The sequence below is a fragment of the Callospermophilus lateralis genome, unplaced genomic scaffold, assembly GCF_048772815.1.
Source record: "Callospermophilus lateralis isolate mCalLat2 unplaced genomic scaffold, mCalLat2.hap1 Scaffold_167, whole genome shotgun sequence".
Taxonomy (NCBI): Eukaryota; Metazoa; Chordata; class Mammalia; order Rodentia; family Sciuridae; genus Callospermophilus; species Callospermophilus lateralis.
The window spans coordinates 883,327-1,027,505 of NW_027512751.1; the positions used below are offsets into that span (position 1 = coordinate 883,327).

The window sequence follows — 144,179 nt, forward strand, 5'->3', positions numbered from 1 at the left end:
CAAGAAAACATAAAATAACAAATTCTGGCAAGGATTCTGGGGGAAAAGGAGTTCTTACACACCACTGGTAGAAATGTAAATTAGTATAGCCCCCACCGAAATACAAACAAGTAAACAAACTATGGTATTTCCTGTTTAGTTATACCATTCTGGGTATAAACCTGAAGGAATCAAAGTCAGCAAGCAAAGAGATACCAGCGTACCTGTGATTATTGCAGCATTATTCACAATAGCCAAGTTATTGGATTAACCTAGATTCCATCAAAAGATGAATGGATAAAAAAATTGAGGCATATATGCCGCAGTCCTGCTGCAGCAAACTAGTGGGGGGCGGGGGGACGAACAACTTGCGTAGATTGATACAGCAGGAATGGAAGCCATTTATTGTAGGACAGGAGTGGTATTTATACATTCCACACAGCTTATCTTAATTAGCATATACTAGATACATCAGTCAACCAATAAGGAATCTCCACACTTAATGGCTTGCTTTTGTTACTTCACAAACCACTCCCTCTGGCATTTTGCCAGGCGCCATCCAGACTTGTTTACAGACTCTAACATTTCTCTGGAAAAATGCCAGGTGCCATCCTGACTTGTTTACAGACTCTAACACATGTAAAGAAAAATTAATAGGGAGGATGAAAACAATCAAAGTACATTATACATGTATAGAAATATCACAATGAAACCCATTAAACTGTACAATTAATAGGACTAGTAATATAATAATAAAAAGCAAATTTAAACCATGTACATACAAACTGTGGGAAATAAAGTACTCTGAAGTCTTATTGATCTATCCTGATGCATAGGAGGTAGGGAGAGGAAACATTGGATTGGCTTGGCTTGGAGAAGGTCAAGAAAGGGTGCCTTAGCTTCCTTTTGGAAAACAGAAATGCAAGGAGAAGTGTCCAGTAGATACTTATGTATGTGAAAGAGATCTGGGTGTGCAATGGCAGATGCAGCTGGGATTTTGCCTGCTGAGCAGCCATCGCTTCTCTTCCAGAGGAGAGACACCAATAGACAGACCATACCCAAGAGCTGGGGGCTGGAATGTGTGAGTTTGGGCACCAGGCAGTTGTCCTCAACTATGGCTGCAGGATCTCAGAGACATTTCCCTCAGGACATCAAGGAATAAGAATTGCCAGGCATAACTCCAAGGAGCACCATTCACTTCTAGTCCACACCAGGCTCCAGAGTGCCTTTCCTCTGCACCGTGATAGGAGTCTGCAGTGAGGCTCAGTGTCCTTCTCCCTGGAGGTTTGCTAAATTATGGCTTTCCAACTGGTGGTACTGGGACCTCCACTGGTGGTTTGGGTGAGGGGTTGTCCGTGCTCCACAGTCTGGTCTATGATGAGGCCTAGGCTGGTGATGGGCATGACATTCTGTGTTCTTCTGGATTTCCCCATATTGCACCCCAAAATGAGTGCCTGTTCAGCAGGCAAAAGCAACTTGAAGCAAAATCACTCTAACTCCAGAGAGCAAAATTGGTCTTCCTGAACTTACTTAATATAGTTTTCATGCTCATTTAATGCTTAAATCTGGCTAATTTTTTTTTCTGGCCTAGTGGTAATTCACTGTGATTGTGAATAGAAGGTTGAGGATCCCTGTGCCTAAGAGTGCAAAATCTACAGGCAGATTGCCAGAGTTCAAATCCTACCTCTGCACACCTGTAATTACAGCTACTCAGGCAGGAGGGTTGCAAGTTTGAAGCCAGCCTCAGGAACTTAGCAAGATCTAGTCTCAAAAAAATAAAAATTCAAAAAAAAATACAAATGAATAAATAGATAGATAGATAAAGGGCTTGAGGTATCTAGCATAGTGATACAGTGCTTGCCCAGCATGTGTGAGGACCTGCATTCAATCCCCAACACACACACACACACACACACACACACACACACACACACACAAACACACACACACACACATGAAGAAAGAAAAAGAAAATTAAAAAATCCCCCATCTGCCTGCCAATATTAGCCATGTGAACTTGAAGGAATCATTTGGTGTATTTCCTCATCTGCAAAATAAGACATAATATTATGGGTTGTGGAGAGAATTATAAGAGTTAATATGAGAAGACTTTCTGTCCTATAATGTATTCTAATTATTGTTAATGAGAAACATAATAATAAAACATACAGAGACAATTACAATTAACTCAGAAAAGTGACCTGACTGGTTTCTCAGCAGCATTATTACCTTGCAGAGATGGAGGCTTTGTCTGTGGCTCAAAGTAGAGTGTTACTGTCTGAAAACAGGTTTTCAGGAAAGGCCCTATCCCTTGTCTCCACATGAGCAGATTTTTCCTGCCTTCAAAGAAAAATTAGAAGAAAAGGACTGATTGCTTCCATGGGATTGGACACTTTCCAGAACTTTATAGCCATGCTTTAAATTGATGCATGGCTGGATGACTGGTGGAGACCCTGACAGGCTGGGGCTGCAGGGATGTTAAAACAAAATGATAGAAATGAAGACAATTCGGCTTGAGTTTCCACAGAGGCATTTGACCGGACCAGAATTTCTTCCAGAACAAAAGAGTCCAGAATGAGCCCACACCTGTAACAACACCAGTGGTGTCCTTGACTGAAGGGAGCCACCAGGACACGGAAAAGCAAATAAACAGTCAGGGAGGGCAGACAAAGGAAAGACAAAGACCTAGGGATGGAACATTTTTTAAAAAATTTATTTACTTATTTTAATTAGGTATATATGACAGCAGAATGCATTTTGATTCATTGTACACAATTTCTGCACAACTATTCATTTCTCTGGTTGTACATGATGTAGTATCACACCATATGTGCAGTCATATGTGTACCTAGGGTAATAATGCGCATCTCATTCCAACATCTTTTCTGCCCACATGCCCCTCCCCTCTCCTCCTCCCCTTTGCCCAAAATTCCTCCATTTTTCCCATGCCCCTCACCCAATTATGGATCAACATCCACTTATCAGAGAGAACATTTGGCCTTTGGTTTTTTGGGACTGGCTTACTTTGCTTAGCTTGATATTCTCCAATTCCATCCATTTACCAGCAAATGCCATAATTTTATTCTCTGTTAATGCTGAGTAATATTGAGATGACAGTGGATTTTCAGAAACCTACCTGTGACTGAAACAGGAAAAGAAACAGCTTCCTGCTACTTAAGGGGATGCTGTGAAACTCCCAGGTGTAGAGCTGTGTGTGACCAGCAGCCTGTTCTCCTTGGGGACACTGTGTGTGTGTGTGTGTGTGTGTGTGTGTGTGTGTGTGTGTCGGGGATGGGGGGTGTGATGCGGAGACTGCCCCATAAAGGAAGCATCAGGCTCCATTTGGGGGGTGGAGAGAAGATCTTCATAAACTAAATGCCAAAACTTGATATTTTCACCATCTACAATGATTATGAAACTGCAAAAATTAGGTGAAATCATAAAATTACAAAATCAATACAATTTATTTGAAGAAAGCTTAGGAAATACAGAGTACTTATAGCCAAACCAACCAAGTGCTAATACCCATAACCAACCTTTGTTAAAAGTTTGGTATGTATTTTTTTCTAGATCAAAGAAAGAAGAAGAAAAAAAACAGTCAGAGTTATATCTTTTAAAAAATATGGTTGTGATTAGATCTTATTTAACATCACTTCATATTTACTTTACATAGAATGAAAACATTTTAAACATGTGATTGAATTGCTCATAATATTCTGTCAAACAGATTATTAATTAGTATCCTTTTAAAACATTTTGAGTAATTCCTTTCTTGTCAGTATAAATATTGATATAAAGATCACCTTTTAAATAACTTCTTTATTAAGATGTTATTCAGGTATCATAAAATTCACCTTTTAAAGTTCCAGTGCTATAGTTTTTAGCATATTCCCAGTAGTACAAGCATCACCATTATCTAATTACAGAATATTTTTATTATCCTAAAAAGAAACCCTAGACTCATTCCTAAGACCCTCCCTTCAGCTCCTGGAAACTACAAATGTCCTTTCTCTTTCTGTAGATTTGCCTATTCTGAACATTTCATGTAAATGAAATCATATGACATGTGACATTAATTTTGGCCTGTTTTACTCAACTTACTTTCAAGGTTCATCCACATTGTTACATGTGTCAGTACAATCATTCCTCCATGTGGTTCTGGGATCCCTTGAAGATACCAAAATCCATGGGTGCTCATGTCCCTTGTATAAAATGGCATAGTAGTTGTATATAACCTAGGCTCAACCTCCCCGTACTTTAAATTGTCTCTAGGCTACTTGTAATAATTAGTTCAATGTAAATGCTATGTAAATAGTTGTGCTGAATTGTTTAGGGAACAGTGTGATAAGGAAAAAAGTCTGTCTATCTTCATTCAGTACAGATGCAACTTTTGAATATATTCAACATTAAATCATCTCTAATATATATATATATATATATGAAGGGAGATATTTATAGGGAATATATATGTTTCCATCTGCATCTGCAATTGGTTGAATCCACAGATGGAGAACTGGCAGATATGTCCCTCAGATGATGGACATGTGTGCCTCCAACTTTTGGTTATTGTGGACAATGTTGCTATGAACAACCATGTACAAGTTCTGCAAAGATGTACATTTTTACCTTTCTTGAGCATAAACCGGGAAGTGGAATTTCTGGGTCAGATGGTAACTTTATGCGTAACTTTCTGAGTAACTGCCAAGTCCTTTTCCAAAGTGCTGGAAATTTACATTTCCACCAGGAACATATGAGATTACCAATATCTTCACATCCTTGCCACACTTGTTATTTCCTTTATTCAAGTACAGCTATAATAGTGGGTGTGGTATCTCATTGTGGTTTTGATTTTCATTTTCCTGGTGAATAGTGATGGTTAACATCTTTTCATGAGTTTATTTGTCATTTGTATATTTATCTTCTTTGGAGAATTGGGTCATTTTTCCTTTTATTGTTAAGTTTTAAGACCTCTTGTCATATTCTGAGTAAAATCCAGCCATATGCAACTCCCCGCCCCCATCTGTTGCCCATCTTCTTAATTTCTTGACAGTCCTTTGATATACAACAATTTATTTTTTTCTTTGGTTGCCTGTACATTTAGCATCATATCTAAAAACCCATTACTTGGACCATAGTCACAAAGATCTACTCCTTTTTTTCTTCTAAAAGTTTACAGCTTTAGTTCTTATATTTAGGTTGCAGCATCTGTGTCTCATGGGAACACCAATGACTGCTTTCTAGAATAGAACTTGCTAGTTTACGTGGTATGAAAATTTGGTGTCTCTGGATATATATTGCCAAATTGCTTTCCAAAGTGGTAGTACCATTTTTCATGCCTGTTGGCAAGTATGAGAGAGTCCATTTCATTGCATATAATAAGCTTTTTTAAAAGGTTATTAATCTTGGTAGACTAGATATGATCAAATTCTTGTTGTGTGTTTCTCCCAATGATATCATTCACCTTCTTCCAACCCCAAATTTTAAAGGCACTGAGATAGTTAGCAAACAGTAGAGTTTTGTGTTGCTATAGTAGATATAATGGACTCAAACTGAGACAACTATAGAACAATTCATCTCATTGTTGGAAACGAACATCTATGGAGCATCTCCTTGGTGCAAAGTGTTGTGGAGGAGAAGGGAGATAAAGGAGGGGAAGGAGATACAAAGTGTTAGAGTCTGTGAACAAGTCAGGATGGTGCCTGGCATTTTTCCAGAGAAATGTTAGAGTCTGTAAACAAGTCTGGGTGGCGCCTAGCAAAATGCCAGAGGGAGTGGTTTGTGAAGTAACACCAGTGAGCCATTAAGTGTGGAGATTCCTTATTGGTTGACTGATGTATCGAGTTTATGTTAATTAGATAAGCTGTGTGGAATGTATAAATACCACTCCTGTCCTACAATAAAGGGCTTCCGCTCCTGCTGTATCAATCTACACAAGTTGGGCTTCCACTCCTGCTGTATCAATCTACACAAGTTGTTCGTCACCCTCCGGCTATTTTGCTGCAGCTGGACTGCGGCAACAAAGATGAATGAGACAACCCATCTTGCCCAGGGTTCTCTATCTGTCTATTGATCTATTATCTACCTATCCATCCATTCACCCATCTATCCTTTCTCTATATCTCTATCTATATAGATATATCTCTCTACATATATATCTATATAGAGATATATAAAGAGAATATTATACAGAGAATACACACACACACACACACACACACACATGAGTGTGTGTGGGTAGAGAGAAAGAGAAGGAGAGGGAACAAGAGAGTGAGAGCAAGAGAGAGAAATTAATTATAAGGAATTGGCTCATGAGATTATAGAAGCTGAGAGGTTCCATAAAGTCGGCAAACTGGAGGCTGGTGGTATAATTCCAGTTTGAGTTTGAGGGCCAGAACACCAGTAGAGCCTATGGTTTATGTTCCAGTCCAAAGCTGGCAGAGTTGAGACCAAAAAAATGCCAGTGTTTCAGTTGGAAGCAGGAAAGACGGATGCCCCAGCTCAAGGCAGTTAGGCAGGAGGAATCTCCCTCAAGAAGGAGCCCTTTTGTTCTAGGCAGGCCTTCAGTGGATTGGACTAAGACCATTCCCAGTAGGAAAGGTAATCTGCTTGACATAGGGTGTGATTCAAATTCTAACTTCATCCCCAAACACCATTCTGGACATATCCAGAATCACCAGATACTGGTGCACCCTGAGGCCCAGCAAAGTTGACATAAAATTAACCATGACACAAAAGGCTGGCAAAAGTTTCACTGCTGTGGTGACATTTGTGCTAAGAGTGTGAATATTGGGGGAAAGCATTCTAGGTAGAAGGAAGAACAAATTCTGAAGTGAGAACAAGCCAGGGTTTTTTAGGAACAGTCAAAAGACCAGCGTGTTTGGGAGGAGATAAGTGAGGAGAGGATTAGTAGGCGAGGAGACAGGCAAATCCAGATTGTATGCAGGTCATGACCAGAAGGTACATAGGAAGGCATTGGGGTCGTATCAGAAATGCTAGTCTCCTGCCCTACCACACATACTGTGTACCCTTTTCGTGTACACAGCATGTGTGGTAGGGCAGGAGACTAGTTGTGAGGTCAGGTTGGTCAGGATGGTGGTGGCCTGAATTAGAGTGGTCATTGTAAAGGTGGTGGTCAAAGCTTGGATTTATGTTGAAAACAGAGCCTGTAGAACTTTTAGTGGGTTGAGATAAGATGCGAGACTAAAAGATGAATCAAATATCATGCCTAGATTTTTAATCTAGCACAGAATGTGTGTTGGTGTCCTTTATCAAAATGGGGAATTGTTTGCTGGGGTTTGGGGCTGAGCTGTGATGCTTTGGAGAAAATCAGAAGTTCTCCTTGACCTCTGGAAATTTGAGCTTGTTACCTCTGGCCATAGCTCAGGCCTTCTGTTTTAGCCTCTCTGGGCTGTTGTAACAAAATACTTTAGATCAGGTAGCTTATAGATAACAGAAATATCTTACCATCTGGAGGCAGGGAAGGCCAAGATCAAGGCACTGAGGATCCAGGGTTTGGTGGGAACCTACTTCCTCATGCAAAAGCTTCTTCTCACAGGGCAGGAAGGGTGAGGAAGCTGTCTTGAGCCTCTTTTATAAGGAAATTCATTTTATAATTCTTTTATATGTTTTATAAATTTATTTTATAAATTAATTCTGCCCATTTTCCAGGTCCTATCTTCTAATACTTCCACTTTGGGCATTTCAATATATGAATTTGGGAGCACATAAACTTTCAACTCATTATATATATATATTTTTTTTTAATTGGGGGAACATAAACATCACATAAACATTCAATCTATTGTTAAGGTCTGTAAACAAGTCTGGATGGCGCCTGGCAAAATGCCAGAGGGAGTGGTTTGTGAAGTAATGCCAGCGAGCCATTAAGTGTGGAGATTCCTTATTGGTTGACTGCTGTATCAAGTTTATGTTAATTAGATAAGCTGTGTGGAATGTATAAATACCACTCCTTTCCTACAATAAACAGCTCCCTCTCCTGCTGTATCAAGGTACATAAGTTGTTTGTCACCCCCCCACCCCCGTTACAAGTTGTTTGTCACCCCCCATCCCCCACCCCCCACCATCCCCGGTTATTTTGCTGCAGCCGGACTGCGGCAATCTATTGCATATCTTAACCAGAAAGGGTTTTCCCTACAATGCCACACTACTTATCCACCCGAAATAAACATATTGAACACCTGGTATGTGCAAAACTCTATTCTAAATGCTGGGAAAACTGCATGTACAAGCCAGACCCAGCAGGGTGTTTTCCCCAGCACAGCTAACCTTCAGAACCAGCAAATCTTGATTGAGATCTGTCATGTGCTGGGCACTGGGCAGAATACAAAATGGACCAGAGCTTCAAATGTTTACAACTTAATTGGATAGTTTATGCAGAGAGATAACTGATAGCCATAAATTAGCTCCAAAGACATTTATTGAATACCTGCTAAATTTCAGGTGCTTTGCTAAATAGGCCACAGCTGGGTGTAGAAAGATGTGTTATCGTGCGTTCTTTTTCACCAAAAAGTTTGCCTTCACGTGGAGAAAGACTTACAAGCAGATGATTTCAGTCAAATATGGTGGAGAGAGGACAATATAGAAATGCATATATGGTGCTTGGCTGATGCTGCTGTCCTGCGGTAAGGGTGCAGTTGTAGTAGCTAACACCTCAGCTGTGTGTTGAAGGATGAAGCAGACAGGAAAGGGAAGAAGTTATCCCTGTCCAAGGGGACAGCAGAGAACAGAGCAGTTGTGGTGGGGGAAGGGAACAGAGCTGAGGGCTTTATCCTGTAGGGGACAGGGAGCCCTGCAGGGTGCTCAGTAGGGGAGTGACACAGGGGCTTGCATTTTACAGCTTCATCTGTGTAGGCTCCTGGTTATTGGAATGGTGTGTGTATGTGTGGTGGGAGGGGGCGGGATTGGAGGTGGTGATAATAGCAGGAGAATGTGTCCAGGCTGACAAGGGAGAGAGAAATGATGGGAAATGAGGGCTCAGACAGCCTGGGGCTCTGAGATCCTGAGAACCAGATCATAGTGGTGGGGGGGGGTGTCACTAGAGAGGGGGGTGGAGAAAGGTTGAAAGGGGAACTTGGGGGAACTTAGGCCAAAAGTAGAAGAAGGGGCTGGCAGAGAGGGGTCAAGGAGGGCTATGGTCCATGATGACAAGGGAGCCTTCCTGCACTGGTCTGCCTTTGGAGATGTCATTGAATCCTTGTTGCAGTGCCCTGAGTTAGGCACATGTTCCACTTTAAAGGCAAGGAAATAAAGGATCAGAGAGGGGCTGAGTGATGTGGCTGAGATCGCGCGGAGCTGTGGGTTTTCATGCCCTGTGTTTGTTTTACCCCCTTTTGTCCTATGTTTCTCCTGGAGTTATGGTTAGAACTGAGGCAGTGCCACCCCCAGGGAGACCCTTGGCTTTATGCTAAGGACCCCAAGAAACAAGAATGCACGAGAGTTTCTGCCTCTTCCAGCCCAGCAGCCCCTCCGTGCACTCCCCCTGAGACTCATCCCCTGCCTTCCCTGAACCCCAGCATGTCTGACAGCCATCAAGCTCATCACCTCTGAGATCAGAAAGGCTTGGAAGTAGACATTAGTGATCGTGGGCTGAGAAAACATACAGAAGAGCAATTAACGCCTAATTAGAGGCAGTGGTGAGCCTGCCTCTAATGGTTTGCAGCTGTAGAAGGCCCTGCCTCCCTTCTTGGGCTCTGCCTGGCTGCTGGGGCTGCCTGTCTGTATTTCCCATCCCGACCAATTAGATTCCCATGTGTGCTGCCGGCGTGAAAAAATAGAAAGTGAATAATCCTTCATTCTCCTCTGCATGGAAAGCAGCTTTGATCCTCCTGGATCCGTGGTTCTGTTCCTTCAGAGAGTGCATCCCTTCTCAGTTTCTTTCTTTCTTTTTTTTTTTGTTAACCCAGTTTCCTTGTCTCAAGATGACAATACCTTCCACCCAGAGACCTGCGAAATGACAATTCATCTTCAGACCCTTCTGATCAAAGCTGGGTTGGATTTTTTTCTCCACGGCTCTTTTTTAGGTTTTTGCTACATAGTCCTCTTTCCTAACATTGGTTTTCTGCCAGTGTTTCCAGGCTGAAATCAAAAGGAATCATCTATTAATATCAGGCTTCAATAACAAGGCCACCATTGTTTGCTTTGTTTCAGATACCTGTGGTCTTCTGGGGAGAGAGAGAAAGTACGTGTGTGTGTGTGTGTGTGTGTGTGTGTGTGTGTGTGTGTTTGGATAAGCAGTTTCAAAAATGAGCAGGAATTGAAAGAGTTAATAATCCTGGTTTATTTCAAATGTGTGATAAATCTCAATGACTCTAGGTAGAGATTCAAATACTGAGCACCCAATTTATTTTGAAGGACTAAGATCTTGGAGGCATTTTTGGTAGGAAGACATTTTAATGCTATCAGTAGGGGATAGTGGAGCTGGTGGTGGTGAATACTCTAGGAGTGTAGGCAGTGAGGATGTGCTGGGAGCCATTAGCCAAGTAGGTATGACAATTTCCTTGCCAGCGTACCCCCATGCTGCTTAGTGGAAGGACTCCTAGAAGGTGACCTTGCTCAAGGACCAGGGCGGATCCGTGTTTAGGGCGTTCCCGGTTTAGGAAGGTTATTTCTGCTGGGAATAGTGGGTATCCTGCTGCCTGAGTTCCTCTTGAGTTCTCACAGGATTCAGACAGTATTTTTGGGAGACAGAAGCCCAGTGGAGGTGTGGATTTGGGCAGAGAATGTGGATTTTCCCAGAACGTGTTTGTAGATGGCCGGTATGAGATCGGGAATAAAGAATTGCTATTTGAATCTACAAAGCTGTGAGTGGCTCGTGATTTGTGCCCAGCCAGACTGTGGCAAGGATGGAGGTGAGAGATGATAGGCTGTTGGAGGTGAGTACAGGAGGAAGTGAAGTTGGGGTGGTGGGGATGGAGTTGGTGAGTACAGAGACATTGAAGGTAAAGCAGGTTGGGGACGGCAGGGGTATAGAAATGGGGTGGTGATACAGAAAACATGGAGGTATTGGTGGAGGTGCTAGAAGTAGAAGAGGAGTAGTAGACAGGGTGATAGAGGTGGAGGAGGGAATGGAGGGGTGCTGGAGGAGGTGGTTGTGGAGATATGGAGGAGGAGGCGGTAAAGGAAGTGAAGAAGGTAGTGTGGGAGGGGAAAGGGGAAGTGGAGGAAGGGTGGGGAAGTGCTGAGAGTAGCAGGTTGGATGAGAGGAATGAAGGCAAGAGAATCATCCGGAACGTCCAACTTGAAGGTGCTTGGAGCTCTTGATTGAACTGCATGGTTCAGTAAAAAAAAAAATGCACTTGGAATCATGGGCCCTGGGTGCTCACCCTGCTTCTGTTATGTTAAGGTCTGTAAACAAGTCAGGATGGCACCTGGTATTTTGCCAGAGAAATGTTAGAGTCTGTAAACAAGTCTGCATGGTGCCTGGCAAAATGCCAGAGGGAGTGGTTTGTGAAGTAACAAAAGTGAGCCATTAAGTGTGGAGAGTCCTTATTGGTTGACTGCTGTATCTATTTTATGCTAATTAGATAAGCTGTGTAATATGTATAAATACCACTCCTGTCCTACAATAAACGGCTTCCACTCCTGCTGTATCAACGTACACAAGTTATTCGTCACCCCCCGGCACTGCTAAGCTGGTGGCCTTTGCCTCATCATTCCCTGCTATTCATTGTATGAAATGAGGTTATTGAATGAGAAGATCTCTAGCAGCTTTGTCCTTTTTTTTTGAGAATTTAATACAATCACTAGAGTTTTGCTTGTAGTTATTCTGGACATTTTGAGGATGGAGTTCTACTTCCCGTTTCTTTGGTGGTCCTTCCTGAAAGTAGAGCGGAGTGGTCCTTATTTGCTCTTTGGCAGTGCTGGGTAACTGGGCTGGCCGTGTTGCCTAGTGCTCATCACCCTCAAGTCATGTCTGGAACCAAAGTCAGACTGATTCTCTATACACTGGCCTCAAAGGAAAGGCCACCAGTTTGGTGAGAGGATTCCAAATTGGCCTATTTTCACCTGTGAATGCACACTGCCAGAGACAAGAAATGCAAGCGAGAGCCCTAGCATAAAGCCAGACTATCCTGAGTCCAGCTAGTGACATTGGTCTAGATGAGCTGGCGGCACAGGATCAAGGAGGGTGATTCTGGAGTGCATACTCTGCTGCTGGTATGAGCCTGCCACAGCCTCTCTCATGCTTGGAACTGCACACCCCAAGGCAGCAGGAAGGACTTTTAAAAGAATCAGAGTCAACCTATCCCTTTGGACAAGAAGTCAGTCCCAAGAAGCCAGGAGGACAGTTGTCGATGTTGAACTTTTTCAAGACAAAATCCCTTTTGTCAGGATTTAGTGGTGTGGCAGGAGCACTGGACTTTTAGAGATTGGTATTTAGGTTGGTTATAGGGGCTGGAGAGAGCACTTGGTCTAGCAAGTGCTAGATTTAATCCCCATCACTGAAAGAGAGAGAGAGAGAGAGAGAGAGAGAGAGAGAGAGAGAGAGAGAAAGGAAGATTTTGAGTACATCACTTCCATTCTAGAGCTCAATCTCCTCATCTCCATTTTAATGGAGGCAGTACTAAAGCCAGCTCTGTGTTGCCCTCTCTGTTAAGAGCACTGGGAGCTGCTAGATATCCAATTCATCTTAAAGGGTCTTTTACTGGGACTCTCCTTGAAACTTCTGCCTGGTGAGACTGATGGGGCAGGTGAGAGCCAAGGTGAGCTGACGTAGAGTGCTCCTGGTGCCATATCTAGTGGTCCAGGGTCATTGCTGACTTCAGCATGAATTTCCAGTTTGGAGAGCACCACTAATGAACCAGAATTGCAATCTCTCTGAGATTCACTGGCTGTAACCACATCTGAGTGCCTCCAAAGATGTAATTAACCAATAGAAGAGCCAGGCCTTGTGAGGAGGACATCCAACATTTCCTGAGTGCTGACAATCCATCAGACTGGGTGCTGCTCATGATGAATAGTGACTGGTTCTTCTAAGGTGGTTATTATTATCCCTATTTGACAGATGAGGAAATTGAGGGTCAGAGAGATTTCATAAATGCCCAAAGTCACTGAACTGATCCCTGGAAGAATCAGGATGGAAGTTTAGGTCTATCTGTCTGCTTGTCTGTAAATGTCTTCACTATGGCCTGTTGACCTATTTCCAAGACAGGTTGAAGTCTTTGTATGATTGATTTTTAAATGAGGACAAAGTGGTCTGTGTGACTTGGGGCCTTGGAGTTTATACTCATTTTTCAAACCCATTTCTCTAGCCTATAGGTAAGATCTAAAATCTTGAACACTTGGCTGCCAATAATTCTTATCTCCCCACCCCAAACTAGGGACTTGGCGGGGGGGGGGGTGAATTTCTGGACAAACTCAGAGGGGAAGGGGCTTTAATGTTCTTGGTTTTGTTTTCTTGAGGGCAGGGTCAGTATTGCTCAAAAACTTTGCTAGAGGTGCCAAAGTGATGGTGTCTGGGGATGGCTGCTGGTGCAGACAGACACTTGGGAGACAGCATCGTTGGGATGCCAGTAAAAGGGGCAACACATCCCTTCCATCCTCAGGAGCTCTGTTTAAAAAAGAGATGGAAGCAAAAGTCACTTTTTTTTGTCCCTCTTTATCCAAACCTTTCTGAATCCTTGTCATCATTCAGGCCATACTTTATTTACTTACTTATTTGTTTATTTTGGCGCTAAGGGTGGAACCCAGGGCCTTGCGTATATGAGGCAAGTGCTCTACCACTAAGCTACATCCCCATCCCTCAGGTCTTAGTTTAAATGTCACCTCCTTGGGCATACCTTCTCAGACTCCTAGCTGTGAAGGCCATCATCCTGTCACTCTGTCATACAGCAATATTCTTGCCCTTTACAGGCATGATGGCCTCAAATTGTAATCGGGTCTTTGGTCATTGACCATGTGACATCTGTCTCCACACTTGTTCATTAGACCCATAGACTGCTCACCACATGCACACGTCTGTTTCTTCCCCACGAGTACATGGCTGAACAGACATGTGAAAGTGCTTAGAGTAAAACAGTTTTTGTGTTTGAAGGGTTGGTGTGTGAGCTCTGTGGGAAGTGTCAGGAGACAAAGGGAAGAGAAGTCCATGTATGTGCAGTTGTAAAAACAGGGCCTTTCCTACAGCACCTTACGGAGCTGAGCATCAGGGATGCCCAGAAGGGCCCAGGGTTCCCTTATGTCCTCAGTGATCCAGATATTTGCAGCCTTCTGCTCCACTGTCCTCTGGATCATGCAAAGTGGTGCTACCATCCCAGGGGTCCATGCTGACCAATGATATGCAGTAGGAAGCGGGAGCATGATCTTTAATAAGAGAAAGGCTGCACAGCAGATTTTTTCTAAAGATGGGCCCCATGGCCAAGACTGGGTTCTACTTCCTGCTCTAATGTCAAGGAAGATTGGCAAGAGGGTGTCAGGCATTTTCCTTCTCTGAAGTGGGAAGTGGGCTTCACCAGCAAGCAAGGAGGTGGGGATAAAGAGAAGACAACCTTGCACATGGACAATAACTGTGTCCACTGCACTTCCGAGAGGAGACCCTCATGGTCCCAGGTAGGAGGATGGACTTATAAATAGTAAGATTAAAATAGATCACATTGTTTTGATAATTAAGGAAAAAGTTCACAGGTCAGTCAGCTTTCCATTACTTTAAAATACCTGAGACAATCAATTTATAAAAAGAAAAGGTTTATTTTGGTTAGCAATTTCAAATGTTCCAGTTCATAATCAACTGGCCCTGTTGCTTTGGGCTGTGGTGGGGTAGCACATCACAGCAGAAGCACATAATAGAATAAAATCACTCAACTCGTAGCCAGGACATGAAAGAGAGGATGAGGAAGGGCCAGGGTCCCACTGTCTCCTTCAAGGTCATGTCCCCAGTAATATTAATATTTACCAATGGGATCCACCTTTAAAAGTTTTCACCACCTTCTAATAGCACCATGGATTAGAAACTAAGACTTTAAAACAAGGTCCTTGGAGGAAGGCCTTTGGAACACTCTTACCAAACTGGTGGCCTTTCCGTTGAGGCCAGATTCTAGATCCAAACTATAGCAATCTATATTGCAATTGTTCTCCGATGCATTGATGTAAGTATGGAATCCTTTCACAGTTCAGGAATACTAGGTAATTTATTAGCCATCTGCTGTGAAATTAGCCACACCTCCCTACAGCTGAGAGATTAGTCCAAGGTCTTTTCCTTGGAATACCATGTGTCAGAGGTTCGTATGCTAAAATCAATAGAGAGTGTCACTTGAAAAGTGATAATGAGACTTGAAAATAACTAAGAGGCCTCTTTTTCCCCATCTCCACTTCCTGCTGTGACCCTGAGTCTTCCTGTTAGTATGCAGAGATTCCTACCTTATTTTATATTCTTTTAGTTGCCTGATTACTTGGCATCTCCACTGGACTGTTTTGTAGACCTCTTAAACTTCATGTCTCCCAAAGCAAGTCTTGGTACCCCTCCCCCATAGTTGTTCTTTCCCAATCTTCTCCATATTAAACACACCACCATTCACCTACACTCATGCCACAATCAAGGAGTACTTCTTGAACCATCTCTTCTCCTCACAGCCCACATCCAATCTGCCAACAATTCTCTGTAATTCTATCTTTAAAGTATATCCCAGGTTCAGTCACTTCTCACAGCTGCACTGCCCTTGGTCTCCTTTTTGAACATTTCTTCTCTTGGCTGGGCCACTGCAATTCATTAGTCTCCCTGTTGCTGTTCCTCTTGCTTAGAGGCCACCCTCTATTTGGCAGCCATAGTGGTCTTTAAGAAATGAGGATATATTCCCTCCTCTACTTAAGACTCCTCAATGGCCTCTTGGTACCTACAGAATGAAATTCAGTCTTCCTTCATGGTCTTCAAGACCCTCCATGATCTGCCCCACAACACAGACTCCTGACAAGCTTCGTTGGTCATAGGTTAGCAGACAGGCCAGGTCCTTAGGACCTTCATGACAGTAACTTCCTCTGCTTGGACTTCTATCTCTGTGTGCTCTGCAGACTGGCCTTTTCTTCTTTGGTCTCAGTTTAAATGTGGCCTTCTCAAAGAAGTCTTCTTTAACTTCTGATCAAAAATAGCCCACATCTCCAGTCTCTTAACATCCTTACCATGTTTTATTTTCTTCATGGCTCTTTGAATTATTTTATTTATTGGCTTTACTTTATTATCTGTCTTCTGCAGCAGAAAACATATGGATCACTGCTGTAGAACCCTCTAGAACAGTGTCCATAGTTATGAGTGAGTACTCAGCGAACCTCTGTTGAACAAGAACAAATCTTAAGACCTTAGAATCTTATATTAAAATACAAAACTCTTTGGAAGAAGAAAGAAAGCAATAATGTCCTCTTGGGCCTTGAAAGGACTGAGGTTCTGTGAGACAGAGGGCATTGTAATACTCATAGAAGAATCCTAAGACAATACTGCAGTGAGCTTAAGGACAGAGGAGGACAATGGTGGTTTATAAGCAGATGGCTCAGGATTTGATCTTGATCCATTAGGATAAATTTGGAGACTGAAGATGCCTAGGTCAAGGGAAAGAAAATCACTCAAAGATTGTGTGGAGGGGCTGGGGTTGTGGCTCAGCAGTAGAGCGCTCGACTAGCACGTGCGAGGTCCTGAGTTCAATCCTCAGCACCACATAAAAATAGATAAATAAAATAAAGATATTGTGTCCAACTACAACTAAAAGAAGAAGAAGAAGAAGAAGAAGAAGAAGAAGAAGAAGAAGAAGAAGAAGAAGAAGAAGAAGAAGATTGTGTGAAGTTCTTAGCTTCTCAAGGTGTTGGGCTGTGTGACCCCTGAGGTTTTGACTAATGATGATTGTTCCAAGTTCACTCAGTTGTTCACTCAAGCATTCAGTAGGTATCCCTTGAACATCTACTGAGTACCCAAAACTGTGCTGCTTCCTAGGTTAGGACAAGGCATTGTCCCTCTCCTCATGAAACTCTTAACATAGAAGACAGAGGTCAAAGAGCTACATAAGGGGGTGGGGATATAGCTCAATTGGTAGAGGACTTGCCTCACAAGCAGAAGGCCCTGGGTTCAACCCCCAGCACGAGAAGGTTTTATTCTTAGTGGCTGAGAAAATAGGTTCATTCTTAGAAGCAAGAAGGTTTCATTCTTAGTGGCTGAGAAAATAGGGCTTCTTATTTTTTAGTTAAAAAAAAAAAGCAGCATTCCTCTCTTACATCTTTTTTAAGGGCATCCAAAATCAGCGTTTTCAGTTGGCTCAGACTCTCATTTATTCTTGCTCTTCTTCTTTTCTCCATGATAGGTTTGGATGACTGTAAAGGGAGTTAAAAAAAAAAGCCTGAGTTCTCTTGAGATTTGCCATGTCACCCCGGGGTTTTAAAAGAAAAACCCCCCGTCCTCATACACACCAAATAATTTCGTGGGCCTGCAGATATACAGGTATTGCCCTTACCTTTCTGTGCTCAGATGCTGTCTTTGGTTTATCTGGTGTCGTGTTGACACTGGCTGGGGTAGCAGCCACCGGGGACGAGGAATTTTTCTCCATTATATGGACTGGCATTTTTTTTTTCTATTCCTTTTTTTTAAAACCCTAGAGAATTTTATTTTTGGAATACTTCATGCAAAAAAAAAAAATTCTTTTTTTTTTTTTTTTTTGCTTATGACATTCACAAAACTACTGAGTGAGTGCTGAGAATTTATTATTTTATGGCTACTTGGTGATCGGTAGCTGCTATTCCAGGACCAAGGAGAGAGGTAGACGGGGGATTCCGCTGTTATCAGCACCAGCTCCGGATCCTGTGTGATCCCCAGGCCCTGGCGGCCTCTATATATATCTGGGACTGCAAGCGAATGGCTAGTGTGAAAGTTCCCAAACTTTCTTTCCCACAGTAACTTTCAGCTAATGAGAGGAGGAGACAAGGCACCGCTTGTGGACCGCGCCCACCCATTGGCCCAGGCACAAGGTCTGGCGGCCAATGGCGCGCGCCTGAGCCCGGGGCACCGGAGGCTACAATGTCAATCAAAAGGATTCTAACCCTTTACTACTCTCCCCTCTGGGCTTGCCTTTAGAGAAGTTTTTCCGCTTTCGTTTTGATCTGGGCTATTTCTTTCCAGGCCAAGGTCTTTACTCTTTATTATCTTAGCTATATGTAATACAGCTACTTTTTAATGATTTAATGTGAGTTTTTTTTTTAATAAAAAGGCATACAAGGCCAAGGGGGGTAAAAAACAAATTTGCGGTGGTTAAAAAAGAGCGGGGGGAAGGTATGTTACCAAAATATCTGAAGTGATTTCTCGCTCAGATGATGTATATTCAGGGGGATAAAAATAGATAATGTAGAAAATAAAAGATCTTTATTTTATTTTATTTTATTTATTTTTTTTTGCAGAAGTAGTACTTTCCACCTTACATTGGCAGGGTTTTCAGAGCAAAGTGGCATTTAAAATGCGTCCCTCTCCTCCGCAGTCCCTTATTTCTCTTCGGGAGTTGGGGCTTTGGACTCCATGAGTCCTCAGGAAACAATCAGAATAATTTCCAACCGAGTAGCAAGGAAATGGAATTTCAAATAAAAAATGAACAAGGGGGTTTTGATGGCAATGCCCTCACGGACGCGCGTGCTCCATCATCACCCATTCCCTTCCACCCGCAGGCACTTAGTTCTTTCGTGCAATGAGGTGGCAGACAGGGAAGCAGCCTCTCCTCTCCTCAACCCGCGGGCGGCCAACTCGGCCCCGGAGCCCAGCACAAGCCGGCCCTTTAAGAGCTACACCAGAGGAGCTGCAGTTTGACATCAGCCGGCCGGCGAGGGCACGCCTGGAGCCTCAGCTCCTGCCAGAATGTTTTATTGCCGCCGTGGCTGCCGCTGGCCCGCAGGATGTGTGTGTGCTGGCGCCCCGGGGGCAGGGAGGCCGGGACGGCCCGGGCGACTGAGAGCGGGGCTGGTTCCTAGTCCCCTGGAGAAGCCAAGAAGGTAAATAGCAGCTGCTGTGCTGGAGCCTGGCAAAACCCCGCCCCCTGCTCCTGGCCCGGGCTCTTTGGCGCGCGCTTCGTGTGGGGTGTGTGTGTGTGTCCCCGTCCAGGGCCCCCTCCTCCGGCCCCGCCGGGCCATGAATCCAAGGGGGCAGAGGGCTTGGAGTCAGTCTCGGCGCTTATCCTCTCCCCGTCCCCGGCCAAAGTCAGCCTTTCGGGGCGGGGAGCGCACGCCCCTGGGTGGAGAGTGGTGAATTAGTTTACCCCCCCCACCACACCATATTTTCGGGCTTGGGGTTTTAACTCTGCCCAGAAGCTTCTTTGCTATTGCCCGGGGGAGGGGTGGGGGCCTCGTTGTTTGCTCCTTGCCCCTGCCCGCCGGCCCGCCCTGCTTCTCCCGGCAGGGCTCCGGCGCCCACCGCGGTCACAAGATGCCTGACCACACTTAGGAAGCGGCCGGGTCAGCCTCCTGCCTCCGCTCAGCGGCTGTGGTTAAAGCAGCTTCGCGCGGCCCTCCCCTTCCCCTGGTCCAGGGCTGCCGGGCAGCTGCTCCCCCTCACTGCGCCCGGGAGGCCACCGGTGAGTGGCCGGGAAGAGGCGGGTGGCGCGGGCGGCTGCGTGCTGCCCGGCGCCGGGAGGAGCCGCCTCTGCAGCCGCCGTGTGCCACGTGGCCGGCGCTGGGCCGGGAGAGCCAGGGCTCTGGCGGCGTCCTCCCTGGGGGATTTGCCGCGCTGTCCCGGCCTACCAGCCGCCACCGCCGCCTCCCACCCGGCCGGGTCGCTGGCCCCCTCGCTCCCACCCCAGTGCCCCCATCTGCCCCTAGTCATCCTGATAGTTGCTCGGGGGGTTATCCACCGACAACCCGGGATCCCAGCATCTTGTTTGATGTAGCCCCCCACCCCACTCCCCAAGCACAACTCGGAGGCCTGGCACACGCTTCTCAGACACTTCATTCCTTCCTTCCTCTGGGCTCCCTACTGAGATAATGTTGTAAATGATTTCACCAGATCTGGGCCCAGATGAGATTCTGCAGCTCCTGACTCCACGTGACCTTGGGTAAGTCCCTCTTTTGCTTTTATGATGGAAGGCCCGCCCAGTGCCAGACACTGTTCAACCCTGGGATTACCACTATGAGAGAGAGAGACAGTGGCAGCCTGCAGACCCTGATTTTCTGACTGATCACCAGGCATTCCTTATTTTCCCTTTCTTGTAGGGTTTAGACGATGGTCTGAAAGGTCAGGAGGACCTAACCCAAACAGGAAACCACACTTCTGGACAATAGAGTATTGCCAGGCTCACTGGGGGATGCAGGAAGAAATATGACAGTTACTGCTCGCAGGAAGCCTGCAGAGTAAAATACACACTCATGAATACAGCTGACATATGGATCTCCTAAAGGATTCCTCTGGGAGGTCCTAGGTTCAAGAGTAACAGGTGTTTAGATAGAGGTAAAATGCTATGGAGGTCTTGGAGAATTAAATTACTTTCAACTTGGGATACTATGGAAAACTTCCTGGAGGAGCTTGCTTGTGCATTGTACCTTGAAAAATAGGTAGGATTGGGGTATTGGAAATGTGCCAGGTCATGGGGCTGGCAAGGCTGGAAATACCCACGGCATTAAAGGGCTAGATCCTGGGAACTTGGATCTTTATTCTGGATAAATATTTGGATACAAGAATAAGAAGAGGGAGAGACACTTAAATTATAGCAGTTAAGAATTTGAAATTCTTTAAAATTACCATGAGCCCTTATGCCAGATAGCTGACATATTTTAGTTTCGTTTTAGAATTTGTAAAGTGGAGATATGTATACTATGTTAAAATGTTATTTCTCTGAATGTAAATAAAGTACTTGTTCAGAGTCAAGCACATATTAAGTATTCAATAAATAGTATGCATGGTATGATGAAGGCAATAATGATTGCGATGATGCTGATGATACTGATGTTCATGATGACCATGGTGAAAAGGAGGAAACACAGGAATTTTAACATTTTCCTAATCTTTGTGGTCTTTGAAGATAGGTTTCCCACTTCAAGTCTGTGGAGATAAGCAGTGTGTTATGACAGCTTTGGCTTAAAATAATACAATAAGTTCATGTGTATTAGGAAAGGAGAGAATCTTAGTTTCAACAAATACGATGACTCAAGAAGCTAGAGATTCAGTAAAAACTCCAGGCAAATTATTTATTGTGTCTGCATTTTTTTATGAATCAAAAATAGTTGTTGTTGGTGATGTGTTTTGCTTATTGTTTGTAAATACAGTAAAGGTTTGTTTCCATGTTGATTAACCCTAGTAGATAAAATATAATAAACTCTGAATGCTTTCTGTTTTCCAATGGCCTTGTTTGTTTTAGCCTTGGGAACATAAGGAGAAAGTGTGTCTTACCCCAAAACAGCCAGTGGCAGAGTCATGTAGCCCTAGATCCTCTCTCTGTGTGCCTCAGGCATGCTCCACTCATTAGGCAGAAATTCTTGTCCAGTTTCTATGGGTCCACTGGGCAAAAGCTATCTGTAAAATTCTGGAGACCATTGGGCAATAGCTAAATATAACAATAGAACAAAAGGTAATGGACAAAGATATATTTGTCAGCTTAGTGTAAGTAATTAAAGCAATTTTTATGTGAATGTTGTTCAATAATCAATATCTGTAATATTTAATTATGGGATATTGATAATATCTGTTCAGTTTAGTTTTCACATCATGATACAATATGTTTGATACCACTTATACATCTGTAGGTGGACTGAGAGAACACTGGATTGAGAGCCAGTTTAATTTCATTTATACATTAAATCATTCGGTAATTGCTCATACCTTGAGCAATCAAAGGGTATTTTACTTTTCCCATACCCATAGATTGAGGAGGTAAATGAAATGATCTCTAATTTCCTTGTGGCTGTGGAAGTGCAGAAATGTGTTTTTCAATAATTCTCGTAGCTATTAGTATTTCCACCTGCAAGTGAGAAAAGGTCAAGAGGAAATAAGTGACTTTTATAGATCACAGAGTGAGTAATTAATGTTGTTGGAATTTGAGTCTCAGTTTGTATCAGAATGAAAGATTATTCTGGCACTATTTCAGAAGACCAAGTCACAAAGACTGAGCAGAACATTAGGTAAAAAGTTAGTTTTGGATCTAATTAATCAATGATGAGTACTTGAAATAAGGTGATAGCAGGAAACATAGGAGGGTGAAGTATACATAACAATCATATTTTTTGAGAGAAAATGAGCAAACCTTGAATATCTCTTTGGTTTATGGATGTGAGTGAAGGATAAGGAGAAATATAAGATGATTCTAGATCTGGCTTTAAAAACCACATGAATGGCATTCTTGATGATAAGGAATGTGAGTTACATAGGATTGTAGGTGAAAACAATTAAATTAGGAAAGTGTTCTGTCCTAAATGTGTTTATAGAAAAACAGATAGGGAGAGAGAGAGGGGGGGGGGATGCATAGATTGATGATAGATATTAGAGATGACTTGACCATATTTAGACTATAGGGAAAATATCAGAAATATCCAAGCTCATGAGATAGAAATAATAATATGAATTAGGCAGTATAATGGAAGTAAAAAGGAAAAATAAAAGAAAAACCAAGTCTGACAAGGACCTTCTATGAGCACCAGTGCTCAGATGATAGAAGAAAGAAGACAATCTAGTAAGGACACAGCTGCCACTAAAGTAATAAAATAATGAAGAAAGACAGTTTTATAGAAGCCAGGGAAGGGTGGAACTTTAAAAAGAAAAGGTAAAAAGATATTATCACCAAATTTAATGAAAAGTGGTATTCAGGTTTGAAAACTAGGAGGATATTGATGACTTCAGTGGCAGCAATTTTAGTAGGTTGGTAGAGATATAAGTCAGATTGAAGAAACTTGAAAAGTAATTGTGAGGTCAGAAAATCAGGGACACTTTTGAAAAATGTAATTGATCTAAGGGGTTATCACTACTGGAACAAATGGCCTTTCACAGACTTTAGAATTTATGTGCCAACAATAATCACACTGGCATCATTGCTACAATCTTTTACTAAAGCTATATTTCCTTTAAATTTGAATACTTTTGTTGGCCAGGAAATTATATCAGAGAAGACTGATTTACCTTCTTGGTCCAAATATTGACCCATATATCCTAACCAATTTGAGGTTTTAATGAAACATCCATAGATGTGGTAAAATAAATATTTTAGTAGCATAATCATGCCAACTACAGAACAAGTTTTATCAAGTTTTGGACTGAAAATACTGCTTTATCAGTGTTACTAAACACTCTAGAATTGATTCTTCTTTAGAATAGAGAATGCCTCATTAGCCACTGACACATCATAATTGCCACATAGTCTATTTAAATCTAGTTCTTGTTAGGGATGTCTTATACTGTAATAACCCTGCCAGTCAACTTGCCACAGATTCTTTTGTGGAGGAAGTTCTCTTGAAAACTTCAAACTATTATTGAATATTATTGTTTAGACATTGTCCTTACTAGTAGGTTTTAATTTTTAATAAGAAAAGGTATTTTGGCTTAACAACCTTTTTTCCCCCATTTTCTCATATGCATTTTCCCATGAGAAACCAATTATTTCCTATAATTGCAATGTGATTTTTGATTGGAATATTAGCACAACATCTAGTAATAGATCTGTTACTAGTTAGTAACATAAACTTGGAAAATTCCTATAAAATCTTTGGATATTTATATTTCTTCTTGAGAGTAGAGGAGTTCCAAGAAAAGTCCAGCTGTACAGTGCTGTGGTTTTTCTAAATGCTTTTGCATCTTCTTCAAAAGTCTAGACATAGAACTACCCATGCCCTGCAAAAAGTGTTGTCAGTACTACCAAGCCTGTTAGCATTCACATGATATCATCATACCATTTTCTTGGACTGGACATACACAAGAAATAAATGGTACCAGAGCAATTTCCTTAATAGGAATCATACGCAAAACTGAAGAGGAACAATTGTGAGCAAAAAGTACAAAATGGAATGTGTCTGGGGAATGCTGAAGTATAACTTCAAATAAGGTGGCACAGCTGTGATTATGCTGACAGAATGTATCAACAAACACTCTATCTCGAAACATTAGGGAAAAATAGCATTTGTTTAAAAAAATTCTGGCTTACTAGGATTCCTAAAGGCAGAAGCAACCTAACCTCTGGCTCTGTAAACAGTGACAACATTCTCAAGCCAGAGGATAATTTCACAAGAGCCAAGTGAGGTAAACACTGCTTATCATGACCAGTCTTCCAAAAACAGAAGGTGTTACCAAACACATTTTCCTCAAACACTTATGCATTAAAATGGAAATAGTCATCTAGGTTCTCCTACCAGACTTCATTTATTTTCAGGTATTAAAGCAAGATATAATGATTAGACTGTTTTGCACATACATAAATTTCACAGAACACATACTGGCCTATTTTTAACATGGCAGATAGACGTTAATATTGCATCTCTTGGTACTATTGCTAGAGGCAATGAATTTCAGAGTGAAACTCTCTTTATAAATTATACTGGCTATCAGTTTTATTCTCCTTTACCTTTTCTTTTTCCTTCTATTTACATGATTTTTCTTAAATAGACATATTTACACTTGTATTTCTAATTTTTTAAAATTTTTGTATTGGTACATAATAATCATGCAGAATAGTGGGTTTCATTGTGGTATATTCATAGATGTTAATAGTACCAAAGTTAAAACCATATTCACCCTCCACTGTTCCCTTCCCTCTGCTCTACTGATCTTTCTATTGTTAACTTATAGTGATTTTTTTGCATCAGTGTCTTGTGGAGGTACATGATGGTGAGATTCACTGTGCTATATTAATAATGAACATAAGAATATTAAGTGAGATTCATTCCACTGTCTTTGCCTATCCCATCTCTCCTTCCTTCCCTTCATAAACCTTTGTTTACTACACTGGTCTTTCTTCTATTATTTTTTAAAAATCCTTCCCCTTATTTTGGATTAGCTTCAACATGTCAAAGAATCCAAAAGATTTAAAATCAGTATATTGCAGTGATGCAGCCACATCAATGTTTATAGCAGCACAATTTATAATAGAAAAGTTGTGGAGCCAACCTAGGCACCCTTCAACAGATGAATGGGTAAAGAAAATGTGACACACACATACACACACACACACACACACACACACACACACAATGAAGTACTATTCAACCCTAAAGAAAACTGATTTTATCGCATTTGCCAGAGAATGGATGGAAGTGAAGACTATCATGCTAAGTGAAATAAGCCAGTCACAAAAAGCCAAAGTTTCAATGTTCCCTCTGATATCTAATTCTTTGTAACTTCCCAAACTTCATCATAATTCTGGCAGGTTCCTACATCATTTCAAGCTGAATATTTTGCTGTGTACACTTTTTCACACTATATCATAGTTAATAACTTCTTACTTCATTCAGTGTTCTCAACTAAAGAACACATTGAAACCAGACAAACATCACTCTCCCTATACCACCCAATATCCATATCTTCCTTAGGAACAATGATTCTAGGATCTATGGGGACAATGGCATCTGTACACTTTGGAAGTTTTTGGATGATTCTAATATGCAGCTCTGTTTGATATCCATAGCTCTCTTAGACAATTGTTAGTAACCTCTATTTTCAATGTGTGGCAGACCACTATAATATAGTCTTTTACAGATTTCATTAGATCTAAATGACCCTTATATACATATATATGTATATATACATTTGTGATTATAATCCTAAGGGTTAGTGTTTTTATTTGAAGTGGTGTATTACCTGACTGTGTCTTGTCAAGAAATATTTCTTGCCCATAATTAAATTATGTCCCAAGCAATTTACTACATGCATTTACTTTTCTGCATCTCATATGAATAATTTAATCAAATTATTATTATCATTCTCAGTTTCCAAATAAAGAAATCAAAGGTCAAAATTTTAAATTATTTATTTTGCATCAGTTAATGGATTGACAATTTAAAACCAGATTTCTTTGTTCCTACTCCAACTCTTTTCTCCACCACCAGTGTTTCCTAAGTAAAATTTAAGGTCAAGACAGGAAGAATAGAACTTATTTTTCTATAACTATTGTTTTGTGCATTTTATTCTATGATGTTAATTTCTCAAATCTTTCATTTTCACAATTTTTTCGGGGGGGTGGTGGTGGTTGGTAAGGGAGGTGTACCAGGAATTAAACTCAGGGATACTTCACCACTGAGCCATATCCGCAGCCCTATTTTTGTTTTTAAACAAATTATCCAGTTTGCTTTCTGCCTTTAATATATTTAAGAAATGCCTAAAACTGGCTTTGAATTTTCTTTGCATCTATGATGTCTTTTCTATTAAAGTTGTGTTTCTATATATTTTTATACCTGATTCATGGTTATTGGATACAGGCATTTAAAAAAATAATATTTTTTAAATATGTGGACTTTCAAAGTAGAAAATATGCTGGTAATTTATCATTGAATTGCTTAGTGCCTCACATTTGCTATGGTTGGTGTTGAACTAGAGATCCTCCTGCATTTGCCTCCAGAGCCACTGGGATGACAGATATGCACCACTGTGCTGGCTTCATTTACAAACTTTTAAAGACCATCCATACAGTTTTTGGTTTTATTCTTTCACAATGGATATTCAACTTCCTATAAACTCTAGATATTCTGAAAACTTGATTCTAGAAGACTTGTTCATCCAGAGAAAATTGTTTAACAAATGTGTACTTTTACTATTGATATTCTTTTTCTAAAGGGAGGTCCCTCTTAAGTTCACATTATTAAATGTTTAGTGTTCCCAAATCACAATGCTTTAAAAATCTTTTAAAGGAAAAGTTGAAATAGAGGAATTACCTCAAATTCTGTTTCATGGATATTCTTTCAAATACTGAATTCAAACAACAGAGTAGCTATTTCTCATCTAAATATTTATTTGCTTTGTCTCCAGTTATTTACTGTTTTTATTTAGTAACTCACAAAATTGAAAATAAAGCTAACTAGTTCCCAAGTTCTAGGGTGCTTAGATAAAGTGCCTGTAGTCTGCCAGTTTGGGGACAGAGTAGCTCACAGAAAGTACAAGTTTCATATTTAGACAGAAATTGGCATATTTTTAATGCCTTCCTAATAATGACTTCAACAAAAACACTGATTTTGTCTTCCCACCAACTTCTTTACACCCTTAATGCAGTTTTTGGAGAGTGGCCAATCTTATCCTAATGATTATCCAATTTGCTTTCTGCCTTTAATATATTTAAGAAACGCCTAAAACTGGCTTTGAATTTTCTTTGCATCTATGATGTCTTTTCTATTAAAGTTGTATTTTTATATGTTTTTATACCTGATTCATGGTTATTGGATACAGGCATTTAAAAACAATTAAATATTTTTTAATATGTGGCCTTTCAAAGTAGAAAATATGCTGGTATTTATGTGAATTTTTTTGTCAATAAATAATAAATTGTCTGACTGTCTTTAGCACACTGTATTGTAATGCTACATTGTGCTTTAGAGCTAGGATTCTTCAATTTAAAGAAGCTTCTGTAATTTCTATCCTACCTAATTGGTCTTTCTGCTTATTTCTATATAGTTTCTCCATTCTTTAATTTGTATACTTTGTCATTTTTCTGTATTATTTTCTAGGGCAACTACTACCCTCATGTTACTTTTGTTAATGAATATTGTCTTGGCAATTCTCATGTATTTATTTTTTTTCTAACTTAAACTTGTTTGTTCAAGTTCCAAATGAAGAAATTATCTTGTGATTTAATTTGAGATTGTATTATTTTGGGGGTAATTTGGGGAGAAATGACATTTTTATTTCAAAGCATATATTATGAGTCTCTCTTGTCTATATTGAAATAATTTGTGGCACATTTCACAAATTTTGAGAAACCTCAGTTATTTTACCTAACTTATCAATATGTATCCACTTTTAATTCATGCTGTTAACTTAAAAATTCAGTTATCCTGATGTAATTAATATTTTCTTTCATTTATTTAGGTTTGTAGTTGGCTATATCAGTGGCCTACCACTAAACTATGTCCTGAACCAATTTTAAATTTTTAAGTTTGCCACAGAGTCTAAGTTGCTTAGATTAGCCTCAAACTTGTGATCCTCTAGCCTATTATACACTGGAGAACCCAAATTCTAAAGAATGTAATAGGAGGCTTCTATTATTTCCCTTAGGTAATAAATAGCAGCTGGATTTTCGCATAGATATCCCATGGACTTTGAAGGGCACAACTTGACCTGGAGGTGCGCAATACTGGAGGATCTGTTTGCCTAAAGAGGAAGACCAGATCCAAGTTCTTCCTGTAGAGAATGAAAACCTGTACTTCGTCTAAGGTGGGGAGCTGATGGGTTTGGCTCCAACTAATGCTGGAGGAAATCCAGGCTTGCAATTAACATCTTTTGAATGAACAAAAGAAGTTGGAGATTTGGATCCTTCAATATTGGTAACTAATTAAAAGCACCAATAACAACATCAATAAAGTACCATGTGTTCCAGTAATATTTAGGTCAAACAAAATAGATCTGGGCACAGGACTTCAAGTTGCAAACTTTGGGATTAGACTGACTTATCTCAGAGGAAAATTATTTTGAACTATATACTTTTTCACTGGTGAATCAGGATCCAGTGCAGGTCTTGTTAGTTTGGGGTCTGAGGTGGAAATAGAGGTCCCAATCCCCTCCTAATATGGGGACAGGAATTGCCTCTGACATCCTTGCAACAGGTCCTATGTGAGCATACATTCTCACAAGAGGGAGCTGTTGGCTGAAATCTCTTCCAGATAAAATATAAAAATTATGCGTGTACATATATCAATATATCATAGTGAATTTCACCTTTATGTATGTGTGTGTGCACATGTCTGTGTATGTATATGTCTGAGTATGTGTGTATATATATATACATATATAATTTATATATATATATATATATATATATATATATATATATATATATATATAGATGTATATATGCACATATTTATATGACCAACTAAAACATAAATAGAAGAAAGACCAGTAAAGTATTGGCAGGAGAATAGGGGGAGGGATGAGCAAAGGGAAGAGGAAGCACTGAAATGCCTGTATTATGATTCTGTCAAAATTAACCCCACTATTATGTACAATTAATGCACTCATAAAACCATTTTTAAAAAATAAAGTGCGTAGGCTTCCCAAGGAGTGAAAGCTTAGCAGTGGAGTGTCTGTGGGTCTAACTTCCTGATGAAGGATAAATCCAGACTTGCCTTCTCTTGTGAAGGCCAAAGTGATGTCTAAGCTAGTGTGCAGATGATGTTTCCTGTACATCCTGGTGTCCTCCCAAGATGCTTCATGCATGTACATTCTCCAGTGGGTGGACCTTCTGAAACAGTGTGCTCTAGAAGGGTCAGGCTGGCTTGGTTTCTACATTAGCTTCTGAAGAGTGTTGTGATCTTAGGCTTAGTCGCTTAAATTTGAATAAATATATTCTCTTTGAAGCCAGAAGTCTGCAGAATTTTGTGAGGCTAAAAATCCAGGTATCTGCAGGTTGCTTCCTCCTGGAGGCTGTGGGGAGAATTTTTTTCCATTTCTTGTGGCTGAGCTTTCCTTGAATGGCTGAATTGCTCCCATCTCCACTTCTGTCATCTCACTGTGTCTCTTCTCTTGTCAAATCTCCCACTACCTCCCTCTAAAGAGAATTATTTGTGATTACATCTGAGACCTACTTAGATAAATTAAAGTAATATTTTACCTCAAGATCCTTGATTAGGTTACATTTGGCTTAGTCCTTTTTGCTGTGTAAGATAACATGAGCAGTGTATTAGTTAGCTTTAGGTTACTGTAACAAAAACCTGAGATAGTGATGTTATAAAGAGAAAAGTCTTATATTGATTTAATTTTGGAAGTTTCAGTCCATGATCAATTGATTTCACTATTTATGGACCTTTAGTAAGGTAGCTAATCATGGTAGCCATACATAGCAAAACTGCTCTGATCGAGAAACAAAAAAGAAAAAGAGTAAAGTGTTGGGTTCACATTATCCTCTTCTGCAGTGCAATCCCAATAGCTAGAAGCCTCCCATTAGGCTGCAACTCTTAAAGATTCTAACAACTTCCAGGAGTGCCATGGGCTGGAGATGGAGCCTTTAATATATGGGCTTTTGGAGGACACTTATCTATACCATAGTAGACAGTTTCTGTGGATTAGGACCCAGATCTTTGGAGCCATATTCCATGGCTGTTAATTCAGAAACCAGCAAGGGGTGAAGGGAGATTGAGAAAAGATAAACATACAGAGATACAGAGAGAAAGCTGGGATCAGGTGGGACACCATCCTCTGTTGGAGGAACAGTGACCCAGAGCTAGCTCAGCACATTTATTTCATAGGTTTTATCATCAAAAGGTTATTTATGGGAAAGTTTCTGCAAAGAGGCAATCTGAAGGACAGAGCACTGGTGAGACATTAGGGTTACCTTGTTATGCTTAGAATTCACTTTCCTTGGGAGCTGGAGTCTGAGCTCAAGGTCCAGACTGATATAACTCCATACCTTCACACAGAATTTCCTTGGACTGGGCATCATCATAGCAACTGGGCAATCTTGACTAGCATTTTGCATAGGAAGTTCCCAGCACATACACAGCCGCGAGACACTCAGAGATCATGATCCAAATTATTACTCTCCACAGCCTAACACAACTTTTTTAACTTTCTAGATTCTGGTGGTAAAGGGAGGTATTTATCAGGTGGATGTGAATAGTCTTCACCTGTGGCTAACCACACACATAGACCCACAGCCCAAGGGCCAGAGAAGACCTTAGGAGTTAGAATTATCATACTACTCTCCTTGAATGCTCTTGCCTGTAGATATTTTAGGAAGGGAATAGAACAGGGGCCCAATAATACCTGGGCATTTTATGGGTTCCCGTCTGCCCCAGGAGAGCATTTTGATTTTTTTCAGGCTGAAAGTGAACATTTTAAAAATATTTTTCTGGTTTCTCTGACAAAGACTTCTCAGATCTCCTGTTTCCTCTAGTAGGATGGTTTCTTCTCTTCAAATTTTCACACAGAGAACTTTCCTGATTACCAGGCAAATTTTAGCTTTTGGATCAGATGATCATATAAAAATCTAGCTATATGTCCTTGTCATCTGTAAGAATATGTATACCTTCTCTTATCCCCATTCCTTTAATTAATTTATGTATTTTTTATTTAATTTTATCACCTCTAAATTTTTTGCTTTGATGCCCTATGCCATATCCTCTTTTCCAATACAAGTTCACTTATCGGCCTCCTGAGGGGACTGCTTTGTGACCTTGTCTGTGAGTATAGTGCTGACACTAGCTACCCTGAGCCTTTGCATCATGGAAATCCTCATGATTTACCTTGAAGTTTTTTTTTTTTTTACCCCATAGGCACATGTGTTTTAAATGTGAAAATATGCACATACTCATTTGACATTTATTCAACAAATGTTTTTAAAAATTGCCATAGACCTAGCAGTTTATGAGTCCTAAGAGAATAAAGATGGATGAGGCATGAAGAAATGTATTATCCAAAAGTAAAATAGCTAATACTTATTGGATGTTTACTAGGTGCTAGAGAATGAGTACTTTCTAAATGTATTTCATTTAGTCCTCATAATGACCCCATGAAGTAAATATTTTTAATCCCGTTTATACACAAGAAAGAAAAATACAAAAAATATAAGCAACTTGCTGCCGCAGTCTCTGGCTGGGCACAAATCACGAGCCACCACACAGCTCGTAGATTCAAACAGCAATTCTTTATTCCAGATCTCACACCGGCCTTCTACAAACACGTTCTGGGGAAATCCACGTTCTCTGCCCAAATCCACACTCCACTGGGCTTCTGTCTCCCAAAATATACTGTCTGACCCTAAGAGCTCAAGAGGAACTCAGGCAGCAGGATATGCCCTATTCTAAATGGGGAACACCCTAATCTCCTATTATGCTAAACCGGGAACACCCTAAACACCTGGTCCTTGAGCAAGGTCACCTTTCAGGAGTTTTTCCACTAGACAGCATGGGAGTACGCTGGCAAGGAAATTGTCATACCTACTTGGCTGATGGCTCCCAACAACTTGCCAGGTTCACTTATCTCGTGCATGGGATTTGTGGGGCTGTAGTCTCCACAGTCTGACTCAGATGCCCTGCAACAAATTAGAACTCAAAACTGGTCTTAGAATGCATGTGATTCGAGATTATATTTTTCCCGACTCTATTGCATATCCCCTGTTCAAAGGATTTCCTGGAAATGGAAGGGAGTTCTTAGAAAGTAGGACAAAGAGAAGCTGTTATTCTCATACGCCTTGCTTCGACGGGTCAAAACCGCTGCGTTTCTTTTGGAAAGCAATCTGGCAGTACATACCAAGATACTTTAAAACTTTAAACCTAATTATAGCCCTTCTGGGAATTAGTAGGAAGAAAGACCAAAAAATATGAAAAAAAAAAGCTTTATGCCTGAGAATGATCTTTGAGACATTCTAAAGAGAAATAGAATAAGTACTTACAAGGCATTCAGATGTGAAAAGGAAATGTAAGTTTCCTTTCCTTTTTTCCTGCAAGCTGCCTGGACTTCCTCATGAGTGCTCAGCCTGCCAGTCCCCCTGTGTCCCTCTACTTCATGGACAAAAGAAGAGGTCTAAATGTATTCTCATCTGCTTAGATGATCTTGGTTTCTTTGCAATTCTTTGCAATAAATTCGGTTCTCATCCAGTTGGTGTCTGGGTGTGTTGGAAATGGTTTGAATGTGCCCTCCTGACTGTTAGAAGAACTTGTAGACATGTCTTTGTTCTGTCTTTAGCCTCTCCTGGACATCGCCCTTTCTTTGGTCATTCTATGGTGATCTGATGCTGAAATTTGGGGTGATGAATCCATGGTGAGCTCTTTGCATTGGGCCAAGGCCTGGTGGGCTCTGTTAGTCGCGCCTAAGTTTAGGCTAGAGCTGTGGAGCACCTGAGCTTTTGTGATGATCCCTGACCCCCTCAGTCCTTGGTGTGGGAACAGCTTGCCCAGTAGCCCTCAGATTCAAGGTCACTTACCCTTATGTGGGTGAGCTTCTGGAAACTGCCCATGGAGTCTCAAGGGCCTCCTCCTTCATCTGGGGCATGCAGGAGTACCTACCTTTTGCTATTCACATACACTTACTAACTTAGCTAGGCTGTCTCTCTGCTGGCCCCATGGCAGTTCCAGGTTATGACTGAGGTACCTAGTGAGTCACCATCCTGAAAAACAATGCGAAGCCAGGTTGATGTCCCTCTTGCCTTTGTCTTTTCCCTCTACAGTGTACCCTAGCTTAGGGTGTTAGAATTTTGGATATTATTTTTTCTTGTTAATTTTGTTTGATTCTAAATATGGTCATAATGCTTTGAATAAATCATAAAAAGCAGGTGATATTGAAACAATGGTTTATGGATGAAACCTGTTTGTATCCCTAATTAAAGAAGGGGTGTCTTGTACTGTCTCTGAGTTCTAGTAGTCAGGCAGCACAGAACTCTTAAAGTGTGTAGTTAAGGCCACCCTAGGTAGGACAGTCATCCTAGATGGGTCAAGGAGACATGACCTAAGTCATACCCTGGTCTTCTTAGCCATGTTTCCTCTATACCTTCTCTCTCTCATTTGGAGAAAGACCCATTGTCCCTTGGTCAAATGAAAAAGTAAAGAGCATGCAGGAGCATGCAGTCCTCGAGAATTCACTCAGTGAATTCTGCTGTCCTGGGCAGGAGCACTTAGCTTTTTAGGGATCAGAATTTTTAATGTTTTGAGAGAGGGAGTTATACGACTGATTGAGAGAGGATGCAGGGTGCAGTGGCATTTGGCAGGAAAATGGCTGATTTAGGACTCTCTCCAAAGGGTGATTGGTTCCTTGGAAAGAGGAATTCTCAGGAAGACCCTGGCTCCAAGGTGCAGCCTCCCTCTGAGTTTTCCCTGTAATGGGATTAAGTAGATATTTACATTTACCTTCTTATCTATTATATAATGGACCCCTTAGTGAAGTCCTCCATTGCTTGTTCACAGTTTTAGTCACTTCTCGATTTTAATTCAGTGACAGCATTGCAAAACCATCCAGCAGTAAATGGCTATAATATGTTTTGCAGACATCAGAAATACCCCGAGGAGAAAGTTAATGGGAGAGAACATAATAAGCCTTTTTTGTGAAGAGTAAGATGTGGAATATATTTTTTCTTAACAGTTTTCAACAAAGCTCCTGGAGGTTGTTTTTATGTGGGTTGAAGTTTTTCATTAAAGTAGAAATCTTTTTATTTTTTTTTAATTTGAAACTTTTTTTTGTCTTAAATATTTTTGTTCCCAAAGGAAACCTCAGGCCAAGTCCCTTCATCTCCAGTGGTCCCCTGATTGTATTGGTTAATCTTGGTTGTGGCAACACCACACAAGGACAGGTCAGGAAAAGGCTTTTTTTTCCCATGAGAATTTTCCTTTGAGGGAAAGATTGTTTTAAGTAAAAGTGTTTTCTTAATAAGACCCAGAGATGGGCAACACATCCTGTTAATGATCTTGGGGATATCTTAGAGATTAAATAAGAAACTGATTCCTGGGTTAGTGTGCATATTCCACATATGCACAAGCCCACTGAGGTGGAGGTGCCACATAGCTGTCCACTCTAAGCGTGGTGGTCACTGTTCCCACAGTGTCCTTAAGCACCACTTTTCAGTCACACCAGCATTCATAGATTAGGTCACCATTTCCCTTGTTGACATCTTGAACTCTTTCATTTTTGACTCAATGTAATAAAGACTAGATTTAATAATCCCATGGTTATCATCATGAATGGAGGAAACTTTTTCTCTCAGGGGACAGGATAAGAATATTTACTTTCCTCAGATTTACTCAGCATATACTGGACATTCCATCTGTGGCAATCAGGCAAGGGAAAAAAAATAAATAAAGAGAGTACATCCCAATTGGAAAATAGGTAGTCAAATAATGATCACTGACATAACCTGATATATTCAGAAACCCCAAAACTCTATCAAACACTATTACAAGTGATAAACAAATTCAAGAAAGTATATTTGCAGGGGAGCATAAAATTATTCTCACTTGACATCAAATAAAAATTCTTGAATTTGAGAACTGAAATGCATTCAATATGTATACAATGAAGGTACCTATTCTTTACTGATCATTGATGAATAATTGTAATAAGTTTAAAGAAAGAGAAATCTGGGACTGAATCTCTGTTCAATCTCTAGTTAAGTGTTATGATAAGAAATCTTTTTACATTTTGATTTACGTTTGGTTCTGATAATATCTTAATATAACTTTTTAAAAAAGAAAAACTTTGAGAAAAAAGGGCACCCAGTCAGTTTTAAGCAGCAAGAATGGTCTTGTATCCATTAGGAACCAAGTTTGACGTTGCATTCTGTGCAGTATATGTTGCATTTTTTTTTGTGTCTAGTATTTGGGATTGCAGAATTTGCTGGCTTATAGAATCCAACCAACATTATTACAAAAACAAACTGAAATGTCAGCTACACTTACCTCAAACAATAAACAGTTAAGGTGATGGTTATACTCATTGGCTTGATTTAAGCATTGCATATCATATACATATATCTTAACATCGCTTTCCTCCCACAGATATAACCAATTATACTTTGTCCATTCACAAATTCACAATAAAAGTTAAAAATAAAAGCTATATTTTTTTCTAACATATAATCGTAAATACAGAAAGCAGCAGCTATCTTAAGCTGAGGTCAAAAGGAGAATTCCCTAGGATGGACCACAGAGCACCCTATCACTCCATTACATGCCCTGCCATTTGAAGTGTGTTATTCTCCTATAGTTGGCACCTCTCAGTAACATCATGTGAGTGTGAGTGCCTGTGAGTTTGGAAATAAATAACTGGTCTGATTATCCATGCTGTGGTTAACTCTGAGTTCTCATAAATCCTAACAGAGGTACTTTCTGTTTGCTTGTGCATGTTTAAATAACATAGAACCCTACCCTAATCATAAGGGGCCCGTGTCTTAATATTCTGGCCTGCAGCTCCACATGAAGAGGAACAGTTCTCAATGGTCCACTGCAAAGCTATTTTAAAGGACATTATAGTGACAGGGGAAAAATATTATTTATAGTAAAGTCATAGGACAAATGATATTTTCCCAGGGCTATGGGAAAAAGATGGCACCTGGGGAAAAAATGTAGGCTCAGTATGAGGACTGGGGTGAGAAGATGTGTATTCATATATTTATAAGATGTTATAAAAACATTTATAAAAGTGATCATGGCAAAAATGGATGTAAGAATGGAATGTTGTATGACATGAAAATGTGTTTTTCCCCCTTTCATTTTTTTTCTTTTTAATGAAACATTTCCATAAAAGGTTCTACCACATAATAGTAGTGAGTTGAATCTGGTGTTTGGAAAACAGTGGGTGATGAAGAGGATGTTGTGGCTGTGTGCGCCCTGGGCATGAGAACTACTTGTGACCAAACACATCTCAAAGTGAACTGAGAACTATTGGAATGGTGATGCTACTCCTCATTCTGCCTCAAAGGAGTGATGGGGTGGGGGAGTTGTAGAAACAGGAGAAGGCTAGAAACACAGCTGCCCTTGATTTGGAAGTATAGTCATGTGCTGCTTGATGACAGGAACACATTCTGAGAACTATCTTGTTAGATGGTATTGTCATTGTGTGAACATCATACAGTACTCCCAAAGACTAAGATGGCTGTGATGTAACTGGGTGATTAAATCTTATGGGGCCTACCATCACACATGCAGTCAAGTATTAACCAGAAGGTTGTTATGATTTCTGATTCTATTTTCCTTAAGCGATTCTTTATTCTGATTTAGAGAAATACCTTCTGTAATTTATTTCTTTCAGAAAGAAAACTCTGGCTTCTTGCTGAGTGTATGAGTTTGCTAGTGCTGCTATAACAAAGTCTCAGAGACTGGGTGGCTTAAATGTGGAAATTTATTTTCTCACAATTCTGGAGGCTGTATTCCTGAGATCAAGGTCTCAAAGGGCTGGTTTTTCTCTTTGGCTTGTAGGCCATTGGCTTCTCTATGTCCTGGCATGCTTTTCCCTCTGGGTGTATCTGTCTTTTAATCTTCTCTTTTCACAAAGATACTAGTCATGTTGAATGATAGCCCACTCTAATGACCTCATTCCTAACTTAGTCACCTCTTTAAAGGCTCTATCTCCTAATGTGGTCCCACTTTAAGGAATTGGTGGTGAATATTTCAATATATGGATTTGGGAGGAGGTCATGAGTCAGCCCATAGCACCCTGATATCAAAATAATTTCCCTTCTTTTATCTTCCATTCTCTTTTATGTACTGAAACTCACTAAATGAGGATTCCCCAGAAACCAGGTGAGCTTCCCAAATGTATATGGACTTAAATTACAAAATTTAGAGAGAAATAATAGATAAAGAAACAAAACACTCTTTCACCGCCTCTAAAGTACCTGATGGGATCAACTGCCATGTCTTTTAGATTGTCAAACTCCTGATATTTGATGCCATTTTCATGGATCTAGAGAGCATGTACTAACTACTGTCTTTCATACAACTAATAAATGTGCAATGATTCTATCCTTGTCCTCTGAGAAATAATTAGGTTGCTACTTACATTTTAAAAATGATTGGTGTGCTGTAACATGAATCCTTTACTTATTAGGATTCAAAATAAATTAGTACTTTTACTTTCTCCTGAAAAATTCAAGGACCTAGGCACATTTTAGTTTTATTTATCATTCTCCAGATTTTTAAATCATTTTTTCCCATACTTTTTACATATTTTAATTCTCACTATATTTAAAACATTGTAGATTTTATTATTCCTGCCTCATACAGTCAATATTTATTTAGACACACACATACAGTTTCTCTTCCTTTGTTATTTTTTTTTTATTTCCTACTTTTCCTGGCTTCTATTTTGGAATATTTTTTTCTTTTTCCTAAAGAACTATTCTTATATTTGCTATAGCAAATATAAGAATTAATAGTTATTAATTCTCTTAATATTTTTCTTGAAATGTCTTTATTTGACCTTTACTTTTTGGAGTATTTTTAACAGATGCAAAATTCCAATTTGGCACTTTTTCTTTCAGCAATTTGAAGATGGTCTTCTATTATTTTCTGGCTTTCATAGTTTTTTTTTTTTTTGAGAGATCATTCACAAATCTTGTTGTTCTTATGAACACAATATATGTCTACCCTACCATTTTTTCTTTTTTTTTGGTGGGGGGGGAGGGTACTAGGGATTGAACTCAGGGGCACTCAACCACTGAACTACATCTCCAGCCCCATTTTGTATTTTTATTTAGAGACAGGATCTCACTGAGTTGCTTCGCATCTCGCCATTACTTATGCTGGCTTTGAACTCATGATCCTCTTGCTTCAGCCTCCAGAGATGCTGGACTTACAGGTATGGCCATGCCTAGCTTCTTTTATGTGTGTTGTGCTCCTGGGGGATTTTATTGTTATGGGCCTGGGAGTGGTCATTCCTAGTGTTCATTATGCTTGTTGCGCCCTTTTGTAAGGTTTGCAAAATTTTCAGCCATTATCTCCAAATATTACTGTATATCATTCTCTTCTCTCTGAAATTATAGTTTATGCATACATTAGACTTTCCCTCAGTATTCTGTACAGCTTTCCCCTCTGATCTATATTTAATTGTCACCAGTCAGATTCAAATCAACAAAGTCTAGTTCCAAACATACTATAATCAAGCTATTAAAGATTAAAGACAAAGAGAAGATTTTTAAAGCAGTAAGTAAAAAGAATCAAATAACACATAAGGGTGTTCTAATTTCCCTGACAGCAGAATTCCCAGCACAAGCCTTATAGGTCAAGAGTGAGTGGGATAACATTTTTCAGGGGGAATAAAACCTGTCAACCAAGAATACTGTACCCAGTAAAGCTATCCTTAGAAATGAAAGAAGAGATACAGCCATTCCCAGACAAAGCTGGGGAAATTTATATCACAACCAGACCTATTCAATAAGAAATTATAAAGGGAGTCATTCAAACAGAAAGAAAGACACTGATGAATAAGAAGAAAACATTCAAAGCCACAAAACTTATGGATAGGAGTAAAACTATACAAATTCAGAATGCTCTATATTATAAAGATGGTTTAAAAATCACTTATATATTTATTTCAATTAAACAATTAAAAGTAATAACAACTACATTAATATGGTAAGTGAAAGGGCACTCGCAAAATCCACACAAAGTCCAAAGACCACACCACACACTGGAATCCCACTGGAGAGACTTAGTGTCAGAGCACGAAGCAAACTGATAAGGTTGTCCCTCCAAGGAGAGCAGCATCCTGTAGGCACTTACAGAGCAGCTTTATAGCCCAAAAGAGGAATTTCACAAGCATGCTTTAGGGATTATGTCATGGGCTGGGGTGGGGTAGACCCTTTATGGAGCACATGTTCTTATAGGAGGCTAAGCAGCATTGCATCAGGATCTCTAGATCAAATGGCTCGTAAATCGAAACTTAGGAGTCCCTAGATAAAAATAGCTCCCAATCTAAAATGGTGGATCGGATGCCAATATTGATCTGATGCCAATAGTAAGAGATTGGCAATATATAAAAGATGTGAAAAATGAAAATTCAAAATGTGGGCAGGAATAGAGCGCAAGTATAAAATTTTTTAGTAATTTTTCTCTCTTTTCCTAACTTTATGATCAATGTTAAGTTTCTATAATTCCAAAATAGCTTGTTATAATTAGTGTTTCGTAAGCCTCATGGTAACTATGAAGCAAAAATCTATAAGAAACACACCAAATAAATAGGGATACAAAACTTATTACTAAAGAAAATCATTTAATCATAAAGTAAAACTATAGAAGAGGTAGAAAGAAAGAGAATAAAGGAAAAAAGGATGGCAGGAAGGGAGAGGAAATTAAGTTACATTTAATTATAAGTGTCAGTAGTAAGATCTTACCTTTGATAATTAAGATATTTTTTTTCTGTGATACTGGAATTTGAACCCAGTGGTGCTCCACTACTGAGCTATATCCCTAGACCCTTTTCTATTCTTTTTGATAAGGGTTTCCCTAAGTTGGCAAGGCTGACCTTGAACTTTTGATCCTCCTGCCTCAATCTCCCAGGTACATGTTTGACCATTCCCAGCTGACAGTGGAGATATTTTAAAGATGGAACAGCAATTTTAGAAAATGTAATGGATAGAGAACCAATGAAGAGATTTTAGCATATGAACTATTTCCTGGAAGTATTATATTAAAAAAAAAACATGTGAATTGAATGCTCTAAGGACATGTAAGAGATATAGAATATATAAAACAATTTGTGGTCTAGATTCTTAAATAGGTTTTATAGGAGGGTTGGTTGTCAAGATGAATTTCATATAGAATGACAACTTCAAATGGACATAAATAAAATCTTGTTATGGAGAGAGAGTAGAGAAAGGCAGATAGATGATCAGCATAGATAAAGAAATCAGAATTCATGAGAAGAGCATATGGAACATGGCATGTTCATGTGACATGAAGAAAACTGGTGGATGAAGACTGAATCAGGCAAGTTGAAATGATAGTGGTAGGTACCAACTAGAGATCTAGGATAGGAGTCAGAAATGGCTGCTAAGAAAAGCTCCAGATAAAAGGCAGAGTTTGACTGACACAGGGAGCAAGGGAAAACACCAAAAAACCTCATCACTAGAATCTAAACCATAGAGTTTCCATAAGACTGAGGGAAGATCAGAAAAATAGAAATTCCCTTTGCTTTCACTATGGACATAGCATAGAATACCAAGCAACACTGGTATAGAAGAATGGGCAGGGAGTGATGTTCTCAGTGGTGCAGGTATTTAGGGCCTGCTGGAAGTGAAGAGTGAAGCAATAACACTGAGAAGAACAACTCCTGCCCCCAGCTCCCACCTAAACACAGGCAACAGTAGCTCACCTCTAGAGGGACTTGAAGCATGAGGTCTACTGAAGGTAACTATACCAATAGCAAAGCGCACACTCTGTTTAATTTTTGACTATTAACTCAATCCTTGAGGCTAGCAGTCTGATATAAGATGAGGCTTGATCATTCAGGAGTAATGTTTTAGTCAACTTTTTTGCTGCTATGAAAAAAAGACCTTACCAGAAACAATTTTAAGGAAGGAAAAGTTTATTTGAGCACTCACATTTTTAGAGGTCTCAGTCAACAGACAGCTGGCTCCATTCCTCAGGGCTCAAGGTGAGGTTGAACATCATGGCAGAAAAGTGTGGTGGAGGGAAGCAGCACACATGATGATCAGAAAGCAGAGAGAGAGAGAGAGAGAGAGAGAGAGAGAGAGAGAGAGAGAGAGAGAGAGGCAGACTATACTCATTAGACACAAAATACATACCCCAAAGGCACACCTCCAATGACCCACCTCATCCAGCCACACCCAACCCACCTCTAGTTACCACTCATTTAATCCCATATGGAGATTCACTCACTGATTAGAAGACGGCTGTCATAACCCAATCATTTTAGCTCTAAACATTCTTGGATTGTCTCAGACAGACATGAACTTTTGGGGAACACCTCACATGCAAACCAAAACAAGTAACTACTATTTTATTTCAGTTATCCTTTTTATATAAAATGTCTGCTATTGAATTAAAATTGTGAAGCACATAAAATATCAAAAGAAATAACCCAATGCCAAAAGACAAAGCAAATTGTGGGCTAGACTCAGCGATGACATAGAGATTGAAACCATCAGACAGAAACTATATTTGTCAACTGGGGATGCCATAACAAAATACCTCAGACAGAGCTGCTTAAACAACAGAACTTGATTTTTCATAGTTCTTTTCCATACAGTTCCCATAGGCTGGAGGTTCAAGATCAAGGTGCCATCTGATTCAGTTCCTAGTGAGAACTCTTTTCCTGGTTGGCAGACAGTTTACAGACATCTTCTCACTGTGTTCTTGCATGGTGGAAGGAGAGAGGAATCTGATGTATTTGTCACTTCTTAAAAGGTTATCAGCAGTTTTGCATTAGAGCTCCACCCTCATGACCTCATTTAACCTTATCTCCTCATAGATTCTACTTCCAAATATAATTCCTTTAGAAGCTAGGGCTTCAACACATAATTCTTTTTTTGTGGGGAGGCAAAAACACTTAGTACCTAACAGAGAATTTTTTAAAACTACAATGAAAATACTTTTAAAAAATCTAGTGAACAAGGTTGAAATGTTTGAACAGATCAGGAATCAACATAGAAAATTTCAGAAAAATACTAGAAATACAGGCATAAAGTCAGAGATGAAGACTTTATTTCACTGTCTCATCAAAAGTTGACACAGCTGAGGGAAGAATCAGTGAACTTTAAGATGGGTCAAAATACATTATTTAAATTTAAACACAAAGAAGACATAGTATATGTGTAAAACTCTAGACCATGCAAGAGTTGCAGAACAATATCCAATGAGATGCTTGTACACAGCAATCCAGAAGGAGCTGAGTGTGGTGACATATACTTGTCATTTCAGCCATTTGGGAGCTGAAACAGCAGCATTCCAAGTTCAAGGCCAGACTCAGAAACTTGGCAAGACCTTCGAATAAATAAGTAAGTAAATAAACAAATGATTTGAGATGTAGCTCAGTGGTAAAGTGCCCCTGGGTTAAATCCCCGCTCCCCCAAAAAGAAAAGAAATACATAGCACCAAAGACCCAAGAAACCCAGAGACCCTTAAATAAGATATACTAAAAAAGCAACAATAACAGTACCAAAATCCCCAGACATAATAGTCAAATTCCTGACAATAAACATAAAAGAAAATCATTGAAAGCAACTAGATAAAAAGACACTGCTGTTCAGAGGAACCACGAACAATTATATCAGACTTTATTTTAGAAATCATCCAAGTCAAAAGTCAATGGAGGGGTATTTTTCACATATAGAAAAATAGCAAATCAAAATAAAACATAACAAAACTGTAAATCCTGGGTTCTAGGTTCAGTGAAAATAGCTTTCAAAAATAAAGGGGAAGTAAATTCATTCATTCATTCTTTTTTTTATCTCTCTCTTTATGTGGTGCTGGGGATCAAACTCAGAGCCTAGCTCTACTGATAAACTATATCCCAAACCCCAAGTTTATTATACTTAACATGAATTAGAGTAATATTATTTGAAAGTAAACTGTCTTTTAGTAAAGAGGAATGACTAGTCATCCAATCATGGAGATAGAATGAACCCGAAAAATGCCGATCAATCTAAAATAGAGAAGTAGGGATAAGAAACTAAGAATAAATAGATCAAAGATATATTGACAATTACCTTAGTGGCATAAGTGATCTCAACACCACTATTAAAGGTTATATTAGATAAATCAGAATCAACTTTATGTCACCTATAAGAAAACACACTTGAAATATAAAAACATTACTATTAAAAGTATAATGATGGAAAGAGATATAACACTAACACTAAAAAAAAGAAAGCTGGAGTGGGTTTATTAATATCATAGAAAATAGACTTCAGAACAAGAAATATTTTTTGTATTTAAAGAGAGATCACATTACCCCTGTGGAGATAAATCCATCAAGAAGGCAAAACAATCTTAAATGTGTGTGCATCAACAGCAGATTTCCAAAATACATGCAAGAAAACAGACATTTCCACAATGATAGCTGATATCTGGGGACTTCAATACTCTTCTCTCAATAATGGATGCAGATAACAATTGGAATATAATAGAAAGCAACACCATCAACCAACTTTACCTAATTGATATTTATAGCACACTCCATCTTCTCAACTCAAACCCTGAAAACACATTACTTTCTGATAACTATGAGATAATTATCACAATTCATAATTTTATAGGCATGAAGCAAATCTTAAAAATTTTAAAAGAATTGAAATAAAAAATATATTCTCTGATCCCAATGGAATTGAAACCCTTTGGGCATAAGGTTATGGGTAGTTCCTTCTCCCATGGTATGTTCTTTCAGAGAGAAGGAGAGGTTGATAGGTTGAAGGCATTGTCTGTCCAACATTCATCAATTCATGGGATAAAGAGTCTAGAGAAAGATCTTTACTGTTAAGTGGCCTGTAAAATGTAGAGAGTAAAACATAAGTGGGGAAATCTGCATTATTTGTTGAAAAACAATTGTTGTCCTCCTGACCCAGCATCAGGTAACTATTGTTATAATTGGTTTTACATCTTGATAAAATGGCTTTGTATTGATCCTTTAAACACCCTCCCATCCAGCATCCCAATGAACAGTAATTGGCATTATGTGAAATGACTTCTCCCCAGGCAGGAGAGAGAAGTCAATTATGCTTCAATAAAGTGAAGTTAACTGATTCACAACCACATCCATGTGATCACTCCCACTTTCAGAGTAATCACAGAGTGGCCAGTTTAAAAGTGCAGTGAGCACTCCTGAATGGAAAATGCTAGAAGGATGCTGTCCTTGGGAAATTGATCCCCATAGGAAAAACTGACAATGCCAGAGACTTGCTCTCCCCAGGTTGCCTTGTGGCTGATGCAGAAATGGGGAAGACAGTCCTGGCCAATGGGTCCCAAAGATTCTTCTGCTGGGAGGCTTCTGAGAACAGGAAGTATGGGGTAAAATTCTCATCACTTTTGAATAGTAATGTAGTAATGAAGCAGCATGTATTAGGATTTTATAGAGAAACAGAACCAATAAGATAATCTCTCTGTCTCTCTGTCTGTCTTTCTCTCTCTCTAAAGATGCCAATATAGATATCCATATATATTGACTTATATAGAGATATTTATAGATATCTATATTAGACTGGCTTGGATAGGTTTAAACAACACAGTCACAGGCTGTCTAGTCCCATGATGGCTATCTGTAGGCTAGAGAGATAGAATGACCAGTATTGGCTCAGTCCAGAAAGCTGGAAGCTGGCAGTAACCAAGGGTGCACCCCAGTTGAAGCTAAAGGACTGGAATCTTCCTGAGGAGTTGCTAGAGAAAGTCTGTCTTCAAAGGCTGAAGTGTTTGGGTTCTGATATTCATAGGTGATTGCAGCAGCAAAAAATGCAAAAGTTCAAGAAGAGCTGAGCTTGAGAACTCTAGAGGCTTTCACATTCTTCCAGTTTGTGTTCCATGAAGGGCCCCAGCCTATTGGATGGTGTTGCCCACATTCAAGGGAGGCCTTTATCTTCTCTTCACTGAAATCTATGCTAATTGTATCTGGAAACACACTCAGGGTCACACCCAGAAGTATGCTTTACTGATTTTCTAGATAAGATTAATCATCACTCAGGAGTCATGGCAGCACCTTGAGCCCATGGCGCAATGGGACTGAGGAGCAAAGACTCTATGCTGAGGATGGCAGCACAGAAATGGAATCATTTGGATCCCTGATGAGCTCTTTGGGCTGAGTTAACTTCCCATAGCAACCTCATCACTGTTATTTAATGTCATGAAAATGTTCTTCATGTGCCAATAGGTATTTTTAAAATTGATAAAAATAAATTTATGATTGAATTAAATATTTTAAAGTCAAAATAAGAACTTGAGATAAGCAAAATTGTAATGGTTATAAAACAGCATTAGATCTCATAGGTTGATCTATTGTCAAAACACAACTTTCTAATCAAAGTAAAATGGAGACCACATACATAATTTTCTAGTAGCCACATTTTAAAAAATTAAAAAGAAAAAGGTAAACTTACTTTCAGTAAAATATTTCAATTAAGCCAACATGTTCAAAATAGTGAATTTCCATCATATAATCAATATAAATTTAAGGAAAAGAAACTATACATCCTTCATTTCATATCAAGTCTTCAAATCCCCAATCTGGAATAGCAACAGCTGAATCATTCATTTGGCTAGTGACTGATTTACTGGACAGCATCCACTTAATATGTTCCTATCCTGAAGTTTGTTTGCTCTTTTCTAAACAAATCATTTTAGATGATAGTTGGATATTGAATCAAAATAAAATCAGGTGCCATTCATATCCTAATGTGACGAAAGGCAGTTCCCTTTTTAAAACAAAAAATAAAAACCAAAATTTTCTCTGGGCTAAAGGCAAATGTTAGTGTAAGCACATTAGAAATCCTCTGTGGAAAATAGAAATTAAATAAACTGGTATGCATAAAGAAACACTTCAAAGAATTCTTTTGCTGTGTAAATGGTTTTTAAAACCAGAAGCATGGATCATGCTATTAGCATTGAGTTGCAACAGAAGAAGAGCCTAAGGAAGTCAGGAAGCATCTCAGTTTAGCAGACCAGTCACAGGAAGAGTCTCTCGCATCATGCCGCTTATTTCAAAACTGTGAACTGACAATCTGCAAAAGTTGAAAACAGCAGGGCACATAACAATTGGGTACTTCATTACATGCTAATGACTCAGTATTGTTCCTCCCAGGGTACCTAATTTCAATTTCAGCAGTTTCTTTTCCTTTCATTTTTTAAATTTTGGGTCCAAAATGCAACATCAACTTGGAAAATAGTAGACCATCATATTTAACAAAAGTATCTCTGAATTTTGTCCATATCTGCCATATAAAGGATTAATGTTTCAAATAGTAATCTTCCAGCATATGTAAAAACCATGAAATAGAATGACCATATTACTATCATGCAAGCCATTCAGACTTTGCACCTGAGAAGGAAGCATGATGAAGAGTGTACATAACTCTTGTTTCTACTCTTCACTGAAAAATAATTGAGAAGGAAAATACAAAATTTTAGAGGTAATTGTAACTACTGAAGAAAAGAAAATGTTTAACATTCCAAAAAAAAATCATAATACTATTTTTTGTCAAATCTTGGATGGGCTTTGTAGATGCTTGAAAATGGAATGTGAAATCAAGTTCATTAACTTACTCAATGTCTTTACTCATGCCTTGATGTGTCCTAGAGCAGTTCAAACCAATTCTGACAGCCTTATATTAAGACAGGAAGTTAGCTTCCTTTAAAAATTTCATTACATGCCTCTTAACTCTTATTTTGTGTGAGTATTTCTCTGTGAAGTCACTTTAGAAGACCATGGATTAATGCTTGTTCAACATCCTAGAAAATGCATATTTTCTGTTTAGCTGAGCTTTCAGAGTTAAGTGCTAAAAGAGGAGTAGAATTCAATAAAAGTTGAATAATATCTCATTTATTATTTATCTGTATTTTCTTGAATATTCCTGAGTTTCCTTAGGAACTTTATTTTGAATTCTTTTTCAGGGATCTTATAAACTTCTTGCAGATTAGGATCTATTTATGGAGAATTTCTGTGTTTTGAGGGGGGGGTGTCATGCTTCCTTGTTTTTTCATAAGTTATTGTGTTCCCACATTGATATGGACACATACTGTTTAAAAGCTATCACTTCTAGTTCTACAAAGCGGCTTTTGTAGGAAAAAAAATACTTCTTTGACTTACTGAGATATGTCAGTGGTATTGTGCTTTGGTTTGGAGTATAGGTAAGCTCAAAAGCCTCCATGTGATTTCTTCATCTGTAACGTGTATCACCAGTGTATGTGAGTACCATCTAATTAGTGTATAGACTTCAGCAATTCATGAAGGTACACTGACAACTTTAGAGGGGACACGAGCTTACAAAGATGCTTGTCTTCAGAACCTACAGATCTGACCACTGATGGTTCTGGAGCTTGTGACAATGACATCTAATGTCTCACTGCTGCCAGATGTGGAGGGGACCTCTCCAAGTCCCAGAAAACAACACAAGTGATGCTAGGACATTAGGAGGTAAGAACTGAAGCCCTAAGGCTGTATTCTAGAGAGAAGAACTTCTTTAGGCTCCATACAGCAGTCATGAGTGGCACCAAGGCATGTGGCATTCCTAACACTAATCTTATATCTGTAGAAAACTGAGAGTTCTGTTTCCCATCCTGTGAGGCATGCACAGGTACAAGGTATCTAGATGTATCTGAGGATTAGCTACTGGTCCCTAAGGTATAATGGTGTCTAGCTATTGTTGCATCTTTGATTCTAGGAATTGGGAATTGACCAAGGTGACCTTTCTTGAACTGAATTCTCACTCAGAATCAACTCAGCTCCCCAAATGATGTCAAATTCTGTGAGTAATTTGAAATTTTCACTAGTTAGGACTTAACATCTCTGAGTGGGATTTATGCAATTTTTTGGCTTATCCTTGCCTGGAAATGTGGAAAGTCCTTATTATCCTCACCCCTGAAGTTTACCTTGTAAACTTGCAGTGTGCTTTGTTCCTTTATGAGATTTTATGTTGTATGGGGTGCCCACCACTTCCTTCCCAATTTCCAGACTTCTCACTCAGTTACTTTCCTCAAAATGCAGTCAATCTTAAGCATTTTGTTTCTTCTCTGTGGCAGATGACTGCAGGCTCCTCTATTAAACTATCTCTCTTTCTCTCCACGCCCCCTCTACTTAAAAAAATACAGTTAAACTTTTCCTTTGAATCATTAATGGGAATTTTGATTTTTACATGAACATACAGATAACACTGCATAAGATACTGGGAAGTGGGCGTTTCAGCTGTTCTGGATGCTGTTGTTTGGTGTGTGGGCCTCCTGAGGGGCTTTCTTTGGAGGGCAGCCAGTGCAGGCCACAGTGACAGGGCCATTCGCCCCTGCGCACCCTGCCTCTTTCCTGGAGCAGCGTCTGCTGGTGTCTTGCACCTCCTGCAGGCCCAACACGGTGCAAGAGGTATCAGAGTTCCTGAGCCAGAACCCGTGGGTGGCCGCCTGGGTGGAGGCGCTGTGCTGAGAGGGCAAGACTGACAAACACTGGCGCCACCACCGGGAGTTTTTGTTCCGCAATGCTGGGCACCTGGCCCCCTAGGGTGGCCTTGCCTCTGCTAACCCGGAGGAAGTGGGACCTGCAGTCGGCAGATGCAGCAGCTCATCTCCTTTTCCATGGCCTAGGCAAAGCACGTCTTGCTTGGGTGCTCGTACCCTCAAAAAGTTATGGATAAAATTCTTAGTATGGCTGAAGGCATCAAAATGACCGATGCTCCAATCCGTACAACAAGAGACAAACTGATTGCTAAGATGGGGTATAAGAGCTATCCAAAAAACGAGTCAGAAGGAAAAAAAAAACAACTGTGCAGTTGAGCGAGATCTTGCAAAAATTTCTGACAAAACAGAAGGTACATCAGCTCAGTTGGAAAAGAGTTCTACATGTTCCGGGTCATTCACCAAACAGAGAGTAGTGGAAACTCCACTCAGAGCTCTGGCATCTCTGGTCAGAATAGCTCTACACGTGAGGGAAAGCAATCTGTTTCCAGTAAAAGCAGTAGCAGCATTTCCTCTCAGGTAACAACGGCAGGATCTGGAAATGCTTCTGAATCAGAAGCTCCAGATAAGCATGGTTCAGCATCTTTGTTTCTTTATTGTTGAAATCCAATGTGAATAGTCCGTGACCCAGTCCACTGACTCCAGACAACAAAGTGGCTCATCTAAAATGAGTGCTATGGAAGATTCTTCAGTCTCTGCTTCTCAGAGCAGCTCAGAGATTGAGGTGCCCTTGATGGGTACTTCTGGAAGGTCAGAAGTAGAGTCGGCTTTATTTTCTTCTAAACCTAATTTTGAGACAGCTTCAAGTGGATTTACTTCCCAAACTAGAGGCAAGTGTTTCATAATCAGTTTCTAAAAACAGTTTCTCATCAGGCACATCATTACTAACTCCCAAGAGAAGCTCAACAAATACATCACTGCTCACTTCCAAAAACACTTCCCAGGTAGCTGCATCACTGTTAGCTTCCAAGAGCAGCTCCCAGACCAATGGATCTATGGTTTCCAAAAGCACTTCCTTAGCAAGTGTGTCCCAGCTAGCTTCTAAGACTAAGTTATTCTGAAACTAACTTCTAAGTTCTCAGAGTAGCACCTCAGAGATTCCTTCTAAAAGTACTTCATAGTCAAGTGAGACTTCTATCAAGTTCTGTTGTTGCAAATTAACCAATGAAGATGTGAAACAGAACCACCCTTTCTTCAATAAACTGTATAAAGCAGTGGCATGGAAATTAGTAGCTGTTGGTAGCTTTAGTACCAATATGAATTACGGAGAGCTCCTAAATACAGCTATTGAGGCTCTGAAAGCAACACTGGATATTTTTTTTGTCCCACTAAAAGAACTGGCAGATCTGCCACAAAATAAAAGCTCTTAAGAAAGTGTTATTTGAAATTGTGGTGCAAGTCAGTGTACTTGGGCACTGGCTGTGGAAAAAGCAAAAAAAAAAATGCAAAAGCAGTTGCATCAAGAGAATCATTGAAGTTATTTCTTAAGAAAAAAGATGGTGGTAAAAATATGTAAAAGGAAATACAGAGGCAGTGAGATAGAAGATCTAGTACTCCTTGATGAAGAATCAAGACCTGTAAACTTACCTTCAGCTTTAAAACATCCTCAAGAATTGCCATAATGTGTAATATGTCAAAAATATCACTGCATACAGTATCTGGTATTTGAAGAGAAAACTGGCTTTCTTTTGTAAAGTATAAAACACAGGCTTTCACAAATTTTGTATTGCTTTTTTCCAGGTTTGGAGAAAAATTTACATTTTAATTCTCTTCACATAAGTAGAAGTTGTAAATAATTTATGAATGACTGTACATATTAAAAAGATATGCATTAACAGAATACCAGTATGCTGTTTTATTTGCTGAAAAAAAATACTGACTTCTATTTTTAATGATGTATTTGGTACAGTGTGTAGTTCTGTAGACTTTTAAAATTTTTGTACTACTTTAAATTTGGTGAAAATGTATTAAGTTGCCTACAATGCTTTTTATTAGTTGAATAAACCACATCAAAGAAAAGGGGACCACAGTATTTGAATGTCTGAAAGTCTTGGTTTTAAGAATGTTGCCCATAGTGTTGAACATGTCTGTAAGAGAATAAAAGAAAAAATAGTTGCCTCAGACTATTTTTATGAGAAGTTGTAAGCATTTTTTAGATATAAAGCAGTATAATGTACTTATTGTTATTTTATTCTGAATTTGTTTAAAATTCAATATGATTTTGACCACTGATGATTCTTTAAGTGGGTTAATTTATATTTTGAGGTAGAATACAATTTACACTTTTTCTTAAAGACATAAATGTGGGTTTCCATATTAAGCATAATTCATGACTACTATTAACAGTAGTTTAGATATTAATTGATTTGTTTAGATAGTAAATGATTTAAGCTATTTTACCTTTTCAAAAAAATAAGATACTGGGTGTTTGAAACTGCCTGATATCCCAGACATCAATTTTATGATAGAGGAAGCATGCTTTCTGTTTTTCAGTCACTGCCACTAGCATATTTATTGGGAGATATTTGTAATTTTCCTAGTTACTCTGTCAGTCCTTACAAATCTGACTTAGGCTCCAAATTGACTGAGTTATACAAATCTTCCCAGTGCTACTTCCCACGTTTTGCAATTGATCCAGGTTTTTTTAAATACATAATATTTTATGTATTATTATTTAATACATAATAATTTTTGCTTTGAAACATATTGTCGAGACTTTTAAAGGGATAAAATGTTAATAGCAATACTTATTTAAATAATTTAAAAACATTTTTTTCAGTAAATTTTAAAAACTATTCAACTCTTTGGAAAGTAAAAGCTAATAAACTTTACTCCTGATGGGAAAAAATGTTTTTCAAATATGCTCATGAAATATATATGTTGAACAAATTATCATATGATTTTTTGATTTAATGATAAATTATTATACCAAGTTTATCCTGTTTTATAAAATATTTGTGTTTTACATGTTTTTGTTAGTTTTATACATCCCAGATTCTTTCTGTTTCTTAGAGAAAAAAGTTAGTAGTAACACACTGAAAAATAAATAATAAAAATGAAAGTTTCCAAAAATTATGATTATATATGTATACATATGCTAATTCATAATCTTTTGTTGTGTGTATTGACATTTCAAGTAATTTTTCTTAAGTAAGAAAATTATATAGCTCCATTCATTCTAGCAATTTGCTGATAATTTTCATCCATCTTATAGGACTATTGAAGACTCTTACCCTAGTATACCAGTTTACAATGTAATTTAAGTATAAGTCAATTCCCTAAACTATTTTTGCTTTGCTTAGAGAATTATAAATGGTGAAGGGGCCAGATCGCCAACAGTAACACAGACAGCTCTTCCCCTGGTGGCACCAGGCCAGGGTGGAGTGCATGAAGCAGTTCTGGAAGGAGGAGGAAGAGCTGGACGGGGTTGTCATGAAAACCAGTGCAAGGTGTTTGATTGCTATTGGAAGCTAAAGGAACTGGGAGTTGACTGAAGGTTCCAGGCAGATCTGGAGTGACTGTAGGCTGAGGCACAGAAACTTGCAATGAGGAATGGAGCTAGGAGCAGAGATGGAGGAGATGCACAAGAGGAAAATAGCATTCCCTGGCTACAGCAAAAGCATGGTCAATATCAAGCCTGAGAAAGCATAGGAGGATTCATAGGAAGTGAGGAAGCAGAAACACAAAAACTTTGTGGAGAAATAGGAGAAACAGATGAATTCCTTTGGCATTTTCTGCAGCTGGGCTGATAGCCAGAAGTTCCTGTCAGACAATGTCCACTTGGTATGTGAGGAGACAGCCAACTACTTGGTAGTGCATTGACTTAGAGGTGAAGGAAAAATTGTGCACTCATGGAGCAGGTGGCCCACCAGACCATTGTCATGCAGTTCATCCTGGAACTAACTAAGGGTCTGAAGGTGACCCCTATGCTTGCTTCAGACAGCTCTTTGCTAAGATTAAGATGGCCAATGACCAGTACATGGAGAGCTTTAACCACAAGCTGGAGACCTTTAAGGAGCATGTGCAGAGCTCCAAGCTGTGCCTCAATGAGAAAGCCATGAAGGAGTGTGAGGCAGAGGAGCATGAGAATTGGCTGAGCTCTGGTGCCCTGGACCCTGTTGAGGTCTAAGAATCCCTCCCTGAGGAACTTCAAAAGTACCTTGTTGTGAAGGATGTGCAGATGCTCCAAGACAGAAATAGCAAGATGAACCTCATGATGTGAAGTACCACATGCAGCATTGCATTGACTCTGGCCTCTATGTTCCCAACTCCAAGTCAAGAGAGGCCAAGGAGGGGGAGGAGGCAGGAACCTATTGCTGGATGTAGACCCCAAGAGGTGATGAGAAAGATGTCAGTGGGTGACCAACCCAGGGCACAACCACTTGCTGCCCTACCTGCAGGCCTATCCGCTCCCATTTATAGAAAACCAAAATAGACACCATGTTTCCAGCCTTTGGCTTCCTCTAGTTTTGCTGCTTCCCCCTGTCCTGGGCCCTGACCTGCCTTCCTCTTCCACTGCCCTGTTCCCCAATGGTCATCCAATTCTCTGCTTTGAGTCAACGGGCTTCAATGCCTGCAGCTCCCTCAACCTGTCAGCATTATGCCAAAGCCCCAGGGGTTTGGGGAGCGGCAGAGGTCAACAGTTCTGCCCTCTATTGGGCAGAGAATCTCCAGGCAAGGGGCCAGTCACTATGAGTCTTTCATGTCTATTTGGTAAATAGCAATGATCATCCAATAAAGTATTTCAAATGCTCAAGAAATGTGTACACATATATAAATTTAGTCAACCAAAAGGGATAAGAATATGAACTGTTAGATGGGATTTTATTTGTATATATAATAAAAATGTAGCAAAACACTCACATGCTACCCAGTTTCTATAAGTATAAAAAAACCTAAAATATCAAACATTTATTTCTAAGAATTCTGGAGACTGGATTCCCAAGGTCAAGGTGCCAGGAAATTCCATGCTTGGTAAAAGTTCTATTTCTCATAGATGTTGCCTTTTCAGTGTGTCCTCCTGTGGTATGAAAGTTCCTTTGAAACTTTTGTTATTTTTTTCATGCCTGCTTAAAAATATTTTAAATGTGAAATGTGAAAATATAAAATATATATGTTAAAGATTTGTTATGTAAAGTTTCAATATAAGTATGCATTGTGTAATATGAAAATTGGGTTGAATGTTTTCCTCCCCCCCCCCCAAATGTTAATCAATTCTTTATGGTACAACCATTAAAATTCATTTCTTTTGTCTTTATATATGCAATACTATTTTACCTCTATATGCACTACTTTCTATTGTCTAATCTGCAATAGAACCTCAGAACTTCTTAATTCTATCATACTTTCTTCCTCCTCCTGGTAATCACAATTTCACCTTCAACTTATGGAATCAAATATTTTAGATTCCATGTATTAGTAATAGCAAGGGGCTATTTCAGAGGAGTGAATGATACCTAGGAGGATCGTAAGTTGGACTGTGGAGAGATTTCCTCCCTCATTCCAAAGAGCAGAGCCATGGTCCATGAGGGTAGAAAAGGAGTTAGAGACTGCACCTGAGATGGGCCATCTTGGCAGAGAGTGAGCTCCCCATTACCAGAGGTGTGCAAGTAGAAACTAGGAAACTGTTGTATTACATGGCTCAAGATCACTTCCTCTAGTATTCTGGGTTTCAGAGTAAAGAAATGCAACCCTAAAAAAAGCCAGGCATGTCACATTAATCTGACCTTAGGAAAATTCTTATAAATAAAACAGTTCCAATAAAAGCTGTATGAGATCTTCACAGTTTATCTCATCTCGACAGTAATAAAACCAAGCCTGTAACTCCAGGGTCATCTCAACACCAATGAGAGGAAACATTTTAAGTGTAAAAAGAAAAGTGATTTAGAGTCAAATAACACTTTTTAAAGTGTATTAGCAATAAGCAGGAATACATTACTGGCTTGAGGAGAGATCCAGAGATATGAAGAGAGTGGAACTAAATCAGTCTCCCTCTAACCCTATTTTAATGTGGAAGACTGCACACTCCTTCTCAATCTCTCAACAGCTGCTGGCTTAGTGTTCCCCCTTCACTAAAGAGAAGGTTTGGTTGTAAAAGGGTGGCATACAGGATGCAGCAGGAAGGTACCATGGGCTGGTGGTGCATGGATTCCCAGATCTGGGTTCCCAACCTGGCTGAGCCCTGATACCTCTGCTGGGACTCAGATTTCTCCTGTGGGTGCAGGCAGGTGATCTGGCCAATGGGGATTAGGAATACAAGTCCTCTCATTTAGCCAAGTATATGGAAATGATTCTAGGATGGACTTGAGCAACCCCAGGGCCTTCTAGCCCCTGGCTTGATGTGTGGGCTGTAATCCCCCTCAAAGCACTCTAACAACCAACCAGGGCTGAGCTAAGCACCAAGATGAGCCTTGAAGTAGTTTTCTTTGGCAGGGCAGCTCAGCTCAGGAATGTCAGGTGAACTTTCTAAAGGGGATGGTTTGTCAGTGGGACCTTAGGCTGAAAGCTAAGCCCTGGGAAGATTCTGCCATCATCTATTTACCATGTCCCCAGTTAGACTCAAGGAGATACAGTCTGCTTGTTCAGATGGGACACATTTTTTTTGTTCACCCTCCTCTTTCCAGGACGGGCAGGGGCCCATTGGTGGCTTTTGGTGGGTTTCTAGGGTGGGCACAGGCAGCTGGGTGGCTATGCACAGCCAGATGGTTCAGTGTCTTTGAAAAGAGGTGTGGAGTTCAACCTGGGCCCCAGGCTGAGATTGAGGATTGCCCACCAAACTTTGATGAGGTGTGAGGTTTTCACCTTCTTGCTTAAGCCCATTTTATAAGTGTGACTGGTAGCTTAAGTCTCACTGAAGAAAAGATCTGGAGCAAAAGTGCAAAAGCCTCTGGTGGCAGGTGAACAACTTAAAGAAAAGAAGCTCGCAAGGAAGGAGGCAATAGGGAGAGGTGGGGTCTGGGGCAACCCAGGAGTTTATGCCCCATGAAAAGGGGAGGATGCTTATCAGCTCCATCTGACCACAGCTCTCAAGAGAAAGTGATTCAGGTATACTTCAAACTGCAAAGATTCCGAGAGAGACCAAGAGTCTGTACTTTTATGTGAAATCTCTCAATCTTATAATGTTGGGAACAACTTTAATTTAAAAAAAAATAATAATGAAGTGTCACATCAGCTAAACAAAACACATCCGGGAGCTGGATGAGGCTTGCAAATTATATGATCTCTGGTCTTGAACTTCTTGAACCACAACTGCAAGTTGAGTGGACTGAGGTGCACCGTGACATCATCTGCACCAACAGCAGCATTTCAAGCCCTGGGCTCAGCAAGAACTACAAAAATCTTTGCTCATCTGACCTGCAATGTCCACTTCTCTCAAGAGGTTTTCAGGGTTCAACGGCTCTGTGGACTTGACCAGGGGGACTTCTAAAGGGGCCTTTGTTCCTCAGCACAGCCAATGTGGCTATGCAGACATAAAACTCTGCAGCCACCCCTGGGGAGGATAATGAAAGTGCTCGAATGTCAGGGCTGGGCAGGGCCTTCCTGAGGCATTGGAAGTTGTGTCTCTCCATGGAAAGCAGCCATCTATGTGTGGACACATGCATTCAGATCACAGCCTGAGCATCTCCACACCCACCTTGCTGTGTCTGACAAAGGAAAGATGCCTAGAAATGGCCAAAGGAAGGCCAAGTGTGTGACAGTCTCCATTCTGACAACTCTGAGGAATGACCTCTCACCACCATCATGCTCTGCACAATCTCTAGCCTCTTTTGCTGGATGCCTTTCCCTGGAGTTCTCCAGTGCCTCCACATCCTCTGACCTAAAGGGCATCCCTGAGAAGGTGCAGCTGGCTATGAGCCAGAGACAATGGTCAAAAGGTCCCAGAGCTAATGGGACAGAGACAGAAGCTCTCACATTGAACAATCCTGGGGGTTGCTGGATCATCTGCTAAGTCCCTTAGGGTCCTGTTATCAGTCCCTGGAGGATACAGATTTTAGGTGTCACTGCCCCTGGTACAACCATGCTCAAAAAAAAAGCTAATGGGATGGCAACAGATAATGATGTGATGAACACACTTATTCAGTGCTTAATGTCATCTTTATACAGAAACCACATTCAAAGAGAAGAATTGTATAAAGTTTAAAAGCTGAGCATTAAAGAAGGGAAAGCCTAAGAACTTTTTTGTGGAGTAATACCTACTGAAAGGAGGTGGAAATGAAAAGCTAACTTTATTTGAACAGAAACTGAAAAAAAATGCAATTGCTAATGGTCTCCTGAAAAATACCAGTAGATTTATCAGCTTCAAAATACCATCAGCAATAACTGAAGGGGAGAAGATTAGTGAAGCAAAGATAATGCAATGGAACATTACTCATCAATAAAAGAGAATAAAATCATGGCATTTGCAGGTAAATGGATGGAGTTAGAGAAGATAATGCTATGTGAAGTTAGCCAATCCAAAAAAAAATGCTGAATGTGTTCTTTGATATAAGAAATCTGATTCATAGTGGGATAGGGATCAGGAGCATGGGAGGAATAGACAAACTCTAAATAGGGCAGAGGGGTTGGAGAAGAAGGGAGGGGCATGGGGTAATTAATGGTGGCAAAATGAGATGATCATTATTATCCAAAGTAAATGAAGACCTGAGTTGGTTTTAATATACTGTGTATATAACCCGAGATATGAAAAATTGTGCTTTATATGCATGATAGGAATTGTAATGCAATCCACTGTCATATATAAATCAATTTAAAGAAAATAACTGGCAACAAATTACTTGCCAAGGACCTTAATGCTCCTGCAGCTTCTGGGCTGTTTCATGTTGCATACAATGGACAGCAGATTACACGTGTGCTGATTTTGCTTTTCTGACACATGACCTATGAGAGAAAGTTTTTCTTACACCACAGCACCTTCACCCAAGCATTAGAATTTACACAAGTGCAAATTGGTAAAGGCAGCACTGAATAATGTCTCATAAAATAAATGGAGCTCCTCATCAACAAATGTAAAAACAAGATAAAACTCTGCTAGCATACAAAAATGTAGACCCCCATATTGACCAGGCATGAGTTCAAAAAACAAAAAAGTTTAATGAAACACTAAGCACATTATGCTAATTATTGTCACCTGCAAAACATATCCTAAAACCTTTCTAAAATTCAACATCCTTTTTCCTTAGCCCTTAGCATAGCACATACATGCTCTGTGTCCATATTTTTACTAATATTATTTTTATTGTCTTCCATATCTTTTTATGTTACTGGCTCACTGAAAAGCCATCCTCTCTCTCTAACCTCCTAAATCTTTCCTGTTCTCTGAAGCTGAGCCTATATACCTCTGCTTCCATGTAGCCTCCCTTGATTATTTCAATCAGATGAAATGAAATAAGGTAGGAGAATTAACAGACACATTCAACACACAGAATGACAACATTATCAAGGGTAAAGAACTCAGTAAAGGAATCTTAACCAAGGTGACAACTGAGTGAGCAGGTGTTGAAGAATGGGTCATTCTACTCTGCTCTGCTCTGTCAAAATGCTCTCTAAAATATAAGACCCTGTGATGATGGCTCAGTGGTAGAGTACTTACCAAGCATGAGTAAGACCCTGGTTTTGATACCTGAAACTATACACAGCTACACACACACACACACACACACACACACACACACACCTCAACTGAAGATATTAATCAACGTGTGATCTAGCTAATGAAAATATAGAGCACAAAAGGACCCAGTAACCCCTAGGACCCAAGCAAACCACTCAACTAATGCAGTCTAAGGTTGCTTTGTCTTTTTAAAAGCATGTCAAAAATCTGTCTTCTTATTTTAAGGACAGCATAGTCTGATCATTTTTATTTAATTTATGATATTAGCAAAGTTAATGAATCAATGATGAAATTTATGAGACTAATAGATATTTCCTAAATTGGTTGACCTTCTCTACACAAAAAATATTTCAATGAACACAAATTTGTATCTAAATTTATAGGTCTAAATGATTCCTCTATTATCAGGCCTCCTAGACCTGCTTCTCTTGCTCCTAAGTGACATGTGTGATACCCATGTTCCAATGGCATTCCTTCTCAAAGGCACAAGCTGAAGTCTCTCTGAGTGTCTATTAACACAAACTAGAAGCCTGTGCTGATTTTATTTTTGTGTTTGTCCCTACACTGAACTTACTAAGGGTAGGAATTTTTTTTCTGACATGGGGCCTGACATTTAATAGGCATTCAATAAGTGCTTGCTAAAATAAGTGGTATGGCATCCAAAGGAAACACATGACAACTCTAAGTGAATATGATGCAAAGTCAAACATATATGGATTTGAGTTTCAGATCACTCAAATATAAATTGATAATAACAAAGGTGATCATGAAAATGTAATGAAATGATACATATGAAACACTAGGCATAATATCTGAAAGTGTATGGTACTTTTATTATTATTTTGATTACTACTACATATACCTAAAATAAAATTCATGAAATGCCAAAAAAATAGCTTTTTATAGTCTAATAAGAAAAGAATCAGACATAAAAATGTAACTGACAATGAAAACCAAGGCACATACAATGATCAAATACGCAGAATTGATGAACAAAGGAGTTCAGGAAGTTTTCTGTAAGGTTCTGGAATAATGGAGGATTGTGTATAAAAAATAAAAAATAAAGAAAGCAGTGATAAGTTACTTAACATTTGCAAGCAGACTCTCAATATAATATTTATTTTTACTCATTTAAGAACATAACTATTGGGCCAGGCACAGTGTCACATGCCTGTAATCCCAGAGACTTGGTAGGCTGAGGCAGGATGATCAGCAATGGCAAGGAGCAAAGCAACTCAGTGTGACCCTGTCTCTAAATAAAAATACAAAATAAGGCTGGGGATTTGGCACAGTGGTTCAGTGTCTGAGTTCAAACTCCAGTACTAAAAAAAAACAAAAACATAAAACAAGCAAACAAAACACACCAGAACTTAACTATTGTCCTTACTCTCTGCCAGGTATTGTTCATAATGCTTTACAAGTGTTAATTTGTTTAATTATTAAATAACTCTTGGAAGTATGTGCTGTTGTTATCTCAACTTTACATTAGGAACAATAAGGCTAAACAGTTAACTAACTTGTCTATGTCAGACAACTAGGAGGTGCTAAGGCTAGGAGTTAAAACTGGCAGCTTGGTTCTAGAGTTGATGTGTGAAGCAGTAGGCTATGCCTCCCTATAAGGGAAGCAGAAATTTAAAGAGGACTAAGCTGGTGAAGATATGATATGTAAATTGTGAGAAATGGGGGAAGGAAACCTATTGTAAAGATAATACAACAATCCTGCTATAGGGTATTGATGACATTGAAACATATCATCAATATGCATGGGAAAGGTACATGAAAATCTGTATGTTCAGAGACATAGTTCTACTCCTGGGGAGTATCTACTAGGTTTCCATGTTCATGCTTCATCCTCACCAATTAGTCCTATACCACTGTGCAGCTGCTAAAAAGAGAAAGGTGGTTGTATTTTTAATGTAACTGCTATATTACCAGAAATGGTTCCTTATGTGCAAATAAAGTGGCAGACAAAATATGTTTTGATTTTTAAAACTACATCCTAGAGAAAGAACAGATGCTACTATGTTTCCTTCAAATATACTCTAGCAAACCCAGAACTCATCCTTAAACCAAACGTCATGTCAAGGACACAAAAGTTCAAAGAAATATTTCCCAACTGTTGTTGAAAAATCATCTTACACAAAATCACTGAACCACAGTAAATATGTTCAGAATTTCATCTCATGTTATAAATGTCTCCTATGACTTTAGACATATATTTCTATATTTAATGAGAAATTTGCCTTGTTATTAGTGATTCCTCTGCTCATAGACTGTTTCCCCAAGGCATATCTCTGAAATACATGATAAGACAGAATATTCATAGGATATTCTATTGACATTTATAATATTATAGGAAAAAGTAAACCAATTAAGCTGAAATGCAAAAACTCATTAAATGATTTTTTACCTATGAACTCACTTCTTTCCACTCTTTACACCAACTATACATATGATTCTAAAAAATAATTTTTATGAAACAACTTGTTGCATACAAAGATTCTGAGGTGAAGAGATGAGAAATGATTTGTTAGTATCCACTATCTCTTGGTACTGAGGCTTCACTCTGTACCTGACACTTTGAATATGGGGGATTCCTCTGCAGAATTTGGTCTTATTGGGTTTTCTGTGCTTGTCCCTTTCATCTATTTCACATTGAGCTGGAAGAAGGTAAGAAATATGAAGACATTTTTAAAGACTGTTTCTCATTTCTGACAGCACTTCTGATGGCAGGAGTTCTTAGAGGGAGGTTGGACTTGCAATCCAACCTTCCTTTTTCCAGAGGCCTGCCTGGATTTCCAACCTCTCTCTTCATACTAGCAGAGTCTGTACACCAATCCTCCTTGGGAGAGCTTGTGGAAAATTAGGATCCTCCCAGACCTTCCTCCTTTGAAAATTCATTTGGCACTTTTAGTACTCGGTCCTTTAGCATCAAAGGTTTTTTCACCAAATATATCCTAACAGCTCCTGCTTCTTTTTACTGAGGTTTCTAAGCACAGTAAATCTGAGCAGAATCTTTTCCTATGATGCAGGCATAAAAGCTGAGGCTGAGAGTCTAACATTAAGTGACTTCCCCAAGTTCTACCTCAAAGCTGATCTTTTCAATATGGAAGCTGCTTCCAAAGCCTTGTTGCCCTCTGCTTCCTGACATCTAATTGCAGATTTACCTAATGAAACTACTTTTCATAGTCACCAGGAATTGCTTTTGACAACTTTTTATTAAGTCTCTTTTTGGTCCCTGGAAAGCATTCTTCCTCTTCCTCAACCCAGAAACTACTGTCTTTTTTACCTGTGGAACCAAGTGTGATTTTCTCAGGTCAAGGATGGTGCTATCAACATCTGTTTCACCTGTTTCCACCAAGACTGGACCCTCTATCAAAGCAGTCATTTGTTTGCATTGTGTGGAAGTCTTGCTTAGGTATTATCTGACTAAAACCCCTCCTGAGGCATGGTTCGAGCCTCCAACTCTTTTCAATCAAACTTACATTTATGAAGATCCAACATGCTCTGTGCTGGGAGAAATGTAGTAGAGGATTAAGTAAGTGTGTTGGCCTGTACCTGGCTCAGTATCATTGTGCTTGTCCTCTCTGGGTAGGCTGCCTCATCATCACCTAGGGGTTAGTTCAATGCCAAAACTTCAAAGGAACCTTTATTTATGAATTGTACCTTAAAAATAACTTATTTATCCCTCTTATTTACCCTAATTTATTCTACTCATAGTATTTATCACTATCTGAGATTCTTAGATCCATGCTTACATTAATTAAAGATGCTTACATTCCATGACAGACAGATAATAAATAAATATATGTTAGGTGATGATATATGCTATCTTGAAAACCAAAGCTGGCTAAGAGATATGGAGATAAGAGAACTAAAGGAAATGAGCAAGTGATCTGTATTAATATCTGAGAAAATGGCTTTCCAGAAAGGTGTAACAGCCAGTGCAAACACCCTGAAAAAGGAGGATGTGTACCTTACTTGTGGAACAGCAAGGATGTTACTCTGTGAATGAGTGAAGTGACAGCAGTACAAATGAGACTAAGGAGGTATGGGAGTGGCTGGTGAGATTGATCATGGATTTGGGTGCCTTTGTCAAGAATTGTGGTTTTGAATCTGAGTGTGATGGAAAGTCACTGTATGTTTGAACAGAGTAGCATTATCCTTAAAAGGATCATTCTGGTTACTGATCAAAATGTGGAGTAACTAATTGGTGCCAGGGAGCCAAGCCATGACCAGGGGTGTAACCTTCTGGGTGGCTGATCTAGACTTGATTAGGAAATATCTTTCCATCATAGCTGGTCAAAAATGAATCCAGCTGCCTCAGTAGATGGTAACCAAGGCACCGAGTCAATTGAACCTCAGGGAATTGGTTCCTGAGTAGGAAAGTTCTGACCTCAGTACTCAAGCATCTGATAAGAGTTGGATTAGATGACTCTCTCTGTCTCCTCAAACTGACAATGTGGTTCTGGAAAATCAATGGAAAGAACTATTTTCTTTAGAGTAGAAGGATTGACCACCTGGGAGGATAAGGAGGTGTTCAGTGATGAAAATGTGAGGAGAGGCACTTCTGAGTGAAGGAGCAGTATAAGCCAAAGTTCAGAAGTGAATTAAAACTGTCTTTGGGGAATCTGGCATGATCAGAATGGTGTATGAAGAATAGGGAGGGAGGTGAGTCTGGAAAAAGATGCAGGATCATGCATGAGTGAGCTACCATAGGGGCTGGTGATGCTCAGAATACACTTTTCCAGAACTTGTTGAAGTAACAAGAAAAAAAAGTAGGAGACAAAGAAGGAGGTTTGGACCAGTTGGAATAACTTGGTCAGAAATTTCTTGAGGCTTGGGCTCACCAATGTTGACTATGCTCTCTGCCCTACTCCCCTATAAAGATTTTATACAGAAATAGCTTCCTAACAGCCAACAACATAAAAATGAGATCCTGAGGGTGTGAGAGCATTCCCTGTGGGCTATTCTGTGAGCTCACCATCTGAATTTGGGAAGACATAATTCTGTGGTTGACCATTCTTTTATGGGATATAACTATGCTCATAAGATATCACAAAATGGACTCCCTTCCTTCTATCAACTGACAACAACTCCAGAGGCACCACCCCTCAATTCAGAACCCTGTGACATCATCTTGAGGGAACAATGGGGCTGGGACATTCTGAGGACTCCCATTGGAGGTCAGGGGAGTTGATGATTTCATTATTTCCAGAGCCATTGGCCTGGTAACAAGGCCCAACATCATTGATTCCCAAAAGAAGGACCTTGGCCTTCCTGGCTGTAAGTATCATTTTAGTCCTTTGAGTGTGGGGAACAAACTCTCAAGGAAGACCATTTGCATGGATTTGGTGGAGGCTGCCTGCATGGAGTGCTAAAAAGTTACCAGATAGACTCCTCTAGGAGACTAAGGACTTTGCAAAGGCTGAAATCATATCCTACCCCACCACAAAAAAATACATTAGTGTCCTCATCAAGAGGTTAAACTATTACTTCCTCAAGGACCTTGCCCTTAGTGAGGCTTCTCAGTCTGATTGATCATAGGGCCCATGCGATCAATCAGACTGAGTCTGGGAAGATCTGAGTTCTGGGAATATCATGAGTCTGGGAAGATCATGTTCCTTATCTGTAAAAGGTTAAAAGGCCTCTTATGCTCTCTGAAAAATCTAGCTTTAACTGAATAAGTAAATTGATGAGATGTTTTTGAGGAGGGAGGGAAGGAATGAATAGATGGGTGAGCCAAATCAAGGAGAGGAATGAAAAAGAGTTCAAGTCCCAAGTTACAGCTGTCAGTCAGCTTGCTTCTTGCTCTGCTCTGTGATAATTGGTGGCTGCAGTCCCTTTCTGCACTGGATGAAGAACCTGAGGTAGGAGGAATGTGCCTAGCAGTGGGTAGAAGTGATGAGAGCAGCCACCTTTACTTACAGCACACTCTTTTACTGGATAAACAAGCGATGCCAATATGGAATGTATGCAGCTATCAACATAGGCCCTCCTGGGGCTATGACCAAAACTAAGATTAAAGTCCAGATTCCAGATTTTCTGTGGGAGTCAGACATCCCTGAAAGCAGGTGCTATGCCATCAGAGGCAGCAGCCCCAAGGAAGATGCCACAGTTTTCCTGCAACCTGCTCTGTTGGGCTGTTATCTGCCCTTACCTCACTGGATGCTACAGCCCCAGACCATATCCCCATTTCTGATTGTCTTTCAGGAGATACCCTCTGCCCTACCCCTCGACATGCTGAGTATACTTCCCATGTTGGACCACTCTGCTTCCTATTCTTTCTCAAGTAATCTGAAGAGAATGTCAACTTCCATTCCCTTCCCACACTGGCCCATTGGGCAATCTGTTCAAATGCATAGCCTTTTTCTTCAGAGTTGTAACCTCCTCTCATTGAAGATGAGAGCTTTGAGTACCTGAGATATTAGAAAAGGGATGTAATATTAGAAAAGGGATGTAACCTCAACAATGTAATATTGTCAAAGAAGTCAGTGCCCATTATTAATGATGTTACATTATAAGAGATTTTTTGAAAGTCAGAGTCTTCTATGTCTCATTTGGCATTCAGAAGGCAATGTTTTGCCCCTGTTTTATGTGGGTAACAAGTCTCACCAATACAATGAGAATTGGAGGATGGCTTTAAAGTGGTGTCTTTGAACATTACTTGTGGATGAGGTTAATTCCCTCCATCCAGTATTTAAGCTCAAATATGTGCAATCTCCTGGGTTACATCCCCAAAGGCAGTGCTGTTCTAAATAAAGGGAAGTACAATTGCCAGAAGAATGCCAGTTGCTGAGGGCACACAGCTATGGTAGTCTACAGTGGCTATGATTCTGGCCAAACAATTCATCATGAGGCCCATGAACCACACCACACTATGGACTGAAAGGCTGATATCTATGTTGTAATTATTCTTAGGTGGTAGGCTCTGAATATTATTTCTAATAGAAGAATACTTCAAAAGGCTATAATGATTCTTCTATCACTGATAAAGAGACAGGTTCCAAGAGCATATGTCATTATCTTTCTTTGTTGTTGTTGCTGAGCCTATTCTCCATTTTACATCTGCCTGGCATTAAAGTTCCTGATCTTTCCACCATACCCCTTTTATATCTTTTCCTTAATCATGTCTTATTAAAACATACTTGGTGAATGCTTTACTGTGTGTAGAGTCTCATCAGGTTTGTCTACAGATTGGCTTACAGGAAGGACTGATGAGGACCTCCTAAAATAATACACAGAAATATAACCATATAATATAGCCATATAATCAATGGCTGCTCAAAAGTTGAGTCCCCTATGTCTCTGCCAAATGGGAATATTAATAATTTTTATACTCTCTGGAAATGGTTCTAAAAGGAGAGACAAAGATAATTATGAACTATTTGACCTCAGTTTAAAGATAAGAAAGCCCTGTTCTGTCACACAAATTACCTCCATTTACTTTTGAAATGAGCAAACCCACTTACCTTAATTGATTTAAACTTTTAATGTGGATTGCCTGGAGAGGTAGGACCAATTTTTGTCTATTTTGTGGAGTATGGTGTGTGTGTGTGTGTGTGTGTGTGTGTATGTGTATGTGTGTATGCACAAACTTGTGTGTGATAGTGATCCTCAGAACTTAGTGAACACGGAGATAAATTTTTCTTTTTTTTTCTCCTGTGTGTGGGCTGAAGAGATTAGGTCCAGCAAAGGCAAGAAAAGCCATATCCCTATTTATATGACCTCTTCCAATGGATTTTTAAGCCTTTTTATTTTTTTAAAGATAATTGGAAACATTTCCCCCCTTGTAAAAACATCTTATATTGTATCTCAAAATATAGAATAAGATTAAATGGATCTCTTCTCTGGTAGAACAGGGGTGGAGATTCACTCTTCATTCACCTTGGCCTCTCTTCTCCTTGCCCTATACAACCCTGCAGATGCCTAAACCCCAAGATCACTTTCTCAGGCCCAATACTCTAATTCAGAAAATAATTTCTAGAACATTGCTTTGTTCACACGTTCTGATAGCCCTTGATTTCAAAGGAGGAAGGAATCCATAAACATAGGGAACAAAGCAGATTTTCTTTTCTCTCTTAATAACCAAAGGAGTGGGGAGAAGCATTAGTAAGACACAGTGAGAGAAAAGAGAAAATGCTTTGTTCAGATAAATTATAATGGCTATATCACTGATATAAAATAAAGCTCAAACAGAGTCATGTAACCTTGAATTCACTCTCTAAACAACCAAAATTGCTATGTTACAAAAATAGCTACACTAGGAAGAAAGTATATTTTCATTTCTTAATATGAGAAAACAAGGCAAGTTAGGTTCATAAAATAAACAACACACTCTCTATAAATCTCAGGATACCTGAGACATCTACTTGATGTTGGTAAGAAAGCCAGTGAGGTGTGAAGCAAACAAATGCTGTCATTAGAAATAGTTCAACAAGCCATTACAAGTATGAGCCCATCATTATCCAAATCCTCAACTTCGCCCAGCAGGACCAGCCAGGGGAGCATGAGGGATCATGTCCAGCAATGCAAAGAATAGAAATTTCAGCAGAAAGCAAATCAGCAAGCAGCAGGGGAAAGCTATCCACACCTCAGCTTTGTTGCCTCAGACCCATTCCAAGTGCTGGGTACTCTGCAGTCATCTTGAAGCCCGGAACTCTATTCCTTTGTGTCTTCTCTTTCTATAGTATCTGTTGCCTGTCTCACTTATAAAAAGGCTCTTTAAATAAACATTATGTCATGCATATATATAAGGCAATAGAATAAATAGACCAAATAAAATAGTGCTTTGGGAAACTAAGGAAAGAAACAATAGTACCTGCCAGACTAAACAGGTAAAAGGATTTAAAATAAAAGCCAAACTCAGACCACAACACAGCCTTTCTCACAGAACTGATACTGTAGCAGAAGAGGCAGCTTTCTCAATTTGTTCTCCAAGAAATTGTAAAACTTTTGGCTATTCCGATGGCTTTGATGTGAAAGTCTGTACTTATTCTAGTGAACACAGAATGCTTTAGTATCATCAAATTAACACCAAATTAAACTAATATCAAAGGTAATTTTTAGGGCAATTGCTATGTAATTAAGATAAATAGTTGAGAATTAAGTAGCATACTGGTGGGACTGCAAATTGTGGAAGCCAACATGGAAAGCACTATGGAGATTCCTTGTAAAACTGGGAATGGAACCACCATTTGACCTCACTATCCTCCTCGGTTTATACCCCAAAGATTTAAAAACAGCATACTACAGGGACACAGCCACATCAATATTTATAGCAGCACAATTCACAATAGTTAAAATGTGAAGCCAATCTAGATGCCCTTCATCAGATGAATGAATAAAAAATGTGGTATATATATACATAATGGAATATTATTCAGCAATTAAAGAGAATAAAATCATGGCATTTGCAGGTAAATGGATGACGTTAGAGAAGAATGCTAAGTGAAGTTAGACAATCCAAAAAACAAACAAACAAAAAAACAAATGTTTTCTCTGATATAAGAAGCACAGTGATTTTTTGAAATTCAAGGCTTGTATTGAGATGTCTATAGATAACTGAAGGCAAATCAAGATTATATTACATTGAGTTTTCAAGTAGAATTTCCACTGGAATATGTTATACAGGTTGAACCTAACTAATGAAAAATCTGAAGTGCTCCAAAATAAGGTTTTGAGTGCCAACATGAAACAATTGGAAAATTCCACATGTGATCTCCTGTGATGAAACACAGACAAAATGAATGTGTGCTGGGCATGGTGGCACATGCCTATAATCCCAAAAGTTCAGGAGGCTGAGGCAGGGGGATCTTGAGTTCAAGTCCAGCCTCAGCAATTTAGTGAGGCCCTAAGTAATACAGTAAGACAATCTCTTAAAAAATATAAAACAGGCTGGGGATATGGCTCAGTAGTTAAGCACCATTGGGTTAAATCCCAAATCCCTCCCAAAACAAGAGATGTATAAAAATATTGCATAAGATTACTATCAGGTGCTTGGGATGTAGCTCAGGGAAGACTGCTTGCCTAGCATTTGTGAGATCCTCAGTTCAAGCCCCAGAACAAAAACAAAATAATAATAATAATAATAATAATAATAATAATAATAATAATATGATTCCCACCCTCCCACAATACCTATCAGACTACATTTATAAGGTGTATATGAAACATAAACCAGTTTCATGTTGAGACTTGGCTACCCACACCCACAATATCTTATTATATATTGAAAATATTACAAAATCTGAAAATCTAAAACATTCCCAGTACCAAACATTTTTGCTAAGGGATACTTAAGCCATAGTACAAGTTAGCATCATACGTATTTACATGGTAAGAGTTTAAGTAACCAAGAGACAATAGCAATAGAAGTTGGATATTAAATATCCAACTTTAATATGCTGGGAGATATGCAATAAGCCTGGTCTGGAAGTACTGCTACCAGGTAATCTGGTGCTACAACAGTGTTAGCATAAGATTATGTAGCACCAAAGTTTGGCACAAGCCCTCCATTGTAGTTCTGTTTCCAAACCAAAAGAAGTCAAGGGGAGGCTATGTTGGTTTTTCTAACTGAATAACATTTATTGGAGGAGGAGTCAAAACCAACACAGTTTAGTGCCTTTGTTATGTCCATAATGAGGTAAATTCATTTGCTAATATTAACTATTGTGTCCCTACCCAAAGTCAAGTGCCCTTCTAATCCAATAATCCTACCGTTAATAATTTTCAGAAGGACTAAAATTTATTTTTACGTAAATTTTATACAGAAATAAAGAGTCCCATCAATAACATATAGGACTGTTTTGATATATTATGACACTAACAGTTTTGGCTATTATTGTATGCAGAGAGCATGGAGAAATATATTTCCAGCTGAACATTCCCCATTCTTCCCTTAATAGACTAAATTACAAATCATGCACAAAATGGGATTTTTCTAAATGGAAGCAAAGTTCATCAGCTTCACTTTTGTGTGCTAAGGTATCACTCATTTGGTTCCATCAGAGCTGGTGAAACACCTTTAACACTCCCTATGTGGGAGGCAGCTGATCAAGCCTGCGTGAAATATTCAGAAGCCAGCTCAGCATTCACTTTTATCTGCAGTCTCCGAAGGCTTATTGCTGTCAGGTTTGATTGTGAGAGTACTGATCAGCTGCAGTTTCTGTCATAGCTTGGATACCTGAGAAAATGGACTATCTTCCTTCTGCCCAAAACAAAGATCAAGGAAGATTTAATGTATAATTCAGACCTCACTTGAGTCTCCACTAAGTTTTCTGACCCTAAGAAAGTTCCCTCTAAAGGCACTGAAGAAATGAATGAAGAAATATCAGGGATACCTGTGTTGTTCAGTGTTGATGTGTGTCTATCTGGATTTGAAACTAGAACATTAAGGTAACATTATGCTCCAGGTGATTTGTTTGGCTATGAACATTTGGCTGATGGGAGAGGGCATGCAAGGTCAGTGGTAAAAAAAATGGAACCTTTCTCAGGTACATGTTTGACACCTTTTTCCTAAATGAGGAGGATATTTGTTTTTAGGAGCTAGATCACTCTAACTAAATATCTGTCCTAAGTATCTCACGCATCCTCATGAACAGACTACTTGAGGCAAATATTTATGCTCATAACACTCTAAAGAACCCTCCAAAACAATAACAACAAAACCTGAACAAAAACAAACCATAAGTATGCCCCATACTTCCCTCTGTTCTCCCTGCAGTCAACTGATGGCAACAATTGTCAGAAACCTAAAGGAGCTATAATAGTTCTAATTCAGTCTTATTTGCTTAAATCTTTTAAAAAAACTTTTACCCTACACTTTGTTTTATTCCCAGGATGATCTACAATGGCACAGAAAAATAAATTTAATTATAAAAAGGGAGACAATGTGTGCCTTCTATAATGCAATTTTCTAACTGCTTATGCTTCTGTGGAGAGGCCTGTACTCAGGAGCATTAGAACATCAGTTCATCTCTTATTTCTTTTATTCAATATGTATTGATTTTTTCTCTCTTCTATTGCTACTTCTACATTAATAGTTACTGTACAGAAGGTCACTCTATTTAGGGAGCTCCAATATGAATACATGTAAAGAAAACAAGGTATTAAATGATTGAAGAATGGTAAGAACAAATTGTATCTGGTTAGGATCCTTAGATTAGTTAGGAAATGGGACAGGTACATGGAGATGACAGTTAAAAATGTAAAGGGTGTGAAAATCAAGTCAAGAATTTTAGGCAAAAGTATATTCTTGGTGTTGTGGTGTATATTTTATGTTAAATTGTGAAAAACTGCTGAAACCACTACTATCTAATAGTAACCAACTCTTACCATTTTGTACTCAACACTTACTATCTAGCTTTTAAATTTGCTTATTCTCTAAGTGAGGTTTAAAAAAATTGTCAGAGGCAGAAAATTCAATAAGAGCCCAGCTTACAATTCTTGAAAATGTTAAATATATGACTTTAGATGATATCAAAATGCAAAGGATAAAATAATAAGATGAAAAGCATTACATCAAAAAATGTCTGCACTATGGTTCTACTCCAAGTTCACTACCTCTGAACCTCATATCCTCTGAACTTCTCAAATGCAAGGTGCATCTCAGATGACATTGTAGTATTTGAGTAACCATCTCCCTGGTTTTTACTTTATCTTAGAAAAGGACTTATAATATTAAACAACACAGTAGGTTACTCAGTTTTCTTATATGTAAAATAAGGACTGGACTCAGCGACCTCATAAGTTGAGCTGGTCTGACCTGATCTGTTTTAAATGGATTTCCTGACATTATATGAAAAATATACCTTCAAATATGCAGAGAAAAGTAACTATGAATCTAAGAGTCAAATCCAGGCTTAAAGAAATAGCAAAAGACAGCCAGATTTGGTGGCCCATGCCTGAAATCCTAGTAGGTCAGGAGCCTGAGGCAAGAGGATGCAGAGTTCAAAACCAGTCTCAACAACTTAGTAAGGCACTAAGTTACTTGGTGAGACCCTGACTCTAAATAAAATACCAAAAAGAGCTAGGGATGTGGCTCAGTGGTTGAGTACCCCTGGATTCACTCCCATTACTCGCCAATCCCCAGAGAAGAAATAACAAAAGATTTGGGGTAAGTGTCTCTTTACTGCTCCTGCTTTATGACTTAGAAAGATCAACAAGACCTCCTTTGAAAGTATGTGCTGGAACTTCCTACCATTATTATCACTGGTAACAATGAAATTGTCATCTCCTCCAAAAACTTCTGGTGAGGCCTTCACAGACAACCTTACCCCTCCACATTTCCCTTTCCAAATCTGGTCTAGCACTTTTGTGCTATTGACATCATAGACCTAATGAAAAAACTAAGAGACATGGAATAAGCACATTCCAAAAGTGCAGCCTCTCAAATATTCTGGAAAACTATTCTCAGAAGTGATAGAATACCATATAGGTACAAATAAAGCATAGCACAACACAAAACATTTCACAATAGATTTGAAAAGACTTACCATGCTGGAGGTCAGGTTTGCTGTATTTTATACCTCACCAGAGCAACCACATTGCTTTCTATCAGGTTGATTCTCTCAGTGAGATTACTGAGTGTCTCATTCATACTCTGTCCCTGGTATGCCAGAAGGACACTGTTTACCTCCTCTGAAGATTTATGAAGGTATAAGATATCCTGCAATGGAAACAAACCAAGTTGTAGAATTCAGCTAAAGATGAATATTATGCATAGCAGAGGAGCAGCAGCAAATAACCATTTTTATGTAAAGTAACAGAAGTAAACTCCTTTTCCTGGTTGTGACCACCAGTTGTCTATTTCTGCTCTGTACTTCCCACTCTAAATCATTCCTAGTTTACTGACTCTGGAATTGTTCCATCTCAGCTCAACAGGAGGGGAAGGAAAAGATAGCTGCCTATGTAATTCATTCTCTCCTCCTAGAAAGCGGAGCATTTGAGAATTAATTTTCCAATGTTTAATATCACCTTATGGAAGGAAAAATAGCTAGTGTATTAAATGAAAAGTTCCATTAACTTAATTTATCTGTATAAAAATACCTTAGGAACCATACCAATTATTGAATTGACATTTAATGAAACCATAGCGGGTAGTGCATTATTTAATACAAGATTCAATTATTTTTATTGAACTCCTCTAGAACTGATTGCTATTTAAAACAATGATTACTGTAGGATTTAAAGGGCATTAAAAGCAGGACAGAAATTCTTCTTAGTGAAGATTTCCTTTATTCTCTTTAATGTAATTCCAAAATCAATATCCCTTTTTCTGTTATCTTGCCTTCCATCTTCAGACTATAGAAAAATCCTAATTTTCAAGGGTATGCTTCCTAACAGTCTTAAAACACTGTGGCTTAAAACAGCCATTACTGTGGATTAATCTGTTATCCTTCCATCCTTGATTTGCCTACATTGCTATTTTTCATGGTTTCAGGATAATCTAGTTATTCATGTCTTTCAAGATGTGAAAAGGAATTTATTCCATTGACTGACATGCAGGAGAAAGAGCAGAGTGCTCAAGAAGAGACCAGGCACATTCTGGATCTCAAGATTTCAACATGCATCCTTCTCTGCTTAGCTCTCTGGCAAGTGAAAATAGGTTTTATGTGCCTTCTAAGGTACATGAACCTAGGACCAAATTCCAGGCCTTCAACACAGCCCATTGTAGTCCAGAGATAAAAAGCACTTGTTTAAAATTATCACTGTAGGATAATTATCAAATTCTGATTTAGCTTAGGTGATGGAATGATTTGGTTGCTTCTATTGGTCCTCTTTGAAAAGTGCTAAATCTGTTAACACAAATAGAGGGTAGTGTAGGCAATAATTACTAGTTCTACTTAACTATCTGGAAATGTCTTTTAACATTCTATCCTCCCCAAGAGTTTACCCACAGAAACTGTACATATTTAAAATGGTTTAATTATTTTGACATAAATAGAACAATAAAACTTTTACCACAACAAAATCAAAATACATTTATCATTCCCAGAAGTTTCTTCATGCCCTTCTGTAATTCCTCCCATTTTTAGTTTTTTTTTCCCTAATAGCACATACAATATCTATGTTTGAGGGCCATCCCTCAAAAATGAAAAATATTCTCTCCTGAGCTCTCTCATAGATCTATCGTCCTATTCCCTTCCCACTGCTGTAGTCTTTGTGCAGAGACTGAAGTATACATACTTATATATTTTTTTCCTGTTAGTGGGAAAAACTGAGCATGTATAATTTCCTATAGATATATGAAGTCAACTTTTTTTCTCAGTTTAAAGAACTTTTGCAAGAGGAAAATAAAATATTTTCTAATAAAAGCTATTGGTTTACAAATGTGGGACCCACAGATTAGATTCATCCATAACTGCATCTGTCAAGACATGCTGTGGGTAGTCAAATGGTCATGTACTAAAGCATGAACTGCAGCGAGGTCAGAGAAAATGATGACTTTTGAGCCAAAATAAGTGTGAAAAAATTTTAGGTCTGAGAAACCCAGCATTGCACAGATGAAAGAAAAACTCAATTTCTGTAGAATCCTGTCAGCAACTTTTGGCAGAATAGAATACAGGAAGTAACTTATTTTGCTTTCTTAGGCCTAAGGAACCCAAGTGTACTGGGGACATGATTCAGAAACCATTTTTTTGAAGTGCTGTCTTAAGGCAACAGCCACAGAATGTTACTATTTAGTGGGTTCTGATATTTTATTTTAAAAATGCTGATGATTTATAGTATCAGATTAGTATTTTTGACCAAGGTAATATTTTATCATACTGATATACAAGAATCAAAGAGAATGAGACAACAATTTCAGCATTAAACAATCACATACATACATTGAAGTTGGGTATTTGAGATTACTTAACACATCAAAACTGGGCCATTTGTAATAAAAAGCAGTGTCTAGCATTATCAATACAAGGGACTGCAAAGAGACAAGAGTAGAAGTCTCTAAGTTGGAATGCTATGTAAGCTCTGTTGTTACAAAAACTACAGGCATTCAAAGACACCTACTGTTGGAGAGTCCTTACTGGCTGGATGAGCCTAGCAAGATGCCTGAAGTTAGTAAGCTCTTAAGAGATCTTTTTGAAAGAAGGCACCTAATAGAACCATATAAACTTTGAAATGTAACTCTGAACCTAGCATCATCATCAACTGCAAAGGGCCTGGTACACACTAGAGAAAGCTGCACAAATATTTGTTGAATTACTGAATGTAAAAATAACATTCTTACACTTTTTTAGTGAAAGAATGCCAGAGTTGCTTCTGTACAAATGCCTACAAAGGCATTTTTTTCTACTTGGCCCTTGGGAATAATGGCAAGAATCTGGCTTCATAAAAGTTGTCCCTACTTTTGTTTTTTCCCCTAATGTTTAAAGTACATCACAGGGGCTGTGGTTGTGGTTCAGTGGTAGAGTGCTTGCCTAGCATGCATGAGGCATTGTGTTCGATCCCCAGCACCACATAGAAAAATAAAAAATAAAGTAGACCACCAATACAGAAAAGAAGCAAACTAATGAATGAACACATGCTAATGCTGTGACTATAAAATTCCAAGTTTTATTTATTTACTTATTTAGTGGCTCAGGAATTTCTTTTTCTGTTAATGAAACAACTTAAAGATTTATAAATAAACACTGTAATATACCTGAATCAAACTTATCACATATGAACTTTTAAAGGTTAATGATCCTAGATTTAATACTCACTATTTGGGATATTCATATTCCTGAATAATTTCTTTTTTTTTTCCTGCTACAGGGATAGGTTTCTTATGTTCAGTTAGGTATATTCTTTGCCCTTTCAACACAAATCCAGTTCTCAGGATTCCTGAGCATCAAACATCTGGTTGGTTCATGCCTCCTACTCTAGGCTTGAATCCTAGGAATAAAGTAATGAGAATTTTTGAACTATTTGCTCACCTAGCCCCTAGAATATGAATATATACTTACAAGTGAACTACTAGAAGATGTGTATTCTTACCTTTATAACATGTCAAACTATTTCCCAAAGTGATTTTTTTTTCAATTGAAATTTTCAGCAGAAGTTTGCTTCACAAACTTAGCAATAGTTGTTCCTTAAATTATTACTTTTTGCTTTCACTTAAAACTTATTTCAGGAAAAAAAAATGTAAATTAAACAACTCTTAACCATCTTTCCCTCTGGAGATGTCCCTAATTTTCCTTTGGGTGTGTATCTGATTTCTGAAATACATATGTCTGTGTCCCTGGAAACCAAAAGAAAAACAAACTCTTTTTAAACCATGGAAAAATAGCAGAGATTTAGGCCAACATTTATGTACAAATGATTGGCTTTTATAAAGACAATATGAAAGTAAAATTGAAAAGGAAGTATTGAAAAGCAAGACCATATAAGGTTACATTAGAGTCCTGGCAGAGTAAATCTAGAACTCCAGAAGACAAAACAAAAATGTGTGAACCCTATAAACCATTCTTAAAGTAGTGTGTTGGAAATTAAAGGTCCAATTAACCAGACCAAAACAAAGTTTTCTGAACTCTGTAGAACACAAGGCCAACATCCTATCATTGCCTCCTCTTAACAGTTGATTTTAAATACCAGACACTTAAGAAGCTATAATTCCAGCAGTAGATTAATATCTGTATCCATATTAAAGTACTTACTACTGAAGTTTCTGTACAGTAGTATGCAGGCTAATTAAGTCTGCAGCTGCCTTAACAATGGCTTGAAGGTGGTTTGCTGAAGAATTCAACAGAGAAATCTTGAAGGAAAAGGAAAAACAAACAATCAAAACAGAACTTGTAGACAGGGTTCCCTTCACAAACTACATGGCTGATGAAGTCAAAATAACCTTTCATTTCACAGGTTTAAGGAAATTAAGGTACCTTGGATAGAGTTGAGATTCAGGAGGCAGCAATAATATGCATCTTTCCCTGCCCAATTAAAATTAGTGTCAAAGAGGGAAAGAGAAGTTATTATTATTTAGTCTAGTCCTGGCAGTTATAAGATCTAAAATCTTAAGTTACCCAAAAGATGCAGTGATTACAAACAATCCTTCAATAGTCAGACAAGAAGGAAGCTGATGACCAAGGACCACTTCAAGGTTTCTGTTTGGTAAAATATTAACATCCTCAGTTATTTAACTAACTTTTTTTCCCACTCCACGTGTGAACATATTTTAGAAAATAAAAGCCATCATTACAAAATATAATCTATAGGAATTATTTGAACAATTTGAACAGAACTTTCAACTACTTAGGGATTTGGGTTCATTCAATAATGTTTTCTATTATTTTATATGACATTTTAAATGGAATTACTAAAGTTTATTTTTGAATTGGTCATCACTGATACATTCAGACAAAATAATTTTACCTTGACTTATACATTCTGATTTTGTGAAATATGCTTGTTCTTGTCAATTTTCTTGTGAACTCTTAGAGAACTGTGATGTGTAGGATCAGGTCCTTTGAAAGTAAAGATGGTCTGGCTCTTCCTCTCAGGTTTGGGTGCCTTTAATGTGATTATTGTCTAATTACTCTAGCTAGAATTTTAAGTTCAATGGTAAATAGCAGTGGTAAAAGTAGGTATCTTTGACCTGCTGCTGATTATGTGGAAGGTTTTAAGGCTTTTGTGTCACTGAAATGTATACTTAAAATTGATTCAAAGGATAAATATTAAGAACACTTCACCACAAAAATATTTAATGATCAAACAGAACACATTATAAATGGAGTAGTAAATATAGATCCAAAGAAGCCAAATAATGTTGCCACATGAAAAAAGATAAAGGAGAAGTTTCCTGGCCTCAAAAATGCACCAGAGAATTGACATGCAATTATATAGTTCATTTTTTTAAAACCCATTTACAAATGAACTATTTCACATTGATTAGGTTGTTGTTAATTAGAAAATCAGGCTCTGCATTTTAATTTCATTTAGTTTTTATTCCTTTCCCTCCTTTATCCACTAGGAAATACATCTACCAGCAACATAGTCTATGCTTTAATCAACAGCCTCCATCTACTCTATCCCTCTACATATACAAAGAAAGCTCTATAGGTATTTCTTCAACACCAAAAATGTACTGCCAGTTATTCTACATTATCCTGGTTCATTCCTGAGTTCCTCCACCATCCTGGTGAAGGAGTTTGAAAGTGAAAATGCATCAGATGTGTCCCAGGGTATTACAATGTATGTATGATTGATTTTCTTTGATTTTTTTGCATCATTCTTTTTCAATTAACTTCAGACATGAAAATTGGGCCATGAACGTTTTAGATTATCTAAACAATTTCCTTTGTGAAAGAATATGGCCTTCTTCTCAACCAGCTTTTGCTTTGAGTTCTTCATCTTAGTGCAGTGATTGAGCAAAGGTATTATTGAAAGACTAGGTTTTTAAAACAGAAAAAAAAGTGTCATAGTATGTGGTAAAATTTTACGCAGCACCAACAAGATGTGAAGAAGTATTGATTGCATATTCTAAGTTATTCTTCCCAAATTCAAGACCTAGTAATTGTTCTTATGTATTTTTGAGAAACATCATGTGTACACACACACACACACACACACATGCATCCACACACACACACACACAAACACATGCATCCACACACACACACACACACACACACATGCATACACACACACACACATCAAAGGACTGAATTACACACATATACAGCTGGACATATGATCTTGATGTACTCAGTCTGATGTTGTCTAATCAAAATTTTATGTCATGGATACTGTTCTAGGTCACCACATTTAGATCTACACATTTCTAGTTAGCAGGTATATATGAATCTTCTGAATAGCAAGCATAATTTATTAAATCTTTTGATCATATGAGAAATATTAACACATTATTCATTCAATTTGTAATATCAGGGCAAAGGCTGAAATTCTTGCTTTACAATTTATTGATTAGTCAAATTATCATCAGTCATGAGATTCTGTTTCTTATTCTGTAAGATAAAGGCTATTGTAGTATTACTCAATTTATAATGGGTACATGAAACACAGATGGTACACAATAAATTGTATCCCTTATTTTTATAGGATAGTATTAAGTATTAATTACATCAGACATTTTGAGCAGTAAGTTAAAAATATAAAAGAATACATAAATAAATGTTCATAAACAAAAAGTCTTTTCTTTTTACCTACCTTTTTCCCTTTATATTTTTTCATTTTTTTCTATAGATCTAAGAATCATAATTTCCCTTTAGCTTAAATCATTTCATCCAGTATTTTGTTTAGTACAAGTTGGATCTCAAAAAGCATCTTAGACTTTTTTTTTGCCTGAAAGTGTTTTATTTATTTCTCATGGATATTTCTTCCTAGATGTAGAATTCTAGGTTGATGTGTACATTCAGCACTTTGAAAATGTGGTTCTATTGTTTTTTGGCCTTGCTGTATCTGATGTGAAGATGGTTGTCTTCTTATCTGTGTTCCATTGCAGATCATGTGTCTTTCCTTTTCTAGTTGTCTTTAAGATTTTGTTCTAATACTTGCCTCCAGACTTTGAATACAATGCACATAAGCATAATTTTCTTCAGATTTACTTGTTGGGGTTCATTGAGATTTTTAGATCTGTATATTTCAGTTTTTGTTTAATGAGGTTAAAATGGGTCTTTATTTTTTCTTATACTTATTCTGATTCATTTTATCTCTTGCTTCCTATAGAGATTACAGTTGCACCATTATCAGATGCCTGATATTGCTCCATAGTCTTTAGGTATTCTTCTTTCTTCACTTTATTCCTCATTTATTTTTCATTTTAGGAAATTTTTATTTACCTACCATCAACTTTACTGGTTCTTTCCTTTTATACTTGTCTTTAAGATTTAATTCCTAGGTGCTGCATCTATTCTGCTATTAAAATAATGGGAAGAATTCTTTATATCTTATATCATATTTTCCAAGCACATATTTCATTTAGGTTATATTTTAGTCTCTGCTGTTCTGCTAATGTGCTGATTCACAATTGTCTACATTTTCAACCAGATCTTTCAGCATATTTATAATTTTTAAGAGAGACAGGGGGAGAGAGATAGAGAGAGAGAGAGAGAGAGAGAGAGAGAGAATACTTTTTTTAATTGTAGATGGACACAACATGATGCCTTTATTTGTATGTGGTGCTGAGAATTGAATGCATGTCCTGCCCTGCTAGGTGAGCACTCTTCCACTGAGCCACAGTCTCAACCCCAGCATATTTATTACTGGAATTTTAAGGTCTTCATCAAATATTGCTGATGTCTGTATTTATTTATAGATTTCTATTGACTTCCTCTTATTTTGAATAGTGGTCACTTTTGCTTGCTTTTACTTTTTGTTATAGTCTATTTTTTGCTGAACATTGTGCCAAGATGAGTTCAAACTGAAAATAGCCATGTATTCTTCCAGAAATGGGGGAGATTTTTGCTTTTTCATGCCATCTTCCTTAAAGGCAAATAATCATAAAATTCAACCCCTGTTCTTCAGAGAGATTTTCTTTCTATTCTGTACTCACACTCTTAGTTTTTGCCATTTATGTGAGCTCCTGGGAAATGTATAATACTCTTTGGTCTTTTTAATTTGTTTTGTCTTCATCATACATGCTTTATATTTTTTATGCAGAGTTATAATTATAATTATATTATTCTGTCAATTTTCTTTCAAATTTAAATCAAATAAGACTAACAAAAGGAAGTGGAAGGATGATCCATTTCTTTTTGTTTGTCTTATTTGATTTCTTTTCTTGACAAAGTCCTACCCAACTTTCAGATCTCAGGTCCTTTACCAGGGCCCAAATGATCTAACCCATCCCTTCCAGCACAAATTAGTTGCTTACACTTTGGAAATCCCTAGTATTTTATATGCTCTTTGATTTACTCAAAACATTCACCTATTACAGTTATTTATGAAATGACTGTCTCTGCTAATGTCTTGTTTTGTGTGACAAGAGAAATATATATCGGGGGAAAGAGAGTGAGAGACAGAGTGTGTGGGTGTAATACATAGCAGGCTTTCATATATTCTCTTAAACATACTGGTTGTGTGATCCTCAGGGAAAATCATACCAGCCTAAGGCCTTTAATGCTCAGTAGAGAAGGCACCCAGGGCCTCAGCTGTGCAGTTCTGGAAAGAACAAGAGGAGTGACATCTGACAGGCCTTGATTGGTGATTAGTTCTTAGTACTCAAACACCAGAACTGCAGTTATTAAAACCAAATACCTAATAAGGTATTTGTGTGGGTAACATTAGATAAATGTAGAAATACTTTTAAAATTATTAAATATGAAACATTTATTTTGCTACAGAACCAAAGTAATATAATTTGGAGAAAGAAAATCTCTATGATTCCTTGGAGAATTCTGAAGAGTTTCTGATGACTGAGTTCTGACTCCACTAATTTTAGATATATGTGGCCTTTGAATATTTAAAATAGAATACTAATGCTAAAATTAAGTATTTTTCTTAACATGTTCATTTCCTAAGAATTTCTTTAGTTTTGCATTAAAATAAGCACTTTCTATCAAAATACTCTGGATTTATTATACACAGCTTTCCTCACTACTCAACTTGCACAGCTGTTTGAATCCTACTCTAGTAGCTCCTCCTGTGCTCACCCTGGTTGTGACTGTACATTTGCAGTGACAGTTGGGCTTCCATGACTGCTGGTTATTGGCAGTGCTTTCCATATTTATTCTCATAATCAATGCCCATTACACATTCATAACACTACAAAGGTCAGCATTCCTTAGCAAACTGTGGTAAACACAAAGAAGAAATACTAAATTTTAATACCATACCAGGAAATTATATGACAAAATACATAATAATCAGATGATTCTTGAGTATCCAGTGCATGACTTTCATCCTCTATAAACACCAAAAGCTGCAATTACACATGAAAAAATATTGTGAAATTATTTCCAATATTTTACTGAGAATGATTAACTCAGAATTTAGTAGCTCACTATGAAACACAATAAAATAATCTTTGTTATCTCATAACAAGTTAAATATATAAAACCATCAAGCAGTATGATCTCACACAACCGTTTAAAAACATTCATGACAGGCCAACCTACTTTAGTTGGTATTTCATCCTTATTTGTAAATACATTTGTTAAAACCTCCTGCTTGGCCAAACTGCAATCAATGTTCCCTCCATACCATAGTCCAAGGATTGCATGTCCACCACTGAGCCTCAGTGCAGAGAATTCTCCAGAAAGATCTTACACAGACCCGAGATATTAAGAGCATTTTATTTCTCCTTCCATGCATGTTGACTTTCTGAGGATGTTTAAATATCTGCCACTTCTTGAACCCTTTAAATCCGAAAATACAACATGGCTCATTAGTTCAATCTAATTATAAAACTCAATGCTACTGTTTTTTTCTTTCTCCATTACCCATCAGGACAAATTGTGAGATGATGCTCTCTCAGAAAAAACTCAAAGGCTACAATTCAAATTCCTAACTTATGCTTTAAATTTTGACTGACAAGATAAAAAAGTAAAACTAGCTCCAGCTTAGACACATTTGTTTCCAGTTAGTTCACATCTCTCAACCTGAAAAATTCTTTAATACAAACAGAAAAAAAGTTGTCTTTACCTATGCATGAAAATGAAAGCCAACACATATTTCATCTGTCTTTTAGTCAAACAATTATATTTTGAGGTGGTGGTGGAGGGGTACTCGGGATTGAACTCAGTAAGCACTCAAACACTGAAATATCGCCACAGCCCTATTTTGTATTTTATTTAGAGTCAGGATCTCACTGAGATGCTTAGCACTCACTTTTGCTGAGGCTGGCTTTGAACTCAAGACCCTCGTGTCTCAGCCTTCTGAGCTGCTGGGATTATAGGCATGTGGCACCATGTCCAGCTCAAATAATGATCTTAGAGAATAATATTAAACATTTTATTGAAAGTCAAGCATTTGAGGAAATATGCAAATTATATAATTTTAAAATTAACACATAAGCTGTCTCTATTCTGGGTATACAATAATATTCAAATATTCTGAGTGCCAGAAAGCTAAATGATGTATTTGAAATTTTATTTTAGTTTCTCTGAATTTCACTTTATGTTAATTTACTATCAAAGATGTATAGATCATTCCTATGCTTAAAAGTGAGGCAACAGTTCAGCTTTTAAGAAGTCTGGATTATTAGACTTACTAATCAGTTTTGTGAACAAACTAGTCAAGGCAAGATTGGAAAAATAATTTTATTTTAACAGTATTAACTACAACTATAAAAATTTAGTAAAAGAATTAATAATCTGGAAAACTTTGCCAGTCTCCTGGGAGACTGGTTGAAAAGAATCTTTACACTTCTATAGTATATCAAGGGTCAGAAAGAACATTTACATTATATAGAGACTTTTTGAAAATATTCAGGTAGTTGGTTTTGAATGTCCTTTTTAATGTCCATCTCGTTCCCTCATTTGTACAAGACCAGTCTATTGGTTTAAAGATAGATGTGACAAAGATAAATGTGCAAACTCCTACATCCTTTATTTATACATTTATTTTTGGACAAATGTAGAGAAATACTGGATTCTCTCAATGATAAATAAAGCAATGAGAACATTGTCTTGCCCTCTGAATATTTTAAGGCATAAGAGATTTTAAAACATCTTGATACATATATTGATGAAAGTTATAATCATCTAAAACTGTACTTGGAATGGCACAGAAGAGTATGAAGACTAGCTCCTTTTAGGGAGTGATGTGTTAGGCTTTGAAATTTTTTTGTCTTATTTTTGATTAACTCAGTCAGAACCAACATCTCTAATAGTCTTCCCAACTGCAAAACGTCCTTCACCTTTTTCTCATTTCAGATCTATCCATCAGCTAATGATGAAGTGTACTTAAAATAAGAATGCCATACTTTCAGACCTTTCCACCAGCTGATAATCACCATCAGGAGTATCAGAGTTTTGCTTACTTTCACATCTATCCTCAATCTGCTGGTTTATGAATTTACTGTCAATGTGAAATGGGCCTGGCATTAAAACACTGACAAAGTAAAATACCAGTGGAGATCTTGTCTACCTAACAAAGAGTAAATCCCCTCACCCCAATGAGTTTAACCACGAAACTTTTTTTTTAAAGAGAGAGAGAGAGAGAGAGAGAGAGAGAGAGAGAGAGAAAGAGTGAGAGAGAGAGAGAGAGAGAGAGAGAGAGAATTTTTTTAATATTCATTTTTAGTTATCGGTGGGCACAACATCTTTGTTTGTATGTGGTGCTGAGAATCGAACCTGGGGCCGCACGCATGCCAGGTGAGTGCGCTATCGCTTGAGCCACATCCCCAGCCCCCAAACCACTAAACTTTTTACAGAGTTTAACAACAATATATTTGTGCTAAACACAAGTTTCCAGACAAGGATTTAAAAAAAATAATTAAATAGAGTTGACAATTGCAAACCATTTTTATTCTATTGCAAATGATGGATTTGTTAATTGAAGAGCTACAGAGAATTAAGATCTGTTCTCTCACAAAAATAATTCATTCAATAAATACTGAGCATTTATTATGAAACAAGAATACCTTCACTAAGAGATCTGGGCAAACATCATTTTAATAATAAATATGTTCCAAACGGAGAAGTTTAACATGTGAATATTAAATCAGGCCCATCCGTAATTCTAATTCTTCTTTTCAGCAGAGAATATGCATGTTGTCCAAGACCTGAGCTGAGTTTTCCTCTTGCCTCTTCTGGACTTTTGTTTCTATTTCTCTTTTCTGTGTGATTTATTTCCAGAAACAATCTTCTACACTTTTTGCTTATGTCTAAACATAACTGGATATGCCTCTAAATTCCTGCCCCAATAGAGAAATTATTCCTGACATTTACATACTATTTTCTTAAATTTGCTAACCTGATTCCACAACTTGATAAAAGGCAAGTTGACTGTCTGTAGGTCCTGTTGTAACTTTCTGGAACAGACGGTCTGACCCTGTATTTTATATGTGGCCAGTCCATACCACTCAGTTTCAAGGAAGGCCCTAGGCTGTAATAACATGCAATAACTATTATAGATCATGGTAAGCTGGGGAGGCTTGAATTCAAAGGAGCTTCACTAATCTGTACCATTTAGAGATCAATAATTATTAAATATTTATTTTTTTAGTTGTACACAATACCTTTATTTTGTTTATTCTTATGTGGTGCTGAGTATCAAAACCAAGGCCTTGCTCAAGCTAGGTGAGTTCTCTATCTCTGAGCCACAAAACCAGCCCTAGAGATGAATTTTTAGTAGCTTATTGATTGGTTGCATTCTCCATTATTATAAAAAAATCTACCAAATAATTAAAATTGTTCAATGAGCCCAGTTTTCTTCTCCTTTGAGTCTATTTCAATTGTGGCCTTCTTCATCGTTGCACAGTTTCCAGTGTCCAAGGTCCAGAACCATATACCAGCAGTTCAAAGAACTGACCGCTGTACCCCCATACTCTCTCCCCCTTGATTACTGTCTTCATAAGTACCCATTTGTTTTACATTACTTCTCCTTCCTCAACTCCAGTTTCCTAGGAGTGATGAACTACAAAACTATGAAGTATGAGTGTTATTATTAAGATTATCAGCAGAGTTATTTGGACACAGGTGTGAGGAGAGAGTTACTATTTAGAACTGACCTTATTGTGTAATCCAGATGTTCAGTCTAATGTATACCTCAAGACCATTTTTCAAAATTGCATTTTTAGTGACCAGACCTATAGGAACAGTGGAATCTCTGACCAACCTAGGTTATAGGGTATCATTTCTGCCATGACTCAGCTGAACCTGCAGATATTGACACTCAATATGTTGGAGACACTGCCACAGCTATTGCAGAAATCAGCTAGGAATCCAGGCCCAACTTAGATAGCTATTTATGAGAGGGTCCCTGTAGTATGACCATGAAGGACATTACAGCTGAGAACACACCTCAGTTTCTCATGTAACATGCTTTATTCCAGAGTCCCTAATATGTCTTGATTTTGTTTTCTATTCTTTAATGTGTAATCCACATTTGGGAACATTTTACTGATGCAATATGAAGAATTCTGAAGTCAGTTTCAGAAGCACATCACTATGGAGAATGAGCATACTGAAAAATAATTATATTTTTCTTAGGTTGCATGCTTGAGCAGAAAGACTCAGGGTATTTACAATGGATTCCTGTCTTCATATGAGGAAACATATCTCTTTTAACAGATTGAATTTTTCTTCTCTGAAAGTTTTCCAAATCTCATTAATGCTGACACAATGGTTCTATCATTTGTAGTAATCTTGGCATTCGCTGTGATGTTGTGTCACAAAGAAAATCAATGAGGAGATATTAGCTACCATGATCAAAATCAAATATAGGAACTCCTCCATTTTCTCTCCACCAAGATAAAGCAGAGAGATGTCAAATGGACACACCCATGCCCGATTTGGCTATGCCAATTTGAAGCAGAATTTTGTTCTTTAGGAGTTATTTGCTAAAGTGTAATTCCATTTTCAATTGTATATGGGTTTGAAATTATATACTGTGCTAGTTTTACTTGAATATGCCTTTTAGATAAAGTGTAAGGTTTGCTTCTCAGTGCCTTAGTTATAGATTCAGAGTGTAAATCTTAACTATTAAGAAAACACAGAAGGGGAAAATAAATGTAAATGCACTTAAAAATATAACAAAATGAAAGATCACTTAGATTAGAACATTATAAAATTTTGTGATATTTTAAAATTTAATGTGATTAAGGCTGAAGGAGAAACACAGTGAGCAGAAAGTCATTAATTAGCTTTAATGCCTATGTGACCTTTAGTATTGTGATCCCTATATCTTGAATACCAGTAAACATCAGAGTTTCCCAGTAAGAGATGCATATTGGAGATATAATAAGGCCTTGAAATTTTTATATGATCATGTATGCTCATGAGCATATAAGAAGGAAAGTTAGAGAAATTTTGACTCTAAAGCTTCATATGTTAAAAGTAATAAGCTTTGTTTTAGAGATTTTTTTCTGAAGTTTTCTAACACATTTTAAACACATGAATTATGAAGATATCTCTTTAGCCTGTCAATCATTTGACCTAATGAGTCCAAGAGACAACAGCAAATTTGAATTTTTGGATCCAATAAACAGTTCAAAGTCCAATTCAAAACTGCTCTGGTTGTTATATTAAATCCAGAGAAGACAGTTTCTGGATTAGTACCATCTAGCAGATATCTGGAACCTTGACCTCTATTTTCAGATCTCATATTCAGACACCCTGTGTTGTCTTGATGAACACTTTGGCCCCTCACATCCATTCTGCAGCTTCCTCCTCCTCACTTCAATGGTGTGCTCAGGCCCTATGAGAAAGCTGTCAGCAACCACAACCCCCAAGTTTACCAACACTGTCAGAGGAGGGGATTCAAAACCCTGGAAGAAACACAAAAATAGTGTCCAAATTTACATTGTAAACAGTGTGGTGTCATTTGTTTATTTGAAGAGTTCTAAAGTAAGCAATGGTCAGATAAAATATGCCCTGTGAGTGTTTCATGTGTTGGCCTAGAATTGGAAATTCCATGAGAGGTCACTTTCTTGGGATCATCCTTAATGATAAAGTTAAAAAAATGGGTAGAGAAAAAAGTTCTGATAAACATGGACTAACAGAAACACTCATTTCAGAGTTATATTTTGAGAAATTTAATTTGCTGGGGAAAAGAATAAGGCACAAAGATATTAATCCAAATTGCTGCCAAAAGGAATATGTTTATCCTGGAAAAAATAACTGTCAATTACTTTGATGTTTTGGAATATTAAGAATTTGAAGGTGGAGGTTAAAAGAACACTATACAGAGAAAATATCTGAACACAATTGACATGAAAGAAATTGATAAAGCCTTCCCACCTTTAATCACAATAAGGTTGAGTGGTTATCCCCTGGCAGTTTCTGGAATGGTGATAGGACCCATGAACCAGTAAAACAGTTGATACCAAAGAACAAATAAAACTGTATGGTCTATGGTGACCAACTGTAATGCCAGTGACTTGGGAAGCTAATGTGGGAAGATAAAAATAGACTAGAGATGAGCTCAGCAGTAGAGCTCCCTGAAGTTTAATCCACAGAACAAGAAACTGTGTCATCTCTAGCTATATAATACTGTGCTGGGGCAGGTTGGTAATGGTCTAGTGAGAGCATTACAGGACACACAGCTCTGTGTCCTGTGAGGAAAGCAGGAGTATAGCCTGCAGTCCTATTTTGCAACACTTTGGACAAACTTTTTATTGTTACAAAAAACTCAAATTTTCTGGTGTCTCTTGGACTCATCAGGTCAAATGATTGACAAGCTCAAAAGATATCTTTATAATTTGTGTTTAAAATATGCTGGAAAACTTCAGGAAAAACACCCCAAACAAACCTTATTACCTTTTAAAGTATGAAGCTTAAGAGTCATAATTTCTCTCACTTTTCTTCTTATATGCTCTTGAATTCACATGTGCAGAGAGATAGAAATTCATTTTTCATATAATTATTGTTTTCAATATCTTCCAAACTTATATTCACAAAATGCCATATTATTGTTCCTTAAAATTGAAATGTAATCACCCTAACAATATATATTTTTTGAAATTTATTTTTATTAGTCCTAATCAGTTATACATGACAGCAGAAAACATTTTGATTCATTGTACATAAATGGAGCACAACTTTTCATTTCTCTCCTTGTACAGGATATAGAGTCACATCACATGTGCAGTCAACACTTACATAGTGTAATGATGTTCATCCCATTCTACCATCTTTTCTAGCCCCATGCACACTCCCTTTTCCCCCCCTTCCCTTGGCCCAATCAAAGTTCCTCCATTTTCCTGTGCATACCCCCCTTTATGCATCATCTAAAAAAAAAAATCTTGGGAACTAACTTAACAAAAGAGGTGAAACACTTCTACAATGAAAACTACAGAACTAAAGAAAGAATTAGAAGAAAACCTTAGAGATGTAAAGATAGATAGGCAGAACTAACAGAATGGTCATAATACCCAAAGGTTTATACAGATTCAATGTGATTCCAATTAAAATCCCAACATCATTCCTGATAGAAATAGAAAAAACAATCATGTAGAGAATCAGATGTGACTGTGTTACTATTACTGTCCTTTATGGAGTCTGCCTGCAAACGGGATATTCTGTCAAGGTATAGATAGGTAATAGCCGACATGCCTGCTCGCAAACGAGAGGTTCCTTCAAGGTTTAGATAAGGTAACAGAGGACATGCTTGAAAATGAGGTGTTTGCTGTCCTTGGAGGACTTGCCTGCAAACGGGATGTTCTGCCAAGTGGGCTAGGAGGGCGCTGAGAAAAATTTTATTATCTGTTCTTAACAAAGAGCAGAGCTCAACATACTCCAGGCCGAAAGTAGATTAGCCATGAGAAGCGGGTCACTTCTGATTAGAAAGTAAAATTTCTGTACGCTATGTTTAATTAGCTGAAAGACCTGATTTATTGATGTTGGAAGGCTGCCTTCTTTGTTCACAATACTATAAAAAGATTGATGTACACAATAAAGGACTTTTTTTTCTGCTGCTGCTTCACTTGCTATGCTTCTTCTTCTTCTTTCTTTTCCCATGCTGACCTGCAAGTGAATTACTGCTACACAATCATGAAATTCATCTGGAAAAATTAGATCCAGAATAGCGAACACAATCCTTAGCAAGAAAAATGAAGCAGGGGGCATCACAATACCACACCTTAAACTATACTACAAACCTGAATTAACAAAAACAGTTTGGTATTGGCAACAAAATAGACATCTAGAACAATGGCACAGAATTGAAGACACAGAAACAAACCCACATAAATATAGTTATTTCATACTATACAAAGGTGCCAAAAACATGAATTGGAGAAAAGATACCATCTTCAATAAATGGTGCCAGGAAAACTAAAAATCCATGTGTAGCAAAATGAAATTCAACCCCTATCTCTCACCATGCACAAAATTCAACTCAAAATGGATCAAAGACATAGAAATTAGACCACACACCCTCCATTTAATACAGGAAAAAGCAGGCCCAAATCTTCATGATGTCAGATTAGGCACTGACTTCCTTAACAAGACTCCTAAAGCACAAGAAATAAAATAAAAAAATCAATAAATGGGATGTATTCAAACTAAAAAAGCTTCTTCTTAGGAAAAGAAATGATCAATGAGGTAAAGAGAATCTATTTTGGGGAGCAAATTTTTGCCACATGCACATCTTTAGAGCACTAATCTCCAGGATATACAAGGGATACAAAAAACACACAAAAAATCAAATCAATAAGTGGTCTAAGGAGCTTAACAGATACTTCTCAGAAGAAGATACACAATAAATAAATACATGAAAAAATTTTCTACATCTCTAATAATTAGAGAAATGCAAATCAAAACTACTCTAAGATATCATCTCACACCAGTCAGAATGGTAGTTATCAAGAACAGGAACAATAAGTATTGGCAAGGATGTAAGGGGAAAGGCACAATTTTACATTGCTGGTGGGACAGCAAATTGGTACAATCACTCTGAAAAGCAGTATAGAGGTTGCTTAGAAAACTTAGTTTGGAACCACTGTTTAACCCAGCTATCCTACTCCTTATCTATACCAAAAGGATTAAAAATGGCATACTACAGTGATGCTGCCACTTCAATGTTTATAGCTGCACAGTTCATAAAAGCTAAACTGTGGAATCAACCTAGATGTCTTTCAATAGATCAATAAACAAAGAAACTGTGTATATATTAACAATGATTATTTATTGTCTTGACAGTACAAAATATCACATTATGGATATATGCAAATGAAAAATAGCATGAAATGATTTCCAGGAAAATCAAAGTTTCAAATTTGAGTCAGAAACCAAATCTATATTTTTTATTTTAAATTGATATATACATAGTAGAATTTGCTGCCAATAGGACACTCTATAAGAAACAGAAAACACTGAGTGCAATTTTAAAAGTAAAGGAGCTTACCAGAAAGAAACAGACAACTTCCAAATGCCTAGTCTATTAGTTAACAGCTATTAATTTCAAGGAGAATCTATAAACACAGGCTTTCTTTCACATCTTTATTGAGTGTTTTCTGGAGATCACATCAAGTGACAATACTCCTGGAAGCATTGGAGAAAACATTTTATCACACTCTAAAGCACTGGGCATTACTATTAATAACTAGATTTTTGGTACTTTTTAAACTTTATTTACTTTAAATATTTTTAGCTATAGTTGGACACAATACATTTATTTTATTTATTTATTTTTAGATGATGCTGAAGATCTAACAGCACCTAGCACATGGTAGGCTAGCATTCTAATGTAGAGCCAAAACCCCAGCTCCTTTGTTGTTTTTTAATTAGAGAAAAATCATATAACTGCATATAATATTTTTTACCTCAGGTTTTACTGAACATAAATGAAGTGGAAGGGAAGGGGGATACTGTAATAAAGTCAGGAAGCCAAAGAACAAAAGGCTTCCATCTACAGAGACTCAAGGGGTACAATTCCCCTTCTGTGAATCCATGATTTGGAAATCTCAAATTCCCCACCAGAATTCCCACTATTGTTTCTTTTCAAAGAACTTTGAATCCCACAATTTAATCTCAATTTCTTCCCTCTTTTCTTTCTCCTTTCTCTCTCTCCTCGTCCCTCTTTCAACACCAAGTGAATATTATATGTTACCATATAAATTCCCATAGGTAGGGATTTTTGTCTTTCATTCATGGATGTGTTGTAAGTCCTTAGTATTGAACATGTACAGGTGCTCAATAAACAGTTACTAAACTGAACTGAATGTGCCATTCCTGAGAAGAGGGAGATACATAAGAGAGTTCCAGTTCTTAAGGCAGCCATTATCTATCTGAGGAAATAAACAGGGTTATCATATCAACAGATGTAACATATTAGAGGAGCCGTGCACAAAATGTTCTTGTAATATTGAAGGGCAGAAAAATAATTGTACTTCTGAATATCTGGGAATTATTCCAGAGATAATGCTTTAATCTTGAGTTGGGAAAGCGGAATAGCAGGTAGCAAAACATACAAGGCAAGGAAAAGCCTTCCAGGCAGAGGAACCAGGTTATACAAGGACATGGAGGATGAGACTGCAACACTGCCTGGGAACTTGTTTAGAGATGAGAGTACAGCAGTGTCTGGGCATCACAGCAAAAGTGCACCTATAGGAAACCCTCAAGAATTTCAAACAGGGCATAAATTTCTTCAGATTGTGATGCTCAAAGACAGTTTTGATATAGGAGGACGGGGAGGGTTGGAAAGTCTGGAAATCTATGACTTAATTAAGGATCAATCACATTTAGCTAGGCAAGAAGTGAGAAGTTCCCATACTAGGACAATGGAGGTATCTTCAAGAAAAAAGGTGAATATATGAAGTATTTAAGGACATAATTGATGAGGCTGCATGACTGATTAAAGGATTTGGTTAGAGCTGAAGCAAGAGAATTAGGTGGCCTGTGTGTTTCCCAATTTGGGTAACTGAAAATTGCTGAGATAACAGAAAAAAAAAGGTAGATCCTTCATAACGTAGAATAAGAACCAAATACCTAATATAAGAATATACCCTCTTACAGTCTATAAATAGTGTTCTTGAAAGTCTCCAAATGATGATTATTTAGGGTATTGATGGAGAAGTGGAGTGGACAGCCAGGAAAACAGTGAGAGATGGAGACAGCATTGGACTGGATAAACACAATGTGAAGTTATGGCTGGAGATTTAGAGGATGAAGTTAAGATGGAGATGTGATATCAGAAGTGAGGGGACATGAATAATGAAGGGAACAGAGATCAATAAATGACTAATTACTGAAAGAACCATAAAAACCATTCTGGAAAGCACAGATATTGAAAAATTTAAGGGCCTATGGAAGCAACATTTGCATGTTATGATCTTTAGATAGAAAATGTTGTTGAATAAATTTATTTACTTTCAATTTTGAAGTATCAAAGAAAACTCAATCATACCTTTTAATTACTAAATGATACCATAATTGATTTACACAAATTCATTTGTCTTTCTTTTGTTGCACCACATGTTTATAAAATGAACAGCAAAAGTAGCTTTTCAATATCAATGAATAGATGTACTGGCATGCAACTTATAAATGAGAGGTCTTGGGGCCACAGTAAGCCCAATTGACCTCACTTCACAACAGCCACTCTGCTCACAGACACACCCAGAGCATCCTCATTCACTTTTCACATGACAAGGAGTAGCAGCTTCACTAGCTTCTAATTTGAAAAGATTAGTCACAAGTAAAGACAGATGACTGAAGGAAAGGATCAATACAGTTCAATACAAATGCAAGTATTAATGAGTTTTAGACCTATCACACCAGATCATCAAGAGCACAGAATGGCTGTCTAGGTGCCCCTTAGAAGTTATCAGCAAATCACAAGATGCTTCAGGTCTTTATCAAGAGATAAGAAAACTACTATAGTATGACTGAGCCAGTCATTGCTACATCAGAGGGGATTTTGAATCTGAGTTTCTCAACTCTTTCTTCTCCCTTCCACTTCTTCCTTGACAGTCACCACCTGCACACTATGTTAGAGTAACATTGTGCCCTTCCTAGCCACTCTGCTCTTAACATCCTTCCAGGATGGAGATGGCTGCATGTACAGTGATGTGATGAGGGAGGGCTCTGCACTCTACACCCTCAGGGGCTTGCTGGGTTTTAGAATGAGCTACAGCTCCAGTTTCCAGCATTTCTCCAAGATGTACACTGAGTGGGACATTAGGGGGCTCAGGGGTTGAAGAAAGTCTTAGGGGTTCAAGCACAGGTGGGTGGGGGACATACCTGGATCCAGAAAGAGGAAAGTGAAATTAGTTCAGGATTAGAGCCCAGACATGCCATTGATTAATTAACATTTGAAAATCTCTAAAACAGGCAAAAATATCCTTGTCAGCTTAATTTTTCCAAAGGGTACTAGATGTTCTCTCCTTCTTTGTATCAATGCTTAACAATCTTTTAATGAATTAGGAGTGAGTTGTAGCCCACACAGTGGAGTCTGGAGTTCTCTCACTGTCAGGTTCAGAACACAGGAAAAGTGGACCTTACACTATAGTCAGTTTTTCTCTTCACAATGTAGTGATTGACCTTGAAGAGTGGGTTTAAATGCTCTGACCTAGGTCTATACATAGTAGTTTGAAGGGAGAGAATTATTTCTTTGTTAGAAAAGCAGACATCGTATCACAGAGATGTTCTGAACTTGACTAACTGTTTTATTTAGTGGAACTGATCAGAGATACAGGTATCTTAATTGGTATTTCATAGACTTTAAAACTTTTTCTTCATAATGAAAAATCAATCAAGTAGACTTGATCATCTGAGGAAGACTGGCAGAACAAAAAGTCTCTGAGGCAACCCTTATAAATTTATTTTAGGGGGGAATACATTATGTTGCATAGATTTATTATGCAAATTAATTTTACTCCTAAGGTACATTAGAGCATTTCACAGGCACAGCAGGCACCTGCAAATATTTCATGAAGAAGTAAATTCAATAAATGAATGAATTTCATTAGTCTTCTCAAGATGTAAGGATCATGGCGGTGATGATTTCTCATCCACAGGGGGAAGTCTGGCTCCCCAGTAGAATGTAACTCATATCAGAGGCAGAAATTTGTTTGAAATAAACTCTGTTTTGAGTTAAAAGTAATAAATGCATGGTATGATTTTCAATATAATATCAGAAAGTTAAAATGTTTTTATATTATTCAATTAATATTAAAAGTAACTAAGACCATCCTAGCTATTTTCTATTCTGGTCTGAAAACTCATGTCTTCCAACAAATTTTCCTAACAATAACAACAACAACAATAAAAACTAGGAAACATTCTAATGCAAAAAGAAAAAGAGAAAAAAATTTAAAAAAAAAACCTAAACTCAAATCAGGTTTTACACACACACACACACACACACACACACACACACACAACACAAATATAGATACATACTCATAAACATATTTATGTGTATATACATGCATAGGTAAAATATATATATATATATATATATATATATATATATATATATATATATATATATATATATATATACATATATGTATATGAAACAAACACACATTAGGGGAATTTGTGATTTCAGGCATGAAAACTACTTCTTTATATTAGGTCTACAAATTTCAGTGTTTAATCAATGTTTTCCCAAAATTCAGCCAAACATGATATGCCTATCATCACCTTGGCCATGACTAAAAAAGTAGTGGTCACATGAAAATTGACCAATTCACCTTGAACCTCTTTTGGACAGATGCATAAGTAGCTTGTGAGAGCTTATAAAGCCATACGCATTTTGGGCATATATTTACTTAATCTGGAATCAAATGTGAAAAATTAAACAAAATGTGTAAAGTTAGCAATTATATCTGTTTTTATACACTACAAAATATTTAAAGAAGCATCTGGGTGTTTATTTACTTAGATAACTTTATCCAGTTTGAGCACTTAAATCATTTAATTTTAATCCAATGTTCAGCAAGTTTAAGAAGTAAAGAGATAGCATAACCCATGTGTAGAATTTTTGGAAAATTTAATGATGTAAATTGATACATGGGAGGAGAGAAAATTCAAACAGTGAAGATGGGCAGAAACTACTAACACAAGAGAGAAAATAAGTGTTAAAAGTAGAAAAATGCAACCATACTCACAAAATAAACATTCCAGATATAAAGAATCAATACATCATCATCATTGTAAAAGACTAAAGCACATAAATGTTGTGCCTCACACAGGAGTTCTGCAGTGGGACAAGGTTGGCAAGAGAGAAGCACATCCAGCTGGGTATGGTGGCACATACCTATAATCTTGAGGCTGAGACAGGCTGACCACAATTTTTTTTTATGCATTTCACTCCTCAGGCTCCTCCTCTACTTGTCTCATGAATGCTGGTGTTTCACAAAGATCTTTCTTGCCTCAGTTTCTTCAGTCATTTTATTGGTTGTATCCCACTGCCATTTAAGCCCACCACCCCACTGCTCCCCCTTCTATATCCTGCCCTGTGCTGCAGGAAGATGGCCTCAGAGATCTCCAGGGGTTTCAGTACCCTCTGACTTCATGGTATGCTGGGCCAGTGGGAAGCCAGAAGTCACAGAGTAGAAGAGAGGTAGTCATGGTAGGTATTCCCTAGGCTCCTTGCCCACCAAGTCAAGTGCTGGCAGGGTCTGAGTTCCTCCCTGAGTAACACATGTCTACAGGTGTGATGGACCTATAGCCATACCCACAGCTCCAGCTTCTCCCTCTTCAAGCAGAAGCCAACTCTCCAGGACCAGAAGTGGTAATGACTCTGCTGATGCTAGTCCCAGTGTGTTTCTCATCACAGCTGGTTTGTTTAAACCTTGTCCCACTGCAGAACTCCTGTGTGAGGCACAATGTTTTTTTATGCTTTGGTCTTTTACAATGATGATGATGTATTGGTTTTTCATATCTGGTATGTTTATTTTGTGAAAATGGTTGCATTTTTCTTCTCTTGACAATTATTTTCTCTCTTCTGTTAGTAGTTTCTGTCCATCTTCACAATCTTTACGAATTGTCTTGCCTTCAAAATTTCTTTCAGTACTTAATTTATGGTTGTCATCTGCTTCCTGCTGGAATCCAGACTAATGCTCCATTTTATTCTCATCTTTAACTCCTACCACATGAAAATGACTTTAAGTTACTATCTCAAGATTTCTTTACAATGTTCAAACATGCATTTCCAACTGCCTTGTACATATCCTCAAATAAAGCTTAAAATTAGCATGCCCCAAATTGGGTCTGCCTCCCTCATGGATCTCTTATTTCCCTACCTACACCTCCTTTCAACCCATTTCTCAGTCTGTATTTAAAGAACAGACAACCATCCACCCACCTGCACAATCTAGAAGATTTTCAATTACCCCCACCTCCATCATTCCTCTCTCCTTCAGCCAGTTAAAAAAATCTTCTTGGTTTTCCTTCCTCTATAGTTCTCAAATGTATTACTGCCTCTACACCAGCATTTTATACTTCAGAGTGAGCCTATGTATGAAGTCTCTGTCATTGTGTCACACTAATTAGGTTGTGAGCAATTTGAGTAAAGAGACAGTTGAGTAAAGGAACAAATGAATGAATGAGTACATGAATGAAAACAAAACCACAGGTAAAGATGGACACACAAAAATAAGTTTTACTAGGTGGATATATCAGGCTCAAAAGGCTGAGTCTTGCACCACCTGGTCCCAACATTACCCACTCAACCTTAACTCCTAGCACTCCTAAATTACTTACAGTGGAGTTAACATTTCTTCTTCATGCCCCAACATTTCTTCTTCATGCCCCAATGTCCATCTATTTTTCTGCCTCCAACAATAACACCTATTGCCAAGTTTTCACCATTTCTCAGCTGGATGTCTCCAACACCCCTCAGTTCTCCAAAAGAATCCACTGCTCTCTACAATGCATTTCCTATGCTGCAGACAGTGTGAGTGTTTCTAAATGTCAGTGAGAACATCTTGTGATTGTTGCCACCCTGTTCCACCCACTCTTGGGTAGGGTTTTTCAACAGTCCAAGTTCCTGGTATTAGAAGGTTGAAAGTCCTAAATGTAGCCTCCAAATCCCACCATGGTCCCCACTGGCTTCCTCAGTCTGACAGCCCACCTTCCCCTCCAGCCCCAAGAACTTTCAAACTTTCCAGAGGAATATTCTTCCCTAATTTCATTTGCTACCCCTATGTATTTCACACTTCCTACCTTCTGTGATAAGGTCAGACTGCTTTAGGGAATCAGCAATCTCTCCACTGTGGACATCATTTCAATGATCACTGTGTATTTACTCTCTTGATGGGATGGTTAATGTTGGTCCCTAAGTCCCAGAGAGAGACATTTATCTCTTTTTAATTCATGGCTTCATACCTGCTTGTTGAATGAATGTATCACCTGATATGTTCATTTTGACTTCCACATCTTTAAAGATGGTTCCAGTTCCTAAGGAACGTTCAGCTCTGCCCAAAATGCAAACTTAGTGTTTTTAACCATGCCCAGCACAGAAGTCATTTTAAGTTAACAAATAGTCATTAATGAAAGTAAGTTCTAGATCCTGTCTTAAGGACAAGGACTGCCTGGCTGCCTAAGACCTCAACAGCTCACTGAAGAATGCCTCTTCTGCCAGGAAGAGGAGCCACCATCTTCCTCCTATGTGAGAGGCACAAATGAAGAAATGGCCAAAATCCAAAGCAGCACACTGGAGAGATCAATTAGTGTCTCTGGACATTCCAGAGCTTCACAATGGAAGAAACACTTGTCTAACATTGTTAAGTTCTTCTTATTTAATATTTCCCAATTTATAAGCAAAAGTTTTGATAATAATTGCTACTTATTGGGCTTCTACTTGGTACCAGTCACTATGATTAAAGTTTTCCATAAATTACTATTTAAATTTACTTCATAGCATTTATTACTGTAAATTTCAGTGACATGATTTTATAACAAAATATCATTCAAGTATATAGCATGTGGTCATTATTTAAATTGCTTCACTTAATATCACAAAATACTACTCAAAAGCTGAAAACCAAGGTGGTGTGTTTTCTCCATTTGTGTTCTTCATCCACCTCCACATTGCTGTACCAGACCTAGGCTATGTGGTTAATACACACCTCTGGATCAATGGCATCCAGGTGATCTTTAAGGACACATGGTGGAGTTCCTATTCCCATTAAAATACTATAAATAAGTTATCATCATCATGAAAATTTTAACTTAACTACGAATGATTTTTTTAAAAAGTAAAATCATGAACACTGCACACCTGCTGTAAAAAAAAAATGCCTGCCCTAAAAAAAAAGGGACAGAAAAAACCCTATCTCTAAATAAAATACAAAAATAGGGCTAGGGATGTGGTTCAGTGTTTGAGTGCCCCTGAGTTCAAACCCCAGTCCCCCCCCCCCCAAAAAAAATCTTTAGCCCAGTAAAAAAACCTGTCATGAATAGGATGATCTGGCAATGAAGACCTGAGACAAAAGCACTAGCCCCAAACAGAGACATATAGGGATAGGGAACACAGATATGATGCATTCCACAACTGAAGTTCCACACTATGAGCTGGAATGTCAGAATAAAAGATTAAGAACTTATTTTCTAACTCATGTGATAATGATCAAATCATAAACGATCAGTAGGCATCTTTAGAAAGCAGGGAAACTGAATCTATACATAGCAAGTCACATACATAACACATTAAAAAATGTATAGCTTTTAAAAATTGATATCATTCATTGAGTGTTTTAAAGGAGAATATAATATTTAATTTTAAAAAGGATAAACACTTATTAGCAAAAACATGGAAACATTTATGAAACTAAATACAAATTTATGCCAAGTAATTTTACTCTAACAAAAAGGTCAATAAGATCATTAAAAATGATGCAGTGTAGAGGAAAGAGATTTAAGGTATTTGAATTTTGTAAGAAATTGATCCCCTTTCACACTTTGATGGATAATGTGGACATTGTTAACATTTTTATTGAATGCTAGGGTATATGAACAAAACAGATCAGAGGATCCCTGAGTCTGAAAGCTTTAATCATATATAATCTTAACTATATTTCTACAATTTGTTTCAAAATATCAGGAAGATAAACTAAATATATATATATATATTTCTGTGATTTTCTGATGACAAACTTCCGATCCCACTGCATTTATCATCACTAACTGAAAGCAAACTCCAAATGTTGGGACAAGTTGTATTTCCAAATGATCAAATCTATGAAAAGCATAATCCTTCCACTCTATTTGGAAAATGTCAGTCTTTATGAAAGGCTGGGAAAGAGCTCTTGGTATGGACATAACTGTAGTCAATGGACTGTACTCAAAAGAAATCTCTTGAGAGCTGGGCAACTTAGAAAGTCAGATCCAGTCAAATCAAAACATTTATTGAGGCAGACATTGGACCATGGACAGCAGAAAGAAGTGTCTGTGTTCACAGAGGCAATAAAACACCTGAGATAAGCAATGCAGGACTACAGTGTGGCTATGAATCTTGCCATTTACTTTCTTCCCTCCTCCTTTATCTCATGCCCTTTTCCATCATACCATCTGTAATTCTAAAATTCCATCCCTCCTTCAGGACCTATTTCAGTTGTCACCCCATGCTTAGTACACACTGGATTTTCTCTTCCTTCCAATAAACCACCATCCTATAAAATAAATTAGGCTTAATGTCAAAGCAGCAGCAAGGAAATCAACCACCCAAATGACTGATGATCATGGGCAGTGTATTACTTCTCAAAATTGAAACATTGTCCCACTGCAACAACAATAGCACTAGAAATTTACCCTGAAAAACACTGAGAGTGAAGAAACATGCATGGAAAAAGGTCAGTTCATTTGTTTTTCCAAGAAGCAAATAAATTTTAAAGAATTGTACTTTCATGAATTAAAAACTTTCAAAGCTTGAAAGCATTAACAAGATAATCCTAAAGAAAGGCCTCATATTTCTCCTGAACATAAGAACAACTCATTTGCTCAAAAATCACCAATTGCTTCTAAGACACATAGCATGACCCAAGAAAGATGACATTTTTTGCACAATATTATAGGTCATTCATACAGATGTTGTTCCTTAATCCAGACACTAAAAAGTGGAGGTCCACCAGAGAGGTCTGAAACTTGGGAATCTTGTTTCCCATTCAATGTATTTTTAATTAAATATATTTTATATATCATATATCATGCACACAAACTCAACTACAAAGTGATATTCAAACATTAGTAAAAGTCATCCTAAAAACAAATTTTATGCCTCTCGTAAAAACACAGAGGCTCTAGCAACAGAGAGTCTGCATTCCTTCTTGCATTTTTAAAGACAGGCTCAAGGATAGTGTTTATCATAGACCAGGACCAGGATAGGAGTGAAGAAGAAGGGGTGGAGAGTGGTTGGCCAGTGGGTACAAAGCAACAGCCAGACCGAAAAAAAAGGCCTTGTTTTCTACTAAACTGAAGAATGACCAGTATTCGTAAAACTGCAGGGTATAATTCAAAACTGCTAGAAGAGAGGCTTTTGAGGAATTTCAACACAAAGAAATGAAACACATTAAACTAGGGCCGTAGCTCAGTAATAAAGCACGAGCCTTGCATATGTGAGGCGCTGGGTTTGATCCTCAGCACCACATTAGAAATAAATAAAGACATTTGTGTGTTCATCTAATATATATCTATATATCTATATATCTATATATCTATATATCTATATATATATATATATATATATATATATATATAAAGAAATGAAACATTTGAAATGAACATCTCACCAAATATCCTCAGTTGATTATGATGCAGTGAACAAATGCACTGTACCCCATACAGAATGCATAATTGTCACCTGAAAATTTTTAAAAAGTAAGTAAATAAATGAAGGAAGACTCCAATTTGGCAATGTGTGGCCTTCAAAAGGGCATACACTACCTGTCTAACCAGAGTCCTCTCCAAGGGGGTAATGTGCCCTTAAGTGTCCCACTGCCCTGCTGCTTCAGGCAAATGACTTTTAGAACTTCTATTTCAACCCCTAAATGTAGATACATTTTTGCAAACCTTTAGAAAACATTTAGCAAATGTAGCACACATTATAGTCTAGGAAATGCCACTTCATTTCAAATCAAGAAGTAGTGGCGTCAAATCTATATAGTTTTTAATTCAGAAATGAATCTTTGGCAATGAGAAATTAAAACTCTATCAAAAAGGAAAAACTGGGAGTGGGTTGTGGCTTAGTGACAGAGTGCTTGCTTCACACATGTGAGACATTGTGTTCAATTATCAGCACAACATAAAAATAAATAAAGTAAAATATTGTGTCCATGTAAACCTAAAAATAATATTTTTTAAAAAAGGAAAAACTGTTTGTTAGATCTGGTTATCCTCTGACAAATAGTTATAACAAAATCTGTAGCCTATATTTTTTTTCTTCATCATGTTCATTTGTATAGAGTCTGAAATTTGCTCTATTTTTCAAATTGTCTGCAGTTAAGAGGGAAACCTATGGAACTTAGAATTAATAAATTAATTCTGTGTTGATGTCTAAAAATGGAATTAGGCATATCTGAAATAGATGTCTTTAAATGCTGAATTATTTCTAAATTGAAATTCCATTCAAAAGATGTGCACATTTTAGAGTAAATAAATAAAGTGATATTTTAGTATTTCCCCTCCCCAGGAAGAAAGAGGGTAAAGCATATTCATATATTTCTCTAATCTTTTAACTTAGTTTTTTAAAAATAAGTTTCATGTGTGCTTAATACAAAACTTTTATTATAACATTTGATCTTTCTCTAAATCTTAAACAATTCCATTCATTAATTTTCCCAACTTGCACTTTTTCCCCATGGTAATTTTCCATAACAAAGATTTTTGTAAGTCTCCTTTTCATTCTAGAATCCCTTTCACCTATCAAGCCCATTTGAATTGTTATCCTACTTTATTGGGAAAAAAAATCTCATCATCACTATTTACATTTCTGTTCAATCTCACAATAACCATCATACAAAAAAGCATCTAAATCAGACCTACAACATAATTACTTTTCAACTAGTAATATAAGTTTATTTTAATATGTAAACCCCCTCAAAAATACAATGCGTTGGAGCTCCACAGTCATTAACTATAAAAAAAATCAATATATATTCATTGAATGGAGATGAACTATGCAAAGAAAACCTATAGACAGGCTATTTAATGTTAGAAGCATGGGATGGGAACCACTTGTGTTGGAACACACACTGAAGGGGAAGACGTGTTCCATACGCATGTGTATCTTGCAATATTGGCTTCCATAACAAGAGGGTGCATCCCATATCAAATCTATCCTATGGTATTTGAAACAGAAAGAATTTGTTTTTTTTTCTTTTAAATTTTGTGGCCACAACAATTCTGTCTACGTGTACATATTTGTTGTAGTTTCCTCATTCTCTCTTTGGAAAAGTACTTACAGATGCATGATCTCTCTCTAAAGCAAATACATAGGCAATGTTTCAAACATAGGAAATAGTCCTAAATGGTTCACAAAATATAATTATCTCACAATATATAGTTATTTGGTCTACATAATTATGAACCACACTTTCTTTCTTTTTAAATAGTAACCCAGAAAATAAAAGGCTAAAATGGGGCATAGGTTATTTGCCTTTTGGGAATTCAGAAGCCAAGGGAGAAGTAAAGGTCTATGCAAAGCACACTGTGAAATAGTCAGTCTGCTTAACAAAACAATTGCTCTGACACATTATTCTCCCAAGGAGACCCATCCATTCACACTGCAAACACAATCAGCAGCATGAGGTAGGCAGCACATATCCTCATGAATTTCCAACAGGTTCATACATTTGCATACTTGTATGCAAATGAAGGTTTGCATGCTTGGCATCTGTCCATCTGGATGCAATCAATGCCCACATTCCTGCTTTCTCTTCACTTCCAATCTGCATGCAGCAAGTGGCATTCATGCACAAGCACACAGATCACGATCACAACTTCAACATGCACCTAGCCAGGTAGACAGTAGACTCTTCTTGAAAATGACTCCAGTCAATTTTCCCCCTCCAAACCTTCACCCTTTAAAAACCAGAAATCAGCCTTGCTGTAAGGCGGTTGTGCCTGCAGAGGGTTCCAGAGAGGAGATCAAGTGCAATGCAGTAGCCACAGCTAATCAAGTATAGACTGGCTGGGTGGGTCAAAAAGCATAACAATGCTAAACCTTTACCTGCATTACTCTAAGAGCCACATTTTCCTCTTCCATCCCTTAAGTGTAATTCAAACAAGCAGCTCCTCCAGGAGGTTGATCTGGGTGCTTTCCTAAAGAACATAGAAAATCAAACAAGGACCCCAACTGGCACTCTGCATACAACTATGGACATGCACACAAACACATGTACACAGCTTATGAGCTTCACCAAACCTGATGCTTTTTGCCTTAGATCCCACATGGGACAGAGAGAAAATCTAAGCAAAAGTTTGCTGGGTGAGGTAATTTCAGCTATGGCCTGGCCACCTCTTGCCTTATTCATGTCCCATTACAGATACATTCCATTGTTTGTCACCTCTGAATTTCCCACCCTCAGTTGGGGAGCTTCAATCCCATAGCATAAGGCCTTCTTGAGGCTCAAGCCCTACCCCAAGCCTCAAATTAACAGAACAGTCATTTTTATACCATCCACAGTTCCTTCTTTTAATTCCTATAGAAAAATTATTTCTTACTAGCACAGAAAATGTTTTCCTCCTTTAATAAGAAAATAAGCCAAGAAATAGGTCACCTGCTACCACCACCTGCTTCTGAGAGCTGGGTGGTAAGGGCAGTCCTGACCTGGCAGTTTAGCTCCAGGTGGCCTTCCCATGACAGTTCTCTAAGCCCCAAAATGCCAGGGTCATCAGGTCCACCACATCTTGGTCTTCTGCCTCTTGGCATTAATCAGGAAGCCACTGTCGTTAGGCTCTTGAGTCACTTGTGAGGTGTCATGCTTCCATGCCTGCCTTCTTAGAACCCTGCTGGAATCTTTGTGGAACAAGGAACTGTATGGGAACAGGTATGGCTCTGAGTTTCCCCTTTGTGGGTTCCCCTGCCTCCAAGAGTGCTCAGCACATGTACAGCTGTGGCTTCCTCCAAGCAGCAGCCCAGGCACCTGTGCAAATAGCAGTGATCTGGGCTGGGAAGAGTCATTCCCCCCTACGCCCCTGGTTCCCCTGCATTCTCTTGCCATTTCTGGTCAGGCCTCCTCCCACCCATTCTTTTTAGCTTTTCCCCTTCTCCTTTCTGTTTCCTTTATTTTGTATTCCCTTTTTCAAAAACAAACCAAAGACACTCCAAGTGGTAGGAGGGTCTCCCCCATCCTAAGAAATCTTCCTCTCCCTGTTAGTTGCAGGGTGGGCTGAACACCCAAACCCCATCCATCTGGTTCCTTATCTCTTTTCTGTCTCAAGGATGGAAAATCATCCCCCACCCCATTTGATGCAACAGAAATCCACATCTCACCCCTGCCAGGTATGCCTGAAGGCAGAAGATGACCCCCTTAGCAAATACTGCATGATCCATTCACTGTATTCCAACCAGATAACCCATTAGATTTTGGCTATAAAAACTCTCCTGGCACACCCCTCCCCTCTCTCTCCCTCTCCCCTCTCCTCTTCTCTTCTCTCTCTCTCACACACACACACTTTGCTCTCTCTTTCACACCCACTCTCTCTCTTTTCCAGCTCTTTCTTTTTTCTCTTCCTACCCTGTGAATCTGACACTGCCACAATACAGACCTCTGGGTTGCTCTGAGTGTCCTGGTCACTTTCTTTTCACTCCCTGTGATAGTGGTGATAACTACCACAGACCTGCTCCTCTTCCCCTCCTTCTCCTTGTACTCTGGTAATTCACAAGTTGCCTGATTTGCAAGCCATACCTGCCTAGCTTCTGTGAATGCCCAGTTGCCCTGCTAGCACCTGGATTGCCAGTCTCCACGGGCCTGCTAGGCTGTTTTCTGCTGAGAAGGGGGAGGTGAATGCCATCCAGGAGATCAAGGCCCCAGGAGCAGGGCTCCAGGAGCAGAGTCGCCAGGGACATGGAAAGCCGCCAGAGACATAGGATGCTTGCCCAGGGCCGCAGCCTTAGGTGCAGAATGAAGCTTCAAGGCGCCTGGAGAGACCTGGCCCAGTGGCCCAGGGCGGATAGCGAGGGGTCAGGGAGGGACTCACTGTTGCTTCCAAAAAGCCGAGTCCAATGCTGATCCCAGAGTTGCCCAGAAGAATGCTCTTCTGGGTCACAGACACACTCTCTAGAGAGTGAAGGCAGCCAGGTGGAGCCAAAAGTGGTGCACGCAGGTGAGTGTGCAGTGGAGTTCATCCAATGGTGCTCCCATGTCACCAGGTGAAATGGTGCAAAAGAGGTAGCAGCCGCTTATCTGACCTCACAGCACCGGGAGAATTCGCTGTTGCTGAAGGCTTCAGTGAATGGGGTCCATGAGATACCTTCCTGCCCAGTGGGGACCCCTCTTCCACCAAAGGGCACTGCGCTCCCAGGGACCATGGAGCTGGGTGTCACCTCGCAGGGTGTCACAATGTGTGTGTGTGTGTGTGTGTGTGTGTGTGTGTGTGTGTGTATTGAATCAGAAGAACTTTTATCTTTCGCCAGATGTTAACAAGAATGAAAAAAAGAATAATGAGATCTATACCTAATTTAAATATATATAGCAAATTTAAAATCAAAAAGCAATAAGCATGAAATCAAATAATTAGGAAAGATTATTTAGCATCCAAAACTGAGATAAAAATAAATGTGATATTTATTAACCACTGAATAATTAAAGAGTCAAAAGAATAAAACAAAATTCAAAAAGCTGAATAAATATTAAAAGTTCAAATTTTTAAGAAATAATATCCAAAGTTATAAACTCAAATCTTTAGAGCATTAGAGAAAATGAAAAATTTTGGATATAAGTAACACAATTAGAAAAAAGAAAACTCAGATTGAACAACAGGGAAAGATAAGGAGAAGGGAAAATTCCAGGAAGAAATTATGGGAATCATAATCAATAAAGAATTGAAGAGTGAAAGAGGGCACCTGCCCCTGAAAATGTTGTCATTTTCAATGTCAAATAAAACTCCAATTTAATTTGTGATGCAAATGTGGCCATTTCCCATACTTGTAAAGATAAACATTACCAAAAATGTTACAATAAATTCATGCCAATTTTATCACTTTTGCATACTTATTTTCATTTTATCCCCTTTTCCATTATTAGTATTATACCCTTATGTTGCAAGGCTGTACAGAGTGTGACTACTTTTATCCTTTTTTTTATAAGTTGAATATTAAAATTGCCATATTTAAAATTAACAATTCAAAAGTTTTACTTATTTTACAAATTATAAATGTTGGGGCTGGGATTGTGGCTCGGTGGTAGAGCACTTGCCTACCACATATAAGGCACTGGATTCAATCCTCAGCACCACATAAAAAGTAAATAAATACAATAAAAGTATTGTATCCATCTAAAACTAAAATATTTTTTTAAAAAATGATAAATATTTATTGGAACTAACTTAGATAATGCATTGGGTTATGAAGAAACTAAAAATACATATGTAATTCCACTAACTAGAGACAGAGATAAAATAGTACATTTGGATTAGAATCCTCTTTTTCTAAATTTTAAAATTGACATACAATTCAACAAAGGAGACAGTTCTCAAGTGTACAATTCAAGATTTTTTGTGTATTCATAACTTGCAATCACACCACTATCAATTTTAGAATATGTTCAATCACAACAAAAAGAAACCCCATACCCACTGGTAACCACTCCCCATTGCCTGCCATCTTCAAAATGTGATTCAAGCAACCATCTACTTTCTGTCTGTGGAATTCTCTATTTTGGACATTTTTAAAACTTGTTCTAATTAGTTATATATGACAGTAGAATAATTATAGGATAATACTGTCTCTCTCATTCCATGGTCCTACCCAACCCCAAACCCCTCTCCTCTTCTCTCTCCCCTCTGCCAAATCCAAAGTTCCTTCATTCTTCCCTACCCACCTCCATAATAGATTTGTATCTGCTTATCAAAGGAAACATTTCACCTTTGGTTTTTTTTGGATTTTGCTTATTTTGCTTAGCATTATATCCTCTAGCTCCATCCATTTACCTTCAAATGTCATAATTTATTTTTTCTTTAATATCCTGGATATTTTAATAAATAGAATCATAATATGTGATCTCTTTGTGAAAAGCTTCTTATACTTAGCATATTTTTGATGTTCATTCATGTTGTAGTATGAATTAATACTTGATTTCTTTTTATAGCTTAATAATATTCTATTGTATGCACAGACCATATTTTGTGTATCCATTCATCAGCTGATGGACATTGAATTTTTTTTTTCACTTTTAAAAAATATGGATCGTTATTTTATTTATTTGTATGTAGTGCTGAAAATCAAGCCCAGTGCTTCAAATATGCTAGGCAAGTGCTCTATCACCGAGCTAAAACCCCAAACCCACTTTTTGATAATTATATATAAAGTTGTAAATATTCTTGTACACATGTTTGCATGGGCATATCTTTTTTCAGTTCTTTTGGTGTGTATGCAAGAGTAGGATTTTGGGGTCTTGAGAGCTGGATCAATAATTCACCATTTTACATTGCTACCAGCAAAGTTTTAACATTCTAACTTCTTCACAATTTTTTGCAATAGTGGTGGGTTTTTTTCTTTTTAGTATAGCAAGTCTAAAGGAGGCTGTGTTGTTTGATGAAGTGGTATTTTCTGTAGTTTTAATTTGCATTACTCTAATGGCTAGTGAGCATTTTTTCATGTGCTCATTGACCATATGTGTAACTTCTTTAGAGAAATGCCTCTTAAAGTTCTTCACCCACTTTTTTTTAGTTTATATTTATTGAATTGAAATAGTACTTTTCTGGATAATAGACTCTTACCAGATACATGATTAACAAATATTTTCTCCCTTTTCTTGGGTTATCTTTTCATTATGTGAAGAAAGTCCTTTGATGCCCACCACCCCCTCCCTCAAAATGTTTCACTTTTGATAAATTCCAAGTTATCTAGTTTTTTATCATTTATATTTTGTGAAGATTTATGCCTTTCTTTTCTCTTGAGAGTTTTAAGGTTTTAGTTTTTATATTTATATTTTTTAATCTTTTTTAGTTAAAATTTTGTATATGACATGATGTCAAGGGTCCAAATTCCCTCTTTTGCATGGGAATGTCTAGTTGTATAGCACCATTTGTTGAAAAAACTCTTCTCCTATTCAATAACTTCAGTACCCTTGTTGAAATTAATTGACCATAGAGGTGTATTTTTTCTGGTCTTCAATTCAATTCATTGATCTATAAATCTATCCTTATGCCTATACAACCTTGTCATGCTTTATAATAAGTTTTGAAATTGAGAAGTATGATTTTCACCTTTAACCACTCCTTTGTAAACTTTCACTTCAAAAACTTTTAAGTACTCACATTCTCATGTCAACAAATGCTATAACACCAATTTAAATAAAAATGTAAAATCCCACATGGTGAGTTTTGTTACTATAAAATGCAATTAGTCTTTGCCCCTGCATTATTTGGAAAATTTTTTGTTGATATTAATATTCCATTAATTTCCATACAGTAATTACATCCAATTTTGTTAACATTATAAATACTGCTGCAATAATGTTTTTATATATTTTGTTAAGCTCCATTTGAAAATATCCTTAGATTATTCTAACTCAAGATTTATCAATCATAGTATATCAATATTTTATGACAATTGATACACATCATATATGTGTATGTATGTACAGTATTATTTCAAACATATTGTAACAATTTGTTTTTCTGCTCCAAAACCATACTTCTTTTAGAATTAGTTATTATGTTTTTTTAAACAATGACATCTATTTTTTGAGAGTTTTACCTTTATTACATAGTTAACATTCTGTTCCAAGTATTTTTAAAAATCTGTTCTAGTTAGCTATACATGAAAATAGAATACATTTACACACTTCAGTGATTAAAAACAGTGCCTCATTTTTATTTTAATTACCTTTGTATTATTACTACAGATGTTCTAATATATGAAATGCTATAATTGTATTTTATTTTTAGTACTTTGCTTTTTAATGAGAATTATCCAATTTTCTGTTAAGGTTTTCAATCCAGGTCTTCAGTTCAGATAGTAAAAACTTTTATTAAAGTGTAATATTGCAAATTAAAACTATAATCAGATATCAACCCATATCTGAAGATGATTATTATCAAAAAGACAAGAAATAACTGTGGTGAGAATGTGGAGAAATGTTACACCTTGTACATTCTTGGAGGTAATGTAAATTAGTACAGCTAGTATGAAAAACAATATGGATATTTTTCAAATAATTATAGATTATATAGTTACTATATTATGATTCACCAATTCCACTTCTGCATATATGTTCAAAGGAAAAGTAATCAGTATGTCAGAAAGCACCTGCATTACTGTGTTTATTGCAGCACTACTCATAGTAGCCAAGACATAAAATCACATAACTGTCCATCAATGGACAGATAGGTAAACAAAATGGAGTAAATGTGCCATGGTATACTATGCAGCCTTAAAAAACAAAGAAATCCTGTCATTTGTGATAACATGAATGAACTCAAAGGATATTGTGCTAAGTGAAAGAAACTGATCATGTATAATTAAATACTGCATTATCTCATTTATAGGTTGGAAACTAAAGTAGTTGAATCCATAGAAATAAAGAGTAGAATAGTGGTTACTTGAGGTATGAGTTGAAGGTGTTGGATCAGGGAGATGTTTTTCAAACGAGATAAGATTTCAGTTAGACATGAAGAAGAAATTTCAGAGATCTCTTGTACACATGGTGACCATATAAATAATGATGTATTGTACACTAGAATATTGCTTAAAGAGTAGGTTTAAATGTTTTTGACACAAGAAAATAAGTATACAAAGCAATGGGCATATTAATTAACTTGATTTCATCATTCCACAATGAATGCTTATATCAGAACATGCTGTTCAACAAAATAGATACAATTTTTATCCGTTAATTAAAAAATAAAATTATAATTTTTAATTTAAAAAATAAAATAAAATATAATATTAACTGCTTTCTATAATTTTTGCTGAAAACAATTTCCTGCCACTTCTGCCTCAATTCTTTCTAATGTACGAGAATTGAATAGCAGTCAAAGCATCATGCTGGGTTTAGAATAATGTATTTTTGAAAAAAATGAAAATAGGAACTCTGCTGATTGTAAATCCATCAAAACTGGCCTTTTATGCACACTCATACATTGCTGGTGGGACTGAAAATTGGTGCAGCCAATGTGGAAAGGAGCATGGTTATTCTTTAGCAAACTGGGAATGGATTCACCATTTGACCCAGCTATCCCACTCCTCTGTCTATACTGAAAGGACTTAAAATCAGCACACTATAGTAACTTAGCCACATGAATGTTTATAGCAGCCCAATACACAATAACCTGATTGAAGAACCAACCTAGATACCCTTCAGTAGATGAATGGATAAAGAAAATGTATACACAATGAAATATCACTTAGCATTAAAAGAGAATAAAATCCTGGCATTTGCAGGTAAATGGATAGAGTTGGGGAACACAATGCTACGTGAAGTAAGACGATCCAAAACTAAATGTGGAATGTTTTCTCTGATATAAGGGTACAGATTCATAATGGGAATGGGGGGACATGGGAGGAATAGATGAACTTTAGATAGGGCAAAGAGGAGGGGGATGAAAGAAGGGGGCATGGTGATAGGAAAGATGGTGGAATGAGATGGACTTCAAATACCCTAAGTACAGGTATGAAAACACAAATGTTGTTACTCTACTTTGCTTACAACCAGAGACATGAAAAATTGTGTTCTATTTGTGTAATATAAATTGAATTGCATTCTGTTGTCAAAATTAGAATAAATAAAGATTTTTAAAAAGTGGCCTTTTATTCATTTTGGGAGATATCTTTATTATTTCATATATTTACTTTGAAAATAACACTCATTAGTGTAATATTTTAAAGGTACTAGAGGATAACAAGTGAAAATCCCTCCTCTGCAATCAGTTTCCACTTTATGATACCAGTTTCCTCCATCCCAACATAGATCATCCATCATCTGTCCAATCAAAATTTCTGTAATTCCTGCTCTGTATAGAGGCAAAATACAGTGGTTCAGAGAGCATTGAATCCCAGTTCTGACACCTGATAGCCCCTGGCAGTGGGTCAAGCCCCAGCAGTCTCATCTGTGAAGTAGGTATAGTGACAGTTGCCTCAGGAATGACAGAGAGGAAATATATAAGGTGATTGGTAGAGACACACATCCTATGGTTACTGCTGTGAACAAGACCACTTGGGGCCATCCTCAAGAACTCTGCTCCACAACTAAGAACATAACAGAGAGGAAGAGCATGAGGAAAATATTAACACTAAACAAAGACGAGTGGGGAGAGAGAAAGGGAGAGAGAAGGGAAAGCATATGGAAATGGTAGGAGACCCTCAATGTTACACAAAATTACATATAAGAGGTTGTGAGGGGAAAGTGGGGGAAACAAGGGAGAGAATTGAACAATAGCTGATGAGGTAGAGAGGGAAGATGGGAGGGGAGGGGAGGGGGATAGTAGGGGATAGGAAAGGTAGCAGAATAAAACAGTCACTAATATGCCATTATGTAAAAATGTGAGTGTGTAACCGGTGTGACTCTGCAATTTGTATTTGGGGTAAAAATGGGAGTTCATAACCCAATTGAGTCAAATGTATGAAAGATGATATATCATGAGCTTTGTAATGTTTTGAACAACCAATAAAAAAAATATTTTAAAAAAAAGAACTCTGCTCCCGAGTCCCTCAGGATTTGCATCTTGGTTCCCCCTTCTCATTTCCCCATTTTGAATTGGGCTACTTCTCTTGATGCTGACCTAGAATCCTATGTCACCATTTCCCACCTAGAGGCCCATCTAGAGGTCAGGCCCCTCCAGCACCCATGAGAAAATGTCACTGCTTCATACCATCTTTGAGAGTTTTCACCCAAATTCTCAAACTTTGCATTCACCAGAATTATCTTGTTAGGTGCAATAAAAACCAATTGGGTTTTTGCCTAATGTTCTGGACCAATGGTGTTTAGCCAGGGGAGAGAAAAGGAATAATTGTTTACCTCTTTCATGAAGACAAAAATCAGTTCCCACAATCCCAGAAGCTACCATATAGTGAGGCAGAAAATAGAAGTTTGATACTTCAGACCCTTTTATTTCCTAGTGACAGAAGCTAGAATTCTATAAACCTAAGTATCTCAATAATAAAATGTTACTACTAGTGAAAAATCCATACTTGGTATTTCCTAAGAAGCTGTCAAGACCAATTCAAGGTCAAAGTATCCTTTTGGAAGCCAGACTAGACAATAGATTGATCCCCTAGGGCAGGTGCAAAGTTTTATACTTTGTGGAATGGTTATTCATAGCTGGGAAGTCTGTAAAGCACAGTGGAAAAGAGAAAAGACAGACCTGGCCCACGCCCAGGATCTACCACTTCCAAACTGTGAACCATGAGTGAATGACTAAACCTTTCTGACCTTCAGTTACCTCACCTGTAAAATGGGGCCACAACTTTCTGCATCCCAAGTATGGGAACCAGTGTATGGTCATTTAACAAGTTAGCTGTCATTAATCACAGAACACAATTGTCAGTGGGGCAAGGCAAGGATTAAATAGGGCAACATTTTACTGTTTAAAGAAACTCCTCTAAAATATATATATATATATATATATATATATATATATATATATATATATATATATATATATATATATAGACTAAAGCAGAGAGGAGCTTAAAACCTTAGCTATCAGCATTTTTGGAGGAAAATCTGCTGGCACAGCTGCTATCTACATGGATTCCTTAATGATTGGGATGTCAGGATGTTGGGCTTTCCTAGGGTCCAATAAGCAGCTGGACTTGTGAATGTGAATAATTCAGATTTTTCTTTGTGATCTTTCAAACTTCTGCAGTCTTGTTCCCCAGGTCATGACATATTATGAAAAAGGTGTGATTCCATTTATGGTTTGACCTCTCATTGGCCATATGCTCTTAAAAGGCAGAAAAACCAAAAAAATAAAAAATAAAATAAGATTCTTTGGAGGTGACTACTTATTCCCATTCTGTGTATGGTTGTTTCAAATTATCTTTTTTTAAAAAAATATTGCTTGAATTAATTATACAAAAACTTAAAACTTACTCAGTAATGATTCACATGGCCTCTGCCACCCAGGGTAATATGCAAATTCATGTTGCCCTCATTTTTATCATTGATATTTTTATAGCAGCTTGTGGGACTTGATAGCTTGTGAAATTAATACAGTCATTATCAAGGCAATTTGATGGGTAATGAGCCATTCTTGTCTTTATTTCAATGATACTAATTATCCTGGTGGCCCTGACTGATAGCAAGTGTTATTTCTGAAAAACAAATGAACAGTTGCAACACAAGGTTAGTGCCAGTGGCATGTGCTGATTTTCGTCTGTGTGTTGAGAGATGGCTTATAATATGATTGGCAAAATGATCTCTTTTACTGAAAATATGTTTCAGATAATGGAGAATTGATTGAGACCCTTGGTTCCACCTGTAATCAAACTGCAGTTGAACCTCAAGTTGCAGATATTTGTATCCTAATTAGTGAGGAAATGAAGCTTGAAGTCAACAATGAGAAATTGGTGAGAGGGAGACAACTGAGGTCCCAGGTTCAAGTCTAAACTCTGTTGCTCACTGGATGTATGAATTTGAGTCAATTACATGACAAATTCTTTCCAGGGTAGTTGGGAAGGCTAAAATGGGTCATGGGTGGAAAACCTTGTGAATGTAGAAGTCATGCAGGTGTCAGTTACATTCAGTAACAATAGTGGCCTTATCTGGAGTAACACAGAAGGAAAAGAATCCTGGCATTTCCTGTCACTAGGGGAGGATCATGGGTGAATGCCCCTGAGCATTAGTTTCTCCCTCTGTAACATTGCAGAATCACAGTACAGGGGATCATGCAAGTGAAGTCCCCCAAATATTACTGAATGAATGTTAGGCATTAGCTGATAAATTCACCAATGAAGACAGAGCTTTCCAGAGCCTCCTGAGAAATGGACACTTGAAAGATTTCAAGACACATCTGACCAAGAAAACTACTTGACTGTTCTTAGAAATAAAGAGCATAGGTTCATCTGAAAAGGAACTTGTCTCTCGCTGCCTCTGACCCAGACCCCATGTATACAGCATTTTTTCTTTGCCTGTGGGGAGCTGAGGAACCAGAAACACTGACTACCCATACTCTATTGAGTAGATATGTCCCCAGAGTATCAAGTTCTCTCAGAAGAATCCTTTAGCCCAAACCTCCAGTACTCTTGGCCTTCATATTTGGCTCACAGGCAGCCTGGGTTTCTGGGTTTCCTTCGTCTTGTTCCCTGCAGCCTACTAGACGCAACCCTATGGGGAGCCAAGAATCCCTTGAACACGGTGTAATGAAAGCCACCATCCATTATTTAAGAGCCACAGCCTGGTGGCGAGTGGCGAGCTATTTTCTACTAGATATTCTAGTCACTGTCATATGGGGAGCTATCTCAGCCTCACCCTTTCCAGGGCAAGGAAAGTGGCCCTCACCTCCCCTTTCCTGGTGAGGCATGGGAATCTGTACTTACCACATTGCCTGGGTGAGCCTGGTGCACAGACAATATTAAGCACATCTGTCCTGGAAGTGGTTCCCAAACTAAGATATATGTAATCCGCCCTGGATTAAGTTGCAGATTCAGATTAGTAGGATCAGAGATTCTGCACATCTAACAAGCTTCCATGCCTGCCCAAGCTTCTGGTGCCTGGACAACACTGAGAATAATGCCCAGGACTATAAGAAGGGAAAGAGGAGCTATTGGAAAAATAATTGTTTGATACTTCAGACCCTTTATAAAGGATACTACCAACAGATATTGGGGAAGGAAGTACATGAGCTGGTGTCTGAGTTGCAAGCATCTCTCACCCCAGTCACCATGATGGAGTCCAGGAATCACCTGCAGCCTTTCTCTCTCCCAGGTCTTCCTTCAAGGCAGATGTGGTCTCCAGGCTATAGAAGCATTGAAAGAAGCTGGATCTCAGAATACCATTCTCTCCCAGGTAACTTGCAAGAGCTTCTTATCTCACCAGGAATTCAAGAATCTGAAGGTACTGCTCAGTGTTGGCTTGAAGATGCTGATCCTCCAGATGTGGGATGAGCAGGAAGTGCCATCCATCTCACTGGACAATGTTTAAACTACTGGCTCAAAAACCACCTAAGCAGTTTGATGATGCTTTGCAAGTAATGTTCTGCAGGATATTTTTATTATTTCTCAGGTATATTTGAAGTGGCAGCCTTGATCGAGGTATACACAATCTCATCCATGCCTTACTGAGCCTATTCATGATCTCAACCTATCCCCTATCTGAGGAAATCATTCTCCAGGGTGAGCAGACAGGATATAGCTGGGCAGGTCCCAGCTAGAGGTCTTTGGGACGCAAGCTCCAGTTGATTCTAAAGATGTGAGTCATCCTGGGTCACAGCTTCAGAGACCTCTGGAACCTGGATTTCCTCTCTGCTACCTGCATAATGGAAAGAAAACAGCATGGCTGTATTTTCAGGACAAACAAGGCCTGTGTTCAAATCCTGCCTCTTTCTCTTACCAACTGGGAAAGGGGAGACACATAATAAGGGATTTAGTAAGGAAGGAAGCGCATGGCAAATGCTCAAAAAAATCTAGCTACTGTGACCTTGACATTGTAATTATGAATGCTACTACCAGAATTCAGTTTCCCCATTACATGCACCACCAGTTTATATGAACTTGTGAATTCAACTATATGCACATGACAAATGCAGGAAAAGGAGAAAACATAAATAACTGAGATATTGTGAACAACCCCATTGATCCACAACACTTTCAACTATATGTTGCCTTGGGATGATTTGGAAAATAGATTTGGATTAGGGCCATTTCCTCCTTTCCCAGGGCCACTCCCTGCTTCCTCTCCTTTTTTTCTCTCAGCTGTGTAGGGAGGGAACTCCTCGTGTCCTCTCCATCCCTGGCAGATTCACTGCCTAGCTGCCCAGTGCATCCAGAAGAACTTGGCCATGTTCCTGGCAGTCAAGGACTGGCCATGGTGACAGCCCTTTGATTCCCTTCAGCCACTGCTGAGTGCCACCATCAGGAATGAGCAGCTTCAAGCCAAAGAGGTCAGCCCATGAAGCAGCAGAAGGGTGGATGTTTCTCCCTGTACCCCATCTGGCACCTAGAACCTGGTGGCTTAATCCTGAGAACTTTTGACCTGGAAATGTTCTTCCAAGCATTCCTCAATGCCTCCTTCTGGGTGCCTCCATTGACACAAGCCATCCTCCAACAGCACTATCTAGGGATGCACAAGCACATGCAGAAGCACACACACACACACACACACACACACACACACACACACTTTGTTCTTTCTTTTGTAAAAAGTGAATACTATGCCAGTTGAACATCAGCATTCTGAAATCTCAACAGGAAAAATAAAAGCAAATATTCCCAAATCTGAAAATCTCTGAAAACCAGAGAACTCTGGCCCCTTTTATTTTGGATAAGGATGCTAAACCTATATATTCTCCTTACCACCTTACATTTTGCACTTAAAAATATATTCTGAAACTGGAAGTGGTGGTGCATGCCTGTAATCCCAGTGACTAGGAGGATGAAGCAGGAGGATCTCAAGTTCAAACCAGCCTCAGCAAAAGTGAGGCAAAAAGCAACTCAATGAGATCCTATCTGTAAATAAAATACAAAATAAGGATGGGGATATGACTCAGTGGTTGGGTGCCCCTGAGTTCAATCCCTGGTACCAATATACCTAAATGTGTGTGTATATGTGTGTGTGTGTTTACATATATTATATATATTTATGTGTGTTTACATATATTATATATATTTATGTGTGTGTTTACATATATTATATATTTATGTGTGTGTGTGTGTGTGTGTGTGTGTGTGTGTATGTATGTTTTAATTTAGTCTTGTTCATTTTCCTCTGTACAGTGGCATGACTCTCTCTGTGTGGATGTAGTTTATTTTCCCTAGCCTTCAGTGAGTATGTGAGCTTCTCCCAATGGTGGCATCATAGGTTAGGACAGGGGAGCTGGCAGAAGAGTGATCTACCTTGGAGAATGAAGCACTGAGCACATGTCCACAACAGACTGTCCCATCTCAGGGTGAACAATGGACCCCTTCTGGGGATTGACACACATCTCCTAGACTGGGATTCTTTGGCCAGACTGATATGAGAAGATATATGGACTTTTTAAATTTTGTTTATTTTTATGTGGTGCTGAGGATTGAACCCAGGGCTTTGCATGTGCTAGGCGGGTGCTGTATGACTGAACCAAAACCCCAGGCCAGATGTGGACTTTTCGAAATGGTGAAAAAAGAATTCTTTTGGAACTGAGCACTTAGGCATCATTACGACATGCTGGCTGGTCACCACACCATTCCCCAACCATTCTGTTTTAGACATATTAATTAATTAATTAATTAATTAATTAATCGTTTATTTTGAAGTGCTTTGGTTTAAACCCAGGACTTTGCACATGCTAAATTTATTTTTGATTGATAAATAATTACTCCACCTATTTATGGAGCATGAGGTAGTGTTTTCATGTAAATATTAAGAGTGATGAAATGAGACTAATCCATCACCTCATATACTCAACTTTTGAGGGTATGGTGAAAACATTTAAAATTTACTCTTTTACAATTTTGAAACATATAAAACATTGTGGTTTATTTGCAAGTGATCACTAGGCCGTATTTCTCTTTTCTGACTGCCATTTTAATCCACTGAACAAGAGTGTGATGTGAGTTTCTGGCCTGGAATGGTTTCTGGTAAAGTGTCTGTTTTTGCACGGGGAGCTAACAATGCTGAAACAGAAGCTAGAAAAATCAGAAAAGTTGAGGACTGAACTCCAGCAGAACATAAGTGGGCCAGAGAGCCAGGTGTCTATCTACATGCCATCTCACAAGTCCCTGTGTGGGGCTCCATAGGTGTGGAGTCAGCTGAAGGGAGGAGTGACTGCCTGCCTCATGCTCTGCTACTTGCTTCACACACCCTGGGAATGATACATGAGGCATGTGCCACTGTTATGCCCATTTCACAGAGGAGAAAACTGAGGCTCTGGGAAATTGTGTAAAACTAATTTAAAAGTGAGATTCATGCCAACCTCATCTGCTCTAAAGGAAGAATTTCTTAAATGAGTCACAGAAGCACAAATCACAAGGGAAAATGACATTCTGACTACACTAAAGTTAAGAAATTCCATTGATCAAAACATAAAGACACAATAAGTACTTGGAGTAAAAATGGGCAGCTCATAAAACTGTCAAAGAGAAACCACAAAGTTTAAATAACTTCCTCAAATCAATTTGAAAACAAACATTCAAATAGGAAAAGAAATGGTTCAAAAATATAAATAAGAATATCCTTGGAGTTGTGTAGGAGGCTCTTATTTCAAATGTTCATGTGGTCAACAACTCATATGGCCAATAAAGTCATGAAAAGATGTTAATCTAACTAGCAAGCAGGAAAGGCAAATAATCACAAAACTAGGTACCAGGTCACATTTCAGACTGGCAAAACCAAAAAGTCCAATGTAGCCAAATGTTGCCCAAGATGCACAGCAGCATGAACTCTCTGCACTACCAAGGGGAGTCACACTCGTCTCACTGCTCTTAACCAACCTGGCATTGTCTATGGAAGATGAAGATGTTCATAGCTGATGGCCAGCGATTTCAATTCTATGGATATGTGCTGGAGAATATCACCCATGTGTCTACAAAAAGCCAGAGAGTTCATAGCAGAAGCATGTGCAGATCAAAGGGATGAAATGCCCAGGTGAGAGTTTGTTAATAGGAGAATGGGTGGGACACAGTTATTTACTTTAAAAATGAGTTCCCCAGAGGGAGAGTGTGTGAAGAGATTTCAAGCTATGGCCCCTACATTAAATCCAGTTTATTTCCTGCTTTTTGGCAGATAAAGTTTATTAGAGCCCATTTATTAACTTATAGAATAAGGGCACCTTCCTGGTAGCATTATTGGGCTGAGTGGCTTCAACTGGAAATCATATGGCCTGCAAAAACTAAAGATTTACTAGTCCTCTCTTTCTTTCTCTCTCTCTCTTTCTTTCTTTCTTTCTTTCCTTCTTTACTTCCTTCCTTCCTTCCTTCCTCCCTTCCTTCCTTCCTTCCTTCCTTTCTTTCTTTCTTCCTTCCTTTCTTCTTTTTGGTACCAGGGATTGAAATCATGGGTGCTTAATCACTGAGCCACACCCCAACACTTTTTCATATTTATTTTGATACAGGTTCTCACTGAGTTTCTTAGTGCTTGGATAAAGTGCTGAGGCTGGCGTTGAATTCTCAATCCTTGTGCCTCAGCCTCCTAAGCTGCTAGGTTTATAGGCATGTGTCACGGCACCTAGTTCTACAAGTTGTATATTTACAGAAAAATTTCCTGATACTTAAACTAGAGAGTCATCAACATGAATTGCCCTTGCAAATGTGATATGAAAGAAAAGATTAAGCTATAGAGGAATATTTAAAATATTACAGCATGGACATTTAAATTTGTACATTACTGTTTTAATCCATTTTGTGCTGCTATTCCAAAATGCCACAGATTAGGTAATTTGTAGACAATTGAAGTTTACTTGATTCATGGTTCTGAAGGCTAGGTGGTCCAAGATCAAGTGGTCATATCTGACAATGGCCTCTTTCTGTCATCATCCCCTGCTGAAATGCAATACACAATGAGAGGGCTGGTAAGAAAGAGGAAGAGGGATCATCTTCACTTTCATGAAAAACGGGTTGTAACCACATTAATCCATCTATGAGGCCTGCACTGTCATCCCCTCTGCAAGGTCATACCTCTCAGCACTGCTACACTAAGGATCAAGTCTCCAACACAATAACGTGGGAGGGAACACATTCAAACCATAAAAATTACTATATATTTGTTATATGGCTATATAGCTGATGGAGTAAAAAGATTGATGGGAAAAAAAAACTAAATCCAGTGCAGTGGTTTCCTGGGTACCGAAAGGGTCATGTGATCGTAGGTCAGGTTTTTGTGTGCGTGATTGCAATGCTTCTATTTCCCCTTTTTGTTTGAGTGTTATGTTCATGAACTGCAGATGTATGAAAGAACTACAAAGTTCTGGCCCTCAAGAAATCCTCTAAAAATTAAAGACAGACTCCAATTACATGGTGTGCCACTATTCTGGGTAGAACAAAGAAGAGCTGTTTGGGCTGGGGTTGTGGATCAGTGGTAGAGGACTCACCTAGCACATGCGAGGCCCTGGGTTTGATCCTCAGCACCACATAATAATAAATAAAAATGAATTGTTTGAGGCAAAGCTGATGTTTCAACTAGAGTTTTCTGTCCATAACTAGAGTGAGGTGTGGGAAACATTTGTCTGAGGGACACAGTTTAAAGGGTTACCAAAAATATAAGCAAGGTAATTAATATTTGAGTGTGATATCTTTAAATTGCAAATGAATGCAAAAATCCATGATGAGCAAATTATCAACATTTTAAATAAATGTAGAATTTGTGGCTCAGGATTAGGATCAGGAGGATGTGGTGCCCTGTGTGACTTTATTTAATAAAGTTTTGAAGTTTTCATTATTGTGGAAGTTTTTGCACTCATTTAAAATAAATATTGCATTAAGAATATTCACATTTTCTGAGTGTCTTAGAACTTCAGAAAATTTTGCACAATGAAGAGTATACTTAGCTCATCCAAGGTCAATTTCTGTTTCTTCATAAAGCCAACAACACCTTATAGAGTTCAGATGAATTACAAATGGAACCCACTTATCCATCCACTCAACAAATATATGTAAGTTTCTCCTATGTGTTAGATATTGGGTGAGACAACTTGGATGAAGCTAGGAACAAGGTTTAATCTCTGTCCTAACAAACTCTAGAGGCAAACAGACAGAATCAGAACAAATGTCAACTAGCATTAGATTGTGAATTGCTATGAAGATAAAGCAAGGGAGCTGAACATAATGGGAGGGCAAATGAGCAGCTTCATCTAGGAAGCCTTCCATAGAAGGGGATGTTCCATTATAGATCTGCATGATTTGATGTAGCCATTTATGTTCATATCTGGAAGATAGAATAGAAATAGTGAGTCAAAGATCCTGAGGCATTCTGGGATAGTATTTGTTAGCTCAGTGGAAACTATAGTCTTCTCTACCTGTGAGTCCCTGAATTATTATTATTGATATGATTGCTTGGTTTGGATGAGGGAAAATGGAACCTGGAACTGGATTTATGGTACAGCCAACAGAATTCTCTTGTGAACAGCAAACATTGGATCCAGATATGTGATGTCATGTTCTGGAAGGAGCTATCTCTGTCCCCTCTTTATCCTCCCTGGGGAATTGTAACCATGTTCCCTGTACAGAGTTTTTGACTTCCCTTGCAATCCCCCATAGCCACATCAACCATGTCCAGCCATGCGGTGGCTCCTGGAAAAAAATGGCCACATCCACACACAGGGTTAAGAGAAGCTAGGCTGAGATGCTGCATCCTGAGCCTGTCACTCTCATGGAGAACACTGCCATGAGGAAGAGAGATGTCACACATATTCATCATAATCAGGGATGTCTGTAGAGAGCTGACCTTACTGGTGGTAGTGGGCAATGTGTAGAGGGGGGACATGGGAAATCAGAGTAGGAAGGATGGCTGTGAATCTTGGTGACTTCCTTATAGAAATTTCCTCCTCCAAGCTTACATTTGATGTGGTAATCTATCACAAGCTATCAGGTCAGACATGGGGATTTGCAATGCATTGGCTGCTGGGGAGATTGGGAGAGAGGAGAAAAACCTTCTTAGCATTCAGAGGAACAGATCTGGGGAAACTTGAAGAAGGAACAATGGAAGTTCAGGGTCTAGGACCTGAATGGAACAATTGAGAGTTGGTGCCTGCAGAATGCTCTGCCCAGGTTCTTGGCACCTTCATTTGTGTCACAGGGTTGCAAAAAATATGTATGGGGCTTTAAACAAATGAGATAAACTTTCAAAGCAAAAATAACAAAGGATAATAAGTTCCAGGAGAGTCACCAATCCTGGCCTGCATTCACCAGATCTCTGGGCAAGGGAGATGGAGTCAGATGATGGATGAAGCTCAGTGGACAGCAGGGTGGTTATGAGGAAGCACTAGAATTCAGACAGCCTGGTCTGGACACCCTCTACTCTGATCATTAGCATATCCTTTCACCTTTTGTTGCCTCTGTTTCTGTTCTGTACAAAGATGATGATCAAAGCACTCTTCTTGTAAGGTACAGGATGGTCTGAAAAAGGAAACAGAATTTGTAAAGTGCTGAACATAAGCTCTTTGTTGTGTGCAGGGTCAAAAAAATCAGATTTCTGTGCAGAAAAGTACAAGCCAAGAATAAAAAGTCACTGTTTACTGCTGTCTGCAAGTAAGATGGTGTGTAGGTTTGAGAGTTCTTTTTTAAATTAAAAAGAAAAATATTTGATTCCTAATAATTGTTCATATTGATGGGAACAGTGTGACCTGTAAATACATGTATGCAGTGTAATGATCAGATACAAGCCATTAACACATCCATCACCTCCAACATTTGTCATTTCTTTGTGTTAGGCATGTTCAAACTCCTCTCCATGAACTATTTTAAAGTAAAGAGTTAACTATTGTGAATCATAGTTACCTTATTGTCTGACACAATATTAGAAATTATTCCTCCTGTCCATCTGTACTCTGGTACATGTTAATCCTCTTCTCTCTGTCCCCATGTCCTGCACCCCCTCCCCAGGCTGCAGTATGGGTTCAGGAATTCTTGAATATAAGAGTGTAGGAAAGAAGCAAGTCAAGATGTGGCACCCCTGTGGCTTACTTGTCTTTCTTCCCAACTCAACTGTGAGATCCCTGGTGCACAGTAGAAGGCCACAGGATGTCTTCCATATCCATGAATGACCAGCAACAGTGACAGCTTCAGGAAAACATCTGTGTCAGCATTTAACCTCCATCAAATCCCAGTCACCACAGCCATTCCAGGTGGCAGAAGAGACCCACATGCAGGATGCCTTCAACTTTGTACAAAATGTACAGCAAATTCATTCCTCCCTGTCCCTCTTTCTGTCAGGGATTCTTGGAGTCATTGTCCCTAAGCAGAAAAAAACATTTCTACTGCTTTGGCCAAACTCTGGATCAAGGGAGGTTTTCACAATGATGTCTAGTGAATTGGTATTTGAGGAATGTGCAAAGACACTTTTGGATTGGCAAACCAGCCTCTCCCCTTCATTAATTTGCTTTCATTATGCATTCACCTAACAATCCTGGGAATGATGCCCAATCATCACCTCCATGGAAAAAGCCCCTGACCCCAAAGCATTTGGAGAGAAAGAGGGATTAGTGGTGACCTCAGCACATCAGGGACCACCTGTCTCTCTGAAAGGTGTTCTGTCACTTTCTTTACTCAAAAAGACAAATAGTCCTGTAGGCTCCAGACTTTATGTTCTGTGAAACTCAAAATTAATGTATTATATTTATCAAGTGTTCCACTTGCTCAGGCCATGTAGCACAAATTAAATTTCACAGTAATTGGCTAAGGTGGAAAGAATCCACCAATCCCTGTGTTGGAGATCAATGCTGACTTTAGGGACAAGGTGGTGGAGGTTAGTTAGGGGTGTGGTCCTGGGTGTTCCTGGGTTGCACTGGCCTGAATTGTGTGGCCATGGCTAAGCAGGCTTCCCCCAGACCAATTCTATTTCACATCCATTAGCTTAATCTAACAATTTGAAGCCCAGTGTGAGGCCAAAATTAGGAAGAGCCTCCCCAAGTTGGATGGTGATAATTTCTAAACTAGTTGTTCAGAAGATCACCCTGGAGCAGGGTGAAATGTGGGTTCCTGGACTCTGCCTCAGAGACAGATTTTGAGGAATCTGAGGTTCCTGAAATTTGCATTTCACAAACACCTTAGGTAATTGCAGCCCAAGTACCTTCCTAGTGATTTTATTCATTTATTTCTGGGGTACTAGGGATTTAAGCCAGGAGTGCTTTGCCACAGAGCCACATTCTCAGCCTTTAAAAAAAATTTTTAGAAACAGAATCTTTCTGAGTATTTCAGGGTCTTGGTTTTGAAAGTTGCTGAGGCTGGCTTTTGATCCTCCTGCCTGAGGATCCCAAGCCCCCCAAGTCAGATTACAGGTGTACATCCCACACCCAGTTCCCTATTGCATTTTAAAGACAGTTAAAGAAAGGTCTAAGGGTGCTTCATTTAACAAGCAACAGGAAGCACCCCAGGAGAATCCCTCTATTATTAGCTAACTGGTTGCCCTTACTTGGATTTGAGAGATCTGGGTTCAAATTTTATCTACATGATACATGAGTTCGCAATTTTTTCCCCAACCTTTCCCTCTTCTATGTTTCTATTGAAATCTGCATGTTGAGCTGAGAAGTAGCTGAGGTGCTGAATAAGATGGGAAATGATGAGATGAGGAGGGAATGGAGGACATGGGGTGAATAAAACAGCCCCTGATTTTGTTGCACAACTACTTTTTCCTGACTCTTTTTGAAAATTAGCACATTTTGTTTGCTGATTACAAAAGTGGTTAAAAATTTGACAATATGAAAACATTACAAATAAGTTGGAGTTCCCTATGAGCCCATTCCTGTAGGAAAAAAACGAAATCCCCATGGAGAGTCTGGGAGTATTTTGTTCTGTGCAAAGACAAACAAATGCAGGATCACTTGGAACATTCTATTTGGCAGCCTTGGATAATTGACCTTGGGAATTTTTTCAGAAAGAACATGCAGATGTGCATCTTCCTTCTTTGTGGGTCTGATGACTGACTTTGAGCCAGACTGACCGATGATGGTATCAACAGGGACAAGCTCAGAAAGGCAGAGCTCTCAGAAAGGCAGAGCTCTTCCATGATTCTGGGATTCTGTCTGTAAAACAGCCCAGTCACCATTGAGTACCATTCATGATACAGGGGCTGATGGGATGGAGGATCTGGGACATTTTACAATAATGCCTATGGCATAGCTTCAGCAAACCAGGGGGACTTAAGACCTTATCTAACTCAATGCATTTTGCTGTTCAGGTGACGAAGGTCTGAGAAGGGAGACTGTCCAAGGTCACACACTATGTTTTTCATTGCATCTGGACTTGAACCCAGTACCCTGCCTTTCTTATTTATTTTTTCATTCTCTGTTTTTTTCCTTTACTTTTTGTTAATATTTAAAGGGAATTATGTAATGTGTTAGTATATATATATATATATATATATATATATATATATATATACATATATAAATATATATATATATATATATATTTGATGTACACAGCAAAATGATTAAAAATGTTACAAAAATTGATAGACTCAACATCTCATAGAGTTGTTTCTTTTATTTTTTTCGTGAGAGTACTGACATCTGCTTTCTAGGTCAATGAGCTGCCCCAGGACATTGGCAGCTGCCATCAGAGGGATTCTCAATCTCCCCCTCATCTACAGGGCCACTGCTTATCTTCTTGTCAATAAACTGTCAATCAGTATGCGTTTTGGTGGCATAAACTTGAAACTTTAAGTCTGCATTTAGAACAATAATACCACAGAAGCCCTGATCCATTGGGCATTTAAAATTGGTTAGTTCATTGGAAAACAATAACAAAAATAAAAGCAAAATTCAAGTTAGTATTACTGGGAATTTGTTAAAAATGTATAATTTTAAACATAAAACACATACAGCTTCTTACCCTGAGTTACCTGGGTACTGGGTAGGAGTGCATCCTTTTGCATATGAACTTCTGATTCAAGTTCTGCTCTTTTCTCTCTTAATCCATACCCTTAATATACTACCAATATAATTTCCCTCCTTGACTTTTTTTTTATTTTTGTATTTTGGGTACTACATCAGGGGCTGGACTTAGAGAAAACAGGCACAAGCTTCACAGTCACAATCAACAACAGTGATAAGCACTGTATAATGCAAAAACATATTATCTTCTACCTTTCTTTTGGACCATGAATTAGTCATTTTCTGTTGATATAATAAAATAGCTAAGGCAGGATTCTTTACAGAGGAAATAGGTTCATTTAACTAACAGATTCTCCCCATCATCCTTGGGGGATGATCTTCTGTCCTGCTGGTTAAGAAGAGCTTTCATTAAAGTAGCTATTTTTATTTAGAGTTATTATGTGACAGTCACTGTATAATGCAATGCAACAAATATGAAAGATGAAAGATGGTGGCTCTGTGAACAAGACACTCTTCTATTCCTAGGACTATTTTAAATATGAATTTTTTAAAAAGGTGAAACCTCTGCAGTTACACTTTTAAATTTCAAGCTTGATTCCATCTTAGTGTACCTGTGACTTCTGGTTAAAAAAAAAAAAAAAAACCTGTGGATGGCAGGTTGGTCCATGTCCCCTCACCAGCTCCTCCGCCCGACTGCTCTAAGGCGTGCGCCCTGAGGTGTTGGCCCCGTGGTGGTTCTGCTCTCTGGGCCTATGGTGACTGGGGACTGGGCCCAGGCTGCAGCCCCGCATGCGTGGGATCACCACCTCTCCCGCCACCGGCAGGGCAAACCGCTGCGAGGTACAGGAGGCAGCGCAGAGGAGGTCCCCAGTGGGGGCCGGTGGCAGGGCTGGAAGAAGCCAGAGCCGACCTCTGCAAGCGGAGGCGCGGCAGCTCCCTTGGCCTGAGACCTCCGCCTCCACAGGGCGCAGCGAAGAATGAGCAGGCGCCTGTCCCAGGCTCTGGGACAAGGGCCAGGGCCAGGCTTCTTCCTGAGCAGCGGAGGCACGGGGGTCAGTCTCTGTGGCGGGGCACGACACCTTCAGCGGTGTCCAGGCTCTTGTGCAGGTGCCTGGTCGACTGAACTGGCCTCTAGGAGAAGGAGGAGGAGGAGGAGGAGGAAGAACCTTGTGGGTGCGGCTGCTGGGCCTCCCCTCCACCGCACACGTCGGGGCCGCTGGGTGGCCTCCAGAAGAGGAAGTTCCACTCCCTAACCAACAGTGCAGCGGCAGATCCCAGGAGTCAGGTATTTGAGGCGTGATTGCTGTGGGTGAACAGCGGAAGGTGCAGCATAGGCGCCAGGCGTCTGCGGGGCAGGTGGTGAGGTGCGGGTGATCATCGGCTCCAACCTCCTTGCTTCACCCACCGCAGCTGCCTCAGCCTTCCTGAGAGGTGGGAGACCTTCCACCCTTTTGGGAGACTTCTGAGGAGATCTGCGTTTCCCCAGACACTTGCCCCCTTTCCCCCACCACCATGAATGTTAAGAGACAGTGGAATAGAGACATCCAGGAGATTAAGTGGACCTTCTATAAGTTCTTGGACCTCGCCATCCTCCTGGTGGGGGAGGGAGACCACATTTGATCATCTCACTGGGGTGTGGGAATGGAAGAACCCACCTTGCAGTTTTTCTGCAGTGTGGTTTGCGGGATCAACTCCCAGGAATAAAGAGAAGACTTGTAACAACTTGATGAAATATATAAAGCCTAATGACAGGAAGATATCACAGGACATAAAACTAGCAATCATTTGGAAGGTCACCTAGGTTTCCAGATATAATTGGGCGAGCATGAAAGAGATACTTTTTAAAAAACACAACACTCCTGTGAGAGGTAAAAATTTGAGTTTATCCTATTTGTCAAGATTTTGAAAACGGTTCAATGTCTAGTACATTTGTTATAAGATGAGAATTTTATAAAATATTTTGTCCAAGAGCCTAAAGGATGACTACCCCCAGTCCTGCTGCCCCTGTCGGGATGCTTGATTCCACCTCTGAACCTGGGGCCACCCTGCTCCCCACATCACAAGCTATCTTGAGACTTTCTGAGAAGTTTATCCTTCTCCTTATTCTTAGTGGCTTCATCACCCTATGTTTTGGTAAATAGGGAGCCTACATCCTGGGAACAAATTTTTACTCCTCACACTTCAGATAGAGTCCTAATATCCAGAGAATATAAAGAACTCAAAAAATTAAACAATAAGATAACAAATAACCCAATCAACAAATGGACCAAGGACCTGAGCAGACACTTCTCAAAGGAGGACATACAATCAATCAACTAGTACATGAAAAAATGCTCACCATCTCTAGCAGTCAGAGAAATGCAAATCAAAACCATCCGAAGATGCCATCTCAGTCCAGTAAGATTGGCAGCCATTATGAAGTCAAACAACAAAAAGTGCTGGCGAGGATGTGGGGAAAAGGGTACACTTGTACATTGCTGGTGGGACTGCAAATTGGTGCGGCCAATTTGGAAAGCAGTATGGAGATTCCTTGGAAAGCTGGTAATGGAACCACCATTTGACCCAGCTATTGCCCTTCTCGGACTATTCCCTGAAGACCTTAAAAGAGCATACTACAGGGATACTGCCACTTCGATGTTCATAGCAGCACAATTCACAATAGCTAGACTGTGGAACCAACCTAGATGTCCTTCAATAGATGAATGGATAAAAAAATGTGGCATTTATGCACAATGGAGTATCACCCTGCACTAAAAAATGACAAAATCATGGAATTTGCAGGGAAATGGATGGCATTAGAGCAGATTACGCTAAGTGAAGCTAGCCAATCCCTAAAAAACAAATGCCAAATGTCTTCTTTGATATAAGGAGAACAACTAAGAACAGAGCAGGGAGGAAGAGCATGAGGAGAAGATTAACATTAAACAGGGATGAGAGGTGGGAGGGAAAGGGAGAGAGAAATGAAATTGCATGGAAATGGAAGGAGATCCTCATTTTTATACAAAATTACATATAAAAGGAAGTGAGGGAAATGGGAAAAAAGCAAGGGGGAGAAATAAATTATAGTAGATGGGGTAGAGAGAGAAGATGGGAGGGAAGGGGAGGGGAGCAGGGATAGTAGAGAATAGGAAAGGCAGCAGAACACATCAGACACTAGTATGGCAATTTGTAAAACAGTGGATGTGTAATCAATGTGATTCTGCAATCTGTATATGGGGTAAAATGGGTTTCATAACCCACTTGAATCAAAAGTATGAAATATGATATGTGAAGAATTATGTAATGTTTTGAACAACCAATAATAAAAATTAAAAAAAGAACATTTAACTTTAAGAAGAATAAGTTCACAATCTGACACCTTATGTCTTCAACCAGCCCATAGCTCTACATCTACCCCAACATACAAAATTTCCCCAAGGTCTTTTCCTATAAATATTCCTAGTATATTCTGTTTTCTAACATTTTTATAGCCAAGAATAAGAAATGCATCTTTGATAAATTATAGATGTAGGAACAGCATTAAACACATAATGTATATCAATGAACAATGCATCATAATTCTGAAACAGAGCATAAGGATAAAAACGTAGGCAAGTTTGATAATTTCTCCAAGACTTTTGCCTCTGCTTCTAGTGCTCATTCACAAAGTCAGTTATTTTTGTCCTGTGAATGGATAAACACTAAAGAAGGCCTGTGTCTCAAAATACACATGACAAATAATGTAAAATGTATAAGACTTTACTCAGAAAATCCTGAGATTGCTACTCATTAGCATTTGTTTTATCTCAGTGAAGTTTAAAACATGAGTAAATATAAAATAAGGGAAATAAATGGATCATATGTATTAGGGACAAATACTTACCAGTAACTTATTTCGAAGAACACATTATGGTATGCTACTGTTTCCAAAGTTGTTTTGTACTGAAGTAGGAGATTACTTGGAGCAAAGTATTTGTTTCTCTTCTCAAAAGTGAGAAAATGATACACAAAACCAGGGTATTTGCTGTCCCCATTTTTCCTCTTTACTTAACAGTGTGAGTAGTAATACACATTAACACAACAAGAGAGTGAAGTCACTTTCTCAAACTATAAGATCTACTATTAGAAGCAAGGGTTTTGAGATCATAGAAAAATCATCTCTTCCTGTGGAAAATATTAAAAGTCTTTTCTCTTTATAAGGCTACTCTGAAAGTCATCATGGGACTGCTTCAGAGAAATAGAGTTGAATTAAGAACTTTACTTAATTCAATGGGACAAACAATGCCACCCTCACCTCCAAACTATGTACATTATGGTTATAAACATATAGATTTAAAACACCCTATACTTTCCCATGATTAATAGAGTTACTCTTTAACCATGTTACACACACACTCACACACACACACATTTGAAAACAGAAGAAAATAATTGAGGAAACCTTTTCTTTCTGCACATATCTATCTCTTTTTGTTTGCCAAAGTGTATTAGTAAAATTCTTTGGATAAATTCTGGCATTCTGGTCTCATGGAAATTGTAGGTTTCATTTTGTTCTGCTAAACTCTACAAATTTATTTCATCAAGGTTTTGGCTGTATATCAGAAAGTGATAGAAGTCTAAAAGCTTAATTTAACAGTGTTACCTTCAAGGTTAAAAAATAACACAAAAAGACTTATTCTTTATGAGTCAGTATCTTAAATTTCAACTGCACAAATGACAGACAAATTTGGGTGAGTGAAAACATTTTTTAAATACAGGCAGATATGTGATTATGAAACCTTTTAAAAAATTTTAAAGCAGTTGGAGAGCTATTTAGTCTGTATCTTAACATAAAAACTCCTAAATTGGGGGCTGGGGATATGGCTTAAGCAATAGTGTGCTTGTCTGGCATGCGTGCAGCCCAGGTTCAATCCTCAGCATCACAAACAAAACAAAGATGTTGTGTTCACCCAAAAACTAAAAAAAAATATATTAAATCTCTCTCTCTCTCTCTCTCTCTCTCTCTCTCTCTCTCTCTTTAAAAAAAACTCCTAAATTGGTACTTTTGTCAGTGATTAAACTAAATTTCTTCATTCAGAAAACAAATGCTGAACATCTATCAGATGCTAAGATTTGCTGTATCTAGTTTTGTCATCAATGTCATCATTTAATTTTAGAGTCAGATAACATTGTGTTTTAAATCAAAATAGGAGTTCACACCCCACATACCAAAGCTTTGGAAAAAAGCAGACTTCATATAAACGGAGGTCCTGTAAGTCTGTATTTCCTGGAATTGTGAGAGATCTGAAGTGTGTGGGTGTTCACATCCATGATGACTGCATGTTTTTTGAGTTACTGCATGTTCTTTTGAGGTATAACTGAAGTTAAATATGGTTACCTTTAAATTGATTTTTCCTAGAAAACAAAAATGTATTTTTATGTTCTGGCTCTTTGTATACTTTTTTAGTATCCTAATGAAAATTCTATATTCTCTGAAGCTTTTCTAGTTTAACATTTTTAATTTCTTCTTTAATCTTGTCTAAAACAAACATAATTGAAAGTAGATAGTACAGAAAGGAATTATAAAATAATTTGTTAAATTTACAAGTTTAAGGTGATTTTTTTGCCCTCTCTTAGATCCTCCCCAGTTAAAAAGATAATTTCAAGTCAAATAAGCATATATAGTGGTGATTGTAATTCAATGCATTTAAGGTAAAGATGATTCATCCCAGTGGCTCAGTTTTAGTTAAATATGAACAAGTTTTCATTCCAAAGTGAAAGATTTTCATATAGCCTAAATATCAGTGTTTCTTTCAATTCAAATAGTACCCTCAAATAAGATGCACAATGGCCAATTAAGGAAATTGAATCCTCCCAGAGTGAACCATTGCTTTTGAGTAAAAGGAGGAACTCCCTAATTTTTTTTCTTTCCATACCAAAAAGCAGTCAATATTATTAAACATTTTTATCCAACTTCTTTAGTGAAGGATAAGAAAAGAAGTCTTTCAATGCTGTTATTGGAGAATTAAGAAATTTGATGTGTTTTTTTGCATTTCTTTATGTTGTCTGTGTTAGTAAGGTCAAGGTATTTTATGCATTGGGATGTATTTCTCTTCCTAGTATATTTGTGTGTCCTTTAATTCAAAGCTTTCCCTTTGGAAAGCACCCTGGGCAGGGGTGATATCTCAGCATCAACTACCCAACTTGACATGACTGGGTTGCTAGTTTTTCCCATCAGGACCTTTCTAAGAGTAGAGAATAAGCTCCAGTAAGAATGACAATTTAAAGCAGAACATAAATCACTTATTAAGAAATTGCTTGTTTAAAGTGGTCTTTATAAGTCCATAAACTGGTGAATTATGGTGCAAAATAGCAGTATGCACCTGGCTGAAATAAATAGTCAGTGGTATTCATAAAATTATTTGGGTGCAATTCAATAAGAAAAAAGAATAAAACTGATGTAACTAAAAATAGCTATAGGAGGAAACAAGGAGAAAAAGAAACAAAACTGAGAAAGTATTGGATTTGAAGTGACAAGAAGAGGTGATTTAGGGGAAAACATACAAGAAATAATCCAAAATCTTAGAAAATGAGGTGGAACATTAAGAAATAAATAATGAGAAAACCCCTTACACAATGACTCACACATCATCCCAGAGCAGCAAGAAAAGCATAAAATTTTTCCTTGTTAATAAAATTGGGGAATTTCTGTTCATAATCTTCAATTATAGAAACCAAAACCATGGTGTGATTGCTTCAAGGCAGATGAAGGCCAACTCTTTCCTGGTCTTTCCAGCTGAAACACACCTAATCTGGTAGTGATGTGATGGTGAACTACACAAGCTGATCTTCCCTCGGTTATGCCCAGATACTTGCAGAGGGCTCTTAGGGAAGATTTCCAGTGCAGATGAAAACTCACCCTCAGTACTTTTTTTTTTCACTCAGAGATGGAGTATGTCTCTCTGATAAACCCTTTCACCATGGTGTCTGGGGACTGGCCTGTCATACCCAAGCTGGAGACTCCTGCAGTCAGTTATCTCAGGGGTATGCAAGATTCCCAGTGTCTTGAGGGGTTTTCTGGCACTTTCTTTGAGCATGGTAGATGAGGTTTGTTGATGGAATCTGTGCTTTGTTCTGGAAAATGCAAGAAACTATCTTCTCACCAGAACTTGCCCCAGGTCTCCTGGATCCTTCTGTCTCTTGAATTACTACACAGGTTTTGTACCTCACAACCACTATTCTCAAAGCACCTATTTGAAATGTGCAGTGTCCCTGTTGGCCTCTACTGTATAGATTGTCTAGTTGGCACAACAAACCTCTTGCTAATGAGAGTATTCAGCACATTCCCTTCAGTCTCTGTCATAAACCCCTAGTATCAGGTAGAAGAGCTGCCATCCTGTGAGGAGAACTTTACCTGGGTTCTGTATGCTGCTTTCTAACAGTATGATAGAAACATTTCTTCACCCTACTTTGTAATTTTTATTAAACTGGATTTCCTCTCAGTGTAACAAGACAGGCAGTTCTTTTTGATCTTTCACACAGAGAAATACTTCCAAAAGGAGGTGGACCACATGAGTCTATTGCAATCACTCTTTTCTTTTAAGGGAAGAGCTTAGAACCACCTCTGTGGCAGAAATGGAAGAAAATATTCCAAAGGCCACTGATTATGGTGGGTTGACTTTACCTGGGATATCTGCTCACATATATGGTGATGCATGGTGTGAGTTTTAAACCAGAAACATCCATTCCTGAATGTTTCACATAACTGCAAACACCTACATCAGAATGAAAGTGCACTGGGTTTTTCTAGTTCTTCCATAGACCACAAGACATGCTGTGGCTGCCCAGAGCTTTCAGTGTCTCTGCCTCTCATTTTCTCTCTAAAAACCAATCAGAATAGTGTTGGGATATGCCTCCAAAGCCACTGAATTAATGATACAGTAAAATCTTGAAAATATTTTTTAAAAATTCTGGGGATTTTTATCTCCTATGATAAATAACTAGAAAAATGACCCTGAGTAAATATGGCTTCTTTCCAGCACCCTGATGCTGCTAGCAGAAATTTTTAGTCCATTCATTTCACTGGGCTGGTTGTATAACTTGTGTACTGTAAATTGCACTGCTAAAAACAGTGATGTTGATGTGTCTAAATTACTTATAAACTGATTTTTAGTTCCTCATGATAAATATCAAGGTTTAGTATCACTTGGGGTTGAGGTGGTTATATTCCTAGATATCTTGAGGAAACTCCACACTGCTTTCCAGAGTGGAAGTTCTTATTTTCAGGCTCACCAACAGTGTAGGTGAGTAAGTGTTTACTGTGTCCTCTAATAATTAATGGGGTTGGTAGAATTCTTCTTCTCAGGTTAGTAGAGAGGAGCTTCCCTTTGTTTACACCATGGAATTTTCCTCTAACACTGCATCAGAATATTTCTCCTATTGTCCTGACATGTGACAGAATTATTATCACTTAAGGTGAATTGTCCTGGCACTAAATAACTACACAGACACAGAAAATTCTTGTCTATGAGTGTAAGGATGGCTCCTCGTCAACCTCAGCTCATAAAAGGGAGCCAGACAAAATTAAGAGAGGCATGCAAAAGAGAGCATGCCTGAAATCCACCTATTTATTGGGGAGAGGCCATTTACAGAATATTCCACCCAAATAAGGCAAGGAGTCAGGTTTCAGAGTGTGAAGTGTTGCTTGGTGATGTGTTGGTCAGCAGTTTGAAATCTTGGAAAATCACACCCATCTCAGGTGCTGTGTGGGGATCACAGGCAGGGAGAGTGAAAAGACACACATACATTGCAGACCCCAATCAGGCAGCAATTTCAGACCAGTTTTCCTCATATATTCCAATGTGCATAGCTCACACACAAAGCCCATGGATGGCTGGTGACATCCCATAAATTCATTTACAATTCTAAAGCCAAAATTCTGGGTTTCATTTGGTCTGAGGCTCTCTACAGTGCTGCTCCAGGTTCCCCCCCCCCCACAGATCCTGTTTTTTATTCAGATAACACACATGAGCCAATATGACTCAGGCTCTGAAAAATAGTCAGGAAGTGTTGCACTTTTTTTATTGCTGTCATCTTTCTTCATTGGTGTACTGTTTAGTTCTCTCTTGGAGCAAAATGTTGTTTACTCTACCCAAATTCTGTGTGCTGCTTTCTAACTGTATGATAAAAACATTTCTTCACCCTTCATTGTCATTTAATTAAACTGGATTTCCTCTCAGTTAAACAATTACTAAAAGATCTTTAGATCCCATGAGACTGTGATGATCAAAATGAGGTAAGCCCAACAAGGGTTTGTTCCTGGTAAACATAATATAATTCCAACTCTCATATCAAACCAAGTTTCATATTTTGACACTAAAGAATTCTGTAGGCCTATTGTTTAAAACATGTAATGCAACATAATATTAATTATATATCTCAAGAATGTCCGGCTGCAGCAAAAGAACCGGGGGGTGACGGGCAACTTGTGTAGATTGATACAGCAGGAGTGGAAGCCGTTTATTTTAGGACAACAGAGGTATTTGTGCATTCCACATAGCTTGTCTAATTAACATAAACTCGATACAGCAGTCAACCAATAAGGAATCTTCACACTTAATGGCTTGCTGGCGTTACTTCACAAGCCACTCCCTCTGGCAAAATGCCAGGCACCATCCAGACTTGTTACAGACTCTAACATTTGCCAGGCGCCATCCTGACTTGTTTACAGACTCTAACAGAAAGCAGCACACAGAATCCAGGTAGAGTAAACAACATGTTGCTCTGAGAGAGAACTAAAAAGAAATGAACCTAATAAACAGGGAATAATGAAAAATCAAGAAAGATAAGGAGTTGTCTATCTTAAGACCAAAGTCCTGCAGCAGGTTATAGTGGGAGTGTCCCTCTTCATTTCTATCCAATACATGCAGAGACCACAGGGAAGTTGGAAAACTTGAATTTTTATGTTTGAAAGAATACTCTTCTTTATATTCTACTTGTTTTCTATTCATTTCTCAGTGTATTCTCATTTTCCTCAGGGAATCTTTTCTGTAGCTCAGATTCCTCTATTAGATTACAAACCTCTTTTATGAAATCATCTGTCTGAAATTGTAATGATCTTTTTTATGTGTCTGTCTTCTCCATTAGACTTTAAGCTAAATAATAAAAGGGGACTAATCTCATCTGCTATATGTGCAGAGTACACCATATTGTGTCACATGTTTTATGCACTCATTGGTTTAGTGTATAAATAATGCATGTGAAATATACAGCATTCATATATGTAAATTAGTCAAGTATTTTACTTCTATCTTCTTTTATTTCTGACAGATTTTGTTAGCCGGTCAAAAACCCAGAAAGCAGTTTCTTTACTTCAAAAAATAATAAAACGCAAAAAAGTCACTGCACACAGTGTTCACTACATGTTAAAAAAAATGCACAACTGGAAAATGAGATTTGTGAGCTTAAAAGCAAGGGTATCAGAGTTTAAGCAAGAAAATATAGAATTGAAACAACTCCACAATTTGGGGTATTATATACTTCATTGAAAGAATGGGTGGAATCTTTCCTTTACTCCAATAAAAAAAAGGAGATATTTTTTAACTGCTGACTTATCTGTTAGCACTTTGCAAGGGAGAAAACTTGAATAAATTATAAAATTCTTACAAGTATGATAACATATTATTAAATGTGATTACTAAAAACTAAGTGCTTATTTTTCCCCATCACAATTTTAATGCCTCCATGGAACCCCATCTGTTAGAAACCTACTTATTTAACAAAGAGAATATGGGATTGTTATTTGTTTATATTTTAACTTTTTATTACAATTAATGTTTCAAAAAATTTCTTGAAACAATTAATGTTTCAAGAAATTTAGAAAAAATTCATTTTCTACTCAGATACCATGGCATGTGCCTATAATTCCAGCAGCTTGGGAGACAGAGACAAAAGGATCAAAAGTTTAAAGCAAGTGTCATTAACTTAACAAGCTCCTTAGAAAATTAGTGAGACCCTGTCTTCAACTAAAAATAAAATGAAAAAGGCTTTGAGATATATGTATGTGATTTAGCTTCTGCGGGTTCAATTCCTGGTACCAAAGATGGGAATGAGAACAACAACAAAAAATTTTTCTATATTTCTGTTTACTTTTGAAAAAAAAATTTAATATAGAGTTATTTGGTTAAAGTTGGGAAATTTTAAAAAGATTTCAGGATTTATAAGTTGCTCTCAAGAAAGTTTGTATTCCAATAATGAGGCATTTTTCACTGCCCTGAAACATGTTTTTATACATTTATAGTTTTTATTCTGATGCTTGGGAACAAACCAGGGTTTTGTGGTAATGTGATATGCTAGTGCTGATCTAGACCCTCAGCTATACTTTTAACAATAACATTCATTAAACAATGAAATGGAAACTGATTGTAAGTTATTTTATTCAAATTCACTCTTGTTGATAAATTAAATTTATTCAGGTTTCTATATTGAATGGACATATACTTTTTTATGTTTTTTTGGTGTACATGACAATAGACTATATATTGTTATGGCTAATACTCTAGTGTGTGTGTGTGTGTGTGTGTGTGTGTGTGTGTGTGTGTGTACACACACAGACATATTCTTCATTCATCTGTTGAAGGATATTGGTCTTCATTATTAGATGAAATACTAGGTCCTTTCTTGTTCAAAAGTGGATATTAACTTGTTTCTAAAATACATAGTGATCACCAAGGTAAGCTGAAAGTATTACCATAAAAGAAACATAAAAAATATATAACAGGTTTCAGATGTCTTATCCCAGTTTGGGGTTATAGTAATACAAAAGATAAATTTCTAACATCTTTATTTAATTTATCTATGGTGCTAACGATTGAACCCAGCACCTCACTCATGCTAGGCAAGCACTGTACTGCTGAGCTTCAGCACCAGCCCCAAAAGATACATATTAAAAGAAGAATTTATGAATATGTGTTTACACTGTAAGCCAGTTATAGGTATACCCGACATATTTTATGAAGATAAATCTATTACTACTTAATTCATAAATTTGTAGATAAACAATAAATCTTTAAAGCTTATTTGAGTTGAAATTATCTTTTTCACTGGGAAGGATCTAAGAGAGGGCAAAAAAAATCACCTTAAACTTGTAAATTTACCAAATTATTTCAAAATTCCTTTTCTCTACCATCTACTTTCAATTATGTTTGTTTTAGACAAGATTAAAGGAGAAATTAAAAATGTTAAACTAGAAAAGCTTCAGAGAATATAGAATTTTCATTAGGATACTAAAACAATATACAAAGAGCCAGAACATAAAAATACATTTTTTGTTTTCTAGGAAAAATCAATTTAAAGGTAACCATATTTAACTTCAGATATACGTCAAAAGAACATGCAGTAACTCAAAAAAACATGCAGTCATCATGGGTGTGAACACCGACACACTTCAGATCTCTCACAATGCCAGGAAATACAGACTTACAGGACCTCCATTTATATGAAGTCTGCTGTTTTCCAAAGCTTTGGTATGTGGGGTGTGAACTCCTATTTTGATTTAAAACACAATGTTATCTGACTCTAAAATTAAATGATGACATTTATGAAAAAACTTGTTAAAGCAAATCTTAGCATCTGATAGATGTTCAGCATTTGTTTTCTGAATGAAGAAATTTAGTTTAATCACTGACAAAAATACCAATGTAGAATTATTTAAAGAGAGAGAGATAGAGAGAGATAGAGAGATAGAGAGAGGAGAGAGAGAGAGAGAGAGAGAGAGAGAGAGAGAGAGAGAGAGAGATTTAATAAATATTTATATATATTTAGTTTTTGGGTGGACACAACATCTTTGTTTCGTTTGTGATGCTGAGGATCGAACCTGGGCCGCACGCATGCCAGGCAAGCGCACTACTGCTTAAGCCATATCCCCAGCCCCCAATTTAGGAGTTTTTATGTTAAGATACAGACTAAATAGCTCTCCAACTGCTTTAAAATTTTTTAAAAGGTTTCATAATCACATATCTGCCTGTATTTAAGAAATGTTTTCACTCACCCAAATTTGTCTGTCATTTGTGCAGTTGAAATTTAAGATACTGACTCATGAAGAATAAGTCTTTTTGTGTTATTTTTTAACCTTGAAGGTAACACTGTTAAATTAAGCTTTTAGACTTCTATCACTTTCTGATATACAGCCAAAACCTTGATGAAATAAATTTGTAGAGTTTAGCAGAACAAAATGAAACCTACAATTTCCATGAGACCAGAATGCCAGAATTTATCCAAAGAATTTTACTAATACACTTTGGCAAACAAAAAGAGATAGATATGTGCAGAAAGAAAAGGTTTCCTCAATTATTTTCTTCTGTTTTCAAATGTGTGTGTGTGTGTGTGTGTGTGTGTGTGTGTGTGTGTGTAACATGGTTAAAGAGTAACTCTATTAATCATGGGAAAGTATAGGGTGTTTTAAATCTATATGTTTATAACCATAATGTACATAGTTTGGAGGTGAGGGTGGCATTGTTTGTCCCATTGAATTAAGTAAAGTTCTTAATTCAACTCTATTTCTCTGAAGCAGTCCCATGATGACTTTCAGAGTAGCCTTATAAAGAGAAAAGACTTTTAATATTTTCCACAGGAAGAGATGATTTTTCTATGATCTCAAAACCCTTGCTTCTAATAGTAGATCTTATAGTTTGGGAAAGTGACTTCACTTTCTTGTTGTGTTAATGTGTATTACTACTCACACTGTTAAGTAAAGAGGAAAAGTGGGGACAGCAAATACCCAGGTTTTGTGTATCATTTTCTCACTTTTGAGAAGAGAAACAAACACTTTGCTCCAAGTAATCTCCTACTTCAGTACAAAACAACTTTGGAAACAGTGGCATACCATAATGTGTTCTTAGAAATAAGTTACTGGTAAGTATTTGTTCCTAATACATATGATCCATTTATTTCCCTCATTTTATATTTACTCATGTTTTAAACTTCACTGAGATAAAACAAATGCTAATGAGTAGCAATCTCAGGATTTTCTGAGTAAAGTCTTATACATTTTACATTATTTGTCATGTGTATTTTGAGACACAGGCCTTCTTTAGTGTTTATCCATTCACAGGACAAAAATAACTGACTTTGTGAATGAGCACTAGAAGCAGAGGCAAAAGTCTTGGAGAAAATATCTAACTTGCCTACGTTTTTATCCTTATGCTCTGTTTCAGAATTGTGATGCCTTGTTCATTGATATACATTATGTGTTTAATGCTGTTCCTACATTTATAATTTATCAAAGATGCAATTCTTATTCTTGGCTATAAAAATGTTAGAAAACAGAATATACTAGGAATATTTTTAGGAAAAGACCTTGGGGAAATTTTGTATGTTGGGGTAGATGTAGAGCTATGGGCTGGTTGAAGACATAAGGTGTCAGATTGTGAACTTATTTTTCTTAAAGTTAAATGTTCTTTTTTAAATTTTTATTATTGGTTGTTCAAAACATTACATAATTCTTCACATATCATATTTCATACTTTTGATTCAAGTGGGTTATGAAACCCATTTTACCCTGTATACAGATTGCAGAATCACATTGATTACACATCCACTGTTTTACAAATTGCCATACTAGTGTCTGATGTGTTCTGCTGCCTTTCCTATTCTCTACGATCCCTGCTCCCCTCCCCTTCCCTCCCATCTTCTCTCTCTACCCCATCTACTATAATTCATTTCTCCCCCTTGTTTTTTCCCATTTCCCTCACTTCCTTTTCTATGTAATTTTGTATAAAAATGAGGATCTCCTTCCATTTCCATGCAATTTCATTTCTCTCTCCCTTTCCCTCCCACCTCTCATCCCTGTTTAATGTTAATCTTCTTCTCATGCTCTTCCTCCCTGCTCTGTTCTTAGTTGTTCTCCTTATATCAAAGAAGACATTTGGCATTTGTTTTTTAGGGTTTGGCTAGCTTCACTTAGCGTAATCTGCTCTAATGCCATCCATTTCCCTGCAAATTCCATGATTTTGTCATTTTTTAGTGAAGAGTGATACTCCATTGTGCATAAATGCCACATTTTTTTTATCCATTCATCTATTGAAGGACATCTAGGTTGGTTCCACAGTCTAGCTATTGTGAATTGTGCTGCTATGAACATCAAAGTGGCAGTATCGCTGTAGTATGCTCTTTTAAGATCTTCAGGGAATAGTCCGAGAAGGGCAATAGCTGGGTCAAATGGTGGTTCCATTACCAGCTTTCCAAGAAATCTCCATACTGCTTTCCAAATTGGCCTCACCAATTTGCAGTCCCACCAGCAATGTACAAGTGTCCCCTTTTCCCCATATCCTGGCCAGCACTTTTTGTTCTTTGGCTTCATAATGGCTGCCAATCTTACTGGACTGAGATGGTATCTTAGGATGGTTTTGATTTGCATTTCTCTGACTGCTAGAGATGGTGAGCATTTTTTCATGTACTAGTTGATTGATTGTATGTCCTCCTTTGAGAAGTGTCTGCTCAAGTCCTTGGCCCATTTGTTGATTGGGTTATTTGTTATCTTATTGTTTAATTTTTTGAGTTCTTTATATTCTCTGGATATTAGAACTCAATCTGAAGTGTGAGGAGTAAAAATTTGTTCCCAGGATGTAGGCTCCCTATTTACCTCTTTTATTGTTTCTATTGCTGAGAAAAACTGTTTGGTTTGAGTATGTTTCATTTATTGATTCTTGTTATTAACTCTTGTGCTATGGGTGTCCTATTAAGGAATTTTTTAGCCCGACACCACAATATGTTGATTGGAGCCAATTTATTCTTCTATCAGATGCAGAGTCTCTGATTTGATATCAAGCTCTTTGATCCATTTTGTGTTAACTTTTGTACATGGCGAGAGGAAGGGATTCAGTTTCATTTTTCTGCATATGGATTTCCAGTTTTCCCAGCACCATTTGTTGAAGATGCTATCCTTCTGCCATTGCATGCTTTTAGCACCTTTATGTTGTAATTTTGTGGATTGGTCTCTGTGTCCTCTATTCAGTACCACTGGACCACCCGCCTGTTTTGGTACCAGTACCATCCTATTTTTGTTACTATTGCTCTGTAGTATAGCTTGAAGTCTGGTATCGCTATACCGCCTGATTCACCTTTCCTGCTTAGAAAATTTTTCACTATTCTGGGTCTTATTTTTTTCCATATGAATTTCATGATTGTTTTATCTATTTCTACAAGAAATGCCATTGGAATTTTGATTGGCATTGCATTAAACCTATGGAGAACTTTTGGTAATATTGCCATTTTGATGATGTTACTTCTGCATTTCCATGAACAGGGTGTATTTTTCCATCTTCTAAGATCTTCTATTTCTCTCTTTAGGGTTCTGTAGTTTTCATTATATATCTTTTTAACCTCTTTTTTTAGGTTCATTACCAAGTTTTTTTTTTTTTTTAATTTTAGGATATTGTGAATGGGGTGGTTGTCCTCATTTCCATTTCTGAAGATTTGTCACTCATATATAGGAATGTGTTTGATTTATGTGGGTTGATTTTTTTCCTGCCACTTTGCTGAATTCATTTATTAGCTCTAGTAGTTCCTTTGTAGACCCTTTTGGGTCAGCTTGGTATAGAATCTGGTCATCGGCAAATACTGATAATTTAAGTTTTTCTTTTTCTATTTTTATTCCTTTAATTTCTTTCATCTGTCTAATTTCTCTGGCCAGTGTTTCAAGAACTATGTTTAACAGAAGTGGTGAGAGAGGGCATCCCTGTCTTGTTCCAGATTTTAGAGGGAATGCCTTCAATTTTTCTCCATTCAGAATGATGGTAGCCTGAGGTTTAGCATAGATAACTTTTACAATATTGAGGTACGTTCCTATTATCTGTATTTTTTTCTAGAGTTTTGAACATAAAGGGATGCTGTACTTTGTAGAATGCTTTTTCTGCATCTATCAAGATGATCATATGTTTCTTATCTTTAAGTCTACTGATGTGGTGAATAACATTTATTGATTTCCGTATATTGAACAAGCCTTGCATCCCAGGGATGAATCCTACTTGATGATGATGCACGATCTTTTTGATATGTTTCTGTATCTTATTTGCCAGAATTTTATTGAGGATTTTTGCATCTATGTTCATTACAGATATTGGTCTGCAGTGTTCTTTCTTTGAAGTGTCTTTGTCTGTCTTAGGAATCAGGGTGATGGTGGCCTCGTGGAATGAATTTGGAAGTTCTCCCTCTTTTTCTATTTCCTGAAATACCTTGGAAAGTATTGGTATCAGTTCTTCTTAAAGGTTTTGTAAAACTCTGCTGTATTCCCATCCAGTTCTGGGCTTTTCTGAGTTGGTAGACTTTTGATGGCTTCTTCTATTTCCTCAATTGATATTGGTCTGTTTAGGTTGTGTATATCCTCCTGACTCTATCTGGGCAGAATAAGAAATTTATCGATGCCTTCACTATCTTCTATTTTATTGGAGTATAAGAATTCAAAATAATTTCTAATTATCTTCTGTATTTTTGAAGTGTCTGTTGTGATATTGCCTTTTCATTCCCGTATGCTAGTAATTTGAGTTCTTTCTATTCTTCTCTTCATTAGCATGGCTAAGGGTCTGTTGATCTTATTTATTTTTTCAAAGAACAAACTTTTAGTTTTGTCATTTTTTTTAATTGTTTCTTTTGTTTCAATTTCATTGGTTTCAGCTCTGATTTTAATTATTTCTCACCTTCTACTTTTTTTTGCTGTTGTTTTGCTTTTCTTTTTCTTGTTTTTTGAGATGAAGTGTGAGAACATTTATTTGTTTGGTTTTTTTTCTTTTTTTTTTAAGAAATGAACTCCATCCAACAAAGTTTCCTCTTAGAACTGCTTTCATTGTGTCCCATAGATTCTGATCTGTTGTGTCTGTTTTCATTTATCTCTAAGAAGTTTTTAATTTCCTCCTTGGTGTCTTCTGTAACCCATTGAGCATTCAGTAACCTATTGTTCATTTTCCAAGTGATGCATGATTTTTCCTTCCTTCTTTGATCATTGATTTCCAGTTTCATTCCATTATAATCAGACAGGATGCATGGTATTGTATCTACTCCTTTATAATTTCTGACAATTGTCCTGTGATGTAATATAGGATCTATTTTTGAGAAAGATTCATGTGCTGCAGAGAAAAAAGTGTAAATGCTTGTTGTTGGGTGGTATATTCTATATATATCAATTAATTCTAGGATATTAATTGTATTATTGAGTTCTATAGTTTCTTTATTCAACTTTTGTTTGGAAGATATGTCCAGTGGTGAGAGAGGTGTGTTGAAGTCTCCCATAATTATTGTATGGTGGTCTATTAGACTCTTGAACTTGAGAAGAGTTTGTTTGATGAACATAGCTGTACAATTGTTTGTGGCATATATTTTTCTGATTGTTATGTTTTGTTGGTATATGGTTCCCTTGAGCAGTATGTAGTGTCCTTCTTTATCCCTTTTGATTAACTTTGTCTTGAAGTCTATTTTATTTGATCTGAGTATGAACACTCCTGCTTGTTTCCGAGATCCATATGGGTGATATGATTTTTCCCAAAGCACCTTCAGTTTATGTATGTCTTTTCCTATCAAATGCATCTCCTGTAGGCAGCGTATTGTTGTTTTTTTTTTTTTTTTTTTGATCCATT

At 38.0% G+C, this 144,179-nt stretch overlaps 3 pseudogenes; all 3 read left to right on the forward strand.

Annotated features, from left to right (window-relative positions):
• Window positions 1-19,935: 19,935 nt before the first annotated feature.
• LOC143387384 (CDKN2A-interacting protein pseudogene) lies at window positions 19,936-50,270 on the forward strand (annotated as a pseudogene).
• A 461-nt stretch (window positions 50,271-50,731) lies between these two features.
• On the forward strand, window positions 50,732-52,974 carry LOC143387385 (hsp90 co-chaperone Cdc37 pseudogene; annotated as a pseudogene).
• A 7,870-nt stretch (window positions 52,975-60,844) lies between these two features.
• LOC143387386 (testis-expressed protein 38 pseudogene) lies at window positions 60,845-64,644 on the forward strand (annotated as a pseudogene).
• Window positions 64,645-144,179: the final 79,535 nt, after the last annotated feature.